The 144,179-nt window shown below is 41.6% G+C and overlaps 1 protein-coding gene across 6 annotated transcripts; it reads left to right on the top strand.

Annotated features, from left to right (window-relative positions):
* Positions 1-56,964: 56,964 nt before the first annotated feature.
* On the top strand, positions 56,965-120,916 carry Tsc22d3 (TSC22 domain family member 3). Of its 6 annotated transcripts, none has more exons than XM_060375532.1 (4): positions 56,965-57,075; positions 58,787-59,212; positions 118,226-118,277; positions 119,359-120,916. In XM_060375532.1, the coding sequence occupies exons 2-4, from the start codon at positions 58,902-58,904 to the stop codon at positions 119,587-119,589; spliced, it is 594 nt and encodes a 197-aa protein (XP_060231515.1). In that variant the 5' UTR covers positions 56,965-57,075; positions 58,787-58,901; the 3' UTR covers positions 119,590-120,916. The 6 variants fall into 6 exon arrangements, with proteins under 6 accessions (XP_060231515.1, XP_060231514.1, XP_060231512.1 ...); XM_060375531.1 differs by lacking the exon at positions 56,965-57,075 and adding an exon at positions 58,119-58,187; XM_060375529.1 differs by lacking the exon at positions 56,965-57,075 and adding an exon at positions 58,273-58,405.
* The last annotated feature ends 23,263 nt before the right edge of the window (positions 120,917-144,179 follow it).

The raw sequence follows: 144,179 nt of genomic DNA, 5'->3' as shown, positions 1-144,179 counted from the left end.
AAAAAGCAAAAGCAGAAAGATGAGCAAAAGAGGTGTGAGGAAGGGCAAAATCCATTTACATATTGGGTTCTTTCTCAAAGGCCCAAGAGCCAGAGGCCTCTAGCTGTTTCCTTTGCTTCTATAGATATGTCTGGAGTTGGTGGATTTTGTCTTTTACTATACCCGACTGGCTGACATAAAAACAGCATTTCTCCTGGAGGAAGATGCAAAGGCCACCTTCTGAAGCTGTGAGGAGATCCAATCCTCATTGGTTTTGAAGTACTACTGCTGCCAGTGAGTCGATCTGTCCTTAGAGTTAGTATTCTCTGAGCCATTTACTGGAGGTCCTGGATGAACTGGGAAGAAAGCGGATAATACAAAGTTAGTGAAGTGGCTAGTCCTGCTCTTCCTGTCCCGACAGCTGCCTGTAACAGCCAAGAGGGGAAAGATTTGAATTGCCCTCTTACCCTGCTGGGCAGCTATTGAGTCCACGACAGGGATTGTTAGGGTCTCCTTTTCATTTATCACCCCCCAGCTTGGAGAAGAGGAGCACCAGCATACAAAGTTCTGACCAACCAGCAGGCAGAGGATGGTAGACCTGAGTACCACAAAGAATCGAGGTATTATTACTATTAGGGCATTGGGCCTGAGATGAGGTATCAAGGATTATAGTTTTATTACAGTCTAAGTAACTTAGCATTCCTACAGAGTGTTTCCAGGATGCCTTGAAAATGGTAGGGGGTTATGGCAACAGTTCCTCTAAAGTTTCAATTCAAGAATGTGATGGGGAGTAGCCAGAGTTAGGTCGAGGAAGAAGGTTTGAAATATTAAGAGGTGGGCATGGTTGGAAAGTAAGAGTAGAGTCTTCTATTAGAGCCACCTGGAGGGAAAGAACTCTGGAAGGAGGTAGAGTTTGTAAGCCTGTATATGTTAAAAGGTGAGACAGATTGTGAGTAGAGAAGACAGTACTGGGTGACCCAAAAGTTAGTTTTTTGGACTCTCGACTAAGGAGCTCTGCAGTCACTAAGACACGAATGCAGGTTGCCCATCCTTGGATTGTCAGGTCTAATTTCTTTGACAAGTGTGCTACAGGTGAAAAGTAGAGTTCCAGCTGGTGACCCAGGGCTCCAAGAGCATATGCCTCTTTTGCTGTTACATAGAGGGAGAAGGGACGGGTTAAGTCTGGGAGATGTAGGGCTGGGGCCGCAAGAAGAGCCTGTTGGAGCCTCTGAAAGAGCTTAGTAATGGGATTAAGAAGGGGTTCATGCAAGGGGTCTAAGACTGCCTCATATAAGGGTTGGGCAAGAAGGAAAAGGAAGGGACCAAGGACTGTAAGAAACCATCCTTGAGATCCAGAACTGAGAAGTGGGAGGTACCTGAGGGGATAGTAGAGAGGAGACTATAGGGGTTAGCCACAACAGGGTGGAGGGGGACAACTGCAGAACTGAGAAGCTGGAGGTCTTGAACCAGGTGATAGGTTTTGTAACTCCAAGTATAGGGGTGTTAAAAGGAGAGGAACTGGGGCAAAGGAGTTTTTTTTTTTTTTTCCTTAGAAGGTCATCTGTAATAGGCTTAAGTCCCCTGATACTCTTGAGAGGAAGTAGGTATTGACCTTGGATGATAAACTGCGTGGGATCCTGTAACTGAATGACCACAGGGGAATGGTGCCTAGGGACAGAGGTATTTTGGACATCCCAGACTTGGGGGTTCACTTTGAAAGGCTGGTAAAGGAAGTGCCATGTCACAACTGGTAGGTAGGGTAGCTAGGAGAAGGAGGAGAGAGAACTATGGCGAGCTTGGGGTCAGGCGAATGGGTGGAGCAAAGGGGGTAGAGGCTCCTACTTTGGCTAAAAAGTCCCTTCCCAGTAAGGGAACTGGACAGGTTGGCATCACTAAAAAGGAATGAGTCAATGGAACACCCCTGAAAATACAATTGAGTGGTGGAGTCCAGCAAGGCTAGCAAGGCTGTCCCCCTACACAGACAATAGAGGAATTAGAAGGACAGGTTGGTTCCCAATACTGTCGGGACTGAGTAAGTGGCTCTGGTGTTCACAATGAAGGAGACGGACCACCCCGATACCATGATAATTACCCGTGGCTCCCTGCTAGTGATGGCAGTGGTTAGGTAAAGGGAACCCGGGCACCTTCAGTCCTCAGTAGCCAGGCCTAGGATACTGGACAGAGGGCAATCTGAGAGTAATTCCTCCATATCATGAAAGAAACAGTGACAGTCAACACCCCAACGTCCCTCTTGGTGGCATTTTGGACATGGCCCCAGGAGCTTGTGGAGGTTAAGACAAAACCGGACCGATGACCTTCTTGACCACATTTTAAACAGGGATCCCATGGTCATCGTGCCTTAAGAAGCAAGGGAGCCTGAGTAGTCACTGAGGCCAGTCAGATTGCCTTGGCCAGCATTTGGTATTTTTGCTTGTGAGCTTTCTCATCTCTCCTGTGGTACACCTTAAAGGCCAGCACTAAGGCTTATGCCTGTCGAGTCAGAAGTCCTCTCTCCAAGCATTTAAGCTTAGCCCTGATGTCGGGGTAACACTGAGAGAAAAAAATAGGTCATCAGGAGTTGCCTACCCTCTTTATTTGGGGGTCTAGATTAGTATGTTGTAAGAGGGCCCTTGTAAGGCACTCTAGGAATTGATAGCGTTTTCATTCTTGTCCTGAATGACCTCCTGGAGCTTCTCATAATTAACTGGCTCAAGGGCAGCCTTGCAGAGAACAGCCAAGAGGCAGGTCATGAGCTGGTCTCTAACTAAAATGCCTTCCAGGGTATTATAATCCCATTGTGGATCCTGGTCGGGCACTGCTTCAGCCCTAACCAGGTGTGCTGTGTTTGTTTGGTGAACCTCATCTGCATGCATTCTAGCCTGTTCCCAACCTTGCCTGTGCTCCTCAGGTAATAGGTTGTTGGTAAGAATCATATATATATATATATATATATATATATATATATATATATATATATGAAGGTGTATATATAAGATTGAGTGAGATACTGAAATTCTTTACTGAAAGTAGAAGGATTAGCAGTATAGGAACCTAGTCTCTTTTCTACTTGAGAAAGTTCAGTTAATGAGAAGGGAACATGCACCCTAGCTAAGCCATCCCTGCCGGCCACCTCCCACAAGGGAAGAATTGAGGATGGTTTACACTGAGTAGAAAAAGGAGGAGGCTTCACTACAGAACGAGAGTGGGAAGCAGGGGGCTAATAGCTGTTGGTGGGGTGAAAGTGGGCACCAAAGTAGGACAACTAGGAAGGCTTGTTGCTGGGGAGGGGGGCTGGAGAGATGGGTGAGGATGCTGGAGAAGCCAAAGAGGAAGAGGAGGAAGCAGAGGAGGAGAGAGAAGCCAGAGGTTGAGAAGTAGCAGGAAGTTGAGAAAGGCAAGGCGGAGGTTCACCTGCGGGGTCAAAGGTAGAGAACTCCTGAGGTTGAGATTTTATAGCTAGAAGAAATTGCTATAAAGTAGGAGAGAGCAGGAATGACAGGATGGAGAACAGGAAGAGGAGAGATAAGGTTTAGAGCAGAGGAGAGAGAAGGCTTGAACCTAAGATACTTCCTTCCATTTACCAGATCATGGACAGTAATTGAAAAGATCCTGTAAAATATTGGGTTTTATGTGCTGTTAAATAGCCAATTTAAACCATTATCTAAGGAATATGTAGGCCAAGTTTTATTACAGAGGCCTATGAGCTTAGAGGCCTTTAAGTCAGGCTCCATGTGCAGGGTTTTTAAATTCTCCAGAAGACATCCCAGTGGGGATGCTGGAGGAACAAAAGAATGGGCAGTTCCCATTGGGAGGGTAGAAGTCAATGACCTGTCAGAGGCATCCCAAAGGCAAGGTTTGGCTCAGTAGAGTAATATTACCCTACCTGATCCAACAGCTTGTCAGCACTGGCCAGAGACCAAGGGCACAGCTGCCCATAGTTGACACGGTTTACCTAGCACTAGGATTTTCGTAGATGAGCAAGAGAGGGGCAAAACCCTGCCAGTAGAAGGAAAAAAAATCTTACCTAAGGGAAAAAGGAAACCCTAAATGGACGTCAGCAAAAAGGGTCAACCATGGCCAATGAAGACTGTGGTTGGGGATTCCTCCATCTCAAAAATTACCAGGAATTTGTTGGAGGCTCAACAGTCAATCTTCTCCTACCAAGAGAAACGTTTATGCTGACCAACAAGGGGAACTCAGCAATCCAGCCCATTTTGAATATAGGAGGTAGCATTCTGGTTCCTGGAAAGTGGGTGGCCAGGCAGATTTGAAATGAAATAGCTTTCCAGCAGTTCCTGTGGCAGTGCGGGCTCCGAAAGCAACCACCATGCTGCATGTCTGCTGAAAGCACTTATTCCCAGACAACACACCAATATTAGGATTGTACATTAAGTTACATAGCCAGTTCACAAATCATGCCACACAACTGGTTCCATGTGGGAGGTTTTATTAAGAGAAGGGGGAGGGGGTCACAGAGACCATCTCTTGGCAGGGTAGGAGACAGAGAGAGCAGGTGGTGCAGAGTTCTCTGGTAAGGTGACCCAGAGCATGCACAGATGGTTTCAGGTGGTCTGCAGGTGGCCTCACAGATGCCTGATAGCCCATTTGTCAGGTCCCTTGGGGCTGGCAGTAGATGCCTGCTTACAGATCCCAACAGAGACACTGTCAAAGAAAAAAAAAAAGAATAAAAGGATGGGTAGAATTTGCAAAGCAATGGCCAGTGGAAATAAAAGCTGGCTTGAAGTTAGAGCCGTACTGTTATTGCTCGCACCCATTTCAGTATTTCTTTCTGTTCTAGGGGCCCAAGAACTACATTGGCTCGTGATTATAACCTTTACAGTTGATGTTCCCTCTGCCCAGATCAGAAATAGCCAATAATTTTTTCTGTAGTAGGCATATGGAAATATTTCAGGCTTCGTGGGCCATATGATCTCTATCTATCCCAACTACTCAGCTCTGCCATTACTGCAAAAGTAACCATGACAATACGTGAAGAATAAAACTTTACTTTCAGAACAAGAATGTGGGTCATCTTTGGACCAAGAGATGAAGTTGTTCAATCTGGAGCAAACACTACAAAAATCAAATATCCTTATATGACTAATCCTTTTTATTCAGAATTTAACATAAACAGTATTGTCTAAGATGACACTCTCCAAGCCAAAGTGCTACATGCTGATTTGCTTTAAGTAGTTTGAAATCTTACTATTTTAATTATTTCTACTGTTGCTAACCCCAAATGGTATTTTCTGGTTTATCAATTTTCCCCACCCACACACACCAAAATAGCAACTAATATTTATTAAGCTTTGTGTGTGTGTGTGTGTGTGTGTGTGTGTGTGTGTATTTGGCACTGCTCTGAGCACTTCATATGCATGAACTCTTTTAATCTTTAGCATAGCCTATCGGTAATAATGCTTAATTGACTCACTCTGTATATGAGCAAATGAAGACTGAAACATGTAATTTATTCTCAGTCACATAGCTAAGGGATAGTTCCAGGATTTACACCCTGGCCCCTAAGCAGTGTACTCCATTTAATCTCAATGATAAGATCCCCAGTACATGTATCCTGTCTGTCTTGTTTAATGATGGTCCCTGAGCAATGCCTAGAATCTGGTAAATGGTCAACAAATATATGTCAATACAATAAAAATTCTAAGATTCTCTATTAAAGGGAGTCAGTATTTAAGAAACTTGAAATTTGATTTCTTTTTTATGAGGCTGCTAGATGAGAAAAGAGAAAAGAAGTGCAATGTTCTGTGCAGTAGTTTGAATGAGAATGGCTCCCATAGGCTCATATATTCGAATACTTGGTCCCCAGTTAATGAAACTGTTTGGGAAGGATTAGGAGATATGGCCTTGTTGGAGGACGTGAATTAGTGGTAGTGGGCTTTGAGGTTTCAAAAATCCGTATCATCCGAGTTAGCTCTTTTTTCTGACTCCTGTCTGTGGATCAGATGGAAGTTCTCAGCTCTTGCTCCATGCCAGGCCTGCCTTCCTACTTGCTGACATGCTCCTTACTATGATGGTCATCATGAACTCTTAACCCTCTGAAACTGAAAGCAAGCCCAAATGAACTCTTTCCTATATAAGTTGCCTTGGCCATGACAATAGAAATGTAACTAACACATTGTGTTATTTGCGTTTTAGCTAATCATTAAACACGATTTTCTATTTCACAAACCTGTCATTTGATGCTATTTCTCTTCCACTTTTTGTCTGGTTTCCATGGCATTTTTTGGTTTCCTAGTTCCCTGTACACCTTAATATTTTTTCTTTGTTCTTTGTAACATCTTCTTCCCCGATCCATCAGCCCCTAAGCTTGGGGCGTTAACCACTCTCAAACCTTGGCTCATCCCATTCCTCAAATGCTCTTAGGTAGTCCCCTCCCATGTCACTGTTTTCATTGGGCTGCATTATCAGTCTAATAACCTGGCTAGGATTTTATTTCGAGCCCGAGAAATTCCCATAGGCACCTTGAGTTTACATGTCCAAAATGAAATTCTTACTCTTTTTTTTTATACTACCTCCTGAATTACTGACATCGTCTGTTGTTTCCACATTAGAAATCTACAAACCATTTTTGTTCCCACTCTGCTTTCATTATCCCCATATCTAAACACACACCCCATATCAATAATTTTACTGCTCACAATTTAACTTATCACATATCTGGAGTCTATAATCAACCCTTTTGGTCTCTTCTCCAGCTTTGCATCTATTCCATTCTCAGCATGCCTCCCAGAAATATTATTTTTATTTATTTATTATTTGTGCTGTGTATGTGCATAAGTGTGTGTGTGTGAGTGAGTGAGTGAGTGAGAGACACGTATATGTGGAAATACACATGTGTAGAGGTCAAAGGACAACTTTCAGAAGTCACTTCTGTCCTTCTTCTTCCTTTATGGAACTGAACTCAGGTCAATAAACTTTTATAGCTAGTGCTTTTACCCACAGAGTCATCTCACTGAGTCCAGAAGTAGCCTTTCATAAATGAAAATTTGAGAACCAGGTACAAGACTGTAATAATGGTACAAGACTGTAATAAACACTGAAGGGGCTGGGGCAGGAAGAAAGTGAGTTTGAGGCCAGCCTGAACATGGTGAGCTACACAGAAAGATTTTGTATCAAGGAGACAAAATATTTTCTTATGAAAAAGCACATTGCCTGCAAGATAAAGCTCAAGCAACTGTGAGACCTACAAAAATTTAAAACTTAAAAGCTATGATTAACACAGCTAATGTTTTAGGAACTGCAAACTGCTTTCATCATTGTAGTTCTTCATTGTTTTTGTTTTGTTTAGATTTGCTTTGGAGGGCAATTTTTGAGAAACCTATACATGTGTAGAACTGAATCTACAACACACACAAATTTGTATTTGTGTGTATGTGAATGAATATATATATATATGCCTACTAAGTCCATTTAGCTTTGCTCACATGTGCACTAGTCCACTTGAGATTGGATATTTTTTTTTCAATGCAGTTTATTCAGGAATATTGAACAATCCTCGGACCCCGGGGAAAGCCAGCCCACAGCTTAAATAGCCTCTGGGTAGCCAACCCAGGCGTGCCACGGGGGCAATGCAGATAGGTCCACATACATGGAAGCAAGCCAGATCCTCAGCCTTAGCCAAATGTGGAGTTGTTCGTGACAGAGAGCACTCACCATCGGGAAGGTGGAAGGCAGAAACCAGCTCCATCTTTAAGGCATAGCATTCCGCAGCTCTCTACAGTTCCCCCTTTTTGTTTTAGACGCATCAGGCAAGAGTAGAGGTCTGATCTCTGATATTAGAAATAAATTGGGACTTTGTACAGATGTTCATTTAGGTGTCATCCACCCAAAGAGCATCAGACCCGTCCGATACCTTTTTCTCAGAGGCGGGACCTGGGGAAGATTGGATATTTTATGCAGGAGGTCCTCCTTGGAAGAAACTAATTCTTTCCCTCATCAACCACTGACCATCTGTAACTCTTAATCTAGGATTGGGACTTTGTGGGATTTCTCTTGTCCATGCTGGCAAGTCAACTACTGATGACATTATGTCACACATATTTATTTAAAACATAAGTAGAACTTTGGGACAAAATAAGTGAAGGAGAAGTGAAGAATGAGATTCTGTTTGCATATGAGAGATGGAGGTGTCACTAAGTTCTTCAAAAGAGAATGCAGAAAGAGGAGACTTATAAGGGTTACGGGAATTGGGAGATGGAGAAGAATGATGAGATCAGTTTTGGACTTAAGCTGTGGGACAACTAGCCTGAATGCCTGAACTGAAAAATGGATGTTCAATTTTTGGAATGGATTCTCAGAAAAGGTAAAGGCTAATGACACAGGTGTGGAAATTATGGCAGCAGAGAAATGAATTGAGAAAGAGGCTGCACAATGAATTGAGAGCTGATCTGTGGACAGAATCTTGAAGAACATCAACATTTATTGAGTGACAGAGGAAAAGCAGCCATAGAAAAACACAGAGCAAACAACCAGAGAGGTACGAAAAACATGAGCATGGAGCATTATAAAGGGTATTTGTTTCCTATTGCAGCTAAAATATGAGCACAAGCCAGGTACTGTGGCACATGCCTTTAATCCCAGCACTAGAGAGGCAGAGGTATTTGGATCTCTATGAGTTCAAGGCCAGCCTGGCCTACAAAGTGAGTCCAGGACTGCCAAGGTTACACAGAGACACCCTGTCTCCAAAAACCAAAATAAATAAATAAATTTAAATTAAAATTTAAAAAACATAAACACAAGCATTGTGGCTGAATACAACACAAATTTAAGATCTTATAGATCTGAAGAACAGGAATCTAAAGATAGTCTCATCAAACTAAAGTTAAGATCTCAAAATGGCCGATTCCTTCTGGAGGCTATAAGGTAAGAAACAATACATTTCTTTTATACAGGTCAGTGTCTAGAGATCCTCTGCATGCCTTGCTTCATGAATTCTTCCTCCATCTTAAACCAAGAAGCAGTAAGAACTTCACTATCACTGTATTGAAAATCACATTCTCTTCTGCCCTTTCTCAGAATGACCTATGTTAGCACATTAAGTCCACGAAAATAAGCCAGGGATATCTTTCTGTCTCAGGATTTTAATCACACCTGAAAATTCCATTATTTCTTATAAAATAACATTCAAAACTTCCAGTGATGTGAATATAGAATCTTTTTTCTGATGTGAATCTTTGAAAGGTGTTACTTTATTAGCTGCACTAAGGAAGTAGAGACTTTCAGAAAGGAGGAGACTCAATGGAGTCCAATACAGAAGTCAAAGAAACTCACCAGTGTTTGCTAAAATGGCCTTTAGAATTAGTGTGTGTGTTGTGTGTGGGGGGTGTATGCATGGTTTCAGCAAGAACTGATAGAAGTAGAACTACAGAACAGTAAATTAAAAGGCAAATATGTAGTAGGTACTTGGGGCAGCCTCAGCCGTCTCAGTCACTGAGCAGGGAGGCCAGCCCAGATGTCCCTCAACTGAGGAATGGATACAGAAATTGTGATACATTTACACAATGGAATACTACTCATCTATTAAAAACAAGGAAATCATGAAATTTGCAGGGAAATGGATGGAGCTAGAAAAGATCATCCCGAGTGAGTTAACCTAAAAGCAGAAAGACTCACATGGTATATACTCAGTTATATGTGGATATTAGACATATAATATAGGATAAACATACTAAAATCTGTTCACCTAAAGAAGCTAAGCAAGAAGGACTTTAGGGAAGTTGTTTAATCCTCATTCAGAAAGACAAATGGGATAGACATCAAAAGTGAAAGAAAACAGGAAACAGGACAGGAGCCTACCACACAGGGTCTATGATAGACTCTACCCGGCAGGGTATCAAAGCAGATGCTGAGACTCGTAGCCAAACTTTGGGAGCAGAGGGCAGGGAATCTTAGGAAAGAAGGAGGAGATAGAAAGACGTGGAGGGGACTGTAGCTCCACAAGGAGAGCAACAGAACCCAAATATCTTGACCCAGGGGTCTTTTCTGAGACTGATACTCCAACCAAGGACCATGCATGGAGATAACCTAGAACCTCTGCTCAGATGTAGCACATGGCAGCTCACTGTCTAAGTGGGTTCCCCAGTAATAGGAAAAGGGACTTGCTCTGACATGAACTCAGTGACTGTTTTTTTAATCACCTCCCCCTGAAGGGGGTGCAGCCTTACCAGGCCACAAAGGAAGACAATGCAGCCCCTGATAAGATCTGACAGACAAGGATCAGAGGAAAGGGGAGGAGGACATCCCCTATCAGTGGATTAGGAGAGGGCCATAGGAGAAGAAGAGGAAGGAGAGTGGGACTGGGAGGACACAAGGGAAGTGACTAATATCAGGATGTGAGGGGGCTACCGTTGGGATACAAAGTAAATACAGTGAAATAAATAAATAGTAAATTAATTAATTAAAAATATGTTGTAGTTAATGGAAGTCTCGGTCTTTTACCCCTAGTGAACCAATATAGAACAGAGAAAAAAAACAAATGGATCCTATGGTACTTAAATGGAATTAAAGGATTTGTGCAAAGCCATTGTTTTTAATATAGATACAGCTTGATTTAAATAAAATGATTTAGAAACACAGAAATATATGTACATTATTTTTTACCTATCAGAATGCAAATAAAATGTAAATAATGTATATATGGACTTATATAAATATACTATAATATATACTATATCTATATAATTCATTTTGTAACCCATTCCACCAAAAGATATTACAAACAAAAAGAATAAGAATATAACCTTCCGAACTTGAAGTAACTACAGAAATCAAAATGTAAAACAGGACCACTAAAGAAGGAAATAAAAAGGGGACTAGCAGAGTACAAACGATCTATCTGATCAGGGAAATGGGGAGAAAATAGGGAGGCCCTCTAATTAGAAAATGAGGAGAGAGATGAATACAAAAAAATGGTATGGGAAGGTAATTTTACATTTTCATAAGGAATCATACTATTAACTATCTACCTAAAATAACTATAAGTTGGTACATAAATATATACATGAAGTTTAAATAAAAATTTTCCATCTAGGTTGGTGTTGTTCCCTCTAAAAGCAGAAGATCTTGTAAACACCTTAAGACCAGATATGAGAAGCTTTCTTGAGTTGTTGGTCAGGGTAGTCTAAGAAACTTCCAAAAAGTCTAGGCTAGTGCTATTTCCCATGGTTGCTCCTTGGAGGTAGAAAGGAACTCCCTATTGGTGAAGAAACTGTGAACACAGGGTCCTGAGGACCACCCACCACCACTACACTTGAACTGAGGACTAGCTGTCATGGTACCAGAAATTGCCATGCAAGCTTCCAAAAGAGAGGAACAACCAACACTCCTACCCAGCTATGATGCCTAGAAACCACAAAGACTAGCATGGCATATAACCCTAAGGGTGCAGCAGTGGCATAAATACCTTGGCAGTAACCACCAGCTCTCTAATTGGACTTGAAACCTGCTCAACAAAAGGCAAATCATGTCTAGTATTGGAATCCTAGCCAATTACCCAAAACTAGTAAAGTCAGGGCTATTGAAGGAGAACCTATGGCTACCACTGACACATTTACAATATAACTCTCTTACCTAAGGCTCAGCTATCATTGCAGACATGGGCCTGGGAGAACTGTAAGAGCCAGAGGAACAAGAAGTTTGGTGTGAGATTGCATCTCCTAAGAATATCAAAAGATATAACCACGAAGTCTCACCAATATGCCTGCCTAAATATCACCTGAACAAAGACAACACCAATACTTCATGCTAATGTGGATAGGGAATATCTCAGAAGACCTCAATCCTAGACAAAAAATTACAGCCAATGAAGGAATTGTGAAAGCTGAAAAAATAGTCTTCCCCGGGGAAGAACACACCAAATTGGTTATACAGTACCAAATGATCAGTCCTGAAAACATGTATATATAAGTAACACTATACAGACTGAGCAGATGGTATTCATATGTGTAGGAGTGTGTGTGTGTGTTTGTGTGTGTTTGTGTAACAACAATTATAGAAAAAGAAGCTGTGGTAGTTTGAATAAGAATGACTTCCATAGGCTCATCTATTTGAATGCTTAGTCATCAGGGAGTGGCATTACTAACAGGGATTAGTAGCTATGGCCTTGTTGGAGTAGATGTGGCTTTGTTGGAGGAAGTGTGTCATGACTAGGGCAGGCTTTGAGGTTACAGAAGCGCAAGCCACGCCCAGTGGCTCTTCTCTTCCTGCTGCCTTCAAACCCAGATATAGAACTCTCAGCTACCATTTCTGCCTGTATGCTACTACTCTCCCTGCCATGAAGCTAATGGTCAAAACCTCTGAAATAGTAAGCAACCCCTTAATTAAATGCTTTCTTTTTATAATAGTTGCCGTGGTCATGGTGCCTTTTCACAGCAATAGAACAATGACTAAGACCAAGGCCATAAATTTGAAAGAAAGCAAGGTGGTACATGAGAGGGTTTAGAGGGAGGAAAGGGAAGGGGAAATAATGGAATTGTATTAGAATCCTAAATAAATAAATAAATAAGTGTCTAAATGTTAGGATGTAAAGGCTACTCACCACTCAAAAGGAGTTCTTGGAGAAATGGCTGGTTCTGTGGCTGTGTTTCTGCCATAATAATTGAATCAGAGCAACACTATATGATATCAGCTATTGGCATTTGTAAACTCAAACACATATATGTAACAATTATTATTAAAGAATAAAAAGCCATGAATTTTAAAAGGAGTGGGAGGGACACTAAAAGAATTGAAGGAATGGGGGTGGAAACAATGTAAATACAATACTCATATATAAACTGAAAAAAAATTTAAAAAATAATAATTCATTAAGGGAATAAAACCAGTGATTGATAAAAATTGTGGATGAAAGTTTTAAGAGTAATGAGATATTTGTATCATCTCTAAGTATCTAAGCAAGTGGTCAAACTTAATATGGCCATTAAAGGGACAAAACCCCATCACATGCCTACTGACAGGACAGAACTTCTATGGTGTACTTTTTTAAAGTGCATAAATTTAATGTAATAATGAATAATGAGGGGAATTCCTATACACACATACTTTGGAATGTTCTACAAAACTGCTGGCCCATACTCTTCTAAGCTGTCAGTGTTATGAAACACATCTAGACTAAGTGACACATGAAAATTGAGTACAGCTCAACTAAGATTTTTCTTCTTCTTTCAGGGACATTATTGGAACAACAGATGGAGTAAAATCTGAATTATACCTGTACAAAAGCTAATTATTATTTGTTTCTAATTCTAAGAAGGTACACGTGGGCAATTTGAGAGTCACATATTCTAAGGTATATCTTGATGATAGGATTCAAGAATAAGTGGCACAGTTTCAGCAATGTACTATCAGATCAGAACAGAAGAGGTGTCCATGTGTACACTTGTATACAGGAAGGGGAGAAGAGGAGGAAGAGAGGAGGTTAGAGAAGACATATAGTAAATATAGCACATATTTTCATTTGAGGAATCTAGGGAAGAGTAAAGGAGTTTTTCCTTCTGGTCTTGATGTAATTTTGCCATAAATCTGAAATTATATCAAAGAATTAGCTAAAAGAAATTATTAAATTATTATGATGTGAAGAAGTGGAGAGAGCAACTTAATTTCAACTCATCTTTCTTTTCATTCTGACTTCATCTGTCAAGTTTGACTGAAGGGACATCCTGTGGTGGTATTGATTGCAGCTGCTGGTTTTGTATAGATGATAGGGATTCTTGCCTGTTTATAGTCTCCAGGAAAACATCAAATGCTACTAGTATAACAATGAAGGACAGATCAGGCAATGGTGACTTCAGGAACATTGATAGGATACAGCCTTGGGTGGGAGAATAAACAGACTCCCTGCTCATAAAAGCTGCTGTTAAATATATAAAGGGTTAGTAGGAGAGCTTTCCCTCCCATGAGAACAGTGTTTCTCAACTCCTGGATCGCTACCCTTTTGGGATCAAAAGACTGTCTCACTGGGGTCATGTATCAGATATTTACTTTATGGTTCATAACACTAGCAAAATAGCAACGAAAAAAAAAATTGAGACAAGGTTTCTCTGTGTAGCCTTGGCTGGCCTGGAATTGCAATGTAGACCAGGCTGGCCTCGAACTCGGAAATCTGCCTGCCTCTGCCTTCCAAGTTTTGGGATTAAAGGCATGTGCCACCATGCCTGGCTTAGTGGAAATAATTTTATGGTTGATGGCTCCCCACAGCATGGGGAACTGTAGTAAGGGGTCACAATATTAAGAAGTTTGAGAACCACTGCCCTAGACTATTTATGGAGTCTTAGCAAAGTCATTTAAGAAGCATAAGGAGAACAGCAGTCAAATGCCCTATCCGAAATACAGCACACAATCAAAATAGCTGTTGGAATGGGAGAGGGGGAAAAAAGGAAATGGTGGCTTATCTATTATTTTTTTGGGATACAGCTGGTTAAAGGGAGTTAAAAATCTAATTATAAAAAGCTGACCTGAAGCTGAATGTATGGCCAACAATTAGGAGGTAGAGGCAGGAGAATTTAGAGTTCAAGAGCATCTTCAGTAGTGAATTCAAGGCCATCCTGGTCTACATGGCATGTTTGCAAATGAGCAAACACATTTGTTGATTCACTGTATTTAATGGCTTTACTTCCTATTCCACGAACTTTGTGCTTCAGTATTCATGTGGTCAGACCACGGGATTTTCAATCCCTTTACCTGTTTGTCTCCCACTATCTTAATCTTAACTCCAACTCAGCCACATACTTCCATGGTAACACTCTGGACCTTACCATCATAAAAAAAAAATTATGCCACTTCTGCCATTTTAATTTGAAATACCCAATCCTGTACCAACCACCATTGTTGAAAGAAGTTATTAATATTTACTATTTGTTTATCTTCTAGTAATGCTGCTGTTAATCCTCAGCAGCTGTATAACCAAATCACCACACAGAGGCTGGGTTTTTAGTTAACCTAGAACACAATGCTGGGCAATATTTACTCCCTCCTAAACCTCCAAGCCCTCAGTTTCCTAACATTTAGATTTCCCACATTATACTTACTTTTTGTGAAATCTTAGGTCTGGTTCATGCTCCACATCCTCCAAGATCTCTCCTCCAGCTCTGCTCTCCTCCCTCTCCTCTCGCCCCTTCTCCTCCCACCCATCTCCTGCCTTTTGGCTCCTCCCCTCTTTCCTGTCCTCTGGCTCCTCCCTGCTCAACATTGTGTCTAGTTGCTTTATTTTTGTCCTGTTTACACAAGAGTTGAGATAGGATGCTTAGAATGTATCACAATGCAATATCCAGATTGAAACCAGAGAGTTGGGGGCGGGGTGAGGGAGAAATCAGTATTTGAATGAACAAGGGTAAGGTGTATACATAAAAAAAAATACATTATACCAACACACCATCACTGACAATATACATTCCTTCATATCCTCTGTTTATTGCTATTCTAAATATTCAGCAACCTGCCTCCTGACCTCACTCCTTAGCTAGTCCTGCATGCATGCTTCCTCCTTACAAATACATTAGCCCCTCTAGGCCATTCATTCCTCAGTCTACTGACAAAACCTTAACTCTAAATGCAAAATGCCATTTGCTTTCTTGGAGTCTGACCCAAGAAGAGTGCACTGAAGAGTGCATGAGAATATCACACAACTGATCTGACTGGTCTCACTTCAGAATTATGAACTTAAATCTCACATAGTAACTCAATCACTTTCCCTTTGAATAACATCCTATTAATCTCAAATAATCAGTTCCTTTATGATTTTTCCCTTTTTCTTTTTTAATATCAATCTTTTCCTCTCCTTTGGACGTTTCCATCAGATTTCATTCATGTCCCAATACTCCTTAGTAAGTAGTCTTCCTTGACCATTTATCCAATTCCAAATTTTCATACTATTCATGTATTCCATTTTATCATCAATTTCTCATATATGGAGTTGTCTACATATGCTCTCTTTATTTTCTGCCTTTGCATTCAATCCTCAGTTCATTATAATCAGACCAACCCATCAAGTTCTTAAATCTAAAGGGTACTTATTTTTAATTAAATTGTTATTTATATTAATTACAGGTTATTTACTTTGTATTCCAGCTGTAGCCCCCTCCCTCATTCCCTCCCAATCCCACCGTCTCTCCCTCATCTCCTCCCTGCCCCTCTCTAAGTCCACGGATAGGGGAGGTCCTCTTCCCCTTCCATCTGACCCTAGCTTATCAGGTCTCATCAGGACTGGCTGCAATGTCCTCCTCTGTGGCCTAACAAGGCTGCTTCTCGGGGGGGGCGGTTTAAAAGCCAGCCATTGAGTTCATGTCAGAGACAGTCCCTATTCCCCTTACTAGGGAGCTCTCTTGGACACTGAAAAGTCATGGGCTATGTCTGAGAAGGGGTTCTAAGTTATCTCTATGTGTGGTCCTTGGTTGGAGAATCAGTCTCAGAGAAGACCCCTGTGCCCAGATATATTTTGTCCTTGTGGAGCTCCTGTTCTCTCTGGGTTTTACTAACTGCCCCCTCTTTCATATAATATCCTGCACTCTGCCCTAAAGGGTACTTATGTACCTTCATTTTACTTCATCTTGTCACTAACATTCAGCAGTTGCAAACACTCCTCTTGAAAGGGTTAGACTAACTTTGTAACCTGTATGTCTTCTAAAGCCTATAGTTTTGAGTTTTAGGTCCAGGTTAAGCTAAAGCCTCTTAGCACCTTTCCAGAGAATGAAGGAATGTGACCCTATCTGTGAGGACAGATATAAAAAAAGGCAAGCAAGCAATGACCTTCACTCAGCAAAAGAAGGACCAGACCCTTGTCTTTGAGATAGCGTTTCTTAGCAACGAACCTAGACTTCTTCTGAGTAGCTTTTGACCTCCAGCCAAAAGTCTGTAGCCCCTAATCTTCAAGGATGAGCTAACCACCCCCACCTTCAATTGCAGCTGCATCCACACTTGGCAGGACTGGCCAAGCTTGAGCACCTAAGACTAACCAATTATCTTACTTTATAGCTTCCTTATCCAATCCTAAATTGCCAAGACTGCAACTTCAAATCTCCCACAATTTTTCTTTTAAAAACCTAAAGACCTTTGTCTCCCGGTGCCACTCTTTGCTGACCAGCAGGGGTGACCCCATTGTGCAATGGTTAATAAACCTCTTGCTTTTGCAACGACTCTTGGTCTGGGGGAGTTTCTGGGAAGGGCGTGATCTTGAACTCCTGAGCTGTGAGACCCCAGGTCTTACACTCTCATTTTGAAGTCCACATTGCTATTGCCTTTCTGGACACTATAGTTTCATGGCTCTTAAACACTAAGCTATTTCTCCTCCTTTGGTATATGATCTTCCTTTACTTTTTTCAAAAGTGTTGATATTCTCAAACAATTCTATTCTCTCTTCATTCTATATTCTTTTGGTAGCTGAATTCATCCACTATTGTGGAGCCCACTGCCTTTTATTTTTACAGCAGTCCAAAAAGATACTTCATCTGCATTAGTGGTCACTCTCCCCCTACCTGTCTTCTGATTTGACTCCTTAACCCGTTTCATCCTGAAAGTCTTATCTTTGCAGATACATTCAATTCCCTTATCTGTTTCTTATTTTTTTGTGTCCCATCTAAAAAAAAAAAATCACAGCCTAGTCGAAACACTTAAAATACATTTTTAAATGTATGCTTGTGTTGTCTCCCAAGAATTGTAAATTGTTCGCTCTTAAATTTGTAGTTTTGATCCATTGCAGACTAATTTTTTTGACGATGGTTTTAAGTAAGGGTCTAATTCCATCCTTTTGATTCTTTTGCATCACTATATCCAGCTGTATATCATTTGTTAAAAAGGTTATTTTTAGTCAGATGTAGTGACACATACTTCTTCTAGTCCCAGATACTTGGAAGGCTGAAACAGAAGGATCACTTTAACTCAAATGTTCCAGGCAAGGTTAAGAGCACCAGTTGATCTTCCAGTCTCATTTCCCAGCACCAACATTGTAGTTCGAGAAGTTGATAACTCCAGTACCAGGGGATCTGACATCTTCTTCTGGCCTCCATAGACACTAGGCACACATGTGGTACAGATAGACATGCAGGTAAAACATCCATTCTCATAGAATAGAAATACAAACAGCAAACAAATACCCTCTACGGACCATTTTATCCCCTCACCACATTTTTGGTTTTCTGAGACAGGGTTTCTCTGTGTAGCCTTGGTTGTCCTGGACTCACTTTGTAGGCCAGGCTGTCCTTGAACTCACAGAGATCCACCTGCTTCTACCTCCCTGAGTGCGGGGATTACACGCATGTGCCACCACACCCAGCTTCCCCTCCCTACTTTTCTGCTATTAATTGCCTGAGGACTTTGTTCTGTGAGATGCTTTTTCCTCATTCTGGGACTCAAACTCGTGGTATAACCAGTCTCTGAAATGTTGGCAACAAAGGGCAAGAAAGTAGCAAAGCACGTGCCAGCTCTTCAAGCTTCTGCCTCTAAATGAGCCTTTGCTAAAATTTTGATTCTGAAACAGTGGTGTTGCCAAAATCAACTTCTTGGGTCGGAGGGTGGAGCAGAAGAAGCACCTGCAGGAAGAGGACTTGAATGAGGTAAGGTTCTTCAAACCTCTCATGAGAATTTTAAATTAACCCCCCTACACTCACACACACACACACACACACACACACACACACACACACACACAAACTTTTGTTCCCACAGTCTTGCCTGTTCTTGTGCTTGTGTCTAAATTGTATAGGGCTTCTTAACCTTTGTCTTATTGACTTTTGGGCCAGATGATTCTTCACTGTGAGGGGCTATCCAGTGCATTCTAGGGTGTTTTACAGCATCCCTGGTCTCACACCTACACTAATTGTACATAGTAATTACGTTCTTGCACAATTACACACAGCGACATACACTCATACCACAAAGTATGATGGCCAAAATGTCTCCAGACAATACCAGTTGTTCTTGGTAGGCCAGTGCAGAGGCAAACTGGTTGAAAATTAGTGCCTTTTCTATAGGCAATAGTCATCCAGGTACTTTTTTTTTTTTTTATCAGTATAGTCTTGACTATGACTGACAGGTTCATGAACCCTTTGCTTTTGCAGATCTGTTTCATTTTCTTTTCACTGATTCTGATGGTCTTTCAAGGGAAATTTCCAATCAAGAGATTTTTGTCCTGTTTGAAGCAAATTAAATTATATTGTTTATATTTGTAATTTCTTCCCTTCCCTTTTCTCTGTGCATATGATCTCTCTTGGTTAGACAGTGGGAATCTTGGATTAAATCTCTCTTTTCTACAGGCCTCATTTATGTAAATCAACTCTGATTATCCTGCTGGTGGTAATCAGTTTAGGTGCATGGGCATAAGACAATCAAACTTGGTACTCCTATGACGATAGTTATTCAAAGTTCAATGTGGGCAATAACAATAAGAATCCCAGAGAGCCTCAAGTAAAAGATTTTTACCTTATGATTGGAGAAAAGGCATATAATGGGAACAAGCACGAGTATAATAATTACTGCAAGCTGGACATGGTAGCATCCACCTTAAATCTCAGCACCTGAGAGGCAGAAGCAAACAAATCTCTGTGAATTCAAGGCTAGCCTGGTCCATATAATAAGTTCAAAGGCCAGCCTGGCTTTCGTAGTGAATTCCAGGACAGTCAGAACTACTTAGTCTGACCCTGTCTCAAAAAAGCAAAACAATGAAAAAATAATAGCTACAGATATATTTTTAAAAAAGGAAGACCTCTTAATACAGGGAATTCTTCATTATTTTAATTATTTTTCTTTTGAGATTATACTTGCGTCAGTTAGCCTTCCTGTCCTTCTTTCAAAGTCTCTTATATACCCTCCTTGTTTACTCTCAAATTCAGAGTCTTTTTAGTAATTGTTTTTATACACATTTATGTCTAAACCTTTTAAGTTGTGTTCCTATTATTAAAGATTAATTATATATTATATGGTTTTCATACTTAATCTTTTGCATATTTTAATTTTTTTAAGTTATTTTTATTTTTTAAAATTACAGTTTATTCACTTTGTATCCCAACTGTAGCACCCTCCCTCAGCCCCTCCCAATCCTACCCTCCCTCACTCATCTCCTCTCCCATGCCCTTCCCCAAGTCCACTGATAGGGGAGGTCTTCCTCTCCCTCCATCTGACGCCCTATCAGGTCTCATCAAGACTGGCTACATTGTCCTCCTCTCTGGCCTGGTAAGGCTGCACGCCCCTCAGGGGGAGGTGATCAAAGAGCCAGCCACTGAGCTCATGTCAGAGACAATCCCGGGGAACCCACTTGGACACTGGGCTGCCATGGGCTACATCAGAGCAGGGGTTCTAGGTTATCTCCATGCATGGTCCTTGGTTGGAGTATCAGTCTCAGAAAAGACCCCTCGGCCCAGATTTTTTGGTTTTGTCGGTCTCCTTGTGGAGCTCCTGACCCCTCCATGTCTGTCTCCCCCTTCTTTCATAAGATTCCCTGCACTTTGCCCAAAGTTTGGCTATGAGTCTCAGCATCTGCTTTGATACCCTGCTGGGTAGAGTCTATCATAGGCCCTCTGTGGTAGGCTCCTGTCCTGTTCCCTATTTTCTCCCTCGTCCAATGTCTTGTATCCATCCCATTTGCCTTTCTGAGTGAGGATTGATCATCTTACCCATGTTCCTCCTTCTCACTTAGCTTTTTTAAGTGTACAGATTTTAGTATGTTTATCCTATGTTGTATGTCTAATATCCAGTTACAAGTGAATATACATACCATGTGTGTCTATCTGCTTCTGGGATACCTCACTCAGGATGATCTTTTCCAGTTCCCACCATTTGCATGCAAATTCCATGATTTCCTTGTTTTTAACTGCTGAATAGTATTGTGTTGTGTAAATGTACCACAATTTCTGTATGCATTCCTCTGTTGAGAGATATCTGGGTTGTTTCCAGATTTTAGCTATTACAGATAAAGCTGCTACATGGTTGAGTCCTTGTTGTATACTTGAGCATATTTTGGACATATGCCTAGGAGTGGTATAGCTGAATCTTGAGGTAGCACTATTCCAAATGTCTGAGAAAGTGCCAGATTGATTTCCAAAATAGTTGTACAAGTTTACATGCCCACCAGGAATTGGGGGGGGGGTTCCCCTTTCTGCACATCTTCTCCAGCATGTATTGTCACTTGAGTTTTTGATCTTAGCCATTCTATGGGTGTAAGGTGAAATCTCAGGGTTGTTTTTACTTTCATCTCCCTGCTGGCTAAGGATGTTGACCATTTCTTTAATTGTTTCTCTGCCATTCGATATTCCTCTATTGAGAATTCTCTATTTAGCTCTGTACCCCATTTTTTAATTGGCTTACTTTGTTTGTTGGTGTTTAACTTCTTTTTCTGTGTTATAATGACTGGATACCCTAAATTTATTCTTTTTAATTAATTTATTTATTACAGTTCATTCATTTGTATCCTAGCAGTAGCCCCAATCTTCATTCCCTCTCAATCTCCTGCCATCCTTCTCTCTTCTCCTCCCATGTCCCTCCCCTAGTCTACTGATAGGGGAGATCCTCCTCCCATTCCATCTGACTCTAGCCTATCAGGTCTCATCAGGACTGTCAGCAACGTCTTTCTCTGTGCTCTGTTAAGGCTGCCTGCCCCCCTCAGGGGTAGTGATCAAAAAGCCAGCCACGCATAGTCCTTGGTTGGAGTTCCTGTCTTCTCCAGATCTTACTGTTTCCCACTTCTTTCATAAGATTCCCTGCACTCTGCCCAAAGGTTGCCCATAAGTCTCAGCATCTGCATTGATAGTCTACAGGGCAGAGCCTCTGTGTCAGGCTCCTGACTTGTTCCCTCATTTCTCCTTCTTCTGATGTCCATCCTCTTTGCCTTTCTGGATACTAATTGAGCATTTTAGCAAGAGTCCTCCCTCTTGATTACTTTCTTTACGTGTACAGATTTTAGTAGGTTTATCCTATATTATATGTCTATATGAGTGAGTACATACTGTGTGCAACTTTCTGCTTCTGGGATAGTTCACTTAGGATGATCTTTTCCAGATCCCACCATTTACCTGCAAATTTCATGATTTCCTTGTTTTTTTTATTGCTGAGTAATATTCCATTGTGTAGATATATCACAATTTGTGCATCCATTCCTCCACTGAGGGGCATCTGGGCTGTTAAGACCCCTGCACAGATGTAGCCCATGGCAGTTCAGTATCCAAGTGGGTTCCATTGTAATAGGAACAGGGACTGTCTCTGACATGAACTAATTGGCCTGCTCTTTAATTACCTCCCCCTGAGGTGGAAGCAGCATTACCAGGCCACAGAAGAAGACAATGCAGCCACTCCTGATGAGACCTAATTGACTAGGATCAGAAAGAAGGAAAAGAAGACCTCCCCTATCAGTGGACTTGGGGATGGGCCTACATGCAGAGGGTGGAGGAAGGGAGGGATTGGGACAGGAGGAGGGAGGGAACCACAGGGGGGATACAAAGTGAATAAAATGTAATTAATAAAGAATTTTTTTAAAAAGCCAGCCACTGAGCTCACGTCAGAGACAACCCCTGTTCCCTATACTAGGGATGCCACTTGGAGACTGAGCTGCCACAGGCTACATCTGTGCAGGGGTTCTAGATTATCTCCATGAATGGTCCTTGGTTGGAGTATCAGTCTCAGGAAAGACCTCTGGGCCCAGATTTTTGGTTCTGATGTTGTCTTTGGGGTGCTCCTGTCCCCTCCAGCTCTTTCTATCTCCACTTTCTTTCATAAGATTCCCTGCACTCTGCCCAAAGTTTGGCTATGAATCTCAGCATAAGTTTTGAAGCCCTGCAGTCTTTCAGGGGCCCTCTGTGGTAGGCTCCTGTCCTGTTCCCTGTTTTCTCCCTCTTCAAATGTCTATGTCATTTGCCATTATGAATGTAGATTGAGCAATCTGGCTCTCAGACAATTAGGAATAGCTCTTCCTCAAGACACAGCTATTCCACTCCTTGGCATATATGCAATATATGCTCAAGTACACAACAAGGACATTTGCTCAACCATGGTCATAGCAGCTTTATTCCTAATAGCCATAATCTGGAAATGACCCAGATGCCCCTCGATTGAGGAATGGATACAGAAATTGTGGTACATTTGCACAATGGAATACTACTCAGCAATTAAAAACAAGGAAATCATGAAATCTGCAGGTAACTGGATGGAGCTAGAAAAGATCATACCAAGTGAAGTAACCCAGAAACAGAGAGACACACATGGTATACACTCACTTATAAGTGGATATTGGACGTATAATATAGGATAATCATAGTAAAATCTGTACACCTAAAGAAGCTAAGCAAGAAGGAGCACCCTGGGTAAGATGCTTAATCCTCATTCAGAAAAGGGTTTAATTTCTTGAGTTCTCTATATATTCTGGATATTAGAGTCCTGTCAGATATATGGTTTATGTAGATCCTTTCTCAATTTGTAGGCTATCATTATGTCCTGATAACAGTGTCCTTTGCTTTACAGAAGCTTTTCAGTTTCATGACATCTCATTTATTGATTGTTGATCTTAAGAGCCTGTGCTGTTGGCATTCTGTTCAGGAAATTGTCTCCTATGCCAATGAGTTCAAGGCTCTTCCCTAGTTTTTCTTCTAACAGGTTTAGTTTGTCTGGCTCTATGTTGAGGTATTTGATACAGTTGCACTTTAGTTCTGTACAAGGTAATCAATTTGGATCTATTAGCATTTTTCTACATATAGACATCCAGTTATACCAGCACATTTATTGAAAATGCTACATTTTTCCATTGTATTGTTTTGGCTTCTTTGTCAAAAAATCAGGTGTCCATAAGTGTGTGGGTTTATTTCTGGATCCTCCAGACCCTCCAGAATGTTTCTCTGCCAGTACCATGCAGTTTTTATTACTGTTGCTCCATAGTACAGCTTGAGATCAGGGATGGAGATATCTCCAAGAAGATCTTTTATTGTAGAGGATTTTTTTTAAGCAATTCTGGGTTTTTTTGGTTTTCCATATGAAACGGAGAATTGTTCAAGTTCTGCAAAAAAAACTGTGTTGGTATTTTGATAGGAATTGCATTGAATCTGTAGATTGCTTTTGATAGGATGGCCATTTTCACTATGTTAATCCTACAAATCCATGAATATAGGTGATCTTTCTATCTTCTGATATCTTCTTCAAAGGCTTAAAGTTTTGTTTTGTTTTGTTTTGTTTTCATGCAGGTCTTTCACTTGCTTGGTTAGAGTCCTACCAAGGTACTTTACATTATTTGTGGCTATTGTAAGGGCTGTTGTTACCCTAATTTCTTTTCAGTCTTTTTGGTTTTTGTACACAGGAGAGCTACTGATTTTTTTGAGTTAATTTTGTATCCTGCCCTTTGTTGAAGGCATTTATCAGCTGAAAGAGTTCTCTGGTAGAATTTTGGGATCACTCACGTATACTATCATATCATCTGCAAATAGTGATACTTTGACTTCTTCCTTTCTGATTTGTATCCCCTTGATCTCCTTTAGTTGTCTTATTGCTCTAGCTAAGACTTCAAGTACTATATTGAAGAGATACAGAGAGAGTGGGTAGCCTCATGTTGTCATACAAATAACTTTCTTATGAACAGAAAAAACAAGGACTAGGATTACTGGGACACTATAGATGGAAATAAAGAGGAACCAAAAATTGTATGTCCTTCTTGAGATTATATAGCTGCTGAATTAACAAACCCTGTTGCACACACTATGTCTTCATGTTAGATACTACATTATATTCTTTTATTATTAAAATATTTTCTGATTCAGAAATTTTATTATAAAAAGTAATAAATAAAACCTCACACAGTAAAATTAACTAGACCTAAAAAGCTGTATATCTCAGTGAACTTCTATAGAGTTAGAATGGCCCTTTGGAATGGAAGCTGTGTAGCTTCATATTGGGTTTACACTTTCACTATAGAATATATTTTTTTACATACTTAACCACCACAAAACTTGAAAAATACACGACATAACTAAGCCTAGAAAAACAATTAGCTTGCAGGGCACAGTGGCACATTCTTGTGATCCCAGCACTAGGGGAGGCAGAGGTAGGCAGATCTCTGTGAGTTCAAGGCCATCCTAGTTTACAATGGAAGTCCAGGACAGCCAAGGCTACACAGAGAAACCCTGTCATGAATTAAAAAAAAAAAAAAAACAATAAAAATAAAAAGAAAGAAAGGAAGGAAGGAAGGAAAGAAAGAAAGAAGGAAGGAAGGAAGGGAAGAAGGAAAGAAGGAAAGGAAAAAAACAAATTACCACTATACCATCTTTCATATGTGGAATCTAGCTATACAGATAGTAAAAATGTACATTTGGGTACCATATTGAACATGTAGAAAAGAGCAAGAAAGGCTAAATATTAGGGGATAAGAAAGGACTAAATGCAGGAAATGGACATGAGTTTTGAAAAAGGATATACTTTATCATTTAAATTTGATGTGGGAGTATTTTCTGTTGTTATTGGCATTACTACATTTAATCTTTAATTTTACCCTTCCGTCTTGTTTTATTTTTGAGGCAGGATTTTATGTAGCCCCAGCTAGCCTTTAACTCGCTTTATAGCCAAAGATAACCTTGAACTTCGGATCCTCCGGATCCTCTTTCCCATGTGCTTGGATTGCCGTTTTATTACAGCTGTGTATTAGCATGCCTGGAAATTTTTATTCTTGCATAAAGAAATTAAACCAGTCCTTCATGAATTCAAGCATAGGTAGTCAGGGCTCATTATCTTTCAACTGGAAAGTTGGATAAAATTGCTTTCTTAGTTCTAACTCCAACTTATGATCTAATGTTATTGTCTCTGATCAATAACACTCCTTGCTGAATCAGGGAGAAAATAAATATCCATCTGAATTTTAATTTTTTTTATTTTTTATATTATTAAAAATATCCTACTGTGTGTTTGTGGGCTTGTGTGTGCCACAGCATTTGTGTGGATGTGAGAGGGCAATTCTATGTAGTAATTTCTCTCTTTCTACCTTTACTTGTATTCCAGATGTCAAATGTAAGTCATCAGACTATTGAAGGAAGGGCTTTTACACGCTGAACCATCATACCAGCCTGGAATTTTTTTTGTAAGTACCTACCTACTGTGTGCTGGGAAAAATTATCCTTTCACTTTCTTTACTCAGGTTGCTAGAAGTAATCTTCTGGGTGTCTTTTTTTCTTTGAGAATCAAGCAACTCTGTCTACTTCACACTGGAACTCTCTCTCCCACAAACAAATGCCTCAAGTGTGTTCTCCGTTTCTGGCTTGACTTCTAGGATCTCTCAGATTCCACATGTCCTGCCACCCAGTCATAATTATCATCTCTCTTTTGGAGAAAGAAGACCATCTGTCAGATTGTTTTCAGCATCTCCCTCTTTCAACTTCTTTAAAATAGTAAAAATGATTTTAAACTAACAGAATTAAAGGATTCTTTTTAAAAAATCATAACGTGTTTCTAGATGATTCTTTTTGGTATTTCTCAAGCTCTTCTTCTATTGGCTCCCCGCATAAATTGTATCTAAGCCTGTCTTCCTAGGTTCAGAAAAAGCTTTTGACAAGGTCTTGTAAAGGATGCTTTTGGATAAGTTAAGGAATTTTCTCACTGTGTGGCTAGAAGACTACTTTAGCAGTTTTTACAATGAACTCTTCAAACTCACACTGAGTACTTTAGTAGAATACAGGATAAAAATCACATCATCATCTCAACAGACTCAGAAAAAGAATTTGATAAACTTCAATCCCCTTTTTTTCCTGATGAAAACCACTTGGCAAACTAAAAATAGAACAGAATCTTTCCACCATGATTAAGGACATCTCTGAAACTTTCACAGCTACTATCATCAATAGGTCTATGAAGACTGAAAACTTTGCTCTGCAATCATAAACAAGACGTTTATATCCAACATTGTACTGGAGGTTCTGATCAGAGCAGTTAGGCAAATTAATGAAATGAAAAGAATTCAGATTGGAAAATAATAGTTACATTATATATTTGTTTACAAGTGCCATGATCTTGTAAACAAGATCTTGTAAACACACACATATATATGTGACATAACTATTATTTTTCAACCTGAATTGTTTTTGTTTCATTAACTTACCCAATTGCTCTGATTGGAACCTCCATTTACACACACACACACACATGTATGATCATAGCACTTGTAAACAAATATACTTTATTATTTTCTATCTGAATTTTATATATATATATAGAGAGAGAGAGGGGGGAGGAAGGGGGATAGCCTAATGAATCCACAAAAGAGGACTATGAGGATTAATAGGTCAGGAAAACTGTAGAATAGAAAGGCAATACCCATAATTATATTTTTAAACACTAATGATAAAAAATCCAAGATAAAATTAAGAAAGCAACTATGAGGAGGATTTTAATGGGGAGATGGAAAGGAGGACAGTATAGAAGGAGAGGAAGAGAGGTAGAATAAATAACACAAATGATATTTGAAAGGACATAAGGAATCATTATTTTATATTTACCTGAAATTACATTTAAGTATACAGTTATATATTACACATATGCATATATACATATATTTGAATTAAGTTACATTACTTGGGGTGTTATATATTTCCACAGGAGCCAAAAGGTATCTAACAAAAACCCCAGTAACAGCACAAGAAATGTCTTTATGAGTTGTCACTCAGAGAAGACCAAGAGACTCCCAAATCAATATTGCTACTGCTGAAAAGTGTTAGACTAACTTTGTAACCTGTATGTCTTCTAAAGCCTATAGTTTTGAGTTTTAGGTTCAGGTTAAGCTAAAGCCTCTTAGTACCTTTCTAGAGAATGGAGAAATGTGACCCCATCTATGAGGACAGATAGGAAAAAAGCAAGCGAGCAATGACCTTCACTCAGCAAAAAGAATGACCAGACCCTTGTCTTCAAGATAGCGTTTCTTAGCAACGTACCCAGACTTCTTCTGAGTAGCTTTTGACCTCCAGCCAAGAGCCCACAGCCCTAAGCTTCAAGGATGAGCTAACCACCCCTTTAATTGCAGCTGCATCCACACTTGGCAGGACTGGCCAAGTTTGAGCACCTAAGACTAACCAATTGTCTTACTTTATAGCTCCCTCATCCAATCCTAAATTGCCAAAACTGCAACTTTAAATTTCCCACAATTTTTCTTTTAAAAACCTAAGGTCTTTGTCTCCCTGGGCCACTCTTTGCTGACCAGCAGGGGTGACCCCATTGTGCAATGGTTAAATTAAACCTCTTGCTTTTGCAATGAGTTGCATGGTCTGTGAGAGTTTCTGGGAAGGGCACGATCTTAAACTCCTGAGCTGTGAGACCCCAGGTCTTACATTGCCCTTGGTTGTCTCCCAGACACTCAGGTAAGTTTTTTATTGCTGAAGATACCATGCACTTTGGACATAGAACTTAAGGGATTTAACCACCCCCCATCCCCCCACCCCGAAAAAAAGGAAAAAACTCTTCCCTGAGTACTAGCTTCATGGTACCAGAAGGTGATACACAAGCTATTTAAAAAAGGAAAACAGCTAACAGTCCTACCTAGGTGGTGTTAAAATAATTTTCCTGGGGAGATGCCACACGTATGCCTACTCAAGAAGTCCATGACAAACTAAAGTACTAATACCACCTAGGTCCAACTTACTGAAACAATGAGTTTTATTAAAGTCACAAGAATGGATGAGTTTTATTGGAATTACTTACAGGAGTAGAAATGACTCAAAGACAGCAGCAACCCCAATGGCCATCCCAGCATAAGTGATAGCTCACCAAAAGCTGAGAATTTTGAGCACACTGCACAGCCAGCAGGTAGCTCAACAAGTTGGAGAGAACGACCTTTGCAAGTGACTCAGTTAGTTGAAACTTCTTTCAGGCAGCTCAGCTGGTTTCAGTCTTTTTCCAGCTTGGTTGTACTGGAGTGACTCAGCAGCTTGGCTTGATTGCTTTTGGGAGGAATGGCTCTAACGGATCCGATCCATTTCAGGGACTTCCTGAAGCTACTTTAAGTTGTTTATTCTCCTGCTTAAAATGTTTCCCTGGAAGCCCCACATGGTGGTCTACACAGATAAATATTGTGTCAAAAAAAAAAAAAAAGAAGTTTCCCTGGAGGATGGGATGCTTAAATATTGAAGGAAATCGTTACACAACTGTGAACCATAACTATGACCACTACAGCAAGAAATGCGTAAAGGTGCAATAGTGGCATTTATATCTTGGTGGAAACCAACATCTTGCATTCAAGACCCTCTTTTTTATTTTTATTTTTTTTATTTTCTTTTTTATTAATTTTTATTTATTTTTTTTATTGTTTTTTAAAAGTTATTTAATTTTTATTCACTTTACATGCTGGCTGTAGCCCCATTCCTCCTCCCCTCCCAGTCCCCCCTCCCACCCTCCTTATCCTCTCTCTCCTCCCCCTATTTCTTAGAAAAGGGGAGTTCCCTTTCCCATCCACCTCAGCTCATCAAAATGCATCAGGCCTGAGCTTGTCTCCCCCCAACCCCCATGGCCTGGTAAGGCAGTCCCTCCAGGGGGAGATAGTGAAAAATCTGGCAAATGAGTCCTTGCCTGATTCAGTCTTCACTTCCATAACTAGAGGACCCACATGAAACCTAAGGTGTCCATCTGCTACATCTTTGTAGAAGGACCTAGGTCAAGTTCATTCATAGTCCTTGGTTGATGCTTCAGTCTACTATGCCCCTCTTAGGGCTCTGGTTAGTTGGCCCTGTTGGTCTTCTTGTGGAGCTCCTGTCACCTTCAGGTCCTATTCTCTTTCTTCCCACTTTTCCACAAGATTCCCCAAGCATTGCCCAGTGTTTGGCTATAAGTCTCAGTATCTGTTTTGAGGCACTTCTGGGTAGAGTCTCTCAGAGGACAACTCTGTCAGGATCCTGTCTGCAAGCTTAGCAGTGAATCATTCATAGCATCAGGGGTTGGTACTCTTCTGTAGGGTAGGTCTTTGGTTGGGCTAGGCATTGGTTAGGCATTCCCTCAATCTCTGCTCTATCTGTACTATCTTTATCTCTGCAAATCTTGTAGGCAGGGTATACTTGGGGTTGAAGTTTTGTGGGTGTGTTGGTGTTCCACTCCCTCTACTAAAAGGCTAGTCTAATTAGAAGTTGTCCTCTTCACTTTCTATGGCCTCTGCTACTAGGAGTCACTGCTTGAATCTCTCTCATATCCTCCCAGGGGCCTACTCTGACTTAGGTCTCCAGCTTGTCTCAGCAATACCTCTACCCTCTGTTTCTCCTTTCTCCACAGTACAACCACTGAAATTTTTATTTTTTTATATTAATCACAGGTTATTTACTTTCTATCCCAGCTGTAGCCCCATCCCTCATTCCCTCCCAATCCCACCCTCCCTCCCTCATCTCCTCCCTGCCCCTTTCCAAGTCCACTGCTAGGAGAGGTCCTCCTCCCTTTCCATCTGACCCTAGCTTATCAGGTATCTAAACCCTCTTAACAGGAGGAAAATCATGCCAAGTACTGTTAACCTAACCAACGTTTGGCTAGTTATGGATCTTAGAAGAGAACCTACCACTGCCACATTCCTAAAACAATATACTTCCTAACTGCATTCTAAATGCTTATCTACATATACACAAGGGTCACATATTAGATGTTTACAATATGATTCATAATAGTAGCAAAACTACAGTTATGAAATAGCAACAAAAATAATTTGGGGGGGGGATTGGATTTTTGAGACAGGGTTTTTCTATCCTGGCTGTCCTGTATTGTCTATTAGCCCCTAGATGGATGTAGGAATTTAGAAAATTATCCAGGCAGCTGGAATAGATTAAAACACAGAAACGAATACAAGCATAGAAAACTGGAATGAAAGCTTAAAGGAACCACGTGTCTTAGTTGTTTTTAAGTTGCTATAATGAGATGCCAACTTGTAAAAGAAAGCACTTAATTTAGGGGCTCAAAGTTTCAGAGGATAGTAGAGTCCTTGACAGTATGGCAGAAAGTATAGCTGCTGGGCATGGTACTGGAGCAATAGCTGAGACAACAGTTGGAGACAAGTGGAGGGAGAGTTGAGGGGGAAAATGTGTTAACTGGGAGTGATATGGGCCTTTGAACTCTCAAAGCCCACCTTCAGTGGCACACTTCCTGCAACAAGGCCATACCTTTTAATCACTCCCAAACAGTTCTACCAATTGGAGACAAAGCATTCAAACAGATGAGGTTGTGGAGCCATTCTTATTCAAACCACCATATTAAGTATTAACAATAGAATTTTTATAATTGAAATGTGATGCCCTGTCTGTTTAGATGGCATTTTGTAAAGCAGTAGAAGCCCACTGGACAAGTAAATACACACACACACACACACACACACACACACACGTGTATATACATATATATGCAACTAGCTGAATAACTATAGTCAAAGAAGTAAAAGAAAAATTATTTGGTCAGACTGGAAAGGAAGTTCTAATATAAAACAAAAAACCTCCGCTCTAGCTGTGTTTTCTTTGACTAATTGATAATTTTGGCTCATTATATTAAGAGCTTTAAAGATGCTTAGAGAAGTCCAAAGGTGCAATGGCTACCTTGAGAAATAATGAACACTAAGTGATTCAGTCCAACCTTGGAGAGCCTATTGTCTAGTAGGCAAATAGTAGACAGGCCCATTTAATTGGTGTCTTACTTCAAATCAAACATGAACTTGGAGGGAAAAAAATCATAGCTCAAGAATGGACATGACAAAGCATGCCTGAAATCCTAGGCCTAAGGAGGCTGAGGAAGGAGGATTTCTAGGAATCTGAGGTCATCCTGAGCTACACAGAGCACTAGACCATCCTAGGCTACAGAGGGAAACCCTGCTACAAACAAACAAGACCTTAATTCACGTTTCAGCATCCCTACTTACTGAGACTCAGGCCCTGGGCAGGGCATGTAGCTAAATTGGTGTTAGTTTTCTTAGTTGTAAGCAAGGGATCAAATTACTTAGCCTGCAGCAAATACTTTAACAACACATATGTAAAAATACAAAACGTGGAGTTTGGAACACTGTTGGTATTTAGTAAACAGGACATCTCGTACCAATTATTTGTGTTCAGTAACTCAGATGACGTGCAAATCATCTCAGCTCTACCTATGACATAAAGATGGAAGAGTCTGAATCGAACTGAGTGATCATACATTACTCTCCTCAATTTTAAAGGCATGTGAGATGTATCATCAGATAAAAGTACTTACCACCAAATCTATTGACCTGAATTAGAATGTCAGGCCCCAAATGATAGAGAGAACCAACTCTTAAAAGTTGTTTTCTGAAATCTCTGAAGAAAGAATTAGAAGAAGATATGAGAAGATGGAAAGATCTCCCATGCTCATGGCTTGGCAAGATTAACATAGTAAAAATGGCCATCTTACCTAAAGCAATCTACAGATTCAATGCAATGCCCATCAAATTACCAACACAATTCTTTACAGACCTGGAAAGAAAAATTCTCAACTTCATATGGAATAACAAGAAACCCAGAATTGCTAAAACAATCCTCTACAATAAAAGATCTTCTGGAGGTATCTCCATCCCTGATCTTAAGTTGTACTATAGAGCAACAGTTTTAAAAACTGCATGGTACTGGCATAGAAACAGAATGGTGGATCAATGGAACCGAACAGAGGACCCAGAAATAAACCCACACACTTATGGACACCTGATCTTTGACAAAGATGCCAAAACCATTCAATGGAAAAAAGATAGCATCTTCAACAAATGGTGCTGGTCCAACTGGATGTCTACGTGTAGAAAAATGAAAATAGATCCATACTTATCACCCTGCACAAAACTGAAGTCTAAGTGGATCAAAGACCTCAACATAAAACCAGACACATTAAATCGGCTTGAAAAAAAAGTGGGGAATAGCCTAGAACTCATTGGTACAGGAGAAAACTTCCTGAACAGAACACCAACAGCACAGGCTCTAAGAGCAACAATCAATAAATGGGACCTCATGAAACTGAAAAGCTTCTGTAAAGCAAAGGACACCGTCATCAAAACAAAGCGACCGCCTACAGATTGGGAAAGAATCTTCACCAACCCTTTATCTGACAGAGGACTCATATCCAGTATATATAAAGAACTAAAGAAGCTGAAAAGCAGCAAACCAAGTAATCCACTTAAAAAATGGGGAACAGAGCTAAACAGAGAATTCTCTGTAGAGGAATACCGAATGGCAGAGAAGCACTTAAAGAAATGCTCAACCTCACTAGCCATTAAGGAAATGCAAATCAAAACAACCCTGAGATTTCACCTTACACCCATGAGAATGGCCAAGATCAAAAACTCAAGTGACAACACATGCTGGAGAGGTTGTGGAAAAAGGGGAACCCTTCTCCACTGCTGGTGGAAATGTAAACTTGTACAACCACTCTGGAAATCAATCTGGCGCTTTCTCAACTAGGAATAGCGCTTCCTCAAGATCCAGCCATACCACTCCTGGGCATATATCCAAAAGAGGCTCAAGTACACAAAAAGGACATTTGCTCAACCATGTTTGTAGCAGCTTTATTTGTAATAGCCAGAAGCTGGAAACAACCCAGATGCCCCTCAACTGAAGAATGGATGCAGAAATTTTGGTACATCTACACAATGGAATATTACTCAGCAATGAAAAATAAGGAAATCATGAAATTTGCAGGTAAATGGTGGGATCTGGAAAGGATCATCCTGAGTCAGTTGTCCCAGAAGCAAAAAGACACACATGGTATATACTCACTCATACAGACATACAACATAGGACAAACCCACTAAAACCTGTGCATCTAAAGAAACTAAGCAAGAGAGAGGACCCTAACTAAAATGTCCAATCCCCATCCGGAAAGGCAAAGAGGATGGACATCAGAAGAAGAAGAAAACAGGAAACAACCTAGGAACCTACCACAGAGGGCCTCTGAAAGCCTCTGCCCTTCAGACTATCAAAGCAGATGCTGAGCCTGATGGGCAACTGTTGGGCAGGTGAACGGAATTTTAGGTAAGAACTGGGAAATAGTAAGAGCTGGAGAGGACAGGGTCTCCACAAGGAGAGCAACAGAACCAGAAAATTTGAACACAGGGAACTTCCCAGAGACTCATACTCCAACCAAGGACTAATCATAGAGATAACCCAGAACCCCTGCACAGATGTAGCCCAGGGCAGTTCAGAGTCCAATTGGGTTACATAGTAATGTGAAGAGGGACTGCCTCTGACATAATCTGATTGGCCTGCTCTTTGATCACCTCCCTCTGGGGGGAGCAGCCTTACCAGGCCATAGTAGAGGACAATACAGCCACTTTTGATGTGAACTGACAGACTAAGATCAGAAAGGAGAGGAGAACCTCCCCTATTAGTGGACTTGGGGAGCGGCATGCAAGCAGAGGGAGGAGGGAGGGTGGGATTGGGAGGGGAGGAGGGAGGGGCTTATGTGGGGATGCAGAATGAATAAAGTGTAATTGATGAAAAATTTTAAAAAAAAGTTGTTTTCTGACTTCCATATGCATGATGTGGTACCACTATCACTGCTCAAAATAAATAAATGCATTACATTTTGCCATGCTCAAACTGAAAAAAGTGACAGGTAAAACTTAACAAGAATATATGTAAAGTAATATTTCTATGCTCAACATATGGTTAAAAGATAGAGTAGGGATGATCTGACATGATCACAGGCTTTGAAGCTCTATTTTAAAAATAGAACAGTCAATAACTCATTCTTTCCTACTCATTTCTTCATTCACACAATAAATATTTGTTGAGCATTCTACAAGATTCTGGGGAAGCCACAAGAAGCAATATGCTTCGGCTGGAGAGATGGGTAAGTGGTAAAGAACATTTACTGATCTCCCAAGGAGCCCTGATTTGATTCCCATTTCCCAGGTGGCAGCCCACTACTTTCTCTAACTCTAGTCTCAGAAAATCTGTTGCCCTCTTCTGGCCTTCTGTGGTACTGCATGCATGTGGTGCACAGACATTCATGCAGGCAAAAAACATTCATATCCATAAAAACAAACTTTAAAAACTTGAAAGCAATAGTATGTTTCCCCTTTCCTCAAGGAACTAGCAATATGAGACAATAATAATGCCATGTGATTATTTTAATTACAGATGCTTATGGAGGCCCAGAGAAAGTGCAATGAAGGAAGTATGAAAGTGCAGAGTTGGAAGTTGAGGAGGGTGGGGCGAGATAACTTTTACAAGACATGATTCCTCAACCTTTTGAACTATTTTTCCTTTTTTATTTATTCTTTGAAAAAAATCATACAGAATGTTTTATCATATTTTCCCATCCTCTGATTTCTCCCAAATTCACACACACACACACACACACACACACACACTGTACTCAGCCAATTTCATGTTGTTTCTCTCCATTTACAACAAGACCAGAAACAGGGTCCAGTTTGTATTGGCAATCAACTCCTGAACATTGGGCTTGCACTGGCATGTGGTTGATACATATTGTTACTCCATTGGAGAAAGCTTATCTTGCTGTCTACCAGCAGTTGTCAATTGCAAATAGTTTTTGAGTAATGAGTGGGACTTTGTGGCCACTTCTCCTGCTTTGTGTCCATAATTTTGTCTAGCTTGGGTTTGTGCAGGTCTTGCATGTGTTGTCAGAGTCTCCATGAGTTCATACGTGCATCTGCCCTGTTGTGTTGGGAAAAGTGTCTGAAACCTCTGACTCTTATAATAATCTTTCTGCCCCCTCTTCCACACAGGTCCCTGAACATTGATGGGAGTGGTGTGATCAAGACATCCCAGTGAGGGTTGAGTGTTTCAAAGTTAAGTTTGTGGGTCTTTGTGTTAATTAAAATTGACTGCAAGATATAGCTTCTCTAATGAGGGTTGAGTGAGGCCCTGATCTACAGGTATAGAAAGCAACATGGCATTAGGAGTCATTTTGTTGCAGTGTTTATTTAGCAGAAAAACAGTAGGCTTTTCCCTATGCCAGTGACTTCTTGAATCTCAGGTTCTTTGCGTTAGCAATGTCTGGCATGGGTTCCATCTTATGGAATGGGCCTTAAGCCCAATAAAAAATGGTAGGTTATTTCCCTAATATCCATGCCATTGTTACACCGATGTGCATATCTTGCAGGCAGATTGATATAGCTCACAGAGTTCATAGTTGGCTGAGACAATTACTCTTCTCCTGTGGTGGCATGAAAAATACTTCCCAGCACCACAAATGCTAGTCAGGAGGGGTGAAGTTTTTAACTGTGCACCAGCTCCATTTTTTTTCATATTTGATGAGATGAGTAAGTGCTATCTTCAGCAATAGGGCCTTAGCAGCAAGTTACAGCCGAGGATAACTAATATCTTCAACAATAGTCTGTGATGTTTGGTTGGGTCTGTGGAGCCCCCCCTTGGACAATGATTTAAAAAGATGTAATCCATTCACAGTTCCTGGGGTTTTATTTGGTAGCATATGTCATCTAGTTGGGTTATTGTCTCTCGCATCTGATGACTTCATTTAAATTTGTTTCATATATATATATATATATGAATCTTCTACAGTAGTAGGTTTCCATATGTCTTTTCAAAAGGCCTTTAGTATTTGCTAGTCACCTCTCCCTATATTCTCTCATCTACCCTGCCCCATCCCACATCCTCTTTAATCTTCTTGTTCTAGCCCCTCCCCTTGCCTTATCCACTTATAACACCGAACTCTATATCCCCTTCCTTGGAACACCTCCTGGTTCCTTACTGGCTACCTAACCTCTGTGAATATTCTAAACAAAACACACATAACTGAAGCTTAAATGCTACCATCTACATAAAGGAAAAAAAAACATGTAATTTTTGTCTTTCTGGGCCTGGGTTACCTCTCTCTGGTTACTTGTTTCTAGTTCCATCCATTTACCTGCAAAGTTCACATTTTCATTACCTGTTGATCAACTGGTGGACATGTTGGCTGTTTATAATTCCTGGCTTTTATGAGTAGAGCAGCAATGAACATGGATGAACAAGTACCTATGTAATAGGGTATAGAGCCTTTTGGGTATATGCCCAAGAGTAGTATAGCTGGATCTTAAGGTAGAACTATTCTCAGCTTCCTTAGGAATCTCCACCCTGATTTCCATAGTGGCTGTATAAGTTTGCACTCTCACCAGCAATGAATGAGTGTTCCCCTTTCCCTGCATCCTCATGAGCATGACTTTTATTTTATTTATTTATTTATTTATCTATTTATTTATTTATTTTTATCTTGACCATTCTGACTGAGGTAAGTTGAAACTTCAAAGTTCTTTTAATTTGAATTTCCCTGATGGATAAGCGTTTGAATATTTTTTATGTTTCTTAGCCATTTCTGTTCATCTTTTGAGAACCCTCTGTAAGTTCTGTGCCCCATTTTTAATTGGGTAAATTAGATGTACTCTTGTGTGTGTGTGTGTGTGTGTGTGTCTTCTTTTGGGTTTCTATTGCTGTGAAGAGACACCATGACCTCTGAAACTCTAATAAAAAAAAATTAAGTGTTCTGTAGGCCTCCTGTATTCTTATTGGCCTCTCCTTCAAGTTAGGGAAATTTTCTTCTCTGATTTTGTTGAAAACATGTTCTGGGCCTTGGAGGAGGGAATCTTCTTTTTCCTCTAGTCCTATTATTCTTAGGTTTTGTCTTTTCATGTTGTCTTGGATTTCTTCGACTGTCTGTGTCAGGAATTTTTTAGATTTAACATTTTCTTTGATGGATACATCAATTTCTTCCATTGTATCTACCACACCTGAGATTTGTTCCTGTATCTCTTGTAGTCTGTTGGTTATGCTTACCTCTGTAGTTCCTGATTTCTTCCCTAATTTCTCCCTCTCCATGATTTCCTCCGTTTGTGTTTTATTTAATTTTTCAAATTCTATATTCAGATCTTGAGCTATTTTGTTGATTTCCTTCACCTGTCTGACTGTATTTTGCTGTTTTCCTTCAATTCCTTCAGCTTTTAGAACATTCCTCTGTTTCTTTTATTTCTTTCAGTGATTTAATTATTTCCTCTCTAAAGGTCACAAACTGTTTGGCTGCATCTTCCCATATTTCTTTACAGATGGCCATAATCTGTTTGACTTTATCTTCCTCTATTTCTTTATGCATTTTATTTGTTTTCTCTATTATCCTATTCATAAGCATAGATGTTAGGTCATCTTCTTGAACTTCACTTATGTTAGGGTGTGAAGGGCTACTTGCCCCTGGATAAACAGGTTCTGGAGATGCCATATTTCTCTGTCTTTTGTTGGTTGAGCTTTTACGCTGGCCTCTACCCATTGGGCTATCTTAGGTGTTGGCTGTTAGTTTCTAGTGTTTCCTGGAATCCAGGGGTTGAGAGAATCCCCTTGGCAGGAAGATGATTTTTCCTGAAGGAGGCCTCCTCAGATTTTTGGGTATGATTATTGAATGGCCAGTGTTTCTCAGGAATTTCCACAGCTCATCTCAGGCATATAGACCTGAGTGGTAACTGTGGTCTTTGTTAGTTGGGGTAGGGGGGCTCTCTTCTCACTCGGAGAAGTCCTGGAGACAGCTTCCCTGATGCTGGGTTTCTTGCTCTGAATTTAGTCAGTTGCTGCTGTTGTTCTTACACTGTTTTCTAGGCACAGCCCTCTTGAAGAACCCCTGAGGTTTCAGCTTACATCCCTCAGAATGGCTAAGACCAAAAATTCAATTGACAACACATGCTGGAGAAGATGTGGAGAAAGAGGAACCCTACTACATTGCTGGTCAGAATGTAAACTTGTACAACCATTTTGGAAATAAATCTGGTGCTTTCTCAGACAATTAGGAATAGTGCTACCTCAAGATCCAGCTATACCCCTCCTGAGCATATATCCAAAAGATGCTCAAGTATACAACAAGGACATTTGCTCAACCATGTTTGTAATTTATTTGTAATATCCAGAAGCTGGAAACAACCCAGATGTCCCGCAGTTGAGGAATGGATACAGAAATTAGGGACATTTATACAATGGAATACTACTCAGAAATTAAAAACAAGGAAACCATGAAATTTGAGGGCAAATGATAGGATCTAGAAAAGATCATCCTGAGTGAGTTATCCCAAAAGCAGAAAGACACACATGGAATATATTCGCTGATAAGTGGAATTAGACATATAATATATAGGATAATCATACTAAAATCTGTACACCTAAGGAAGCTAATCAAGAAGGAAGATCCTGGGTAAGATGCTCAATTTTCATTCAGAAAGGCAAACGGGATAGACATAGGAAGAGGGAGAAAACAGGGAACAGGACAGGAGCCTACCACAGAGGGACTCTGAAAGATTCTACCCAGTAAGGTATCATAACATACGCTGAGACTGGTAGCCAAACTTTGGGTAGAGTGCAGGGAATCTTATGAAAGAAGGGGGAGATAGAAAGATCTGGAGGGGACAGGAGCTCCCCAAGGAGAGCAACAGGACCAAAACATCTGGACACAGGGTTCTTTTGTTAGACTGTTACTCCAAACAAGGACCATGCATGGAGATAACCTAGAACCCCTGCACAGATATAGCCCATGGCAGCTCAGTGTCCAAGAGGGTTCCCCAATAATAAGAACAGGGTCTGTCTCTGACATGAACTCATGGGTTGGCTCTTTGATCACCTCCACCTGAGGGAGGAGCAGCCTTACCAATCTACAGAGGAAGACAAGGAAGCCAGTCCTGATAAGACCTGATAGACTAGGGTCAGATGGAAAGGGAGGAGGAGCTCCCCTATCATTGGGCTGGGGGAGGGCATTAGAGAAGAAGGAGGAAGAGTCGGATTGGGAGGGGACAGAGGATGGGGCTACAGCTGGTATACAAAGTGAATAAACTGTAATAAATAAAAATAAAATAAAAATTAAAGAAACGTATAATTGGGACTTGCTTATAGATTCAGAGATTTAGTCCATTATCATCATGGTGGCATTCAGGCAGAGATGGTGCTAGAGAAGGAGCTGAGAGTTCTGCATCTTGATCTGTAGGCAGCAGGAAGTGAACTGACTCACTTTCTCCAACAAGACCATACCTACTCCAACAAAACCACACCTCCCAATAGTGTAACTCCCTATGAGCTTATGGGGTCTATTTTATTCAAACTACCACAGTGTGTGTGTGTGTGTGTGTGTGTGTGTGTGTATGTGTGTGTGTTGAATTCTTCGTGTATTCTAGATAGTGACCCTCTATCATATGTGTAATTTATAATGATTTTCCCATTCTGTATGTTGGCTCTTTGCTCAAACAATGGTATTCTTTGCTATACAGAAGATTGTTGTTGTTTTTCCCATTTGTTAATTGCTGGTCTGAATGACTGTACTGTTGGAACACTGTTCAGAAAGTCCTTTCTTGTGCCAATGAGTTCAAGCATATTCCTCACTTTTTCTTCCATTAGATTTAGTGTATCATATCGCTTTTTTAAGTTCTTGATGCACTTGGACTTGAGTTTTGTGCAAGATAATAAATATGGGTCTTTTGTTACTCTTTTATAATTTTTATTTTTTATATTAATTACAGGTTATTTACTTTGTATCCCAGCTGTAGCCCCCTCCCCCATTCCCTCCTAATCCCACCCTCCCTCCCTCATTTCCTCCCTGTCTCTCTCTAAGTCCACTGATAGGGGAGGACCTCCTCCCCTTCCATCTGACCCTAGTTTATCAGATCGCTTCAGGACTGGCTGCAGTGTCCTTCTCTATGGCCTAGTAAGGCTGCTTCTCCCTCTGGGGCAGGGGTGGTCAATGAGCCTGCCACTGAGTTCATGTCAGAGACAGTCCCTATTCCCCTTACTAGAGTACCCACTTGGATGCTGAGCTGCCATGGGATACATCTGAGCAGGGGTTCTAGGTTATATCCATGTATGGTCCTTTTTTGGAGAAACATTCTCAGAAAAGACCCCTGTGCCCAGATATATTTCATCCTTGTGGAGCTCCTGTCCACTCCAGGTCTTACTAACATCCCCTTCTTTCATATGATTCCCTGCACTCTGCCCAAGGTTTGGTTATGAGCTTCTGCTTTGATACACTGCTAGGTAGAGTCTTTCAGAAGCCCTATGTGGCAGGCTCCTGTCCTGTTTCTCATTTTCTCCTACTTCCAATGTCCATCCCAATTGTCTTTCTAAGTGAGGATTGATCATCTTACCCAGGGTTTTCCTTCTTATTTATCTTCTTTAGGTGTACAGATTTTAGTATGTTTATCCTATCTTATAGGTCTAGTATCCACTTATAAGTGAGTATATTCCATGTGTGTCTTTCTGCTTCTGGGATACCTCACTCAGGATGATTTTTAAGTCATATGTATTATTATTGTTGTTATTATTATTGATTTTGTTTTGTTGAGACAGGGGTTCTCTGTGTAGCCTAGACTTTCCTGAACTCTGTAGAAGAGGCTGGCATCAAACTCACAAAGATCTGCCTGCCTCTGCCTCCCAGAGTGCTGGGATTACGAGTGTGTGCCACTGTGGCCTGCGTGTCATGTTTATTTTCAAACAGTTAGCTTAAATGTATAGTAGAAAATGCACAAAAGGATTAGCAAAGTAATGCTTCCACTCATCCCTGTGACCTAGCCATTCAATTCTCTGCAGAAGAAAATCACTGTTAGTAAATTCTGTGACATACTCAGCTTCCAATTTTTAAAGAAGAATAAGGGTTTGACTAGAAGACAAGAAATGATCTTAAACAGAAAGAAGACTATGTACAGAAGTGAGACATGGTGGTGTGTGCATGGTGACATTACTTTGACAAAAAAAAAATTTAAATGGTGGTAAGAAACAAGATTTGAAATCAAGGTCAGGTTGTAAAGGGTCTTCTGAGGCACTTGGGTTAGCTTGGGCTCTACTGGTGAAGAGCCAAGCTCTGGCTTTAATTAGAAGTGGTAGGAATTCATTTCTATTAGAAACATCCCATTCATGGAACCAGTGTGGTTAAATGAGAGTAGGTGAAGAGAATGGAAAACAGTTATTAAATTCACTCAGAAAAAGACTTGATGCGAAGCCAGGACAGTTAATGATATAGCACCACAAAAGAGAGGTGTATCAGTTACTTAGAGGGTACACTTAATAGGTCATAGACACTGACAGAAGGAATTATTATGACTCTCAAGTTTCAGGGCTGGTCAACTGTGAAGACATATGTGAGTCACCAAATTGGTGCCAGTGAAAATGGGTAAGAAGGATGATTAGAAAAGCAAGAGGTGTGGGCTTGTGTAAAGAAAGTGAAGTTACCTACATACTGTTTTGTCTGTAGGTTTCTATGGGATAGGCTGTGGTCTATATGGTTGGTATCAATTGAGTATATGTAGTTTGAAGCTCAAAGAAAGAGGCCTGATTATACAGATAGAGATTTAAGGCTCAATAAAGCAATTGGAGTAGATGAGGTGGCTGATCAAGGGAGAAGATATAAACTGAGAAAAATCCTGAGAAAGACTGACATTTATGGGATGCAGAAGAAGAGACTACAAAGTAAAATGAGAGGAATGAGAAGAATCAGGAAAGGCATGACATAATAAAATTCAAGGAACAAGCACTTCCAAGGGAGGCATGAAACTAGACGTAGATTAAGAGTGATCAATTACATCTATGCAGCAGAGAGAGGCTTTAATTTGTTCACTGGGTTTGCCAAATGAGAGGTCATTAGCTTTTCTTTTAACAAGAGCGGTAACAAACAGTGTTGTTCTGATCCACAAGCATGACACAAGGCCCTCTCCCTCTCTCAAACATAAATAAATAGATAACTAAATGTATGTATGTATATATGTTATAAAGATTTTCATTGGTCCAGGTACACAAAAAAGGAAGAAAGTTGAACCTATCTAAATGCTCTAGGGAAGAATCCAGTAAAAGGAGGAGCAGATCAAGATGGAGATAACAAAGAGAGTGCCCTGGTGGTTCATATCTGTAACTCCAGTTCCAATGATCAGATGCCCTCTTTTGACCTAATTGGGTACTGCATGTTCATATGCATGGCAGCACAAATACCCCTGCAAAATACCCCTGCACACAAAACAAAAAGAAATCAATCCTTTATTTAAAAAAAAAAAAAATCCCTGGATAATTTTTTTAAAAGACAACAACAACAAAAAAAAAACAAAACATCAAACAAACAAAACAAAACAAAACGAAGAAAAGCAGAGGTCTGTGGCACACGCCTGTAATCCCAGCACTCTGGGAGGTAGAGGCAGGTTGATCTCTATGAGTTCAATGAGAGCCTGGTCTACAAAGTGAGTTCAGGACAGCCAAAACTACACCGAGAAACACTGTCTTGAAAAACCAGAACCAAAACAAAACACAAAGAATCCTGGCAAGGTGGCGATGCCTGTGATCCAGCACACAGGGAGGCAGAGGCAGGAGGATCGCTGACTTTGAGCCCAGCCTAGTCTACAGAGCGAGTCCAGGACAGCTGAGGCTACACTGAGAAACTATCTCAGAAAAAGGAAAAAAAATAAAGAAAAGAAAAAGAAGGGAGAGAAGGAGAGGGTAAGGGAGGGGAGGGTAGTGAAAGATTTTCCCAAGGAAGTGTGAAGCCATGGGCTCCAAAGCATTACATAGATGCATTCATTTGAACTAGAAAATTTAGGGTTTTTTTTCCAAGATAATTTTTTTTTCAAGAAAATAGGACGTGTGAAGATAAAATTGTGTAATATTGTGGAGCAAAAAGAGGAAAATCATCATTTTCATCTAATTACCTAGATATTTATAATACAATAAGAAGTGATGTCTTCTGTTAGAATAAAGTAAATCATGAAAATAGATTAGAGAATTGAAGGTAAAAATAATTGAAAGGATGAAGTAACCATAATTGGTGTGTAAAGGAAAGATGTAAGTAAGAGAAATAAGAGTATATAATAGTAGAAAGGATCAGAAAAGAGAAACCATACTATCTCCTGGCCTCAGGGCATAAGAAAAAAAAAACAAACTTCTAAACATTGATCATTTGGGGGGGGGGCTGATTTCTTGATAGATTTTCTTGGTAGGTGGTAGATCTGACCAAAGTTGGTAGTAGATGAATATGAAGTGGCACACTCTTATTTAAACTTGTGTGATCATAAAACTATATCCAAAGATCACAGGAAGTAACAGTGCCAGTGTTCTTAGCATTGTACAAAGCACAGAGAGCACTTTATGCAGAAGGCCTTATTGTCCAGTGGATATTTACAGCACATGGTGTGTTCAGAGTGCATCCAAAAATCCCCAAAGATCTGAAGATGTAGCTCTATGTTAGAGCACTGGCTTAGAATGTGAAAGGCTCTGGGATTTATCAGAAGCATGACAGAAATATAGAGACAGAGAAAGGGCTGGGGAGGGGATGAGAGGAGCCAAGAACTGACATGGGAACTAAGTATGCTTAGTCTATGAAAAGATTGTTACAGGGAGATATGACAGCTATTGTAATACCCTTGAAGGGCTATTCCTGTTCTGTGTGGTAGAAGTAAGATTGCTGCATAAAATTTATAAGGGTGCAATTATTTTTCTAGCAGTGATGAAATGTGTACTTGCCTCATTTTTTTAGGAAACAAACAGCCACTATCTAAGGATGTTAGAAAGGCTACTGTCCAATACTAACCCCCACAAAATGTTAAAGAGAAGAAAGAAAAGTTGTTAAGACTCGCCGACCTTCAAGTGCATTTGTAGACACTTATGAAATGACTCCTTCCTCACTAAACAGTATAACTTGGCTGGAGTAGGTGGCCCTCTCCCTGAAGCATGCTATTGGGGAAGAGTTAGTCATAGACTCTAAAAATAGAAGAAAGCTTGAAGAATACTTCAAAACGATAACATTCGAAATCCTAAAGGGAGGAAGGTGGCAAGAAAAACCAAATAACCTTCCAGGAAACAATTTTTACTGAGTTTCTGGAATTGCCAAGAGGGCTCTGAAAAGAATCTTTCCAGAGACTGCCTTAGACTTATACTTGGTATTGTTTCAACAATGTGAAAAGAGTACGAATTTGGACTCTTTAAAAGGCTAGGCTGTTTCCTGCTGCAGATGAAGGTAGTGGCTCGGAGAAAGGAAATTTGAAAGAGATTTGCCTTTATAAGACTGAGCAGGGGCATTGGAGGGGGTTGGGAGGACGGTAAAAATGCTGCTGCGAGCAGCTATGGAGGTCTGAAAGGCTGTGGCTAGGGTTCTAGCATGTGCTAAGAAAAACTTATGCCCAACTAAGATGACTTGGAACTCACAATGGGAAAATATGGTCATATATATTTAGCACCTGTATTTAAATGAGCAGTTAAACATAAGCTGAAACAGACTGGCATATCCAAAGCAGGGACAGTGGCCTTGAGCAGCTTGCAGGAGAAAAGAAAATAAGTGGCTACAGTGTGGAAGGTTATTTCAGGAAACTTGGTAAGAGCCAGATTAATGGATGTTTGTTGTTTATACTATATGGCCTTACTATTCAAAGTATTGTCCTTGGACCCAGAGGCACAGCATTAGCTGAAAGTTTATTAGAAAGGTAGGCTCTCAGGCTCCTTCTCAGACCTGATAAACAGTAATCTGCCCTTTAATAAACACTGGGTGATTTGCATGCACAGTGCCATTTGAGAAGTACTATTTTATAGAGTTTCTTAGTTAACTCATTTGAAAGCATGGAACACTATGTTTTTCTTTATAATGTTGTGACAATGAAATGAGGGGGGTACGTGTCCTATTAGCACAATGTCTGACACACAGTAGGTGCTCATTGTATGGTAGTCATTATTATTTATTTTAATCACTGGTTTTTGAAGCAAAATTAGAGATAGCAAAAAACTAAACTATGGTCCTCTTCAGCCTGTCAGAATCCTGGTCTTTCTGGAGACCTTTGGGAACACTGTCTGCCTCATTGACCATTAAAATATTTAAAGCAAGCTAAAATATTTCTTGTTCCATTGTGTTGTCTTTTGATTCTTGTGGAATTACCAAGATTTCCTACTTTTTATTGCAAATGGCCCATGCTTCTAACATATTGGAGCTTAAAAAACATTCTTCTGCGGGCTGGCCTGGAATGTAATTCCATTTATCACATTTTTTTTTCTTCTATGATAAAATGCGTGTCACCTACCAAACAGCTGACTTCAGAATGAACTTTGAGAACTTAGCCTGCATATATGGTAGAGAGTGCCTATATGTTAATGGCTAAAGTGGCCACAAAGGGTTAGATGAGACAAACCTATAATGTCAGATGTAAAAATCAGAAATACTACAAAAAGGGCTAAAGAGATCTTTCAACTGGTAAATTGTTTGCAAGGCAAACATGAGGGTCTGTATTTGCCAGGTGTAGTGACAGGTGCTTGCAATCATAACACTGGGAAGGCAGACATAGGTGGATCTTTGGGGCCAGCGAGCCTAGACTAATCCATAATTCTGAGGCCCCAGTGAGTTATCATGTCTCAAAAATCAAGGTGAGTTCTTCCTGTACTCTCTCCCTTCATCCCTTCTCTGATCCCTCCTGATCTCTACTCTTTCCATCCCCACTCACCCTGAGTCCTCCCACAAAATCTATTCTATTTCCTCTTCATAGGGAGATCCATGCATCCGAACCTAGAGTCTTCCTTGTTACTTAGCTTTTCTGGGTCTGTAGATTTTAGCATGATTATCCTTCACTTTACAGCTAATATCCACTTATAAGTGAACACATACCCTGTTTTTCTTTCCAGGTCTGGCTTACCTTACTCAGGATGATTTCTTTTTCTAGTTCCATCATTTGCCTGCAAATTTCATGATGTCATTGTTTTTTAACAACTGACTAATACTTCATTGTATAAATGCACCACATTTTCCGTATCCATTCTTCGACTGACAGACATCTAGGTTGTTTCCAGTTTCTAGCTATTATGAATAAAGCTGCTATGAACATAGTTGAGCAAGTGTCAGGATGTAGCATCTTTTGGGTATTTTTCCAAGAGTGGTATATCTGGATCTTGAAGTAGATTGATTCTCTAATTTAAGCAACAATTTCAAAGCCTGGATGGGTCTGCAGTAGGTCCTCTGCATATATGTTATGGTTGTGCAGCTTGGTGTTCTTGTGGGACTGCAACAGTGTGTGGGGAGGGGGTCCTCTGACTCTTTTGTTTGTTTGTTTCCGAGATAGGGTTTCTCTGTGTAGCCTTGGCTCTCCTGGACTTGCTTTGTAGACCAGGCTGGCCTCAAAGGAGGTTTGCCTGCCTCTGCCTCTCCAAGTGCTGGTATTACAGGAATGCACCACCATGCCTGGAGGTTCTCTGACTCTTTTGCCTGCTCTTTGAACCCTTTTCATCCTACTGGGTTGCCTCATCCAGCCTTGATATGAGTGTTTGTGCCTAGTCTTTTTGTAATGTGTTATGCATGTTCAGTTTATATATTCCTGGGAGGCCTGCTCTTTTCTCAAGGGAAAGAGAGGAGGAGTAATCTGGGGGAGAGGATACGGAAGATGGACCTGGGAGGAGTGGGTGAGGGGAAACTGTACTGAGGATGTAAAGTATGAGAGAAGAGTAATTTTTTCAAAGTTGGTGGCTCCTGAGGAACAACACCTGAGGTTAACTTTGGGTTTACACATGAATGCTCACACACAGATGTGCCCAGACACACTAGAATAGGCACATTCACACACACACACACATATAAGTATACATATACATATATATGTATAAGAAGTGGAAAACAGGGCAAACATCAACCTAAATTCATAATATCAAGATTCAGAGAGCTAATATGTAGAGTGTTATATCTCAAGATGGATGTTTTTAAAACAGCAACAATGACAAAGTGTTTTCTACTATATTGGGTATGGTGCTCCTAATCAATAGCTTAGGATTTACAACCAGTACTAGAGGATTTGCAAACTAAATCTCTAAAGTATTCACCCCCTTCCTGCCACACAAGTAACAGCATGAATGGGCAGTTGTCTCAGTCCTATTTACCTCCATACTCTGGCAGCCAGCCTTCAAGTTAATTCAACATTCTTCTGCTCTTAACTTGTCTCTTTATGGCACCAGGAAAAAAACGCTCTGTCTTTTCTACACAAAAGTGAAGAAGACTCCTATATTAGGTAAAATGATCTGGCCAATAAAAAAATATGGTCCCAGGATAAAGAGAAATTGAAAGCTAGTAATGAAAGGCCATGAAGAAGCAAAAGAATTCAAAATCTTCTCACTGAAATCGGTAGCAGTAAAATGAAATGTATCCAAAGGAGCCCTCGGTTAATGTGGCAGCAAGATAGCTGTATCTGATGACCACTATTTCTGAATGCCCATTAAAATAGTCATGAGGTTTTAGAAAGACACCAAAATTTGTACTAACTCAGGAAACATGGGTAAAGTAACCACCAATTGCTAGTAAGGAGGTAACTTCTGCCAGCTGCTTTGGGAAGATGGCGTTGGATTGAAGAACAGAGTTCTACCTTACTTGGATTCTACTGTCTGGTCAGAACATGAAGAGTACTCCAGAAAAATGAAGAACACTTTTAGAAACTATTATTTGAGCATACATCTGGTATCGGTGGTATGCGCCAGAAGTTGTTACCAGGAAAAGCTCTAAGTATTAGCATACTTTAAGGCATCATATACAAAATAACATAACATAACAAACTGCAGAGTCAGACAACTGAGAAGACCAAAGAAAAAAAGTCTATCTCAATCCAGGAGTACCTAAAAATAACCATATTTTTAACTATGACCATTCAGTGTATAATTGTCATACTCTAGATACTAAATTAAATACTTCACATATTATACATGATTTTCTTATTTTTGTTTTTCCACTTTCATTTTTAATTATTTTTATTTATTACAAGTTATTCACTTTGTATCCCAGCTGTAACCCCCTCCCTCAACCCCTCTCAATCCCTTCCTCCTCTCTCTTCTCCTCCCATATCACTTCCCTAGTCCACTGAAAGGGGAGGTTCTCCTCCCCTTCCATCTGACCCTAGCCTATCAGGTCTCATTAGGACTGGCTGCATTGTCTTTCTCAGTGGCCTGGTAAGGCTGCTCCCCACTCAAGGGGAGGTGATCAAAGAGCCAGCCACTGCATTCATGTCAGAGACAGTCCCTGTTCCCATTACTAGGGAACCCAGTTGGACACCGAGTTGCCATGGGCTACAACTCTGCAGGGGTTCTAGGTTATCTCCATGATACATGGTTGGAGTATCAGTCTCTGGAAAGACCCCTGTGCTCAGATGCTCAGATATATATATTGCACTCCTTGTGGAGCTCCTGTCCCTTTCAGGTCTTTCAGTGGCCTGCTCTTTGATCACCTCCCCCTGAGGAGCATGCATTCTTACCAGGCCACAGAGGAAGACAATGAAGGCAGTCCTGAAGAGACCTGATAGACTAGAATCAGATGGAAGGGGAGGAGGACCTCCCCTATCAGTGAACTGGGTGAGGGGCATGGTTGGAGAAGAGGGAGGGAGGGTGAGACTGGGAGGGGATGAGGGATGGGGCTACAGTTGGGATTCAAAGTGAATAAACTGTAATTAATAAAAATAAATAAATAATTTTTTTAAAAGATCAACTAATGAGCGATTTGCCATAGGGTATCAATTTGCTCCTGCAAGAGGTCAATCCTCTGATTGAACACCATCAAGCTTCCTTTTAGTTGAGCATTAATTCTCTTATGTACAACTAAGGCATGAGCTACATTGGCTAAATGATTATTCAGGGTCTGAGACTCATGGCTAATGCCCTGGTGGTAGCTCCAACAGCTGTCAATGAGATGGTAGTAACAATGGTGGCTGTAGTTCCAAGATCCCTTTTCTGTCTGAAGAGAGTCATAGCGTGAGGGGCATCAATGGGCATAGGCACCCAGTGAGGCATGCGAGTAACCAGGGCATACCTAACTTTACTAGCATTCCAGCATTGGGCAAAAAAGCAAGTATCATTACCACAATTACTTGGCTCTATCTGGCTAATAATGAATAAAAATGGGGGATATAGACAAACAGGTGTGGGCTTATAGGAAATATTATGAGAAGCCTTAACCCCTCGTTGGAACATCCTGCGTCAGTTCTAGAAAAAGTATGCTGGACTTTGTGTCACTAGCATACAACATGAGAATTTTTCCTGCGCTGCAAATCTGTCTAAACAATTGTGGAGCTATATTTTAGGTAATTGGACTGGAGAATTCGATACTACGATGGAGCAGCTGAGAGTGGCCATTGTCACAGTAAATTCTACCGGAGTGGACGCAGGACTAGCCACAGGATTATCAACATGGATTGCTGCAGCCATGAATCATCTGAAGGAATGGGCGGGCATGGGAGTGTTAGCAGGCCTTCTGGTGTTGGTCTCCTTGGTTTGCCTGTGGTATATATGCAAGATTAGAGTCTCACAACAGTGTGATGCAGCCATGATCATTCAGGCCTTTACAGCCATTGAAGCAGGACATTCTCCCCAAGCATGGTTGGATACCATAAAAAGCTAAAATGATACGCTCAGGATGCGAGGCTAAGCACTGCACTCAGGGTCAGCCGCTTTGGACCCAGAGAAGAGCATGTCTGATTGCATGCGGGTTGATGCCCCAGGTCCCGCCTCTGAGAAAAAAGTATTGGACGGGTCTGATGCTCTTTGGGTGGATGACACCTAAATGAACATCGGTACAAAGTCCCTATTTATTTCTAATATCAGAGATCAGACCTCTACTCTTGCCTGATGCGTCTAAAACAAAAAGGGGGAACTGTAGAGAGCTGCGGAATGCTATGCCTTAAAGATGGAGCTGGTTTCCGCCTTCCACCTTCCCGATGGTGAGTGCTCTCTATCACGAACAACTCCACATTTGGCTAAGGCCGAGGATCTGGCTTGCTTCCATGTATGTGGACCTATCTGCATTGCCCCCGTGGCACGCCTGGGTTGGCTACCCAGAGGCTATTTAAGCTGTGGGCTGGCTTTCCCCGGGGTCCGAGGATTGTTCAATGTTCCTGAATAAACTGCATTGAAAAAAAAAAAAAAATAAAGGCCTGGAGACACTTGAAAAAAAAAAAAAAAAAAAAAAAGATCAACTAATGCCCAAGGCTAACATCTCAAAACACATACTTCTCAACTATTAGATTTATTAGGAATATAATAATCACCTAAAGTCACAAAACAATATACAAGCTACTAAAGTTTTCCATTTACTAAATACTGGGATATTATTTTATTATAATCAATGAAGTCTTGCTTCATAAGAATAACGAAATAGATGAAGGTTAAAAAAAAAGAAATTCTGTTATTTCTGTGATATATGTTTTTGACACCTTAATGGTGAGTTGTTTTCTCTAGATGTATGGGTGTATTTGTGGGTCATCTCATCTATTGTAATTGATCTGCATATTCGCTTTGTGCCAGTACCGTGCTAAGATTTAATACACATTAATTGACTAAAATATTAATAAAAAGAAGTAAATTCAAAAAATCATGACTTTGTATACTACGCATAAATTTTTTGTCAATTATACCAAGATAAAGCATAGGAAAATATATAAAAGAAACTGTGAAAATGAAAAAGACGTGCACAGAAAAGGTGCACTGATTCCTGTTTTATAAACCCAAATTATGAGGTCTGAACTCATAGGTGCTATGGATGTCCTTAGTGTCCAAGTGTGTAGGCTGCTTTCTTCAAGCAGCTGACTCTGATATTCTGCACCTGTATCTCTGAAGTGATGAATGATGCACACACTCCCAGGCACCCATCCTGTGCTTAATAAAAGGCAAAAGCCTCGTGTGGTAGAGTTAAGGATCAGGGGTGACCTGAGTGTGCTAACTTCTTGGTGGAGCTTTAGCAAGGGGGCTTCGTCATCAAAGAATTTGCTTCTTCACAATATCTAGAAAATGAAAAAAGAAATGAAATGGGAGAGTCTTGTGGTAGCATTCCAGGTTTTGGTTTACATGGGCGCTGCCATGCTTGCCTTTTTATGAGGGTGTCAGAGATCTGAATTCGGGTCCTCATGATGCGGGCACATTACTGACTGATGCATCTCTCCTGCCCCATAAATAAACAGTTTTATGTCACATTACTCTTATTTTGAGTATCTTTAAATAAACTCACATCCATTATTCTGAAGTTCATATCACAGTTATGAAAACTGTGTCTAGAATCTTGTTTTTACTATATTAACAGGCACTTATATAAATTTCTATTTTATATATTTTGAAATCTGCACTTTAGTATGATATCTTTCTGTTGTAATCATATGTTTTATCTTGTGTTATCTAAGAATATTATTTTGATAAGAGGTTCATAAGCTTCCCTATTGTCATAATGATGTGTGGCACAAAATAGAAAAAAAAAAGGGTTCTGAACACCTTGATCTAGATTTTGTACCATTACCAGCTTTACAAAGGTGTGTGAGTTTTAATGAATCTGATTCCCTCTGTGAGGAGAAGCTAACAAAATTGGATATTGATGATATAAAATGAACTTGTGGACAACTCCCTTGGGTATATTGATTTGAACCTAACTAGACTCTATGTGCTTAAAGGGTAGCTACTTATAATCCTGGTGTGCTCTATTTTCTCTTTGTAGCTCAAGTTTCCTGACCTAGTAAATGGAAATAAAGGCAGCATCTAACACAAAAGGTTGTTGGGATAGTTAATTTATATAATGCTATATAAAGCTTTTAACATAACACCTGACTCATTTTACCTATCATAATATTATACTAGGGTCATCAATTTCCTTCTTGGTGGCCCACAGTATTAATAAGTCTTTTGATATAATAGTCAGTAAATAGTAAATAGTCAGATGCATATGTGGCTCTGTGAATGTACAATCTTCTTAAAACAGATGTTTCACTTCGTAAATATTTGATAAGCCAGCCAGGCAATAATGGAGCATGCCTTTAATCCCAGCACTTGGGAGGCAGTAGCAGGTGGATCTCTGTAAGTTCGAGGCCAACCTGATCTACAAAGTGAGTGCCAGGACAGTCAGGATTGTTACACAGAGAAACTCTGTCTCGGGAAAAAAAAAAAAAAAAGAAAGAATATTTGTTAAGCCTCTATTTAAAAAGTCACCTAGTGACCTAGTGGATAAGAACACCTAGTGGATAAGAACACAAGCTCAGGAATTAAGAAACTGTAAGTTCAACTCCTGACTCCATCACATATCCTTGTGTATCCTGAGAGTTTCTGTAATTTTAAGGTCTAATCATCACTGAAATCATACCTATTTCATAGTGTTGTTGTGAAAAGTAAATAAAAATGTATATATATATATATTATGTGTGCATTTGTGGCACATAATTAGGACCCAAGAAATGATATTTAACCCTTCTCTTAATTATCTAAACCAAGGCAAATTTGTGAAGCAGACAGATTTGTGGTTGGTTGATTTTAGCCAGGATCTTTTTTTTTAATTAAAAATTTTTAAAAACGTATTCACTTTACATCCTGATCACAGTCCCTTCTCTTGTGTTCTCCTTCTCTCATCCTCCCTCCCTCTTCCTCTTCTCTCTTATCCAAGTCTCCTAATTCTCAGAAAGGGGGAGCCCTCCTCCCTTACCCTTACCCTGCTTATCAGGTCTCATCAGGACTGCCTGCATCCTCTTCCTCTGTGTCCTGAAAATGTCTCCCCATCAGGGAGAAGTGATCAAGGAGCAAGCAACACAATCCATGCGAGAGACAACCCCTGCTCCCCATACTAAGAAACCCACATGGAGACTGAACTACCTATAGGCTACATCTGAGCAGGGGGCCTAGGTCCTCTCTGTGCATGGTCCTTGGTTGGTCTCTGCAGGCCTCCCTGGACCCAGACTTTTTGGCTTTATTGATCTCCTTGCGGTGCTCCTGTCCCCTCTGGGTCCTTCTATGTCCCCACTCTTCCATAAGACTCCGTTAGCCAGGATCTTTTATATAGCTCAAAGTCACTTTGAGTGTTGGGATTACAAGTGTAAACCACCACACTAGGCTCAGGGCAAATTTTCTTTAATGCTTTACATTGAGTTCCCTAAGATGTGGACTCTGAAAAAGCTGGGCCCAGAGGAGCCTTTAGAGAATGATGTATCAACCAAGAACTATGCATGGAGAGGACATAGAACCCCTGCTTCAGATGTAGGCCACAGGCAGCTCAATCTCCATGTGGGTTCCCGAGTAAGGAGAGCAGGAGCTGTCTCTGACTTGAACTCCTTTGCCTGCTCTTTAATCACCTCCGCATGGCGGTGCGGCCTTGCCAGAACACAGAGGAAGAGGATCCAGGCAGTCCTGATGAGACTTGATAAGCTGTGGGCAAATGACAAAGGAGGAGAACTCCCTCTTTCAGTGGACTTGGAGAAGGAGATAAGAAGAAGAGGGAGGGGGGAGGACTGGAAGGACATGAGGGAGGAGGCTACAATCAGGATATAAAAGGAATAATTTAAAAAAAAAAAGATGTGGGCTCTGAATCCTTTCCAACTCTCAACTTCTGTCTCTCCCATTTTCTTCTCTAGTAACACAAAACTCTTTTGAAATCCACACAGGATCCCAGCATACCCACTATTGCTACCTACAGGCCTCACTCTACTAGTTCCTGATTTTCAAGGATTCTACTTATGAATTTTGTGGCGTTTTTTTGATGTTGGATTTTAGGGTTTTTTTTTGGGGGGGGCGGCTTGTTTTTTTTTTGTTTTTGTTTTTCAAGACAGTTTCTCTGTGTAACCTTGGCTGTCCTGAAAATTTTGTGTTTTATGATTGTGAAAGAGTCAATATGTGTTCAGCAAAATCTCTACTTAAAATTTAGGGTTTGAAAAAAAAATTAGGATTTGGATGATGAGCAGCTTCCAGTAAGCCAGAAGACTAGGAGGGTCATATGGACTCCTGTGTTGCTAAGCTATGGTTCTCAGTGAACTAAGTGTAGAAATTCCATTTTTTTTATTACTTGTGATATTTTCTCAGTTCATGGTAGATTTGTTAGGATGTAGCTTTACTGTAATTAAGCTAAGGAAAGGATATGTGTGGATTGCCCTTCCATCCCAAAGTGAAGTCTTCTCCACCTATGCCAGCACATATTGCTATCTGCCCACAAATCACCAAGTGTTTACTACTTGTAGTGGCAGGCTTGGGTTTTGTTTGTTTATTGCTGGTTTTGAGGTGCTGGTGATTGGACCTAGACCCTTACTCATGTTACACAAGTACTCTATTTGTGTAGAGTACTTGATCTATATCATCAACCCTTAACACACATGCTTGTGAGCACATATGAAGGAAAGATCTTGATTTGCTCAGTTGTCCAGGCTGGGCTTGAATCTTTAAACCTCCTGCCTTAGCCTCCCAAAAAGCTGGGGTTTCAGGTCAGTAACTCCAGACTCAGCTTGACTTGTAGTGTTTTGTCTATATGTCTATCTGTTTGTCCAAGAGAGATCAGGAGTTCTTGGGGGAGGGGAGATTTGGCATGTATCTTAATTACCTCTGAATTTTTATTAACTCTGTACCTGGCACAAGACAAGTGTACAGTAAATGGCTGTTGAATTTCTTCAAGAAGTAGGTGTGTTTCTTCTGCTCCCTTTTTGCTCCACCCAAAAAGCCACCATCTGTGTCTACTAGTGTCCCAGACTGCTACATTCTGGAGCTTATGCACGAACATTTGCTTGGAATCTCTCCATCTAACCCTGTGTATGTTGGTAAAGCAAGGCTTCACAGAGGAGAGCCAAGGAGGTCCTGTCCAGTCAGCCTTCCCTCACAGAGGTATGCAGTCTGTCAACACAAGCTGGACTTGTGTGCACACAAATGCCAGTTCTCTGAACTCTATCTCTGTACTATCTAGATTTTTCTATATCTCAACTATATTTGCTCTTGATCGGCCTTGATATGGTATGCAAATCTGTACTGAATTATTAAAAATACTGCTTTAAAGAAAGGACTACAACAGGGAAATGTCAAGGGGACAAAAATCTTAAATTTAACGGTGCCAAATGCCAAGAAGGAAATACTTCCCCCCTGGCCTCATCCCAAGGTTACACAAAGATAAGAGGGTTCAGGCAAACATAGAAGCAAAAAGCCTAGTTGTTCCCAAAATGCAAATAAACATTTATGGAAGTACCATATTTTATTCTAACATTTAACATAAAATAATTATAAACAAGAAGGAAATAATAAACATTGTAATTAAAAAACAATTCAGTAGGCTATAAGTCTACACAATGCAGATGAAATTTTATATTCTACTACCTCCTCTGGGTTTTATCCAAGAACATTTAAAAGAGAGAAGAAAGAAATACAAGAAAATAACAAGATGGGCTTATAAGAGAAAAAATAAATAAATGTTTCTTAGTCTGTGAGGATGTATATATAATCTCGGTTATACTGCTTTATGCAATAACCACCATGGTCTCTTTGATCCTGGGCTTTGGCATCTTCTCAGGAAGCGGAGACACAGCAAGTTTTGGTTTTTCTAGTCACTACAGCACAGAACACAGCCTTCCCCAATGACCCACATTTTGGGCACCATGTAACAGCCACAAGGACTGGGGAACAGGAATTATTTGGCTGCTCTTTGCTCTTAATTAATTACAGGGAAGGCTTGAAGATTCTTTTTCTATGGGGTGGGCTTAAAAAAAAAAGACAACCTTACTATTTAGTTCGGGCTGGCCTAAAAGTCACAAGCATCCTGCTACTGCTTTTGGAGTAGCTGGGATCTTAGGGTGCACTGCAGCACGGTAAGCTAAGACGTTTTTAATGTATTTAAGTCAAATCTACCAGAGCTCAGACGGCTGGAATTTTATTATTATTGAAATAAAGGGACTCCTGTCCCCAGTTGGTGTTCCAATGGATCCTTCCACCAAGAGGCACCTACAGTGTGTTCCCTATGCACAGAGAGAAAATAGTTCAGGTTTTGGGCAGAAGGTGGCAGTATATACTGCTCTATTTCAAATGCCCTGACTTCTTGAATGAAGCAAATGAAGGGGGCAGAGGGGGTTGTTGTAAGGGAGTAAGACCGAATGAAATTTATGTGAGTTTTATACAAAACCTTTTATAAATGTGTTTATATTATAAATGTGTTTTAATTTTTAGAAGAAGCAATAAGTACTCAGTCTTCCATATTGAACAAACTCTAACTTCTGAGAAACACTAAAAGCCGCCCTCTTTGATCACCTTACGAGTCCCTGAAAAGAAGGGGCATTCACCCAGGTCACCAGGCTGGCCCCTATATCTGCCCTTTCAGTACACCTCCTCTCGACCGTTATGTTCCCAGATCCCTCCGCCACCAGTACAGGACGCATCACTCCTCTCCAGACTCTGCCTGTGGGCGGCTGAACACTAACTAAGTCTCTCCGGAAGAATGACAGACACACATCACCTGAAGTAACAGGTAGGGGGCAGAGGGGCTTCTAAAAGCCGGAGAACAAGTTTGGGGAAAGAAAAAAAAAAATGGAAAGATGAGGAGAAAGAGGGGATGCCGACGTGATTGGGGGGGGGGATAAAATGAAAGAAATAGAAGGGAGGGGGTCAAAGCAGGAGCGGAGAAAAGGGAGAGACGGGCAGCTAGAGGTAAAGGAGGAGAAAAAGAAAGATGAGAACGGGCAAGAGGAAAGAAAAGAGGAAAATGAAAGAAATGAGGGAAGAAAGTTAGAAAAAGAAAAACTGGGCTTAGTGGCAACACGCCTGTAATCCCAGCACTCAGGGAGACAGAGGCAGGCGGATCTCTGAGTTCCAGGCCGGCATGATCTACAAAGCGAGTACAGGACAGCCAGGACTACACACAAAAACTCTGTCTCAAAAAACAAAACAAAAAAGAAGAAAGGAAGGGGGAGAGAGAGAGAGAGAGAGAGAGAGAGAGAGAGAGAGAGAGAGAGAGAGAGAGAGAGAGAGAGAAGAAAGAAAGAAAGAAAAAGAAAGGAGCCATTAAATGACAGGAATAGCCAAAAGAGCGGGAGAAGAGCGGCGGAGGAGAAGGGGCCAGCCTCAGGGAAGCCCGCAGCCCAGACAGCAGAACCTGATGCGATGGCGTCGAGTGGGGCGCGGAGCACAGAGCAGGCAGTGAACCTGGGAGCCAGACAGGATGGCAAGTGAGGAGCAGCGGGCATGGGGAGAATGGGCAATGTGAGAGTTTGGAGTTGGGGGCATTAGGTCCTCGTGGTGTTTTCTGGCAGTTTGTGGGCTCTTAGCTCTCAGAGCACTTCCCAAAAAGCCTGGCTGCGTGGCGCAGCTGTTTAAAGGCCCTGAGCGTCCCGCTCTCCTACCAGGGGAAGCCTCCGTGGCCAGGCACAACCAGTAAGGTACCATTTACTCTCTCTGGGAGCCCGAACCCTGTGTGGCCCCTGGGCTTGGGGGTGGGGTGGGCGGCTCTCCCGGGCTATGGCCCACGGGGTGGGGGAAGCAGCTTACGCGCTCCTGGAGGGCTGGACTTGAGCTAGGTGAGCCGTGGCGAGGCGCGCATAGTGAGGAACCGCTGAGGCTGCCTGCCTAGGAGCGTGGGCGATGGTGCGAGCAGCCGCGTGGGCGCCGGGGAAGGGTGGGGGTTGTGGGGAAGAAGTCAGGGAGCCAGGGGCCCTCCTCAAGCCCAGTCAGGAAAGCTGCGGCGGCGGCGGTGGCGTGTCCTCCGCCTGCCCCTCGGTGCTAATTTACATGCTGTCACGGCCCTGTGTGGTCTCCTGGACTCCTGGCTCTCTCCCTGTGCACCGGGCTCCTGCCACCGCTAGGTCAGCGGAGCCCGCGGGCCACCAAAGAGAAACTGGGAGGGAGCGCCACGGGCGATCCCTTTTCTGCCCGCCCTTCCTGCCGCCTGCAGGTCCACCCGGAGCCTTCCTTGCTCACACTTGGGAAACTTAGGACTGCGCCTGGGGGACAGCGTTTGGCACGTCCGTGGGAGGGGGGGTTAAACTGTAGAGGGGGAGCGGCCCTGCCTTCCAGACGGCGGGGGTGGGGGGAGGAGGAGGAGGAGAAGGAAGTGAGCCCAAAGGATCGGCTGGGAGCTGTTTGTCCAGCTGTTTCTCTTCGCACCCCGAGCGCTATCACCAGAAGGGGGCCCCGAGCTGAAGGTGTCCGGCTTTTTAGGCGCTGATTTCCAACTCTTCTTGCAGCTTGCCTTTTCCAGGCACCCTGGAGTCCCAGAAGGCCAGCTCCAGTTCGGTGGGTGAGCACCTGCCAGCCACCCCTGACCTCCTCGCCGAGCAGTCGGCCTCCAAGCCTGAGAAGATGGCCCAGTCCAAGACCGACTGCCGCTCACCTGTCGGGCTCGACTGCTGCAACTGCTGCCTGGACCTCGCCAACCGCAGCGATCTCCAAAGAGGCGGGGAGAACAACCCAGGCAGCCCCATCGTGAGCAACTTTCGGCAGCTGCAGGAGAAACTTATCTTCGAGAACCTCAACACTGACAAGCTCAACAACATTATGCGGCAGGATTCGCTGGAGCCTGTGGTTCGAGACCCCTGCTACCTGATCAACGAGGGCATCTGCAACCGCAACATCGATCAGACCATGCTCTCCATTCTGCTCTTCTTCCACAGGTGGGTAACTGGCAGTCACGGTCACATGGGAACATGTCCCTGCTGACACTAGCCTCTCTTGCATCTTCATCCCTGACAAAGGGCACACCAGGAGGTTTCCTAGAGGCACTGGGTGGAGGTGGGGATGGGGACAGGCTCATAGGCTGGACCTGTTGGCTAGTTCTAGCCCTGCAAAGCTCAGTGAATTCTAGCAGGTGTGTCTTTTGAGTGCCGCCTGGAAAGGCTTACAAAGTAGGACCCAGAAGATGGGATGGCTCTCTATGGATTGGAATTTATAAAGTCCTTCAGACAGTTTTGTCGTGAGGTTCTCTTGGAATTTGACTTCCACCCTACTCAGTGGAACTGAAACTGGAAGGACTTAAACCAGTGTTTGGCATTGACTGTAAGGATAAGTGAAATGTCATCAACAAATTGAACTTCTGTTGGAGGAATATCAAGGATGCAGGATGGAAAAAATCAGACACCTGTGAGAATTTTTGAGACTGGAGATGGGGGAGGAAACAGCCCACTCTGTAGATGATGGACTTTTATCCTGAATGCAAATGAAAAGCAACTCCAGAAAAATTAGTTTAGGATCATTACTTTGAGCACTTCAAGGCCTCTGTATGGCAAGAGAGTGGATGAATCCATCTCCCTGTAGACCTGTGTTGGAGTGTGTATCAGATTTTCTAGACCCAAAAACAAGAATGGGAAAAGGGAAGAGAGAAACACAATGGGAGTGCTCAAGGCAGCTGCTATTTCCAACAATGACATTCTCTGGTATTCATGACTTAAAATTCAGATAACTTAGGGGCAGGAACTTCAGGAAACCTTCCATGGGTTTTGCGTTCTTAGAGATGGTGTGCATGCATTCAGATGCCATGTATCTGCGTGAGCAAGAGCATGTGCCTGCATGTGTGTGTGTGCACACTGGGGTGGATTTTATTCTTGCTTAATGACACAGGTTATGTAAGAGCGACGTCCCTGCTGTTGGAGACCTGGGTAGTAATACAAGTTATGCTTCTATTTGTATGAGCCTGAGAAAGTTATCTGACCTCAGTGCTCTCTGTACAACACTTTCTATCTCTCAGTTTCTGGATTGTGGGCAGGTGGTGTGCCCAAAGTGATGAGAAATGCTGAGCACCCAATGCATTACTTACTTGGCAGTGAAATGCAAATAGGACATCTTAGAAGCTATGAAATGCAGGAGGCTCTCTTATTAACCACCAAGAATGTGTTTATCTCCTTTTTCCAAAGACAAATCCACTTTCTCTTAGCTTCAGCCCCAGTGATTTCTGGTGGGGACAAGCAAGGCTGTTGATTTAATGTTATTATGTCAAGTTGTGTTTCTGAGATATTCGTAATGCCAGTGAAGCACGTTCTCCCTTATTTCACATTAGGCATCAAATTAGTTCATGGTCTAAAATAAGGCCAACCTATAGACAGAACTGGTTTCAAGAGAATCTTCATTTCTGGTAAAATATTACTACAAGTATATTCAGCCCATAGACACTGAAATCCTATACAGCACAATCCTTAACTAGCTAGTAACGTGCTTGCTGGCATAGCTCAGTTGGAGAGTGGCAAAGGTGAGGGAGTGAGGAGAAATCTGGAGAGAGCACTTGCATTTGCTTCAACTGGGAAAACAGGGTGTCCTCTAGGGCTTTGGTGAAGTAAGAGGGTGATTTCTGTTTCTAAGCCTTAGGAGGGTCTGACCTGGGTGAGTGAAATGGGAGGCTGTTTTGCAAAGAGTTCACAATTTGTCACACCTCTGGTGTGTGGTGATTGTTTGAGTTTCTTAAAAGACCTCCTTGGTCATCTACTTCAGTTTTCGGTACTTGGTTCTTGACAAAGCCCGGCAAAGCTATTGAAGAGGAATGTTAAAGGCACTGTAGGAAGGAAAGGAGCAAAGTAGGGGGATACCTGTCAGTGCCTACTGGAACCAGAGCAACTCAGCCAACATCCTATGCTGCTATCTCACAACAAGCTAGATGGCTACTAGGCTTCTTTGAAGCTCAGTAGTGAGTGACAGAATCCTTTGGTAACAATCTAATAATCATAGCATGATAAATCATTCTCTTTTCCTTAATTTGGAGATCCCAAATTCAGTCCAGGCTTTGCACAGAATGACATGTTCTTTGCAAACTAGAAGACTGTTGTTGCTGGCTATGCAGTTTTTCCAATGTATAGGTTGGACAGCCTGCTTTATGAACATTTCCTTTCTCACTTCGTTTGATTCCCTAGGTTTCTACCTCTATAATCCAGCCATAATTTTTACTCCTGTTCCAATTCACAATAAGACATGTCAGGTCCCTCTTTGAGTGTGTTTTCCATTATAATTTTTCAAGGCCATATCTACTGGAGAAGCCAATCTTCCAGCCCCTTATCTTGTAGCTTATTCTGCTATTTCAAGGCCTCCAACATTCTTGGGAAGAAGCCATGGTGCATTCTTGATTTATATCTGCTTTATCTCTTTTGATCTGTCCCTATCTCCCAGTTTAGGCCTTTATTTTCCAAGAACAAAGAGTGTAAGCAATCTGAGGATATGGCTGTGTTGTTTTTTTTTTTCTGTTTGTACTTATTTTATTTTATTTTGCAGCTAAAAAGATGAACAATGTATAAAATCACTCTAGTTAAAAGACAGCTACAAAAGAACGTATGTGTCACGAGCACATGAATCTTCAAAAGGTGGGAAGAATATTTATGCTGGTAAAAGTGGCAGGTAGAAATTTCATAGAGGTGCTGAAGGTAGTGAAGTTCTCAAATAACCAATTTATGTATTGTAGTTACTTAGAGATTTTAATGTTAGTTTAAAAATGAATTTTGGAAGAGAAAGTGAAATTGGAAACATGAAATATATAATGAAGTAGGTTTGCCTTTTCTCTTTTGTTTCTCTAGTGCTGACCTGTCCTATGGACAGAAAGACAAACCCAAACAATGACAGAGGTTACTGTTCAAGTATGTAAATTACTATAAAGTAAAATACGAATGTCATTTTTAAAAGTCCTTAGGCTTTGGTAATAGGGATTACCAAACAGGAAAGAACACATGTGTAAAAGAAAGAGCTACAGGAATTCTGGTAAGGAGTTAGGTGGATATAGAAGGTGGTTTAGGGGATCAGAATTAAAAAAGGCTTCATGCAAAAGCATAGAATTTGTATGACCTGGGAATGAAGTTGTAGCTATGGCTTAATAACAGGTAGCTTTCAGGCTTGCTTTTTAAAGTAAAATTTATAAATATGAAAAGTGAAAAGCAACACCAATGCTAAAAAAAAAAAAAAAAAAAAAGCAGCAGCAGGTCCTCAAATGCTATTATTTCAAGGCTGTGTTTTAATTGTGTGGTTTCTCCTTGGCTTCTACTTATGCAGCCAGTACTCAGTAAAAGTGTTTTGTTTTGTTTTGCTTTGGTGATGATGGATAACTACTTAATTGTTGGTGTACTCTGAGGTAAAGATTTCACAACTTGAACTTTTTTGTTTGTTTTGTCTGAGACAGTGTTTCTCTGTGTAACCTTGGCTGTCCTAGACTCCCTGTGTAGACCAGGCTGGCCTGGAACACACAGAGATCTGCCTGCCTCTGCCTCCCTCCCGAGTGCACCACCGAGTGCACCACCGTGCCTGCTCAACTTGAACATTTTTTAAAATATTTTTTTAATGTTTTTGAGAAGTGCGTACATACATACACGCACTCACACACACACATGCACAGGCATGCAGATATCCTTGGAAGGTAGAAGAAAATATCAGAACCCCTAGAGCTGGAGTTACATACAGGTGTTTGTGAGCTCCCTGATGCAGGTGATGGGAACCAAATTCTGATCGATTCTCTGCAGGAACACCAAGCATTCTTTATTATTATTATTTTTAATTTATTTTATTGTTTTAGCACCAAGCATTCTTAACCACTGAACCACCTCCCCAATCCCACAACTTTAATCATGTGCTAGAAAATCCTTATTAGTGTTTAAACGTGCATTTTTCTTTTTCAGTTTTAATCACATGTGGTAACTAACTCCAACAAGTTCTGATGGAGTGTTTGTAAATATAGGAATCAGTGAGAATAAGTATGCTGTCTTTCGGTATGTAAATGGTACCTCTAGACTGTTTGGGAGAAGAAATGTATTTTAAGCACCATGCCTTCAATCTTGTGTAACGTAACTAATAACCATAAAGGATTAATAGGTAATAAGTACTGTTTATAATGTATGCCAAGAATAGCATCTACATAGTCTCACTTAGTATTTATAACAACTGACCAAAATCAGTATTATTAGCATCTGTTTTCATTTTTAAAAGAAAGTACTTGATGCATGGAAATTTTAAGTTACTTACCCTTTGTTTCACAATAAAGAGCAATGCCATACTCTAACTGAGATCATGGATTTTAGAGTCTATTGAAATGTCTCTGACTAAAGAATTGTTTCCAAACTAAAAAATAATACTAATAACAATAATTGATAAAAGAACTAACACCAAAGAGGTGCTTAGAACACTAAAATTTCATTTATTAAGCAAAGGAAAATGTGATTCCAGAACCTTTGCAAACGGTCAAAATGACCATCTATCATAGTCTTGCATGGGACACAGGACTCTGATGATCAGACTGGAACAGTCTCAGAAAAACTGAGGTTCACACTATTATTAGACTTCAGTGCATCATTTGACTATGTTTCTGAATACTAGAAAATTTAGGAGGAAGATAAGATACAATGGGCAGTTAGCTGAATTTTCCAGTTTAAATGCCATATTTAAAAATAAAAAAAAGTCAAAATTTTGATCTTAATTGCCTAACTTTTAAGGTGTAGCAAACTGCCATGGTAACTGGCAATATTCTGCTTTATCATTGCTATTTTTATAACCTCAAATTTATTTCTACGTTTTTTGTTTGTTTGTTTTTTTATTTGTTTGTATCTTGCTTTTTTGGTTTTGTTTTGTTTTGTTTTGTTTTGTTTTTGAGATAGTCTCACACTACAGCCCAAGGTGGCTTGGAACTCTTACTGATCTGGGCTGGCCTGAAACTCAGCAAAGCCTAGATTTGTCTTGAACTCAAGACAACCCTTCTACCTCTGCCTCTCAAGTGCTGGGATTACAGGTATGAGCCACCACAGCTGGCTAAATCAGCCATATGCTGCCTTTTGGTGCCAGGGCATACCTGATCAGTGTCATCCAAATATTCTTAATCTTAATTCCCTTTAGCTTTAGTATTTGTAAGATTCTACCTGTAAGCTGACCTGCCACCAACAGGTTCTCACACACAAATTCCAGAAAATAATGTCAAATATTTCTGATAGGTTGATGTGTGGTTAATATTCTCTGTTGAGTTGTTATAGACTAGGTGGAGGAAGAGTTAGATTTAGAGATCAAGTTTTGTTCAAGAAAACTTTCATATGTAAGATTCAATTCTCTGTCCTTACACCATCTGAAACTCCTCTCCCTTAGCATCAGTGGTATGTAGGCCACACCGTGAGAAACCCTGAGCTAGAGACTGCAACGCTTTGTCAATTAATTTAACATTTGATTTTTAGGACCAAATTCTTTGCCATAGAGAGGTTTTGAGTTTCTTTGTGATTAAGCCTATCATTCTTTGCCTTTGTCATTTTTGCTTTTGGTATAACACTTCAAAAGTCCTTCCTTAGCCCAAAGTAATTTAAAATATTTCCTGAGTGTCTAGTAGTCTGACAAATAATAGGCACTCTTGGATTAAGGGACAGCCTCCATTAAAAATACAGATGCATTTGCAAACTCAACAGTCAGGGTTTCAATACCTCGTGACAACCTTAATGTACAAGAAATGGTCATTTTGTGAAGGCACAGAAGTAAATTGCATGTGCCAGCATGCTTGTAGGTGGAGTCCACTCCATACGCTAATGAGTAAACTCAGTGCCCTACTACCACTCACTATTACTTGAGTATCTGTGTTACATTTATTGTGTGCATATGCATGTATTTTATGTGTCTAGTGGTCCAATATTTGCAATGTAAAATTCACCATTTTAACCATTGCAATTACTAAGTGATAATATCCCCATTCTCTCCTCTCCCCAGTCCCTGGAACCTGGTACTTTCTGTACCAAAAATTGCCTATTTTTGCTATTTCATATAACTGGAATTGTGCAATACATGATCCTTTGTGTTTGGCTTCTGTCACTCACTTGATGTTTTCAAAATTTATCCATGTTGTAACATGTAACAGTACTTCACTTCTTTTTTGACTTAATAATATTCTGTTTTATTGCTATAATGCATTTTGTTTATGCATCCATCTATCAGCAGACACATGGACTGTTTATAGTTTGTGTGGCCATTGTGAGGAATGCTGCTATTAACACTATACAAGTATGTGCTTCAGTAGCTGTTTGCAGTTATTTGGGGTATATACCTGGGAATAGCATTATTCACCAATTTTTCATTAAAAATGTTGACTGCCTATTCAGAGTTGTTACTTGTCATTTTCCTCCTGTGTGGAATTGTTTCTCATCTCTGGGGACAGGGTGACAGCTCATAGGAAGTAAAAGTCAATGTGAATGGGACACAGAAAAGCCGAATTTACAGAGTAGAAATGGAGTGACAGTGCTCGATTCCTGAAAGGCTAGATTGGGTGGGCTTCTACAACGTGAGGCACTGAGCAATAAGAGAGCACGAGATGCCTACCTATCTTCAGCTTTTACAGAGGATCAGAATGGGGTATTAATTTTATCTTCTTATCAGTTTACCCCAGAGAGGACTTCTGTGAGACCATACCTTAGAAAATAATTCCTTCCAGGGTGACCTTATTTTTCCTCCTTGTTTGAAGAGGTAGTTAGCACCTTTGGTTATATTTTTACTTCCAGATAAACTGGCAAGCTCTCAATTCCAAGTAGTGTTGGCTTCTTTCCAGACTCACTCCTGAAGACGTCTAGAGAAATGGAGATGGATATGTCTGTCCAAGGTTCCCTGGGTCTCTGGGACCCCTGCATGATGGAGCATAACAAGATACTAGCCCCAACTGTGAAGTGCTTGTGAGAGGGATGGGATTATTTGTATGTGTAGGGGTAGTCAGTTTGCTGTGTTTGCTCATCCTGTTTCTTCTCCTACCTGAACTTTCTCCTCTTATGTAAGGCATCCCTCAAGATAACTGCAAAGCTGTAATCTGCCACGGCTGGCTGAGTTTACATAACAAATTGGTTGGTGTCGTGCAATAATCTTTTTGAGCCCTTGAGAAACCAGTGTGCTGAAAGAGGCCAAGCTTGGGCTCATTTGGAGGGGCACTTTGTGTGCTCAGTGTACTCAGGGGAAAGTATTCCATGACAACAAGGGTCAGAAAGAGGAAATTTCCTTTTTAGATGAAGAGAGTAATGATGACTCAGGACATACTGTACTGTCCCAATGCCTGCAATAATGGGGCAAGGGTTAAGGCTTCATTTTCTACCAGAGCTTTGGAATTCTTCCATGGAATCTCATAGGTTAGTGGGAGCCCAATGAAAGACTGAAGACTAGATCCCGACTTTAGCAAGCTCCATCCAGTGAGAGGTCAGCCTGGGGAAAAGAATGGCTTCTGGAACTTGCGGCCTTCCATGCTGAAATCCAGCTTAATTGAGGAGTTGGAATAAGGATAAATGAGGAGCAGAAAGCAAGCTTTTTTTCCAAAAAAAAAAAAAAAAAGGAAGGAGGCGATTTTATCAGCAGGCCAGGTGAGTTCACTTGTACCTTCTGGTGAGGAATCTTCCCCAAAGTACCTACATTGAACTTTTGGAAATGCTGTAAGAGGTGTCCCAAGCAACACAACACACTAAATGAGAAGCTTCTCAGCATACAAACACCAGTCCAAGAGAATAAGGGCTGGAATCACGTTTGGTCATTGACGACCAAAGATTGTTATTGCCTTCCTTTCTTGGGAGTAACATTTCTTATATAGATCAAGCCTGAAATCAGTCCTCTACCTATGAAAGTATCATAGTGACCTCCCTCAAAGGAAGAATTTATTCACAAAATAGCCTTGTGTATTCAATCTACTTTCTTTGTCTTCTCATCAGAGGATATGGAGAGAGCATCTGCTTACAATGTAGAAGTCTGGTGGAGATTCCCACTTCTCTGAGCTGTGTAGGCCAGAAATTGGCTCCAACTATAGCTGAGGAAAAGGGAGTGAGAAGTGAGAGGAGGGAATGTGGATCCAGTGACTGCGTTGTAGCTTAGCCCCTTAGCACCTCTCCTACACTGCTGTTTAGCCTCACTTTCCAAACTAGGCTGGGCCCATGCCAGCCTCAGGGCCCTGACTCATATCTCATGCAGTGCCTTATGTAACAGTGCCAGGTTACTGAGACATCAAGCTTCTGCTTGCTCAGTGGTGGGCTTCCCCCAAGGCCAAGCATTCAGAAGCCTGCTTCAGGTTGAAATGGAGCTCATACTTTCCAAGGAAAAGCTTGCTATTCCTTATGTGAAGCAAACATTTGGCTCAGAGGTAAATGCCAGACTTCAAGGTGTGAGTCACGTTAGTCCCACACTTAGAAACAAATGTAAACAGACTGGCAAACTGGAATGGATTTGGTTTGACTGAACTCATTTTAGAGGAGTGCTGCTACATTTTCCTAATAGTGAACTACTGAAGGGATGTTGTGAGGGAGCTTCAGAACATGTCTCAGAAAGCCCCTCTTCTTTCTTATCTGATTGTCAGATCAGAAACTTTTCTGGATACTCCAGTCTGATAAACATTAGGCAGAAAGTTGGACCTGAAGCTAGAGGAACCACTTAAAGAAAAGCCCTTCACATGCCAATTCCCTGGCCATTTCTCATAAAGTCTCATAGTTCCCAGGCTTCCCTGAATTCACAATGATTTTTAGGTTTGTTGGTCTGTTTGCTTGTTTTGTTTCGTTTGGAGGTTTTCTTTTAGTCTATTCAGAAAGTTACACTAACCAACTTGGCACAACTGAGACTTAGTTAGGTTTGCTAGATTCAGACATTCTTCTCTAATAAACAAGTCTGTATAAACACACATATCCCCATCAATGTACTATTCCGTTGGCTCAATATTTGTGACTAAGTCAGTAACTCCTCCTCTTCTCCTCCCTTGTGTTTGCCCCAGCCTGTTCCACTATGTTGCCACCAGGTAAGTAGCTCACAGTCTGAGGTTAGCTGAGGAGACTGTTCTCTAGTCCAAGAAAAAGAGAGAGAGAGAGAGAGAGAGAGAGAGAGAGAGAAGCAGGGAAATGAGTTTATTTTTTAAAGTAGCTTGGAAATTACTAGCAGGCATAGTCTTATGTCCAGAGATTGTACTCATAAGTTCTTGGATAAGCCTCTGGACTCAAGAGAGGTGGGTACTCCCAAGTTCTGAAGAAACATCATGGCCAGAATCAAGGGAAACTGTAAACCCTTACCATGATTTTAAACTTGACTTATCATTCCTCCCACTCCTCTCAGCCTTTTTGGTTCTTAGTTGTAAGGGGGAAAGGAAAGGAATGAGAAAGAAAGAAGAAAACATAAGAACAGTTTTAAGACCACTCATTCAGCCTCGTATTGAGCAACCAAACACTTTCATTAATCAATCCATCATTTATTGACCAGAGTCCTGCTACTTATTGAGCTCTGACTGTGGCTTTTGTGAATAACTACCTTCCCTGCAAGGCATGGTAAACGACACAGGGATGTCAGAGGCCAAGGTCAGGGTCTTAGGAGTTGAAGGTGTGGCTGTGGGGAGTAGAGAAGCTACCGCCATGGACTCAGGCAAGGAAGTGCTGTAGGATACAGGCCTGTAAAAGCTGAGTTGAGGCTGTGCTCCTTGGATTGTGCCAAAGCAAACTAGGAAGGGATAGTCTCTTTATGGCAGCAGCTTCCAGCAGAGCCTTAACGAATGGGTTGGCTTTGGTAGGTGTTTAGTGGCTGGCTGGCTGGATGCAAGACTTTCTAGTTGGGAGAGGAGAGGAGAAGCTTGCCAGCCCCGCAGGGATGCTGGTAGGAAGGGGCTGGCCTGGGGTGGGAGCACTTTTTATTCTTCCTGGGCTGGAACCCAGAGTTACTAAGCCTCAGGAGCAAGAGAGAAAGGCTTACATTGGCACTGTTCCTTTAAGACTCAGAACAAGGTAGACCCTGATATCCTCTTGATAGTAACGTGGACTATTCCTGCATAGACGGAGGGATCTAGAGAATGGGAGCAGGATGACAGTTCTGTCTTAAGATCACTAGAACCAAATTTAGGCACACATTAGAGGGTAAACCCCAGAAAGAGAGCCTGAGATGTGACTTCATATCTGGATCTCAGCTTCCATCTCTACAATGACCCTTTGGAAGTAAATGATAGAAGCAGAAACAGTAGTAATACGGTGCTTCTCTCTCTCTCTCTCTCTCTCTCTCTCTCTCTCTCTCTCTCTCTGTGTGTGTGTGTGTGTGTGTGTGTGTGTGTGTGTGCCCAAGTCTTTGTGGGAAAAAGAGGCTGATGACCCTGTAGAGTGTCATTTTAAGCTTGTTTACATCTGAGCAAACTCTTTTTCAAATGCCCTCTAAATGAAGGCCTTTGGATAGGATTAAGGAAGGTGGAAGGAAGGGAGAGGGACTTAGAGTAGCAACAGAACCAGCCTCAGTTCAGCTGAGCAAGGAAAGTATTTTTTAAGGTTAGTTTTCCGTCTTTAGTTTCTAGTGCTCTCTACCCCAGTCAGTGTCCTGGACACCTGTGCCCACAATCCTTTCTTAAAAGTGCTTTGAAGAATCCACATTTAAGTTAATGAAATAATTCGGTCAACAAGAAATGCTTATTGCACATCTTTCATGTTCTAGGCTCAGTGTTAAACACTGAGAAACAGTGAGAAATACATAAAAGGCATACATGATCTTATCTGAGGGAGTTAGGCAAAAACCAGATGGTGATGGTAATGAATATATAAATTTCAAAATACCGAGAGGGAATAGTATAACAAAGAGACTTCCTAAGGTAGTGGTAACAGTGCTAAAGAAATGAATGTCTAGTATTGAAATTCTAATTATCACACACAGGCCAAAGGGAGACACGTGAAGACAAAAGGTGTGAAAAGATAGTTTTCACACCCCTAGAAATACGTCTAGACCATGAGTGGCCAGCAGGTCCAAAGCAGAAGGAATAACAACATTCTGACAAGTGGAAGAGATAAGTTTGAAGTCCATGAGGCAACTAGCATTTCATGACATCCTTTGCTAAAAATAGGCCATGACTATATGGAAATGTGTAAAGGCTAGCCCTGGGAACCAGTGATAAAGTGGGTATAGTCTGTGGGGAGGAAAATTTGCTTTTGTAAATAATTTATTGAACAGCAACAACAGCAAAAACAACCAACCAAGGGGGGTTCTCTTTTTTTAACTCCTTTGAGAGCCTTCTTCTGAGCTATGAATAATTCTTATTGTACACGGCCAACTGGGTACAGCACTTAAGGTTTCACTCCTTTCTAGAGCCCAAGGTAATTTCAGATATTTGCCCAGGCTGAAATAAGTAACCTGGATGTAAAAGAGAAGAGGACTACACTACTGAGGAGGACACAGAAATTGATCAAAGGACCCCAAGTAGCTTTCTTTTTAGAGAAGTGACCTCATTTCAGTGGAAAGAAAGGTGACTGACAATGTTTAACTGGATCCAAGGGAAATCTGATTGTGAAGGATCAGGATTGGGATATAGGGTTTGCACAGCCAACAAGAGGTAAACCTGGAACTGGAGGTACCTGTTTGGCAAAGCTACAGAACTAAGATCATTGATATAAGGGGAGCTTAAATGCAGGAAAGTGAAGGGTAATTAAAAGAGAGAAGTTGGTTTTCAAATATGAGAAAAGTCACAGCTCAGATATGTTGACTGTTTCCCAACTACAGTAAGGACAGACTAAGACGAAGTAGACTTATATTATAGCATGAACAGCTGTGATTAGATAGAAAGGTGAACTTCGTGACTATAAGCATCCAGAGAAGCTAGACATAGGTGCTGAGAACAGAAAAATGTAAGGCAATTTTATAATAAAAATGCCAATGTAGGGCTGGAGTGATGGTTTGGCTATTAAAAACTTTTACTACTCTTGCAGAGAACCCAGTTCTGTTCTCAACACCTAATGTTGGTCAGGGGGATTTGACACTTCTGGGGTCCACAGGCCCCTGTACTCACACACATACACATAATTAAAATAGTAAAAATAAAGATTTGAAGACTTATCAATAATGTTTCCATTAGAGGAAAGCTAGCATATGTTCTTGTGTGACTGAGTAGTGTCTCTTAGCTAAATTGGTATCAGTAGGAAGCTCCCATTCTCTACCCTTAACAAATTGGGAGTTCATTCTATTCTGGAGACAGTGGAATAAGATTACCTATCCTAAGTGCTTGTGGGAAGGACCTCTTCCTCATGCACACAACAAAGATTAGATATAGGGGATGTAGCAAATCATGCCACATTTCCTGCCACCAAAAAACTTAAAATGTAGTGGTCTAGACAGATATCGAATAATAATTACACAAATGAAATATTTTTGTGCTTGATCACAGAAAGCCATCAGGAAGCTGGAGAACACAGTCTAAGAGATGTTTACCTGGGACTAGAGAATTTGCAAAAGAAAATACCTTCTTAAGACCTGAGTAATTGCCAGCGACCCACTGTGAGGGTGTCTTACCCAAAATCAGTATATCAAGATTTAAAAAAAAAAAGAGCCTAGGCACAGTGGATTTAAAATCTCCTCCAATTCACTACAGCCTTGTCAAATAAGAACAACCCACCCCAAGGAAATTTTTTTCACTGCCGAGAGCACATATCCTTTATTCAGGCAGGGTTATTTTCTTTGTGTCACAATAGCCTGTCCAATGTAAGTCTGTGTCTTGAAGACTTTGAAGAGTTCACTACCTGACAGATGAACAAGATGAAGGTCAATGAAGTGAATAAAGAATTAACATAATGAAAGTTATACTTAAAAGCTGATCATGGGTGGCACATGCACTTCGGAGGTAGAGGCCTGAAGATCAGGAGTTCAAGTTCATGCTCATTTATTTATGTAGAGCTTGAATTATTACATGAGACACTGTCTCAAAACAAGAAATAAAAAGAAAGAAATGAAAGAAGAGAGAAACTGCAGAAGTAGCCCCCAGAAATAGCCATGGCTTCAAAAATGTTATGTCCTCTCTTTACTTTGTAAATGTGAGGTTTGCTAAGATTACCTTGTTTTGGCTTCAGGGTAGGTCCAGTGCTAAAAGATAAGTCCTGGGAATCTAAGGTCTAGAGAGGTAGTACCCCATTTTGCTGTTCTTTTAATCTTTCTCAGAAAACTAATTGGTTCTTGCCCTTCTGAGAAATAATTGACTATTGAGCCTTCAAAAGTAGTCTACCGAGTCCCTCAGAAGTCACAAGTATCGTGTTTTTATGAGACATAGGGGCTTTCCATACTATGGATAATCACCTAACATACTTGATCTTGTCAGTTTTTCTAGGAGACCTTGGTGTCAGGGTGTAGAAATTGGTGGCAATATGATTAGGAAAATTAAGGGACAGGACACTCTTAGAAAGCACCAATCGCCCAATATCCTTTTAGTATCATTAGGAACATTCTTTTTTTAATTTTTATTTTATTTTTACTAATTACAGATTATTCACTTTGTGTCCCAGCTGTAGCCCCCTTCCCCATTCCCTCCCAATTCCAACCTCCCTCCCCCTTCTTCACACATGCCCCTCCCCAAGTCCACTGATAGGGGAGGTCCTCCTCCCCTTCCATCTGACCGTAGTCTATCAGGTCTCATCAGGACTGGCTTCGTTGTCTTCCTCTGTGGAATGGTAAGGCTGCTCCCCCTCAGGTGGAGGTGATCAAAAGAGCAGGCCAATCAGTTCATGTCAGAGACAGTCCCTCTTCCCATTACTATGGAACCCACTTGGACACTGAGCTGCCATGGGCTACTTCTGTGCAGGAGTTCTAAGTTATCTCCATGCAAGGTCCTTGATTGGAGTATCAATCTCAGGGAAGACCCCTGTGCCCAGATTTTTTGTTGTTGTTGTTCTGTTGCTCTCCTTGTGGAGCTCCTGTCCCTTCCAGGTCTTTCTATCTTCCCCTTTCTTTCATAAGATTTCCTGAACTCTGCCCAAAGTTTGGCCATAAGTCATCAGCGTATGTTTTGATACCCTGCTGGGTAGAGTCTATCAGAGGCCCTCTGTGGTAGACTCCTGTCCTGTTCCCTGATTTCTCCCTCTTCCAATGTCTGTCCCATTTGCCTTTCTGAATGAAGATTGGGCATCTCACCCAGGGTCCTCCTTCTTGATTAGCTTTCTTAGGTGTACAGATTTTAGTATAATTGCCCTATATTATATGTCTAATACCACTTATAAGCGAGTGTATTCCATGTGTGTCTTTTTGCTTCTGGGATACCTCACTCAGGATGATCTTTTCTAGATCCCACCATTTGCCTGCAAATTTCATGATTTCCTTGTTTTTAATTGCTGAGTAGTATTCCATTGTATAAATGTACCACAATTTCTGTATCCATTCCTCCATTGAGGGATGTCTTGGTTGTTTGCAGCTTCTGGCTATAAAGCTTTATTTTTTTACAAATAAAGCTGCTATGAACATGGTTGAGCAAATGTCCTTGATGCTCAAGTATACAACAAGGACATTTGCTCAACCATTAGGCACATTCTTTGTGATACAAGGACAAACATTTATCTGGCTATCCTTGCCTCTTTCTCCCTAAATCCTGGCTCATCTCCATCTGCTATCAGTCACAAACCTTCTCCTGCCCAGAACTATAAATGAAATCCAGTAAGCTTTCTCTCTAGCTTGCTCTCTGCCTTCATTGACCTTCAGGTATAAAGGACTATGAAAGAATATTTCTGGTTTCCCTCCTGCCGGTGGTGGTGTGGGGTTGAGGGTGGGTGAGCCATAGTTTTGACATTTTTATCAAAAAATTTTTATCAGAAGATATACATTAGCACAGCTGTGCCTTTCTGCCATACTAGCCAATTTGTGCAAGGAGTACAAAGCACTGTGGAGCTGGGGATAGCATCTTTGAGAGCTGAACTTCCTTCCCAAGATTGGCTGATATTGTCTTCTATATCTTTGATAAAATATAAAGACTTAGAACTCTAGAGACTTTCTCAATCATCTGTTATGACTCCTCCCACTACAGAGGAAAAACCTGAAGCCCCATGTGGGGTGGGTTCCCACCTCAAACTGAACAACCAATTAGTGAACAGCCAGATGAAGAAATCGTGTCTCCTGATTCTCTGATTAGGTGATATTACAACTTTTCATCTCTGGGTGGCTGTGCACATACCATCCCAGTAGGTACACAATATCTCCATGCCAGGAGAACAGCTTCAGGACCATCAAATGCCAAAAACATGTTTTTAGAATTTGATTTTATTTAATAGAATTGACCAGTAGTTTGGGTGTTAGGGAGCCCCAGCCCTAGAATTCTACTTCTGTTCAGGCTGGGGCTACATGCCACAGCCACAGTCATTCAAAGGGGACAGAAAAGCTTGCTGTTCAGGTTGGAAAAGAAATCAGTTGCTGAAACATTGGTGTTTTTGAAAGTTCCAACCACAGGAGCTGGCTGGAAGAACCTCTGTCTGGGTTTCCCTGGAGGATCGGACCCTCCCCTTTAGTCTGGGAGTGAGTTTAGGAAGCTGGCCCAACTTCCTCAGAAGATTAAGTAGGGCAGCACTTGCCTTAGGAGCTCAAGTCTTCCCTCAGAGCCCAAGAGCCCCCAAAGCCACTCAGGACTCAGGGCAGGGAGCATCTTTCTGCTTCCACAGCAGAGCCAGCCCAGGCTGGCCCTGAGCCTCCTTGAGCACTTTTTCTTAGGAGTCTGTTAAAAAGTTTCCAAGTGCTCTTGCTCCAGCCAGAAAGCTACAGGAAAGAGAGGAGAGAGAACAAGAGGAGAGAGAGAGAGAGGAAAAACAACTGTAGCCAGACAACCAAAGTTTCCCTGTGCAACTGGGAAATGAAGGTGGAAAGTCTGGAGGAACACCAGCTCATGGAGGACGGGGAGGACTTAGAGCCTGGGAAGGAGACACAGTTCCTGGAAGAGTTACAGCTCGAGGTGGTAGAGAGTGGGTTAGATTTGGATCCAGAAGATCTGGGTTCGAGTCCAGACTTTGCCACCAATCTGATGCTTGAGCTTGAGTAAGTAACTCCCTGCCCTTGTATGGGTTGCTTTCCCTCATTGTACAATGTGGGAGGGAGAGATACGATGGTCTCTAGGGTCTCTACCAATTCAGATATTTGGGAAGAATATGTTTGTAAATTTTCTATGTGCAGGGTTGGGTTGCAGAGAAAGTTGAGTCAGTTCTTGCAGAATGATATTTAAAGGTCAAAAGGAAGTCACATGAGTAAGACAAAGAAAACAGGTGATGAGTGTAGAAGTTATAACCCCCAGAATACAGGCTTAACAGAATAGTAGTTTTAATTTTCTTTAATGCAGAGATTAGCTTTGAAGCAAGCTTATAAGTAATAGGAAATGGGATGTTTGGGGTCCGATTGATGTATAATTGCCAATAAGTCCCTCAACCAAATGTCTCCCATTGACACCATCCATCCTAAAATGCAGCTACTGAACTCAGGTTGTGTTTCTTGTGTTTTCATATGTAGCTTTGGAGGAATTCTCAGTTGAACAGGAGGAAGGTAGTATCAGATATTTGTTCACATCTAAAACTCCTGACAAACCACAATCCCTACCAGACTTACTGCTGCATGACTGAAAGCTGACCCTTCAGAGGATCTGAAGATCTCTCTATACATGATTCCCCCAACCCTCCATAATTTGTAGATAAGCTGCCAAAACCTTATCTGCTTTATGTGTGCTGATGTTCGGGACATAGTCCTGTGTTCAGATTCCTTCAGTACTGGTCATCCTTCCCTGGTTTATTGCTAAGTGTGTATAGGTCATAGGAGAAGACATTGCACTAGCGACCAAAGAGTTAGTTCATCATCATGACAGGCATGATATTTTGAAGTTTCTAATATAGTAAGTTATTTACATTGTTTTCTGTTGTCCTTATGCCCACTAAATCTCCACTGCTGGAGAAACTTCATGGAGACAAGTAAGTAGAACTTGCTGAGATACTTGCCCACATCCCTAGAATCATTCATCACACATCACACATTCTTTTGCCTCATCCTTACCTTTACACTTGCCCATAATTCTGTCTGTCTTAGCTGAATTCATTTCTTCAATAATTTCCTGGCTGATTTCTGGCCACTAGAGTAATCTGAATAGATTTCTAAGATTGTAAAGGATCTTATTTCCACAGAACTACTTTTCAAAAAAATACCTGCAAGATGTAAAATCATTTCTGTCGAATAGGGACTGTAAGAAGAAGAGGGAAGAGAAGGGGAGGAGGTTTTTACTAAGGGGAAGAGAAATGAATTTGAGGGCTAGAAGGGGAAAAGGAACTTGAGAACAAATAGAGAGAGGTAGACTGTGCTACCAGTTTCCCTAAATGGAAATTATACTCTAAATAAAGTTACAAATAAGAATTTATACATATCCTTATTTCTTGTAGGGCTTTGATTCTCACTGGTTTTCTTGCCAAAGGTATTTCATGCTCCCCACATGGTGAAGGTACCACATGGTTGGAGCATTTAGGGAGCTCTGGGAGGCAGGGGAACCAGGTGGCCAGAACTCCCAGCCTCCCATGGAACAGGTCTTCTCCAAGGACCTTGCATCCAGAAACCTTGAAAGTTTTTAGGTCAGATTAGGGGGTAGGGGAACAACCACAAAGAGACTTGTAAACCACCGTAGGACCCATACTCTCCAACCAAAAAAAAAAAAAATAATCTTTTACAAATAATTCATCTGTAAGAGGTGGAGACACTGCCTAGACTTCAGTAACTAGCACTAGCACCAGCCAGGTTCTCTTGTTGATCAGATCCACTTGTTAGACGGCCTTTTGTTTCACCCAAATCAAATTAGCATACATCCTTCTTGCAGGCAGAACAGTATGGCCTTCTAATATTGTTCCTGCTGCCGGCCTTCTTTGTTTCTTTATCACCCTGGGGGGAGGCTATGGGCCAGAAGTGTTCTTGGCTACGTTGTTCCCAATTAGAGGCATGTCGTGCTTCATTGGGTCTCTGTAAGCACCACATATGGCACATGGGTGGGCAGATTGGCCACTGATGTGGGTTTGAGACACTCCAGCCCATACAGCCCCTGGGGCCAAAGTGGAGGAAGTCCACTCCACAGAGTGTACTGGTTAAGTGAAGTCTAGTGTGGCTTTGTGGGCAGAGAAAATAGCTCAAGGGAAGGAACGCTTGACCAGGAATAAGGGCCCTGTGTTCTGTTGCAAACTCCAGCTTTGGCTGGGGCTGTCACCTGAAAGGAGAAAAATAATAACTGGCTCTGAGGAGGGAGGGAGAGAGCCAGGCTCACGGTGGTATCCTTGCCATTTGAGGCAGTCTAAAGCCTCATGGGCTTTACATTTGGAGAAAGACATAAAGCAGTACTTGTTGGCTATGGGAACCATCTGTGTGTATGATACAGAAAGCACTGTTTCTCCAAGTGTGGTAAACATACCTGGTGGTGTGCAAGATGATTTTAGGTGGTATTAGGACTAACTGTTTTTCTATTTTTATGGCTATTTATTGATTTAACATGTATTATGGGTAAATATGGCTAGTCCATATACTCTTGATTCCAGAAACAGTATTTCTATGGATGAGGCAATTTTAGAAAGTTAATGTGCTTTAAGCTAATTTTTAGGAAATTGAGAAACCCTGACTTAAAAAAAAACAATAATAATAATAGTAATTTTTGAGAAAATTTCTTGACAGTAGAGAAATAAGTCAAGGATATTGTACTACTGCAATATATGTTTTTAACAGATGTGATAAAAAAAAAAAAAAAAAAAAAAAAAACAGGGGAAAACAGGAGCCATACAGTAATGCCTGAGGTCTTTTTCATGTGCACCTGGCTCAGAATCACCCTCTGACAATCTTATTCCAAGCATAAACTCAACCTGCTATTTTTACATCTTTGGTGTCCTGCTCTGCCCCATGACACTCAGCACTCTAGATTAGCAGCAGGCCTTTCACTCATAGTGAGCCCTGTCTTGACCACACGTTGGTAAACAAATATTGGAGAGCTGTTAGGACTGTCCCTATCTGCCTCCATTGATTTCCTCTCAGCATTGTCCATTGGTTCATTCAACTATTAAGATACGTATCTCTAGGAAGCAAGATGACAGATTAGTCTTTCTGTAAATGTGCAAAACTACAAGAGGGCAGGAAGTATCACTGAGGCATTTTTTTACACGGATTTGTACTACTTTTTTGACAGATTAGAACAAGATTTTGTGGGAAATGTGTATAAAATCAAACTGAACGAGACACTTCTCACTTCTGCTTAGATTCTGTAATAGGCTTTGTGTTGACCTGAGACAGAGAACATGATGCTTCCTGATGTTTAATCTTGCTTTCTCCCAGAGTCCTGCCTGGCAGATTGAAGCAAAGAAGTTTGTGGGCTTGGTATATATTTCCTTGTGGCTAGACTGTATTCAGGGAAATTGTGTGTCTTTTCTGTGTATCTGGTCTCCTGAACTAGCTCAAGTAGAATTTAACTGATCTTCAAATACCTCGAAGCAAGGAAATACTACGATTTTCTTTGGTCATATATTCTAGTGGTTAACTACCCGTGCTCTGAGATTATTACTCTTAGTTCTAGAGTTTTTCAGTTCTCTTATATACCACTTGATGTTTAAATCATACTTACGTTCTTTGTTAGCTTTATTTCATAAATTTGTGAAATACACTTTCTATATTTTAAATTAATTATTTGAGAATTTCATGCAATGTATTTTGATCATATTCACCCCAACTCCTCTTCTTAACTCCTCCTATCTTCTTACCTTCCCCCGTCACATTTGTGTCCTTTAGAAAAAGAAAAGAAAAAAAAAACACCCTATTCACTCCAATTTGTGCTTCTACCTATATTCTACTCGAGTAAAGCCATCTACTGAAGTGTTGTCAACCTACCAGGAGCCATAAATTTAAAGAAGACTTATTCTCTGAATCCCAGAAGACATCACTGTCAATAGCTACTCAGTTAGGAGTAGAATGACAGAACTCCTCCTCCCACTCTATGCTAAAATGTTGACTGGTTTGCTCTTATACCAGTCTTGTACAGGTGACCACGGCTGCTGTGAGTTAATGAGTGCAGTGCTCCTGTCAGGTTCACATGACACCGTTTGAATCTAGTCATCTATAACCTAAGGCCAAGCACATCATTGAATCTTATTTTCTGCGCTTTGAGCAGTTATGACTTTTTGTGTTTGTCACCATCCATTACACAAACACTGTTGAAGTCTAAGAGCTGCACTAATCTATAGGTAGAGAAAGATGAATTTAGATGGCAGTTTGATATGTTCATTTATCCAAATAACAGTAATGGGTTCACCCTTGGAGCTCATGAACTCCCAAGAATGGGTTCTTGGACAAATTTATAGTATGAAATCTACTTTTTAATAAAAACTTTGAACCAGCTTGTATTTCTCCACCATTTACATAATTCCAAATTCTCCAATAGAGAGTTTATTCTACCTTTTTAAAATGTATTATAGCATGATCACCATTACTTTTAGGTAGTTAACCCAATCCTACTTTCGACTAATAACGTACACTTATACAATGCCAGATTTGTAAAGGACCAAAAGTAACTGGACTGTGGCCCAGTCATCTGCTAAGCCCTTCAGCTAGCTTTCCTTCTGGAAACTGGAGCTATGTAGGATTTTGTTAGTACCTAACTGACCATGGATAAAGAAGGAAAATGACCTCAAAGAGTCTATGTACTTTCATATTCAGATTATCCAGGATCATGCCCTTTCCTGTAATAACAGTAAATCATGTAGTAGCAATTTATTGTAGTCTCTACCTTTAGCTACACATCCATGTGGTCCAATTTTGTATATGATTAAAGCCACATCTATAACTATCTGTTTTTTTCATTTTTGTGAATTATCCATAGCAATCACAAAACCTCAAGTTGTCCACTCCCATACTGTCAAGCTAGATTCTGGGAACTTAGGGGTGCTTAGACACCCCAAGTAGAGTATAAATTAAGAAAGATTTTGAAAAAAAATAAATTACATACTCAAACTTGAATTCCATAAAGTTGCACTATGGGTTGCATACGTTGTAGAAGTTGTACCTTTCTACTTATTTGAGCTGATGTGAAAATGAGTTTGCATCCTTGGAGTGCATAAAAAAAGAGAAGAAACTGGATGTAGGGAGGAACATAACTGACACCAAGTATTTGCCACAAAATAGATAGGCCACCAAGAAACACTTGAGAATTGGTTTTCTAGCATACAGAAAAAAAAAATTCTGTTTGTCTTTGGAATTTGTTATGTGGCTGTTTACACAGAAAGATATAAGGGACCTACCTGGTGGAACTTAGTTTGCTTTAGGGAGATAGAACCAAGCAGTTCTCAGGAAATCGATAACTATCCTGATCATAACCCAGTGGCTGTATCCCTATTCCTAGCCTGATCATTTGACCTGCATGAGTCTGCAGAAGGTGGTGTAATCCATCTGAGTAAAATCATGTTGGAGACAGGAAGGGGCACGGCAGCCTCTTTGGCCAAGGAGTTATATATCTGTCATGGGAGGGAAGTGCGAGCTGAGAAATGACTCCCCAAAGGGCAGGAGTTGGTGGGGGCAGCACTCCTACCTTTAACAGTCAGTGGTTCATTCATTGGGAATCAGTGGTACTTTAGAATGCAAGCATACTGACCCTTTCTTCCTTCCTTGACTCCATTCTCCCTGCTCTCTTCCCTCTGGCTCAGCACACACTGAAGAAAGCAACTGAGCTGGTTAAGCGTACCCTGCCACTGGCCATGCAGTGGGTGAAGGAATGATAGCAAGGCCTTGTACTGCTTTTGTGTGTCAATTAGAGACTGTAGGGACAGACACATGATGTTTGGGTTAGTCACAGCAGGCTTGCAGCTGGTGCCATGTCACGATGGCTGGCACTAATGGCAGCTAATGGGGTCCTGACAGTCCCCACAGCCTAAAGAAACCAGCTAGTCACTCAGTTGGACTCTATCTAGTCTTAATTCTTGCTGTCTTTGTGAATTGTTTTCTGCATTTTCACTAGCCATGCATATCATTGCTGTGGGTTTTCTGCTGAGCCTAAGACTAAATCTTTCCTTTACATATTTTCCCCTGCTGTGAGCCTGCCAGACTGGCTCTCTTGGCAACCTCATTAGGCATTAGTAGTATACATGAGAATCTAAACTGGGCAGGAGGACTCATCTTTAGGATTCTTTTCCCCCAGGATGGCTTGTAGCATCCTCAGTGCAAAGGGGTCCCAGCTGAAAAGTTGTATCCAGCTGTCTTGGGAAACATCTACTGTGCTCTCAGTTCAGCCCAGTACTTACCAAGACAGACTAGAGAAATTCCAGGCCTCTTGTTTCCTAATGATTGTTGTCATCTCCTTCCCTCAAGAAGCATGAGATGAGTCTTATAAGCTTTAAATCTCAATAATGAAAGTAGGTGCCTTCCAGACTCTAGACCCATTCCCTTTTCTCCAGCACATGTTCCCTGTATTACATTGGAAGAGATGAAGGCATGCAATTGGAGGGAAAATTCCTCAGTGTGAAAGGAGGTTTTTACCTCTTTGATTGTTGCTAAATAGAAACCATTTTCACCTGGGGTGGAAGCAGACTCATCTTTCAAAAATCAGCAAATGGTGTAAGATTTGATTTTAATACCATCCTTTCTTCCCAATTTTTTTTTCTTCTGGCAAATGATCCTTCAAACAGTCACCAGCTGCTCAGAGTTCTCAACAATAGATTTATAGCTTATGCTATAGAACTTTGATTTCCTGGCCTCTTAACCATCCATGGCTTTTCATATTTGCTTTCTGCCAATGTTCATGTGGTATAATGATGTCATGTAAGCTGTAGGCAGCAAACCTGTTGTTGCCCCACTCAGGTCACATTCTATTAAGGCTGGCTGGCCTTTTAAAGGGAGTAAGTGAAATGAGAGATGCAGGCTCAGAAAGGGGCAAGTAAACTGCTTTGGGGGGTATTGTCCAATCTATGGCCTCTCAAATCAAACTGTGCAGACAGCTACCCTCTCCATTTGTGTGTAAGGCCATCCCTGGCCATGGTCTTACATAGCCAGAGTTGTTGGCCTTAGCAGAAGGAAATGGGAAAATCTTGGCTAGGTATAGTCCCCTCGTGAGCCTGCAAACTTCTGCCTAGGTCTCTAGTCCCTCTTCTCACCAGATAGGCAGGCACTTAAGAGATGCAGACAAGAAACTGCAACTCGTCTTCAAGTGTACCTGTTTTAGTTGACTTTAAATATCTGAGAATGCAAGAGTAATTATTTGTGATAGCAAACACACCTTTGCTTGAGGGAGGAGCTCTGACAACTTACAGAGTAAATAAGAGCTATAATCCTCAGAAGGGTCTGCTGCAAAGCTATTTTTGGCTCATTTGCTCTTCTTTCCTCTTTGAGTTCTGTTCCCTTTTAGGCCCCTCACCCTCAGGAGAGCCTCTCTCCACCTCCTTCTCAATGTCTGCTCACACAGCTTACGCAGGGGAAGTAACCCCTAGCCAAGTGATTCTCTCATCTGACACATTTTCCGAAATGGTCCCACCGGTCCTTCTAGAAGAGCAGGGACAAAGACTGTCTGGGTCAACATAATGACCTCTTCCCCTCCGCCCAAGCACACCGGAATTCTAAATGTTCTTGTTTCCTTCAAGCTCAAATGGTTTTTGCTGCTGATCCTGTGCTCTGGGTTACCCATTTCCTGCTCAACCCTGGCACAGCAAATGTGTGTCTGTAGCAGCTACCTCACGGTAATTTGAGAAGCAGCTCTAGGCCACCACATGTGGAAAAGGAATCAGGGGAAGACACATGTGGAATAAGAATCTTCTAGAGAAAGATGTTGGGCCTCTGCAAACAGCTTTAATAATGTAGAAATGCCTGCACCGGATGTTTCTAGAATGCCAGCATAATTTACTCTAAGGTGATATTTAAATGATTATTACATCCTTCCCTAAGTTTAGTGACTTTACTGAAATCTTTGACACTCTTCCATCTGCTTTGGGGAATGGGGTACTACCCATCTTCTGGCTATGGGAACATCTTGAGTACAAATACCCCTATCCTTCTTGGATTCTCTAACTTATTCCTGTAGTATCTGATCAATTTCTGCCTAGTCAGTCAGATATGCCCTGTTGCTGAGCCTGTTTGGGTGGGAAGGATGGGAAAATGGAGCAAATGGTCTAGAAGAAAGCTGTTCTCAGCTTCCCTATCTCTGACTCTCCAGCTCTCTAAACTTGTGCTTTGTCTCCTTGATTCTAGGCCCCAATCCTGATCAGGCCCAATTTCCATCGGCATCATTTTTTGTTCACTATACTTACTTTGCCACTTTGGTGCTTCCAGCACTCCTCTGACTCAGTTCCTAGGGCTGGTTGCAGTCATCTGCCTTTCTAGTTACTGAGACCACCCAAAGATATATCATCTTGGTCTTCCTTGTATCTCTGGCAGTGTTGCTCATTTGTGGTAGGGCTACAAGTTGGAAGATGCTTCTTTAACTGATTTATCCTACAGGAGCAGCTGATTTTTCCCCAAAACGAAACAAAAAAGCAGATGGGTGACTCTTATTCACCTGGACCATGGCTTTTCTTTTTTTTTTTTTTTTTTAATCCATTTGGGGTCTACATTGTTAATAGACTTTACATGGATTTCCAAAGTGTAATTTCATTCCAGAATGATTGAAAATTTATGATTGTGATTTAGAAAAAGCTTCTGACTAAACAAAAGATGTACTCAGCTCTGACTTTTTGTAGCATTCTTTCACCCATCTTTCCCATGGCTCATCTTCCAACTCCCACAATACTCAACCTGTCCTCTGGATGCCTGGGAGAGTCCTGTGTTAATCAACAGTTCCTTGTCAACACTGTCCGTTGTCAGGAGTCCTCCTTTGGAGCCCGAGGCATAGGGATCCACTACAGGGATCTCAGAAACAAGTTGGTCTAACCAGTGAGGCCACATGCATAGAGCCTTGCCTCTAGCTCCAACCCAAGTAGTCCTGCTTTTTGTCTATTTTACAAATAGGGCTTTGCATATGAGCCTATGTTTGAAACAAGAGATTCACTATGTTTTAATCACTGCTCTAGGCCATTCCTCATGTCAGAGTTCACTATGCCTTGCCTTCCCTCTGGCTCTGAACTCTGCTAGCAGACAGTGAACGGGAAGTAGTGCTAATCAAATTATAAACCCTACGATGTGTTCAGTGGTTCCAGCTTGCTAGAAATGCCAGTTCCTTCACCCAGTTAAAATGGTGAGGGGAACAGACAGGTTGACACTCTGCTTCTCATTCCATGTAACAGCCTCCCCACCCATCATTAATAATAATCTCTCACATTGTCATAGTACTTGACAATTTCCACAGTGCTTTCACAGGTTTTCTCTTATTTGATCCTCCAGAAGGCCTATGAGTGCTCCTAGGACAGGGGATATTATTTATATTTTACAGACTGTAAGGCCTGAGACTGTTTAATGTTTGGCTTCACTGAAGAACTTGCTAAAGGGAACTAGTTAAGGTGAGATGAAGGGCTAGATAAAGGGAACAAGAGTTGGAACAAGGGTTATGAAAAGAATGGCAAAGAAGAGAGGTGAGGAGGCAGAAGGGATGAAAAATCTACAGTACCCCAGATCCACCAGCCAAGTTTGGGAATCATTTCAAAAGCACTGGGAGCTTTGGGAGCTTTTTGTAGGAGTATGAAGGACTGTGGACAGTGTATTGGGAATACTTGTCTGGTGAATTGCTGTAGCCTGGACCTTGTACACATACGCACTAACTGGGTCTAAGGCCATTTATGGGGCTAAGGGTGATTGTCCCATCTAAGGAGGCAGAGCTATCCCCTTCTTCATGATGATGGCCTCCAGGGCTAATGAGCCACTGTCTCACCTTGTCTCAATTTGCTTTAAAAATCTGATCTTGTCACATGAGTCCCTTAAAACTCCTGGAGCAGTAATCAAGGCCTAGAACTGGAAAGGTCCAGCCCTCATTTTTCTAGGAAAGGAAACAGAATCTCGGAAGCAGAAAAAGCTTTACCGAAAGTCACACAATAAAGTTTAACAGATATATTGAAACATGAGTGTGGGTTCTCTCTCTCTCTCCCTCTCCCTCTCCCTCTCCCTCTCCCTCTCCCTCTCCCTCTCTCTCTCTCTCTCTCTCTCTCTCTCTCTCTGTGTGTGTGTGTGTGTGTGTGTGTGTGTGTGTCAGCATGAAGAAGGACTGTAGACAGTGTATTGGGAATACTTTTCTGGCGAATTGCTGTAGCCTGGACCTTGTACACATACGCACTAACCGGGTTTAAGGCCATTTATAGGGCCAGGGGTATGACAGGGGATAAGAAAGACAGGGTTCAGGGTTTTTCTCCCAGGGAGATTCACCCATATAAATTGCTCCAGGTAATTAAGATCCCAGAAGAATTGGCAGCTGCTTGCTGAACAAATTAGGCTCTGCCTTTATGGGCATGTTCTGTGCTGGAGATCAGAGGGCCCTCCCTGATGTTTGGTTCATTAGTCATTGTTCCCTGTCAGAGCAAGCACTCAGAAAATTGGATGTCTGGCAACAGTCTGTATTCAGAAATTCAATAGCAGAAGCAGCAACAGCAACAGCCGAGTGTCTGGGACAGTGTTTCATGCAAAGTAGGTGCTTGAAAAATGCTTGTTAGCTAACTAATGAACTGAGTAAAGAAAGCCTTTAGTCTTCTGTGCCATTCAGAATGAAACAGTGTCAATAACAGATCTGATTGCTTTTCAGCTGAGACACGGTTAAACTTTTTAATAGGCAGGCTGGTGGAACTTGGAGGGGAGGGGATACGGGGGGGGGAGCAGGCTTGCCCGAGGCTTGATTTCCTATGCTGACTACACTTCATGGATCACAGTGCCCACCACTTAGATGTTGCACTACATTGTTTGGGTTGCATAAACTCACTGAACCCTCTAAACTAGCTTGTGATTTCCTTCTACTTGAATCCAAAGGCATTTTTTTCCTAGTCCTAAGCTTGGTTGGCCTGAATAAACTATACTTGGCAGGGAACAAAATAAGGCCTGGGTGCATGTATGAGGAGAGAGAAATGAGCAATCTCTAAGTGACATAAAAGGCCAGTGAGGTTTAAAATCAGTTCTTACTCCATAGTCCAGGCCTGCTAGGTTAGTTTAGTTGGGCAGTTTGATACTCCCCTTAAATGTCAGGGAAAGATTTTTAGTTTTGTTTTGTTTTACACTAAATTTTCCTAGTTCAAAATACCCAGGATTCTTTGCAAAGGTCATCTAGCATAGCAGGACCTAGAGAATCTTAGAAGCTTTTGGCAGTCACTAAAGGTTACCGCTGGTGTCTTGTCTATAGGCCAAGGGAGTGAACTCTGAGGGATTTCAAATGTCCTTGGTGGACTTTTCCACCACACTGATACACTAGCAGGAAAAATACTTCTTCAGTTCACCTAACTTCCAGTCACTGTTTGAAATCTTAGTCATTGAAGAAGAAAGCACTAAGAATTTATTGAACACAGACTTTGACTTTGTTGGGAAAGAGGATGTGTGCATGCATGTGCACATGCATATATGTAACCATGTATATGTGGGGGACTCTGCGTGAGTAGCTTTGGTAGTAACATAGCTGTGTATAAAGAGTCTATTTACACAGTACTGGAAAAGGTATAGAAAAATAGGTGGTGGGTATAATTATTTGGGGGAGTACCTATGTTCAATAAGGACAGCTGGAAGGTTAGCACCTGGTAAGGCTAATGCTCCTATGTGTGGACTTCTATAACTATACCTGAGCCTCTTCTTGAATATGGGTCTCAAGTCAGGGTGACAAGAGTATATGTGAGGAAGGTGTGTGTGTGTGTGTGTGTGTGTGTGTGTGTGTGTGTGTATCTGGTGAGGTTATGTATGTCTGAATACTAAAGTCTTCTGCTTTGAGGAGAACTATCTTGGCTCTGCATCCTTTTTCTGTTATGCACCCCCAGTCCTCCTTAAGTTTTCTTTGCTTCTTCCTTCTTAGGGAGATGTTTCCTATCATGGAGTCTTCTCTTCCTCCCACATTTCTGTTTTTAGTGGTCTCCCATGCTACCTGTACTCTTATAACAAAGTGGGAGTGAGTCTACCATTGAGAAAGACAGCATCCAATGATTGAGAAACAACTTCCAAGCCAATGAAATGTCTGCCTAAAGATTGTTCTTGGATCAATGGAAATCCTGTGGGTCACCCTTGGACTGACTAACATTGTCAAGAAATATAATATAGATATTCTGTCCTTGAGTTTTGGTGAGCTAATTAAAACATTGTTTTTAGTTCTATTGAGAAGGAAAATCATTTGTTATCTTTAGTCTGACCCTGTGCCTTCAAGAGAACTCTTGATTCCATGAAAATAAAGGCTGAGGTAGGCAATTCACACATACTTGTGAAACTTAAGCACATTATCTCACCAGTGGCTATAACTCTAATAAACTAAAGTGACCTGGGTTTAAATAAACAAATGTTTGGAGCTTGAAATTGAAGTGTAAACATGACCCTAATTAATGGTTTGGTTGATAGAGAGTAGTTCTGTCTTTAGAGATAGTTAAAAAAAAAAATCTCAGTCTCTAGTTGTAACATAGGTCGTTTAAGCTACTTAGATTCTTGTTAAAAACAACAAAAAAATGTCTATTCATTTAATCTATTTACTCTCCTGCTTCTGAAGCAGGTGAGAAGTAAAACAGCTCCCGTTTGAAGAGCGTTTTATGAGAACTATTTCTAAATACTCAGCTTTCATATCTATAAGTAGGGTCATCAAAACCAGTCTCATAGGTAAATTCAAAAAAGGAGTAAATCTTATTAAGCATTGCAGTATTATACTAATTTCAAAGGGTTTCCTATCTGTAACTCACTCTGCAGCCATTGTAGTCACATAGGTAGACTCAAAAGAACTGCAATTTCTAGAAAGCAACCTAAAACTTTGTTGTTCAAGAGATAGATGCAACTGTGCAGAGGATGCTAAGAAGTGGAATGTCTACCAGCTCCTGGGCTTAATGGCTGCTTGGTATGAGGTGCCACCCTTGTCCCAATTGCTTATTTGTTATTTCATGAAGATGAGATGGTGATGGGTTGATTAAGTCAACTGAAACAGTGGCTTTGTGTGTCCTTCCCTTCAAGAATAGCTCTTTCTTTGCTGCAAGGTATACAGCCAGCTGCAGATTTCTGTCATCACTGGGCATACTTGCAGATGAATTCAGAAATTATAGCGGCTCCTCTAGTTGTTGCCGAGCTGAACAATCACTATTGAGAGTCCATCCTTGAATCCACACCACTGTACTGGGTGCCACAAGAGGAGGGGGAGTGAATAAAACTACAGAAGGCTTATTCCCCACCCTTCAGGATCTTTATGTTAGGATTTTAAGGTGAGATACACATATATAAATCTCTCAGAAACAATAACAAGTGTATGTTGTCCATAGATACAAAACAGTGTGAACCAAAGTGATGTCTCTGCATCAGGTGAAATAAGGTGACAGTTACTACTATACAATCTTGATGTATGTAAAGTCAAAGAGGACTTTTTTCAGTTGCATGTCTACCACTGAACCTGCTGTAGGGTATGTTCCACAGTATTTGTTTAAGTGTTCAGAGTAGTGGGCACAATTATCCTCCTTGCTGAGTTCTTTATTTTAATGGCGCTTATAGCAGATATCCAGATTACCTTACCTTAGAACTCGATGTGTACTATTTTTCCACTGGTCACAGTGAAGAGCTGGAAGCTAAGAAGGAGTGGAAGTTTGCTCATACCACAGAGGACAGGGCAGGAAGTAACTTCTGTTTCAGCTTATAGCCTGAGCACTGACCTGTTTGATTATAATGTTGCCCAAGGCACACTGGTGTCAACATTGTTAACCTATTTATCTGCCTGTAATCTGACCCCAGAACTTGCTCAAAGTTTAGAAAATTCTCCACAGCTCATCACCCCAAAGCTAAAAGGTATTCCCAACTATCTACTTCCTCTTCTATGCTCCACTTGAGAGTGTAGAGGCTTCAACTAGAGTATATGTAGGGTAAGAATACACAAAAGGGTGATAAGCGGTACATAACTGGATTTGCTCCACATTTCCCCTACCCACACGGTGCAAAACTATAGTTCTGGCCTTCTGCCTCCTTCCAGAGCTTGAGCCCTTGATAGAAAGCACAAAAGAAGGGAAGAATAAAGATTCTAATTCCATTCAGGTTTGATTTTGAGTCCAAATACACTGTTCATCGGGCCCAACAGTGTTACGAAGAATGCCAATTGACAAAAAGGGTGTTTAGAGTCTTCCAGCCCCGTGTTACCATTCTAGCCAGCCTCAGTTCACACTAAGTTGCACTGTCTATTTAAGATCTATACATGGGTCTAATACTTGTGGTTCCTGATATCTCTATCATTCTTAAGTTGATAGATCTTCTTCCAGCTTTTCTGATAACTGGAAGAAATGTCATTCCTATTGTGGGCTGCAGTCTCCCCATATGGAAGATGCAAAGGTTGGATTACATTTTCCCCAAGTGGTCTTCTAGCTCTGATGTTTGTTCTGTTTGTATAAATGCTCTCTTTGTTTTCATGAAGTAAACATTTCAGTGGGATGGGGGACAAGGCATGATTGAGAACTTGAAGTTTGGAAGCTGGGGCAAAGTTCCCACAATGGGTTTCTTTTGTATCATGTTTGCTTCTTCCAAATTGGCTTTTCCCAGTGTTAAGGACAAAGAGCTACATTGGCTTGGGCTGCAGGTGGGCGAGGTAGGGCAGCAGGTACACCAGGTCAGTGGTTCAGGGCTACTTCGGGAGCATGGGCTGGCAGAAAAATGATATCACTTCTGTTGATATCAGCTGCCAGAGCCGCTTATCTCAGAAGCACTGGCACTGACCTGTGAGGTGACCTGAAATCTCTTACGGGTAGACGGGCTGCATTGTGGGGTCAGCCGCCTGTGGGACCAAGAGCTGTTTTCAGGGTTCCTGAGAAATGAGGATTTGTCTAGAAGAGAAGAAGATCCCATGCTGATTCTATGTCAAGAATCTGGAAAACTTACATGAAAACCCTGAGAGAGCCAAACTGTAGGCCTGTGGACGAGTGTTGCCAGTAGACTATAAATGGGAGTGAGCAGGGGTCATGCAACATTATACACTTTGTCTCTCCAAGGGACCTTCAAGCCAGGCCTTCCAGCCTGGCATTTCATATTTTTGGAACTAGGGTGAGAAAGGAAGAGGGGCCTCCATAAGGTACAGGACTCGGGGGTTGAAAGGAAGGAGGATTTGTTCTGTGTAATCATTTGATGACACTAGGAGCTCATAGTCCTTTTGAGGGAAGCACTAGTAAATTGGAAAGAAGCTAGGCGGGGATAGCTTAGCAGTAATATCGGGCCACACAGGAAGCATTGTCATCTACAACAAATAAGCACCGCCTCCCAGACTAATACACATTCTTTGTTACAAACACCTTCCTACTATACACATGTACACACTTGAATACACATACCAACAAATACATACGAGGCCTCACTTGCACACTCATCCCAGACCCTGAACATGGTTTCATCATCCTAATTTTCTGGGAAGGTGCCAGTGACCCAGGCAACATCAACTGCAGGTTGAATTTTACTTTGGACTGGTGTTAGGGAGAGGCAGGTGGGAGGGGAGGAACATTTTCTAATACTTAAATTAAGGAAGAAAGAAAAGAAAACAAAGAAAGTCTGAAGTCCTCCCACAGTCAGGTTCATGCTCCGGGTGTGCTTTCACAGGCCAGAAAACTACAGAACTGGGAGTACTGCCAAGTGCTTTATCAAAGGAAACAGCCTGCCCAACAGCTGGAGATGGTCTCTTGCCAGCTGTGTGTGCCTCTTGGTCTTCTTTATTTCACTCTTCTCCAATATCCGTCCATCCATCTCCTACAGCCTTGCACTTTACATTGGTAAAGGCCATATACAGACATCACTGGACCAGAAAAAAACCTTCATGCTAAGTAACTAAGCACATCACAACCCTATCCTGTCTAGAAGAGGCTATCTTGAGAGGGAATGTGTTGCCCAGAAGCTGGTCTACAAGAATTAAGCAATGGGTGTGTACTATAAGAGCTCTTTGCTACACTTGAAATCTTGGGTAGATACAATCCAGTAGTCCCTCCTTAGCCTCCTTGTAGGAAGTAGGTGCCTAGCCAGACTGTCCTGGCAGCAATAGGATGTTTTTCAGCAACCTCAGCAACTTTACCATCCATATTCATTAATTAGTTAATTACTTGGATTCACTTCTCTGAGCTTTAGGCTTTCCACCTAGAGAAGAAACGATGATGATGTTGGGCAGAGGGAAAGCTTAGAAGAAAGGTGTTCTCTTTCTGGGGATAGCAGGACTACTGCCAGACTGTAAGAAAAGGGGGGTCAGGGGGGCTTCCTGTGACCTCACTTCTTTTCCCAGCCTTCATCCACTTCAGACTTTGGGTTTGGCAGCTGAAGTGGTCAGCACCAAAAGGTATATATTGAGAAACACTTGTGGAAACAACCTCATGAAAATGAAATCCTCTGGGACTGCTAAAACCAAGTTCAAAGACAGTACTCCTCTCTATGTGCTAAAGGCAACAGCCACACACCCTCTGAAGGCCTAGAGGATTCGTTCTATTCTCTGATCATACAACCTGCACCTCTTGCCTCAGTTGATACTGTAAATGGCTCAAAAAAAAAAAAAAAAAACCAAAAAAATCTGATACACACCTGGGCATACCCCAAGAACATGTTCATCTCTGTATCTCCAAGTGGTTGCCATATGCTGCCTGCTTAAGTGATCAATTACCTAAACACTAGAGACTTTAAAGCTTGGATCTGAATCAGTGGGAATCAATAACTTGGTCTCTGTGTATTGCCCAAAGTCACTGTTAGGCTTCTTTGTTTTTTAGCCAGATTTTACTAAATGAGTACTGATGAGCAAAAAATATAGATGGTCTCATAGGCCTTCCATTGCCCATCATCCCTGTCTTTCAATTAACATTGTGATTCTTCTCCCCTAGCCAACATCTTGAGTCTTCCTTCTCAGTCTTCACTTCCTTCTTCCAGAAAGCTTCTTCTATAAATGAAAGCACTCTTTTGCTTAATCACAAATGGCTCTAAAGCATAATGAACATACACTTTGGGGCCAGAGCTGAATTCTTAGTCATTTCCCAATCCTGATGTAACTTTGAGTTAGTTATTTGCTTTTCTGAGCCTCAGCTTTCTCTGTATGGACTGAAAATGCTACAAATAGTAACAATCCCATTACTTTGGGGATGTCTAAATTGTACTTACATATGTACTGTATGTGAAGTGCTTTGGACACTATTTGGCACAAAGCAGACACTCAGTAATCATTAGCTGATGATTTTTATTATTATTACTCTGTATTTGTGATGATGGAGGGTGTTTGTCCCACACCAATGCGCTGATAGAGCTGACTTTGTTAAACCAGAGACACTGACTAGAACACTCTGAAGACTTTTCAGCAATTTCATTTGTCCAGCCCTGGCAAGTAAAATTTTGAATGGAGCAAGGTGCAAAAATCAAAGGCCTAAGGCTCAGTTTAGTGCCTGCCTGATTATGTTTGTCCCAAAAGTAATTTCCCCTTGGGCCACATAAACTACACCAACTCTCGAGTTAGGGGCCAAATGTCTTCTGGGAAGTTCTACCTTCCCCATAACATCTCTAATCTGACTTCATTACTTCTCTCATTTGGGCTCTCATCTGTTTCAATTCTCCATCCTTCCATATGTGCTAATAATACACATCGCTTGCCAAATATTTCCCAGTGTGTGGTCAAACTGAAGTACATCCTAAAGTACCAGGACCAGGACTCTAAAGGTCTACTACTTCTAACACAGCTAGTTTATGACAATTTCCCTGAGGGTGAATGTGTGCCTACAACCTTGGAGTGCCAGTTCTTCTTCATGGTGAAACCTTGTGACAGCAAGATTTCTTGTTCCTAACCCAACTACAGATTGTTTAGCTTGCCATTAGCAGTGGTCTCTAGAGTGCTCGACAGTTAGGAGGAAGCTGGCATGGAATTTATATCATTTGTATTTGTATAAATTACAAATCTAGGTCTTCACAAATGGAGGTTTGTGAAGACCTCCAGCTCTCTCAAAGAGTCCTTCCCCAATGATTGACACTAGTAGCATGTCAGCTGTGGGGAGCAAATGACAAAAGGGGAGAGATTTCAGGTCTGCCTTGGCTACCACTGATTCCTTATTTCCTCTCCTTTCCCAATTTGAGAGCATTTGTTGCTTTCTGAAGGCTGGGCAGTGCCAACCCCACAATAAACAGCTTGTCCAGTACACACAAGCTCTTTGGACACTGAAATGTCAGCTGGCCAACTGGCTCACAGCTAGACCCTGCTGCGTGCTGTTTGCATCCGGCCCCCACAATGCCACTCAGCATTTGTAGAGATCACATGTCATAGCAACAAGACTGGGAGTAGGGTACCCACAGGGACCTGGCCTTAGCTTTGGGAAGCCAAGCTCAGAGACCACACTAGGGCCTTAGATAAAAATGACTGTCTTAAAGATCCAGATCTGCTGGGTTTAGACCGGCAGTGTGGCTAGTCATTCTCCATCCTGTCCCAGACTTGGCTCCATGGGTTACTACTAGACAGACTCCCTATGCCCCAAGCGGCTGGACTGCTGACTACTGTTAGACAGAAATATCTCACCCAGTGAAAGCTTGTGGGATGTGGGCTATGTGCCTCTGTGGGGTGCAGACTAAGCATAAAGGGCAGGAGAGGAAAGAGAACAGTAATGGGGTCTGGTGGCAAGAGTACTAGGCCAGGATCCAGGAAGCCTGGGCTGTGCTCCCAGCCTCTGCCACCAACTTGCTTGGTGTCCTTGAGAAAGATCACCCAGAGGGCAGGGTTGGGGGAATAGGCACAGGGCCAAAGCCTTGCCTAGGAGAAGATGAGCTGCAAAACCTTGTTCATACATCTGAGAGGTAGAAGTTGGGTGTTTAATCGGGAAGTTTTATCCGGATTCTTGATTGCCTTTAAGTAGCTTGGATGCATTTTGACCATTAACACAACCAAGCTCGTATGCCCAGAAGACATATCAGAAAAGGTAGGATAATTTCTTTCCCAATGCATGAATTTTGGTTTTCTTTAGAAGTCAACAGATCTGTGCTGCCAGAATTTACGGCAGAGTATATAGTCATTCCTTAGCCATGCAACAATTTGATTTTGTCCTAACTTCTGCATCTCACAACCACAGAGGACAACTTCTCTGGCACAGCTTGTGCCTGCTGCCAGGGGATTCTATACAAGGTGCATCTCCTACCTCACACTTCAGGTGCCTTTGTCCTAAAACTCAGGGATACACAACATGGCACATGTTTATTAGTCCCAGGGCTCATTTTACATCTCATCTCTTCAGTTTCCTCTCAAATCACAAATCCCCTATCTATCAAGTCCTGTAGGTGTTTAGTGGTAATGAACCCATGGGGTACTCTAGAATTCAACTGCACAAAGCATAGTTGTTAGAAGATACTAGGGTCTGACACTCAATAGGTGTTCAACACAAATTTGTCGAGTGAATACAGTCTAGAATAAATGCATACTACTTTCATATGTAGAGATTGCATCTATTGGTACACACTCCAGGCAGACAGGCTTCTTTCCATGGAAGGACCAGTTCAGGCAGGAAGAAAAAGAACTGCCAGAAAATAATATGGAGGCACCCACCTCTATGTATATATAGAGAAAGTAAGATAATAACTGGTATGGTGGGGAAGATGTCTGGACCAAGGACTCACTTCAGTCTGAGAGCCTGTGACACATTTGTATCACAGGAAGGCCACCTTGGTGATAATTGACTTTTGGGCTCTCTTAGTGAATCAAAGTCCCAGTGTGACAAAGCTGTGTGAAAGCTGAGATTTTAGCATTTCTTGCAGCGATTCAAGCAACTCTCTTATTATTATTTCCAAATTGATAGTAGTTGCCAGGAAGTCCCTTGGGGTTAGGAACCACTTCCTGGAGGAATTGGAAAGGTTTAGGTGGGCCCTTCACCAGTTACTGATAGCCAACAACATAGTCCTGCTCTTCATTGCTACAGAAGCTCTGAGAGCTGTGTTTTGGCATTTGCAGCTGCTTACGCCATATTTCTGTGCTGTCTGTACCTCCACAAGGTGATGGGTGAAAACTACTCAAAAGGAGGCGGGGAAAGCACACAGAAAGGTCTCCAGATCTTTTGATGTTATACGTGCTATTGACTTTACAAGATTTTTTTTCCATTGGGAGGACTGTGACCTGATCTCATTTTGCAGCCAGCTTGGGCCTTCACACCACTGTCTAGGCCATAACCTGAGAATCACAGAGGCTGTGACTTTATTTCAACACAGCTGAGAATAGTCACTACTCTCTACAAGACCAAGCTGAGCCTCCCATGGTGGGATATAGTGTGTGTGTGATTCCAGATATTTTCTGCTCCTTCTTGTTTCCCCAGAGATGTCATATGAACCTAGACCCACATGCTCTAAGCTTTTATTAGTGATAGGAGGCTTTTCAAGCATGAAGGAATAGGAAAATGATGTTGATGCAGCAGAAGGATGTCTGAAAGAGTGTAAGGCTTGAATTGGTGACTTGTACTTGTGGCCCTACTATGCCTCCGAATTTAGGAAGTCATCTCCTCTTCTCTTTGTCTGCTTTTCTTTTAATCTGTTGATTAATAGGTAAAGAGATTCTTAATCTGATAGGCTTATGAAAAGAGAACACAACATCAGGAAGGAAAAAAAGTATAAAGAAGAAAGGGGACCAGACTTAAAAATTCTAGGACAGTACAGAAAAGAGAAAACTGGGAAAGAAAGAGGTGTCATGGTGGAGTGGGAGTGGCCCTGAATGGAAACTTCATGACCTAGATTCTGTTCTCAAGTATATCACTAATGAGCTATATGACAATAAGCAGGTCACTTCCTGGTTTTATATTTGGTATCGCATGTCTGTAGTTCCCTACAACTTAGACCATTTTGTTGTTAAGGGAAAAATGTGTATGTGATTTTTTTTTTGTTGGGCTAAAATCTGACATATAGGGCAAAGGAGAACAGAAAAAGAACAGCTCTAGAATGAAGCTGATTTTTTTTTTTCCTATTTGGCTATGTGACTCTGAGGAAGTCATTTTCTCTACCAAAATCTAAGTTCCTTCATCCATAAATGGAGGGAATTAATCTAGTTGACCTTGAAAGCTCCTTTAATCATTCTGAATATGTAAGAAAACAAAACAATAAAGAGAAGCCAAAAGATGCCAACTAAACCAAAGGCGAGCATTGTGCATTCAAGGAAGCAGCCAGTCACTTTGGATCATTTATGGCAAGAGTTATTAAGGGGGGGGGGGCATTTTCAAAGCAAAAGTTCAAGGAAGGGAAAAGATAAGACAAGGTCATGTCAAAAATTGTTCAGAAAGATGTTACTGCATGTTTACTGAAAGAAGACTTGGTTGGAAGACATGCTGGTAAGGAGCCACGACCTGGCACAGAGATATGAAATAGGTTCCGGAATCAGATGTTGAAGAGGGTGATGAGTGCTACAGCAGACTCACCAAAAAATGAACCTCAAATGGAAAGTAGGGGGGATGGAACACTTTCGAATTGGTGCGCTTTCTTCCATGACAGGGTGAAGGAGTGCAGAACTTGATCAAGGGCCCTTCATCAAATATTTGACACTTAGATTTTGTTCTCCCTGTTTATTTGTTTGTTTGCTTATTTATTTTTTTTTATTTTTGAGGCAGGGTCTCATGTACCCTATGCTTGCCTATCTAGCTGAAGATAACACTAAAGTTCTTTTTGATCCTCCTGCTTCCACATCCCATTTATACAGTGCTAGGGGATGAAGCCAGGGCTTTATGCATGGGAGGCAAGTTAGCATTCTACAAGTGAGCTACATTATCATCCCACTCTTAGATTTTAGCCCTATATATACAAAGTCTATGTGCCTATAGATTCAACCTACCAAGAACCCTATAGCAATGTCATGGTGGAACCAGAAGCAAAAGTTGTTAGAGTTTTTGTGTGTTATTATTGTTTCATCATCTGGGTGTTCTTAAACAAATAACAAGCTAAAATGTTAGCCTACTAGAGAAAAACCAGTACAGAAAAACTAATTCCAAGTAACTGGTCTCTTAGGGCCTTAAGAGGCCAATGTACAAAGGCTAGAACTTGATGAGTTTTTTGTTTGCAGAGCCTGGCACAGGCAGTAAGGGCTAGCTGAGGGGGAAGAATATGAGTTTACACTTAACTGGATCTTCAAACCTAAACTCTGGTTTTGTAATCTTAGCATAGTTACAACCCCTTTGGGATTTTGCTTCCTTATTTATCATCTATAATATTTTTCATTTGGTTATTATAAATAAATAAAATGTTTTTGTGTGAAAGTATAGCATAATGCCTGGCATATACAAACTCTCAATAGTAGTAGCTATAATGAACATCATTATGATCCTTTTTATGATTACTACTACTACCACCATGACTGTAAGTAAATATGAATTCATTATTGACCTTTCCAACATCCCAGTAACTTCATCCCTGTTTTCTTTGGAGTACTGTCCTACTCCAAAAGTCAAAAGTCAAGCCCTGTTTTCTCAGGACCACCTTCTTAACTCTGTTACGACACCAGAATTTTCAGTATTCCCAGGCATCTTCCCATAGTGTTCTACCTCCTCCCAACCTGCCTGCTCATGTAAGCACCAAAAGAAAGTCAAAGGTTGGAGACAGGTGGCAGGGGACAACAAAATGATCTCATGCATTGCCAACTTGTCATCAGTTTCCTGGCAAAGCCTAGGAAGGTCACCTTTTGCTTCAGATTTCCCCCTTGGGAACAAGAAGGTTGAAATGTAGCCCAGAGGAAACACAGATAAAAAGCTAGAGCTTTGTCCCCATAAGGAAGGGAGACATTTCAGATCAAAGCAGTGCCATCACCTTGGAGAGGAGCAAGACTCGTGTGTCTCTTGTGCTGTAGTGAGACTCATTCCCCTACCACCCCTAGACCAGAACCCAAGAAATATTAATACTAGGTTAAAGGTCCAGATTGCTACAGATGAGAATGATTTTTGGGTGTGATCATACAGAAGTAGCTGATTGCTTGTGCTGAGGAAACTCAAGAGTGTGCTCCATACTTCCTCAGCCTCTCAGATTCTTGGAGGGAAGGTGAAGTCACCAGAGAAACTCAGTGGCACTAGACCAGAGAGACCTGTATATTTTAGTGTACAGGTCCTAGAAATTAAATAAATTGTCCCATTCTCTGGGTTGAGAAGTGAAGAGGAAAATGAGTAGGAAAATCAGACGGACAAGAACATAGCAGCAAAGAATGTAGTTGTCTTTGGCTAGAAAGATTTCAGAGAAACCAAAGCAGACTCCACCAAAATGTGGAGTCCCCCAGCCCATGTAACCAAATAGTGATATGTTTCTTAAGCATATGCTAAGCTTTGTGCTAAGCCTTTGTAGCAAATTTTCCAGTAATTATTTTAATGCTTTGATAGATAGAGCCTTAGGTCAGTGCTGGGAAAGCACAAAGTGGACAGGTAGAGAGCATGGCAAGCTCTCATATGGTGAAAGAAGATCTGAAGGGACAGGATAGGTGGGAAGGGGTGTGAGGGTCAAGCAGGAGGTGCTATTAAATAGGGTGGAGGTACACAGGAGACCAAGTGTGCTAATGGCTAGGCCCTGGAGGAGAGAGAAATGTTAGAAAAGGAAGAAAACAGGCCTAGGACATGTGGGTAGGTGTTTGATATTGGTTTGTTTGTTGATGTTGGTTTGTTTAAGCTACTATCATGGACAATGGGAAGGACAGGGGGAGGCAGCCTATCTGATAGTCATCCAAGTCCTTGCCCTTTAGAAAGTTGCTGGGTCACTTGTTTGGCTGGTGTTCATGCTTCTCTCTCTCTCTCTCTCTCTCTCTCTCTCTCTCTCTCTCTCTCTCTCACACACACACACACACACACACATGCATCTTAATTTTCATTACAGCCTTGACAAATCGGATAGGGCAGAGATAATTATCTCCATTTTACAAATGAGGAAACTGAGACACAGATTAAAACCAAGATCACACAGGTCATTTTAATAGCAGAGATGAAACCATAACTTTGGTCAAAGTGAAGGTAAGAAGTGGTCTAATGTGTGGCCTCTTTCACAGTATTGTTTCAAGAATTCTGGGATGTCTGTTCAAATCAAAACCAAGCTCCCTCTCTCTCTTTTCTTAACGTTACCTTAATTTCACTCCTAGATGGCTCCTTCTGTTTGAATTTAAACTGTAGCCTATTAGAAATGGAAGAAACTAGTGAAGGCAAAAGTAGGGAGGGCAAGGGAATATGTCTCAGCACCTCAGAATCTGGGAGTGTTCCTAGGAGTGGGCCTGGGCCATGGTTCTGGTGGAGTAGGGCAGGGTTATTGTTGTTGATTATTAATATTTATTATTGATTTATCTTTTAGTTAAGCAGTGTTTATTCCTAAACCAGCTGTATACCCAAATCACCACACAGAGAATAGGATGTAGTTAATTAACCTAGAGCACAATGCTGGGTAATAATTACTTCATCCTAAACCTCCAAGCCTGCATAGCTTCCTCCCATTCAGATTTCCCACACTATACTTGCTTTTTACTCATATTTTAGGTCTGGCTCATCTCTCCTGGTGTTTCCAGGTCCTCTCCTCTCCAACTCTCCTCCCACTCAATTCGTGCTCCGCCCCTCAGAACTAGGATGTCCCACCCTATTCTCTCCATTGCTCAGCATTGGCTGGTTGTTTTATTGACAATACAGAGAACAAATGGTGGCATGTTTACACACACTTGAGACAGGTGATGCTTAGAATAAACATCAGAATGCATTGTCTGGATTGAAACCAGCTAGTGAGGTAAAGAAGTCAACATTTGAATGAACAATGGTAAATTGTATACATTCCACAGGGAACCCAGTGGTGGCTGTCAATCCTCCAGTCATTTGCATAAGAAATGGAAGAGTTGTGTCTGAGTAAAGGTAGTGAGAAGGAGGAAGGGAGCAAATCTGTCCAGAAGCAAGACTGGTCTCAGACAGCCCTAAAAGGTGACTGTACCAACCACCTTAAGTCCTTAGAAAGGACTTTGGGGAAGAAGTTCATGTAGCTCTTTTGTGGGGAAGGAAAAAAAAAAACTTGACAGTGGCTTGAGAAGAAAGCAGATTGGCCCAAGAAGCTGGAATTATGGACAGGCAGAGTCGGGGAGCTATTCAGGGAGCTGGCCTGGAGCCAGGGGCCAGTCCCGAGGGGGTGAGCAGAGGCTAGAGAGCTCCGGGACCCAGTCCAACTTCTGACCTTGAGTCACCAGGCACTTTTCCTACCTCAGCTAAGACACCTATCAGGTCTCTGTTATCTTGGCTTCCAAACTATGTAGAAGTTTCTCTTCCTGACTGACACTGACTTTTCTACAACCCTCATACTACCCCTTCCACCGAGTCTAGCATCTTGCAAACTTCTCGGGCCTCTAGAAGATCATTCTTGCTCCTTTGGTTCCCAGAAACTATCTCTACACATTACAGACTATCCATGAACAAAATGGTACAGACAAACCCTAGTCCTACAAGCAAGGGCCTGACCATCTCACCTGGTTTTGGACCTCTTGATTCAAAAGTATACCTGAAAATCACAGCATCTGAGATCATTGCAGAAAGTACTAGGGCTAGTATCAAATACAGAAGTCACTTTTGCTATTTATTCAGTCACTGTTTGTTGTTCATACAGTATTTGCCAGATGCTGCTATGGGCACCTAGGATATTATGCCTGAGTTTATGGATCTCAGTGTACATAGGTATTTTATTTATGAAAGAAGTATCCAAACTGTATAAATTTGCAGCCCTGGCCTTCTCATCCTACAGTTAAATGGAATTTGGACCTGAAATAGTTACCGGACTTTTCAAAATTTTTTTGAAAGCCAGAAACAACCAGGCCAAACTCAGCTTTCATCACTACTATTCCAGCACTCTTTGTACTCTGTTCTGGAAAGAATATAATACAACTGTAAGAGAATGGTAGTATTTATCCCTATGGATATACTCAGAATTACTTTCTGTGGGAGCATACCATGGCCTTCTTGGCAATATTTTAAAATCCACTGAAATGCAAACTCCACCATTACCACCCTCACCTAAATTTATACCATTGGCTTTATTCTTTGGATTAAAGCACCTGCCATTTGGCCAGGGAAAATACAATTTTTTAATTTGTCATTTAGGCTAGCCTAAATGCTAGATACATTTGGTTTATGGGTGATAGACCTGGAGTTTTCCTGAAAGACAGCATTGCTGTGGAGAGGCCAGTGCCTAACCAACCCAGAAACTCCCAGGCAATGTCAAGACAAGGACACAGGTCACCTGAGGATAAAAAGCAAGAGGAAGGTACCTGAAAAAGAAGCAGGAAAGTTCTAAACACAGGCTCCTACTTGAGTGTAGCGTGGGGTCTAGACCTGCAAAGACACTGTGGTGGGTGACAGTTTCAAAGTACATATTTACCTTTAGCTCTTTAATTATACTGCATTGTACTCAATCATTTGTCCCTTCTCTAATATGGCCTACTGGATATTTTTCTCCTATTTGCTATTACCAAAGGCCAATCAATGCATTGAAATTCAGAGTGATTCCATCCTAGCACACTAGAGGGGCTCACTTGTCTTGGGAGCTTGATGCTTTGGGATTCCTCCTTGATCTTGATAAGCATCCCTTCCCAATTCTCATGCAGATGAGATGAAAGAAATTGCCCCAAGAAGTGACATTGGGTGTGAGTTACAATCAAGTCACTGCCAAGACTACAGCTATGCCTGAACACATCTCAAAACAAGACACAAGGGACTGAAGGTGTATATTATGTTAGTGATGTGGTGCTTCACTTCAAACAAGCCACCACCAAAACTCACAGTACACAATTAGAGACAAGTCAATGCTTTGGAATAGAAGACCAAAGATTCTTATCTGGCCTATGACATTTATTAGTTCTGCAATTCCAGGAAAGTCATTTAATGGTTTAACATCTCTGATTCTCATCCATACAGTAGACCTACAATCATATAGTACCCAGTTACTAAGACTGTTTACAAGACTCAAAATTCTGAGGGGATAAAACAAAAACAAAATTAGATACTCCTTTTAGCAGAGGTAATCAGGATTTGAGAGTTGTTGCTTTCATGGTTTGACCAGGTGAGGTTTGGGGGTCTTTCTTTAAGTCAAGGCCTTCCAGATCTTTACTCCTGCTGTTTTCTTCTAACCATTTTACTTTAAACAAGGCCCACCTGGAGGGCATCCTTTTGATGGTGATTTAAGGCTGAGAAACATTCCACTCACCTATTTTAAGCTGTTCCACATTTTCTACCCCTGAAGTAGATGTGCTTATGCAGGGGAGGACAGTCCCAGTCAAAACAAGATGAAAATACACTGCTGGATGGGAGCCCCAGGCTAACTGGTTTCAGGTCCTCTCCCAGCTGTCAGCACCTCGTAACAGGGGTGGGGGGACACCCAGACTACTCCCTTGCCTCCTTTAGCAGGTCTGTCTGGGTCTGATGTCTACTGAGTTATCTCCAAGTTGGGCTCAAAGTCCACAAAGTTTATTGCTTTTACAGATGCCTCTTGCATGTAGTTTGGGTTCTTGACAGCTAGTCTTGAATTCTTTGGCTCACTTTGAATGTCCCTAGGCCACCAGGTAAGCAGTATTCTTTCTAATTCAGACCAAACTAAGATTATCTCCTTCCTTCTTTGATAAAAACTAAAGGGTTTTCTCTTTGGAAGTCTTTTCATTTTTACAGAATGTTTGAAGGTTTCAAACATTGACAGAATTTCCTTTATATTAGTGGATGTTAGGATATTTTTATCTAGATGAGTTTTGTCTCTCCCTCACGTTCCATCATGCAAGTTATGCTGCTGTCAATCAGGCCTGCTAGGCCTAAATCTCTCTTTGATATCAGTGCCAGTTGAGATTTGGCTGCTCTGCTCCTGGACTTTTATCACCCTCTACTGTTCCCTCTGGGTGACCTGTTCCAAACTGACTCAGCCCTTTAGCTAAACATGGAAACTGACCAGAGAAACAAGAGTACATACCCAGGCAAAGTATCCCTTTTATTTAAGTGTTTGGGACTTAGTTATGAGTTATCAGTGGTCACTTAACTCAGTTAAGCTGTATTTTGGTTTACAACGACTGTTTGATTTTCAAAGGTCTTTTGTGTATTAACTGTGGAATTACTCTCAGACAGTGAGTCTTTCAAAATTTAAGTGTTAACAAAAGGCCAATACATTAATTTGCCTATAGTTCTTCCTCACTGAACCTTTTAACAAAGTTCGAACTTTGCATTTCCTTTTTGCTTTTTTGTTTGTTTGTGTGTTTGGCATTTTTGAGACAGGGCTTCTTTGTGTAGTCTGGACTCACTTTGTAGACCAGGTTGGCCTCGAACTCACAGAGATCCTCCTGCCTCTGCCTCCCAAGGAATAGATATTTGGAACTGAAGTTACGGGGCTTCACATTAAATTTTATACTTTCAGTATTGATTATATTTTATGCACTTATACACCAACAAAACCTAAAAATCCTGAAAGAGTTAGAACATGACAGAGTCCTCTTTCATAATTTGTGTTTATTATCTGCATTCAGGCTTTCCTCATTCCCTTGTTTGTGAGTCTTTCTTGTTCTTTTTTTCTTCATTTAACACTGTTCCCACATTTATATTTGTTTACATAGATACGTATATTGTTGGCTAGGTTCTGCATTATGAAAGAATGTGTGTGGGGTGGTTCTTTTCTGAAATTGTGTGACCTTGGTTGATTATGCATTCTAATTTACATACTGATAACATTTTCACATCAGTTCTTCAAACCACTGCCCTCCATATAAGCAGTGTAAATAATTTCTGTAAATCGTAAGATCAAAAATATAAACTGGACAGAAAGTTTGCAACAGCACTGAACAGGTTGCACATGTTCCCTTTTCACTCTCCAACAAATTAAGGAATGTGACCACACACACAGAGTCATCTACAGAATCTTTGTTCTGTTAAAAATAAAGCAGAATTATCTCTGTTTCCAGACCTGAAGGTGTCCATAACAGGCCTATGAGTCATAATAGTTATATGAGGTAGTGGATGGTCATAGCACACGCCTTTAATCCCAGCACTTGGGAGGCAGAGGCCGGCAGGTCTCTATGAGGTTGAGGCCAGCCTGGTCTACAGAGAAAGTCAAGACAGCCAGACCTATACAGAGAAACCCTATCTCAAAAAACAAAAAGAAACAAACAAAACATTATATGGAAGGAAGAACACAGTTCAGTTTTTAAGGATGAAGATCTAGCAACATAGGGTGTTTAGAAGCCATCTCTGTAGTCTTCCAGATAGCCAGTAGCCAATGTGGAAAAAGTACTCTGGTTTCCTGACATAATTTTCTTTCTGTTTGACAAAGTTTATTAAGGATGGGTATTATAATATCTCTCAAAAAAAGTACATTAGGGGACTACCTCTCTGCTGTTCTCTCATCCATCTGCCTGAGGGACAAGTATCTGTATGTGTGCCAAATCTATTATTGTAACTGCCTATAGAGTATCACTAGTAGCATGACAGATACCTTCTGAGTTATCTCCTAACTGTACTCAGGCCCTGGTTTTCCAGGAAGTCCAGGGAATAGCTTTTAAAAATCTCTTCTTAGTCATAGAGGTAATAACTACCTATACTTGGCTATTCTTCAGTGTCTGTATTTGCTTTAGTTCTCTTGCAACTTTGTTAACAAACCCCACAGTATAATTAGTTTCAACAAATAACAGGATGTCATAACTGTTGACCAGGATTCATTAGGTTGCTGTTAGAGTTTTATCCCAGGATAGAGGGGCTAGTGCTCATCTTATATTCAAGGTACATGCTTTGGCAAGAAGATGTTCCTGGTTAGGCCCATCAACTCTTTTGTCTGTGACTCCTAAAGCCTTTTATGCCCACAAAATCTCCACGCACAATGACCCAGGCACATCTGTCTTTGTTTATTGGCACAAAATACGACTATAATTTGTTCAAAGAAAATCTATGCTGGCACTTTGAATTTTCTATTTCTGTGCTTTATACATACATTCTTCTTCGGCCTTTAAAAGAACTCTGGTTTTGATACGGTTACTTCACTGCTTCACATGCATGTTGTCAGGAAGGGCTGAGAGCTAGTTATATAGTAATACTTTTCATCACTGTCTGACAAAATACCTGAGAACAGTTACAAGTCTATAGTCTTTGGTTTCATTGACTCTAGATGTATGGTTAGTCAGAACATGGTGGCAGGAGCATGTGGCAGAAGCTACTCACCTAGTAGATAGCAAACAGTGAAAAAATGGATGGTGAATGGGTATAATCTTCAGAGAGCAGGCTAACATTGACCTGCTTCCTTCCAGTTAGGTCCAAACTCCTCCTGAAATAGTGTCACCAGTTGGGGACCAAACAACATTCAACACATGAGTCTGTTGGGGTAATTTTATAGTCAAACCATAATAACTGGTGTTTTAGGCCAGCACTAAGATTTTCAAGGTTTTTGAGTCAAAGTATCACTCTTTTTAAATCTCACCCACAACACTGTATCAATGAACTGCAGAAGAGAAAAGGTCAACAAGATCACTCTGTTGTTAGCAGGCAACCAGGAAGTCCAGGCCTTGGGGAAAGGATGGCATTTGCTTATTGCTTTATAAGCCCTGAAATATAGCAGCAAAAAATAAAAATAAGAATGAAATACAATGCCCAAATACAAGTCACAGACCATATTCATATCACAGAAAGCAGTGAATTCTCCTCCCGTTACCCCTTGAGAAGGGGGAGTTGGTCGGAAGTTGGGACAGCCGCCTGGCCAGAGACACTCTTAAATCATAGCTTAGGGTAATAGTGATGATAGAGTTAGATAAGATTCAACCTTGGATCAAGGTAGGAATGGGCATGTATGTAGCAAACAGTCCCCAACTAGTCTTTTGTAGTCATCCCTAGCAAGGTGCTGATGGGGCACATGTCATATCCCTACAGCAAATCTAGGAAACTACCCAAACCCTATTTGACTGGGTAGATGGCAAGCAAGAGCCTTCCGTAGAGCTAGTGTCTGTAAATGAAGTTGAAGTTTGTTCATTGGTCAGACTGATGTTCCAAAAAAGTTATACCATTCCTATTCTGTGGCCTGATTTCTTTCTTGCCCATTGTGATTTCTCATTACCAAGCTCTGCAGGCTCACAGGATAAGAATTCCCAAAGACAGCTGGGAAGTGCCTTCAAAAGACTATTTTGTACAACAAAAAGGAAAAGTTTTCCAATATTTAGATACAAATCAAAGTACTTCAGGAAGGCTGGTCATGGTGGCACACACCTGTAATCCTAGCACTCAGAAGGCTGAATCAGGATGATCTCTGCAAATTCAAGGTCAACATGGGCTACAAAGAAAGTTCCAGGCCAGTCAAGGCTGTATAGGGAGAACCTGTTTCAACACCTCTGTCCCTCTAAAAAAAGACATAAAACAACAAAAAGGAGTAGGTTTGGGGCTATTCCCCCCCCCTTTTTCAATGGAATTATTTTTAATATGATTTTTTATTTATTACAATTTATTCACTTTGTATACCAGCTGTAACCCCATCCTCATCCCCTCCCAATCCCACTCTCCTTCCCTCATCCTATGCCCCTTCCGCAGTCCACTGATAGGGGAGGTCCTCCTCCCCTTCCATCTGACCCTAGCCTATCAGGTCTCATCAAGGACTGTCTTTCATAGTCTTCCTCTGTGGCCTTGACAAGCTGCTCCCCCTTCAGGGGGAGGTGATCAAAGAGCAGGCCACTGAGTTCATGTCAGAGACAGCCCCTCCTCCCCCTAGGGAGGCCATTTGGAGATTGAGCTGCCACGGACTACCTCTGTACAGGGGGGTCTAGGTCATCTCCATGAATGTTTCTTGATGGGAGTATCAGTCTCAGAAAACACCCCTAAGGCCCAGATTTTTGTTTGTTTGTTTGTTTTGTTCTGTTGTTCTCCTTGTGGAGCTCCAGACCCTTCCAGGTCTTTGGATTACGGAGAAAGGAGAACCCTCCTCCATTGCTGGTTGGAATGTAAACTTGTACAACCACTTTGGAAATGAATTTGGTGCTTTCTCAGACAACTAGGAATAGCGCTTCCTCAAGATCTAGCTATACCACTCCTAGGCATATATCCAAAATATGTTCAAGTATACAACAAGGACATTTGCTCAACCATGTTCATAGCAGCTTTATTAGTAATAGCCAGAATCTGGAAACAACCAAGACATCCCTCAATGAAGGAATGGAAACAGAAATTGTGGTACATTTACATAATGGAATACTACTCAGCAATCAAAAACAAGGAAATTAGGAAATTTGCAGGCAAATGGTGGGACCTAGAAAAGATCATCCTCAGTGAAGTATCTAAAAAACAGAGAAACATACATACTCACTTATAAGTGGATATTAGACATATAATACAGGATAATCATACTAAAATCTATATACCTAAAGAAGCTAAGCAAGAAGGAGGACCCTGGGTAAGATTCTCATCCTCACTCAGAAAGGCAAACAGGATGGACATTGGAAGAGGGAGGAAACAGGACAGGAGCCTACCACAGAGGGCCTCTGAAAGACTCTACCCAGCAGGGTATTAAAGAGGATGCTGAGACTCATAACCAAACTTTGGGCAGAGTGCAGGGAATCTTTTAAAAAAGGGACTGTCCCCTTAATAATAGCTCTCTTGTGGTTTGATTTCAGTGAGAAACCTGAAAATTAGGTAGCTAGTCTTGATTTGAGCACTGATTTGAATTAAAGTATCCTGTCTTGCTATATTGTCACATACTGTAGTCTTATTACCTTACTGAGAGTGATAGGGAAGCTGCTAACTTAAGGCAAAAGAGGAAGATTAGGCTCGTCTTTTCACGCCTATCTCTAGAAATCAGACTGTGTAAAAGGCTGGATGGGATATTTGCATAAATGCGTATATGTGTGCTTAGTGCTTCTCTTTCAGCAGTCCTTTAAAACAGTTCCTTGGACTAATGCCAAAGAGTTGTATCCAGATGACCTAAAAAATAACCTTTCCCTTCTCCTGACAAAACTAGAGCCAGAGCAGCTCACTGGAGAGGTCCATCACTTTTCCTTCATGGCCACTGTCAAGACTTACTTTCTGTGAGTCTAAATTATGTTCTTACTTAAATTGTTCACCTACTACAGAAAGTACTTGGAAATTTTACTTTATCCAGAAGCACTTGAACTATTAGTGGCTATGTGTGGTGCTTCTTTAAGGTTGCTTTCCATACGTAAAGGAACTTTTCTAGTTCTTCAACTCCAGAAGATATCACTGAGACTGAGAGTCATGACCATGATGGTGGTCTTTACAGGCACAACAGTTGCAGGTCTGGAAGACAACTAAGATGAATTTTTTTCCCCTCTGTTCTCCAAATCACACTCAGAGGTAGCTGGTCATAGAAGGTACTTGTGCCAGGACTGGCCCCAATAGAACTGTCCTCAGGAAGAATATGTAGAGTCATTTCTCACACATCCCATATGATTTCTATTGTGCACAAATGGCACATATCTTTATTTCTCCTTTATTTGAAAGACTCCATTATAAAGTATGATTGACAACTTTAAAAACTATAGTCCTGGCAGTGCCAAGCATTTTCTGTTCCCAGTGTGCAATGCTTAAAGCTGGTTTCTCTAGTGACCATCTGAATGCCACTCCAAGTTTCTTCTAAGATCTTGTCATCTGTGACTTTTACATAGCACATACCTAGCTCTGAATTTTAGAATAGACTTTTGATACTGACTTAAACTCTCATTTATATCATCTTGTTATATCTTGTCATCTTACTACCTCTTTGAGGACATAAGGAAGCTGAAAACAGCAGAAGAGCAAATGAAGGAAGGGGGACTGTAGAAGGAATGGCTTTCTTTCCCTGTCTCTGGGAATAAGACTGTTTGAAAGGTTGAGGAAGATGTTTGCATGAGAGAGAGAGAATATGAGAGTGTGTTTTGTTTTTTCTCTTTCTTCCTGAGGTACATGTATTTCTTGTCAGCATTTCTTAAACAGTTGAGAGGCCTACCTTAACTACTCCCATCACTCCTTTGAGTATTCACTGGCACTGTTCCCATGGTTGCAAGGAGAAGGGGGGGGGTCTGCACAACCAATAATTCAATCTATTTCTCTGTGTTCTGTCTTAAGAGGTGTGTACCCCTGCTCCTCAACAATTCTCTGTATCCCCACCACTGCCTCCTATTCTTTCTGGGCTGCCTTCTCACCATTCAGGAAGCCCCAGGGTAGGGTATAACAGACCAGACCCTTTGAAATCTTCATAGCCTCTCTCCACAAGTTGTGGAGTCCCACAAAAGAGGCCCAAGGATCCACCTCAAGTGAGTGTTTGGTGAATAGCTCTGCTGTATGTAAAGGAGGCTTTACTGAGCACAATATAAAACCCATTGTGGCTTCAGGAGCTGAAAGCCTTGAAGAGGCTGGCATTATTAACAATCCTTATATTTCTTAGAGAACTTTTATCACTTCAAAGGTCACCTGTTCTATTGTGGGACACATAATGGAGCCAGGTGTTCTGCCTTAGAGCCTGTGCCCTCTTCACAAACTCCTTGCCTGCTAACCCAGCTCTGCCTCCCTGACAAGGTCTTCTGCCTTATTAGCAAACCCCTTTTCTGTTGGCTCTGCCACCCTAACAGAGTCCTCTTGGGTTTTATCTCCTAAGCATTTCTAGTAGCCCCAAGTCTTTGATGTACCAATCAAAGTAACCTTGGCAACTGCTAGAAAAAAAAAAGATTTAGTATTTTGTCTCTCCGGATGGCTTTTGCAGAGCAATGAGGGCAAGAAGAAGGCCCTACCATTGTCTCCTTGGCCTGCATAAGCTGAGGCAGATAAACAAATATGCTTATCTGCCATTTATACTCTTGTTTTCCCCAGTTCTTGTAAGGCTACAGTGCACCGAGATTTTTAGAGAATGGTTAATTGCTCCTGTGAACATGGCTCTTGGCCTGGGGGTGGGGTGCAAACAACCTCATTACCTCCTTCATAAATGATACAAAATGAGAATAAGACTGAGTGAGAACCATCTGAGGGATAAAAGCCAAGTATATGGCAGGGAGAAGGGAACCCCATGTTGGCTTTGCATTACAAACCCTTCTTGATTCTGTCAACCACAGTGTAAGAAAAAATTACAAAACTACAAAACTCCATTTTTTTTGTGGCTGCTTTATTACTGGCTCTAGGAAAGCAACGGACAGAAAGGACAGAAAGGATAAGAAAGATGCAGCCCTCACTGTGGAGTGAAGGTGGGAATGGTTTAAACTCCAAGCTACACTCCTGGCCAAACCTTAATTCCTGTATTGTTTTTTTTTTATATAATTTAATGTATTTTTTTATTATTAGTTACATTTTATTAACTCTGTATCCCAGCTGTATCCCGCTCCCTCATTCCCTCCCAATCCCACCCTCCCTCCTTCATCTCTTCCCTGCCCCTTTCCAAGTCCACTGATTAGAGAAGACCTCCTCCCCTTTCATCTGATCCTGTTTTATCAGGTATCTTTAGGACTGGCTTCAAAGTACTCCTCTGTGGCCTAGCAGGACTGCTCCTCCCTCGGGGGTTGGGGAAGTCAAAGAGCCTGTCATTGAGTTTCTGTCAGAAATAGTCCCTGTTCCCCTTACTATGGGAAATCAATTGATCACTGAGCTACTATGGGCTTCATCCGAGAAAAGGTTCTACATGGTCCTTGGTAGAGTGTCAGTCTCAGAAAAGACCCCTGTGCCCAGATATATTTGGTTCTTGTGGAGCTCCTATCCTTTCCACATCATACTAACTCCTCCTTCCTTCATATGATTCCCTGCACTCTGCCGAAGGTTTGGTTATGAGTCTTAGTATCTGCTTTGATACACTGCTAGGTAGAGTCTTTCAGAGGCCTTCTGTGGTGGCTCCTGTCCTACGTCCAATGCACATCCCATTTGTTCCTGTATTGTTTTGTTTGGATTTTTTTTTTCTTTAAATAAACCTTTTACTAAGGTCTAACAGTAGGGAGAACTTCTGAACTTGTCACAAACTTAATATAATTCTAGAAGAAAGCATAACTTATGTCTTGTATTGCCAGTTTGCTTTTACCTAGATTAATTTTACAAACTTCTTTTTCAGGAAGTTTACAGATAAATATTGGTAAGAGGGAAAATGAGAAAAGGGCTTGGGAAAATTGTGGAGGTTGATTGTGCCTGCCACAAGGCATAAAGGGAAAGATGACAGACATAAAGGGAAAAGACACAAGGTTCATGAAATTTAAGGTCCACTGAGGTTAAACTGTATTTCTGAATAAATCATCAGTATTTCCAGTCCTGCTGAGACTCTGATACAAGACCTCCCGATAGTTAGTCATCAAAGTCTGGATAACAAAGGTGGTTTGACAAGAGCAGTTTTTAACTTCTGTGAATGAGGGCCAGGTAGAGCAGAATGCCTTATTTAAATGGAGTTCAGTTCGACCTGCCATCCCTAGTGTCACTTGGAGATTGTGAAGTTCATATGGGACCCTGTCCAGGAGGGAGCTGAAAGGTACAATTCACTGTTCAAGTCATCATCCAGTATTAGGGTGTGCCCCAAATCATTTGCTAGAGCTGCTTCTCCAAGAGAGTATCTTTCCACCAGGATTCTCCTTGCCCCCCCCAACATCATTACTTTCTGCATTTGCATCTACGTTCTCCCCACTTTCCTGCCCAACAAAGTTAGGGCTCTGGGCCCCAGCCATGCAAGGCAATTCACATGCTCTACAGGGAACAAGGCACTTTCTCTGTCCCTGTCTTTTTTTTTTTTTTTTTTTTTTCTTCTCTCCTTCTGGACTTTGGGGATTTTCCATAAAGTCAAATAACTATGTAAGCGGCAGTAGCCTTCTTGTCTATCGTCTCACACATTGGAGTGGAACAAGAGGGAAAAAGATAAAAGGAAACAAGGACCGATACCATGGCATTTCAGCCCCCTTATTTCCTCAGCCTCTTCAAGAAAGGGGGCAAGTAAGTAATCGGAACTAGATAGAGCCTCAGATAGGAGAGGGCTGTGGTGGAGGAGTAGGTGGGGAGGGGTTTTTTTTGTTTTGTTTTTTGTTTTTTGGTTTTTTGCCCATCCCATTAACACTGTACTAATGCTCAGGCATTCAATATCTTTTTTGTATTTCCCTTTCTAGCTGCTAACCCAGTGTTTTGTGGCTGGTCCCACACCTCTAGAATCATGTCATTTTCTGCTTCTCCTGACATAGGACCCTGTGTTTTGCTAGCAATATTGCTGAATCCTTGGGTGGAACTTCCCTGTAGAAAATACAGAAGACTTGCCTATAGTTTCCTACTGGCTGTGTGGTACACAATGCTTCAAGTGTGACAAAAAGGGAAGTAAGATGTTTCCCCTGACTGCCTCCTCCAACCGACCACACCCACCAGGGCCTGCTCTCCATACTTTCATAACATGCTGAGATCCCATGTAAGGCTTCTGCTGCTAGAATTTTTCCCAGTTACCTATCTACTGTCCTGTGAGATTCCCCAAGTAGCAGGAGCTATTGTCCTGATGACTTTGTCTTTTAAAGTAGAACAGACCAATGGGAATGTGACCACATTCTCTCAGCTCAAGTAATAAACTACCTTCCAGGGACTCCTGAAATGATGAGAGTTGGTTCAATCCTCATTACAATTCTCTCTTTTAGGAGTTTACCCCGAGAGAGGTAGGGCAAGTTATGTCTGCTTCATTTGCAAAGTACTATGTTTGGGGCTAAAGGTGAAAGCCAGTGAAGGCTCATCAGCAAGTGCTTCTGGTATTCTATCTCTAGATCTAGGCTATATTCATAAGTTACAGGGTATAAGAGGCTTAGGCATTTTTCCTAATGCTGATGTTATTATTGGGTTGTTGAAGCCTTAAGTTATTAGATCCTGTATGGAGTCCACTTAAGCAGGACACAGGGATAAGAAGTATTTGACCAGATAATGGATATAATGTACTGTATAATCTTCTACCCACTCCAAAGTTTGGTCCAACTGTTTTGAGCAGAGGAATTTCCTCATGTGCTAAGGGTTAACAAGAAAAATAACCTTTTAGGTTCTTCCTAATCTCCCTTGTCCTTGTTATTAGAAAATCTTTGTATAGACACGTTTAAGTCACTTTTTTTCCTTCATCTGACCCTAGGATCCTGTCATTCATTGGAAACTAAGATGAAGCCTACTTAACAGAACTATGAGCATATACAAGAAGAGAGATTGGTCTAAGTGTGGGATGAATCTACAGAATAGTGGATCAGTCAGAGAAAAAGAACCTAAGTTCTTGGTAATAAGCTTCCTTCCTTCCTTCCTTCCTTCCTTCCTTCCTTCCTTCCTTCCTTCCTTTCTTCCTTCTTCCTTCCTTCCATCTTTGACTAGGGTTTTCTGTGTAGCCCTGGTTGGCCTGGTTCTCACTACATATACCAGGCTGGCCTTGAAGTCACAGAAATCTTCCTGCCTCTGCACCTCTGCCCCTGCCTCTTGGGAATAAAGTCATGTGCCACAATGCCTAGCAAAGCTTGTTTTTCTTACTGACTTCATTCTAAAGATTAGGTACAATAAGAAGAAGAAAAAAAAATGGGTAGATTTCATTAAGGATGCCAGTAAGTGGTAGCCCCAAAACTAGATGTTTGACTACATTGGGATTGTTATTCCAAGACTACACACTATTTGGAAGAGTATATGCTCTGGAACACACAGTATTATATATTCATGCCTTTCTGGAACTACCAGTTTAGATCAGTGGCTCCAGTTTCTTAAACTGACATGACTTTGAGAACTTCTTAACTGTGTGTTGCACTGATCTGAATGAACATGGCCCTCTTCTAAAGCTCTTAGGGACAGTTTGCATATTTTCCCCATCCCCAAGAGAGAAAAGCTGGTTATGCTTAAAATTCAAAGTTGGCCTTAGAATGTCTTGTATATCACCAATGTTGCTGGCATTATTAGAGGCATTTTCCCTTCACCCTTTCTTCCTCTTTACCCTTCTCTGACACTTCCAATTCATTCCTCCAACTTCAGTAACCTCTGTGTTTGTTTTTCTTTTTCTTTTCTTTTTTTTTCAGGTAAACATACTTCTTAACCCACGATTATCCAATAGCTGGTATAGTAGAAAACAAGCTTAGTTCTATGTCAGTAGATTTGGGCTAGAGTCTTAGCTCTGCAATGTATTTGTCATCTTAGGTAAGGTAGGCAGATCCTCAATTTCTGCATTTGTAAATGGTAGTGCCTATAATTCAGGGTCTGTGGTGTAGCCACCGCTGTGTCAGCCCATTGCTAGTGCACCATTAATGGTAACTATTACAGCCAGTGAGTTTCAAACTCAGCTTGTTTTTTAATTGAAATATAATTAGTGAGCAATTCTATGCAACCTTTTGAGCAAGCCCTATTTACTCTTTTTTTTCTCCTCAAACTACCTACGTTTCTCTGTTACTGTTTCCAGATAAGGGAATCTGCAACAGAGTGGTTGTTTTACTTCTGTCCTATACTGAATTTTCCTGCTAGTATTTTGCCTCTGCTTACCCATCTTATCCCTACTTCCCACTGCCTTTTCAACATACCCCTTGGAATCTTGGGGTAAGCAGCAGTAGTTCAGAAAAAAAATGAACAAAGGAATAAAAAAGCCAACTCTGTCAGACAAAGAAAGCTCTAAGTGGCAGAGGGCAGATTAATAGATCAGGGAACTCCAAGAGCAGCAAAGCTGTTAATTTAAAAGGGGATTTGGTTGGTTGGTTGGTTTGAGCTTTTTCAAGACAGGGTTTCTCTGTGTTGCCCTGGCTGTCCTGTAACTTGCTCTGTAGACCAGGTTGGCCTCGAACTCAAATCCCTTCCCCCTGCTTACCCAAGTCCTGGGATTGAGGTCTTCTGCCACCACTGTCTGGCAAGAGGTTTTTGTTTTTCTCTCTCTCTCTCTTTAGATAACATTCTTGATGACCTAGAAATACTGGCTATATTTTATTCTGTCTACTGTGCACCGTGTAGTTGCAAACAGCAGGTTCATAAAGTCTGGAGTTAAAAATGACCTGAGGTTGGCATTATCTTTCACCTAAGATGGTGTGAATGGGCTTATGCAAACTGTTTGCTTGGAGAGTTCATTGGTCAGCTCTTTGCAAAAGCAGCTAGCATTGAATATGTTACCATTAAAATCTATCGTTAGAGCCTTGTTCATAGCTGAAAACAGTTACTGTTTTCAGCACTAAAAGCATAAATGCACTAAAAGCCAGGAGGAAGTCAAGGTCTTCAGATTGGGCTTGGCTGGAGCCTTGGCCAGGATATCAGTACCAGGTACCTGTTTAAGAGAAATATCCTGAAGCAAATAATTACCTCCTTTGCTGATAAGAAGTCCCAACAGCACAGTTGCAGTAGAACATTTAATTGGACCATAGTTTGTGGAGCACTGATTTATGGGCACTTACCTTAACATCATGAGATCTATTGTATATGTTGGTGGAACCTAATGTTCCTGTAGTCCTGAGTTGGTGTAAACAGTATTGGTGATTGCATCACTTACTCCTTTCTCTGCCCATGTTGTTCCTTATGTTTGCAGTTCAAATTTTGTCCACCAGGTGGAGTCTCTTAAGAAGGAGTAGGAGAAAAGAACCCTAAGACTAAGATGCCACCTTCTTTTTCATTGTTTTTCTTTCCTTCCTTCCTTTCTTCTTAATGCCAAAAAGAATAAGCTATATTTTGATGCAAACATGTGTAATTTTTATTAGACAACAATAACCTCATTTCCTTATGGCATCATTAAGTATTCTTCAATGTATATATAGTTGGACCCATTAGTACTAGATACTTTAGGTCCATAACATATTATTTTAGTTTCCATATCTTCTAAATAAAAAAAAGTTTGCAAATAAAAGTGGATTTATGGCAAAATTCTGCCCAGGGGTGGAGTTTTTCTTTGCATTTCCTGCATCATTCATTATTTCATATTTTACAGGAATAATGAAACAAAAGTTTAACAAAAAATAAGAAATACACACATGAAGATGGAACTGTTATCAGCACTTTGAGATTCCTGGGAGACATGTTCCCCTTGTTGTCAGTGCTTCAGGGTTCTCAGCTTGTGACCATCTGGAGAAACCCTAAATCTTCCTTTACTTGGGCTTCTGTTTATACTGTTACATCATCACAGGAAGATATTTTTCTGAGGCAGTTTATATGTCACGTTGGTATGTCGTTTTCTCTTCAGCTTGCTGTTTATAAGAAGGTAACAATTTAAAAAAAAATAGTTATTCAAATCCTGTTGGTACAGCTTATAATCCCAGCATTTAGTGTGATTAGAGACCGGCCTGAGCAACATAGGCAGACTCTGTCTGTAAATAAATAAGTAAATAAATAAATAAATAAGTGGCTGGAGGGAGGGCTGCTCTTCCGGAAGATCTGTTAGATTGCCAGTACCCTGTCTGCTTTCAACATCCTTTGTCACCCACCTACCGCTCCCTACTATGCGGCCATACCATATCATACGCAGGCCACCCATTAGCCCTTTCTGGTATTTCTCAAGGAAGAGATTGAGTGGGTTCTGGCGTTTAAACCAGGCTGGGTAAGCATCTGGTTGGGTGAGAGGACAGATGCTTTGCTCAGTGAGTGAAAATGCAAGTAGAAAGTCTGTGTCCAAGGAAAGAGACTGACTGAGGGGCCAGTCAGCTGGAGAAAGTGAGACTTCTTTTTTTTTTTTTTAATGAGACTTCTAATGAATGGTAGGGGAAGGCATTCAGAGAGTAATAAGAGAGCATTGCAAAGCTGGTTAGAGGGAGCCGACTGGCACCAGTAAAGCTTTCAAATGCAGCACCGCCCTCTACTGAATGTTTTCTACCTCCTGTTAGAGCATTTTTTGTTTCTCTAAAAGTCAGCTCCAGTTTAGTTTTTACCAGCCTCCAAAGTCCTTTTTGGAGGTGCCAATTGGAACAAGAAAGTGCTGAACTGTTTACAGTCCCTGACTAAGGTTCAGGGAGGTGATGTGGTTTAACTGGGCCACAAAGCCCAGTACAAGACTCATTTGCATGGCCCCTGACGCCATGTGACGCAGCCGGCTCCTCCTATATAAAGAAGCAGAAGCCGAAATTATCTCTGAGTCTGGGTTGGACTGGCGGCTGTGGAGTTTGTGACACATTAGGTGACACCCCTGGAGGCACTTCCCTTCAACTTCAGCTTGGAAGTCTCTGCCTGATTCAGGGTCTGCACTGCAGTCTTAGCTCCAGGGCGGAACTGTGCTGCCAGAGCCTATCCCATAGCAGCGCCACCCAAACCAGCCACAGCTCCCCGGCAGCCTGAATCATGAACACCGAAATGTATCAGACCCCTATGGAGGTGGCGGTCTATCAACTGCACAATTTCTCCATCTCCTTCTTCTCTTCTCTGCTTGGAGGGGATGTGGTTTCCGTTAAACTGGATAACAGGTAACCACTGAAGCCAGCCAGGTAGCCCGCGGGGGCTGGGCTCTGAGGTCGATCTCAGAGCTGACTAGCCAGCCTTGCTCTGGTCCTTGTTCCCCGCGGTGTAGCATCCTGGGAAGGGGCGGGGGTAGGAGACGCAGGAAGGGGGGGGGGATCACCTCCGCGCTGGGATCTGCTGCGGGAGCGTCCCTGCGGCTGCAGCGCGGTGAGAACCAGCAGCTGCCGCCGCGAAGGCAGGAGGGCTGTGAGCTAGGCAGGGCAGGGCCTGGCTGTGCGCCGCCTGGGAGAAGGCCGGAAGCTTCTGAATCGAGAAGGAATTCCTAGCTAGGTTTGGAGTTCGGTAGGTTTGTCTGGGACCTTTGGTCCCCGCAAATGGGGCTTCCCTCGGGTGCGCGCTCCATTGTTTGCAAATCTCGCGAAAGCAGGCCGCTCAGGCCCGGGCCTCAGAAACCGCGCGGGTCTCCAATCGTTTGGAACTCTGGGAGGCTCCCACTTAAGGCTAACGGGGTTAGAGAAGTGCAGCTTCCTGCAGGGGCTGGAGAGGGACTTACAGACTAAAATGCGTGGAACTCAGGCCAGGGAAGCAGGAGAGAGGAAGACCCTAGGCAGATGGAGGACTTCGGCCACAGCTGCATTGTACTTTACAGTGACTGATGGGTGGCTTTGCCTTTTGTCTTGGCAGTGCCTCCGGAGCCAGCGTGGTGGCCCTAGACAACAAGATTGAGCAGGCCATGGTGAGTGGCATCACTGCGTCATTACCATCTTCTGACTTAGCTGCAGCTTATGTAACTCTGGACAGGTCTGAGGAAGTGGATGCAAAAGTGTTTAGCCAGGACCCTAAGGAAAACAACTGCCAGCCTCCCATCCTCCTTGGAGACCGTAGAGTACAATTATCGGAATACCTTTTAGGGCATTCCCAGTCTGCCCTCCTTACATTAATTCTTATTTAACTCCTCCTCCACCCCGGTGCTTTGCAACAGTCTCTGGCTCCCTACTGAATGGTGCAAGGTGAGAGCAGGGACTCTTTGATTTGTCTGTTTACTGCAGTGGCAGGGACCAGAGCTCATTGGATGCAGTTGCACTGCAGTGCCTCTCTGCAGAGCCTGGGCTGGGGTCAGGAGGAGACAGAAAGCAAAGGACCCCACCCTTTTGCTGGCCTTTAACTTTAACTAGAGAGAGGTTATACTCCACCAAGCAGCCAAAATGCTGCAGAAGCTTGAGGCTTCCTGCAGTGAGAAGCTCCTCAACTTTACTGTGCAGCTTAAAGTCACAGTTCCCTATCCCTGAGTAAATCCAAAGGGTGTAGCAAGCCCTGTCCCTTTCCCAAAACAAGGTCCCTCTGTTTTAGCTGAGTTTGCAAGACAATAATTACTGGATGTACTGGGTTATGTGCAGAGGAGGAAATGCCAAATAGGTGGTATTTTAGGAGATAACAATTTCATTCTCTTGGAAAATATTTATAAAGCAGACCAATAATGTGGGCTGCACTGTAGGCATACCCCAGATTTGTGTCCGCATCAGGGAAAACTAAGAGAGCTCTTACCCTAGTGAGACTTGAAAGTCATTAGTAATTTTGAGGGACTCTTCCTGGCCCAAAGCTGAGCTCTCAACCCTGGCCCGAATTCTGCATCTCTCCTGAACAAGCAAGTCTTTTAAGTGTTTCAGAGCAGAGGATGTGAAGAATTGGGCTTCAGGCACAATAATGCTGTGGAAAGGCTGCATGATGGTGGCATAAAGAGCAATGCAACAAATTAATAGGGAGACAGTGCTACAGAGAGGCCATGATGGCTAATGGATAACTTTGTTCCATGACAGGATCTAGTGAAGAATCATCTGATGTATGCTGTGAGAGAGGAGGTGGAGGTCCTAAAGGAGCAGATTCGTGAGCTGGTAGAGAAAAATTCCCAGCTGGAGCGCGAGAACACCCTCCTGAAGACCCTGGCAAGCCCGGAGCAGCTGGAAAAGTTCCAGTCCCAGCTGAGCCCTAAAGAGCCAGCAACTGAGGCCCCAGAAGCCCCAGAAGCCCCTGGTGATTCTGCAGTGTAAGTGGCTCTGTCCTCAGGGTGGGCAGAGCCACAACTTGTTCTACCTAGTTCTTTCCAGTTTGTTTTTGGCTCCCTAAGCGTCATCTCATATGGAGAACTTTACACCTAGCATAGCTGGTGCCAAGAGATGTCCCAAGGACATGGCCATCTGGGTCCATTCCAGTGACAGACCCCTGACAAAGAGCAGGTCTCTGGAGACTGAGTTGCATGAGACCTGGTGACCCCAAGCCAGTGAGCTTGTCATGCCACCGGGCCCCGGGGCCTTCCAGGGCCTGGGTAACTTAGTTACAGCTGGCAAAGGAGAAAGTAGTTTTGAGAGGTAATGCCAGTGTACTCCAGAAAGTATAAGGGGTCTGTTTTATCATTTCCATGGACATCTTCCACAGCTTCACCTTGACAACGACTGTTCCTATGAAGAAGCCACTTGTGTTTTAAGCAGAGGCAACCTCTCTCTCTTCTCCTCTGTCTTGCCTAGGCAGGGGCAGAGATGGGAGAGATCGAGCCAAGTCAGCCTTCTGTTGGTTTATATGGTATAATGCATGGCTTTGTGCACAGCCCAGTGTGGGATTACAGCTTTGGGATGACCACTTACAAAGTTCTGTTTTGGTTAGTATTGGCATAGTTTTTCTATATAGCCATAAATGCATATATCTATACCCATAGGGCTAGATCTGTATCTTAGTGTAGTGATGTATACATAAACACATACACCTACATGTTGAAGGGCCTAACCAGCTTTGTGAGTACTGACTGGTCCCTTATCTCTTAAAGCTAATATTTTGACTGTGCTCATTTTCCAAATTGATCCAGCTTGTCCTTTAGATTAAATAAGACTTGAGATATGAGGGAGGGAGAGGGGGACCAGCCTCACAATGCAGCCACAGATGCCTTGCTGCTGCAACCCTCCTCCATCTGTCCACTAGTGAAGTCCTCTTTTGAATGCCAAACCCACCATTCATTGGTGCTGACAATATAGAATGGGGTTGACAGAAGATCAGTTTAGACTTCACATTTTTGTTTGAGTTTTGGTTTGTTTTTTTCCTTTTTTGTTTTTGGGGTTTTTGTTTTGTTTTGTTTTTTAATTCTCGTGAGAAACTTTAGGGTTAATCAAAGGATGGAGTCCTGTAGTGGACAAGAGGAATAAATAGTTTTAATCCCTTGGGGGCCTGGGAAATGTACCCAGGAAGTTTGTGTAAGGGAGTTCTGTGACAGTGAATACTTTCCACTTTCTGACATCTTATCCTGCTGTATATCTCCAGGATTTGGATTTTGGTTTTTCAGATGTAGCTTGAAATTTCAATAAACTTGCTCTTTTTTCTAAAAATAAACTTGCTAGTCTATCCAATATTTGTTGAACTCCTGGTAAGGGCTACATCCTTGCTGCATCCATGATGGTGTGTCATCCACATAATCCCTACATGAAGAACATTCTTGTGCTCTTATACTTCACTGTCCACATAAAGAAGCTGAGACTCAGCAAGTTCAAGTAACTTGTCCAAAGTCACACAGCTCTTAGGAAAATTTGTAACCAATGTGCCATTCTTCCTACTGTGTCCTGCTCTTTTAAATGAAAGCTACAGAATGAATGACTATTAACACCCAACTTTAGCTTCAGGGTAGATTTAGAAAGATAACCCCAAGAAGGCTCCAAAGAAACAGTCAGGGTATTCTTTGAAGGCTCAGAGAGGAACCAAATTAACACAGATGGGTCTCTTCCTGCTCCTCAGTCACCACACTACATTTTAATAATCCACTTGCAGCCCTTTAGCTTGACAAACCAACAGTATTTTCATGAGAAAAAGGAGATAGTGTGAAGTGGCAAGGCTACATTATTTTAGTCTGCTTTTTCAACCCCACCAGAAGAAAGATCTCTTCAGTGCCTGCTTCTCTACTAGTCCTGAGACTTCCGTTACAGCTGTGTGGACAAAGTCTATCCCAGCTTCCCTCTGCACCTCTTAGGGGCTACTTACTACTACCTTCCCTGTCTGAATATCTCTGCACTTTGACAAGCTATTGATGAACATTTAGTCTCTCTTCTGACAGCCTCTGAGCCTTCTGAGCCTACCATATTCCCAAGGATGTCACCCCATATCAGTTATTTCATTCAATCTGGGCTTCCTGTAGAAAACACAGCTATCATTTGGACACATGCAATTGAGCAGAATTTTATTTTTCTTAAGTCATAAACCTCAAGATGACTTTTCCCAATTACTGCCCAAATTAAATCAAAATGACACACTTCACTCTCCGTCAAATTCACACATCCTGGCCTGTTCTTTTTCAATTGTTAAAACTTTGTTCTAACATTACATACCCCTGCTTGCTGACTTCCTGAGCCCCAATTTCCATACTTTATTTAATCTTGCCACTCAGGATGCCAGATTCATTGTGTACAGATGTCAATTTGGACAGAATACACAGAGGCTGGCATAGATATAAACGGAAGGCTAATGTTGTGTGAGCCCCCCAAGTAGTCATTCCTCATCTGACCTGGCTTTCTCATTCCTCATTCCCAAACCCTTTCACTTTAAAACAAGGGGAGGGAGTTTTGGACTATTCAGGACTTCACTGAGCTCTTTTCTAGCTGAAAAGTAACAAATAGAAGGTTTGATCTATAGTGCCATAAGAAGGGGATGGGGAGCAAGTGAGTTTAATGAGTGTGGTGGTACCTGTCTGTTATAATCTTAGCACTTGAGAGGTGGAGGCAAGAAGATAAGTTCAAGGACAGTCTGGGCTACAGGAGACCTTGTCTCAAAGAAGGAAGGGGGTTGAGAAGAGGAAGAGGTCTGAAGGGGAGGGGAAAAGGGAGGAGCAGAAAGTAGCCTGTCAAACCCTCTAGTCAACAAGCACTTTCTGTACAAGAAAAGGGAAAAAACTTGTCCCACAGTCACTTAGTGGTAAAGAGAACAACTTTGTTCCCTAGGTAACCCCGCCTAAACAGAGACAAACACTGCAACCTCTGAGGCTATGGCAGTTACTAGACCAGATAAGAGGAACTTTAGAGGTTTGTTATTCACACACAGGAGCAACTCTTTGTTATTGTTGCTCCACAAAAAAAAAAAAAAAAAAACCAAAAAAAAAAAAAAAACAGCTAGTGTAGAAAAACATACTGCTTGTGGAATTTCATGGTTTTTGAAGTTCTGGGCTCGACTGGTCCAATCAGAATGAAAACAAGCTTAAAAAAATGACATCTGCAGCAATAATCCTGTTCTGGGCATGCCACTTTGCCGGGTGACCTATGATCTACTGTCTCATCGATTCTCTTGGCAATCCTACTGGCATGGTCAAAAAGATCACAAAGGCACTGCTCTGTAACCTTACTAAAAGAAAAACTCTGTCTTTCCTGCCCTTAAAAAAAGGCAATTACAGTCTAGTTTCACCAAACATGCAAGAAAACTGAGAGCCAGAGAGCTCTGTGGAGCTCCCAAAGTTCCCACAGGCCTCAGGAGACAGCAGTTTGCCCCCGGAAATGTCAAAAATACTTTCAGAATCCCTCAATTCTATGGTAGTTGAACTTTGAATCTTTACTGAGAAGAAGAAGGAAAAGGAGAGGATGAGAGAGAAAGAAGAGAACAATATTATTGAATTCAAAATGGCTTTTAAAGGGATTGCTTGTATTTGTCACAAAAGCAGAGACATCTATTTGAATACCAAAACAGTAATGCATATGCTAACATTGCTAGGTTTAGTTACACACACACATACACACACACACACACACACACACACACACACTGGGAGTAGGACTAGATGATTTACAGAAAAGGGCTGTTTTAGATACAAAGAGCAAGGGTCCCAGGTTCAGGACAAGCAAAGAGGAAGATGCTCATGGGAGGGAGGCATCCCGGAGAACCAGTAGGAACTGAGTGGACAAGGGTCACTTGCACATGGGCTATAGAAAGAAAAACAGGAGAAATCTCTCAGGAAAGAAAGTGCAGGGGCCCACTGGCTTGTGTGGTTTTGAACATCATCTTACTTATTCAGGAAACCCTTGCTTGCACATTTTACCTCTTCTAGCAGGCTAAAAATCAATGGGCCAATTATAGCTTGAGAGACACCCCAATCCCTAGAAGGAGTGGTGTGCAGTTAAACCCACTCAGGTGTGGACATTGAACTTCTATGTCACATAACATTATAATTCATCTTATATCTATTGACTTTTTAAATCTTCTCCTCAAACCTATGAGGTAATGTCTTATTAAGATCCTTCTTTAGAGACAGTGTAGCCCAGTGGTTGAGAGAACACCCAGTACAAATAAGGAGGGCCCCAGGTTTAATCTCCAACTGCAAACCCACCAATAATAAACATTCTCATCTTACCAATGGGAAAATAAGAACACTAAATAAAATACAGAGAAGATAGGCCCCTTGGCCAAAGTCATACAGCAGTGCTAATGCAAAGCCTAGAAGTGGAGGAGGTGAGATAGATGGCTGAAGATATGTGATAAACAACCTCAATCATTGTAATATCTCCTGTGTAGTGTGATGCTTCCCTTTCCAATGGATAATGGATACAACATGAAAAGGTGAAAAGGAAAGGAGACCAGTCCAAAATAGCAGAAGCTACCATAAAAAACAAACAAGCAAACAAACAAACAAACAAACAAACAAAAACAGTGAGTTGGGTGGCACAGATAGTATGCAGACCACTGCTGCTTGACAAAGTTCTAGCATATTGACATCTCAGATCACATTCCCTTGCCGACTCCACACCTCGTCTTTGGGACCTGAATCCCTGCTGGAACTGGACTCTTCCAGCAGTTGGGGAAGGATGGGAGTGAACAGAAGGAGAAGAGAGAAGGGTGGGAAGCTGGTTTGGAAGGCATCTAAGAGGTCTCAGGAAAGCTTCTGAGTAGGAAAGTGATGTGAGACAAGAATTATAGATGATGGGTTCTGGCAGCTAGGGAGGCCGGACCAAGGAAGGACTAATAGTGGGCAAGCTGCTGTTGTAATACAGGTGTGAGAAGATAAGGGCCAGCCCAGGGAAGGGTAAGAACAGTGATCACAGAAAGAAAAGGACAAAGTCAACAACACAAGATAGCTATTTCTCAAGTGTGGTCTGTAATCCACCCCCATTGGGTTTCCCCAGTTCAAAATGTGGATTTCATCTCCACACAGGCACACTACAGAACCTGCATCTTTCACAAGTCCATGTTGCTGGTGGTGGGAAACTTTGAGGATCTTCTACCAGGTGAAAAGTTAGCATGACCTAGTAGCAAAATGAGTCAGGTAGGGAGGAGATATTTTTGTGTGGATTAAATACACAAATTTATTTACCAGTTCAACTTTTGTTTTTAAATATATAACTCAAGATGACCAAGCAATCATGATTCCTCTGCTTCCAGTTTCTGAATGCTAAGATCACAGATATGCAGCAACATACCCAGTTTTAACCAAATAAAAATTAGTGGAGCACAGTGGTGAACACCTATAATCCCAGCACTCAGAGAGGCAGAGGCAGATGGATCTCTGTGAATTCGAAGCCAGCCTGGTCTACAGAGTGAATCCAAGGCTACACAGAGAAACCCTGTCTCACAAAAGCAAAACAAAGAGTTATTTATTCATTTTATGCATATGGGTATTTTGCATGTACCACATGTATGCCTTGTGCCCAAGGAGACAAAAAGAGGGTGTTGGATTCTGTGGAACTAGGGTTACAGACAGTTTTGAACTGCAATATGAATTCTGTAAGTTGGATCTGTATCCTCTGAAGGAACAGCCAGTATCCTTGCTTCTATGCCACCTCCCCAGTCCCTTAACCACTTTTTTTTTTAGGTGAGGATCTTCCTAATAGTCCTTCATTCAAATCACTCTCTTGCCTCTGATTCTAAAGAAGCTGAGACTATAGATCTGAGCAACCTGTCCTTGCTTCATTTTAACCCATTTGGAGAGTAGTGACCACTAGTGTTAAGAATGTTCAGATTGGTATCACTAACCCATCTCCAGAATGTGGTCAATATCCAAAATTAGCACTGTGTCCCTAGGGAAACACTCCCTCCACCTTACTCCCACACCTACTATGAAAGTGCTGTGTCTAGTAGATTGAAAGGGCTTTTCAGAAAGAAGATGAATTCCAATTTGCATTTCCGGCTGAGCTAAGCATATTTGCATATGGGAAGATCTTGTGATCAACTGTGTGGACAGAGAACTGTGAAGTCCAGGGCTGGAGCACATGATGTGCCATGAAATGCTGAAGTCATGCGACTAGACAGACATACGCCAACACCTTAGGGAGATATGTTTGCAGAGGATGACGAACAGAAAGCAGAAAGCCCAGGAGGGAACCAGGCTAGATGTGATACAAGAGCTGGGGAAAAACACTCAAGTTTGTTGACCACCTTTCATTTTTATCACTTTTATCATTTTACTATTCTCTCTTATTTCTTCTTCAAGGGCCTTATTATAAGCCCTGTCATCTCATAAAACTAAACACACCACTAAAGGTCACTTTGAGGAAGACTGAAGCACCAGAGGCGTTCCAAGAAGAAGCAGCCAAGGTTCTGAGCTGCAGTCTTTCCTTGTCTTTCCACAGCTGACTATATGACTGTGGCTTTGCATTGGCTTCTCTAGACCTCAGTTTCACAAGCTGCAAAACAAACAGACCTGGCTTCCAGGTTCTTCCAATGTCCCTCACTCTCAGTCTCTACCTGCTACAGAGCATGGCTGGTTACCCTGCCCTGTACCCAGAACTTTTCCTATATAATCCAGACATTTTTGTCCCCCTCTGGGTTTCTCTCTCTTTTTACACCTGCACTTTCTCTCTCTCCTCCTAGCTTTTCTGTTTCTCTCAGCATGGTGACTTCCCTGCTCCCAACTTCCTTTGGACTGGTGAACCTGCTGAAAGCTGCCCCCCAATAAACCTGAATTTATAAACTCTAATCTGGCTTGAATTGACTCATTTTGTTGAGCAGAAGAATGCTTTTCACTTTCTAAACCCATTGCCCAGTAAGCCCAAAGACAGAGGAGTCATCTGCCTGTAAAATTTTCACCTCTTTGCTCTGGAGACCTCAGTTTCCATTCAAGCCTCTACTTTCTATTCATCATATCGAGTTAGAGTTAGAAAGTTGCTCATTTGAGATCTCATTAGAGCTGTATGCAACCCTTCTGCTATATCACTATTTCTTTTTTTTTTTTTTTTTTTTTTTTTACTTTGCGCAGGGTAGCCGAGGAAATTCTGATCCTCCTGTGTTTACCTCCAGACAGCCGGAATTACAGGTGTGATTCATGCATGCCTGGTTTGTGTCGTGCTGGGGATCAAACTAAAAATTTCATGCATACTAGGGCCACTTCCCCTAGCTCCTCACTGTATTTTTTGATAGCATGAACCGACTGGGTTCCAGACTACAGGGAACAGTGAAGACTATTTTGGGGAGAGTTCAGGATAAATATATTTTCATGACCTACACATTGCCAAGCAGGATGTTGTGCACCTGTCATCCTAGGACTCCGGGGGTTAAGAGGGGAGGACAGTCTGCACAAAGCAAGCATAGGCTACACAGTAGGCTCTAAACTAGCCACCCTATGTTAAATGGCTCATCCTCTGCCTCCTGAATGGATTAAAGGCATGCACCGCCATATCCAGCTATTCTCAGGGTCTTAAGTACCATTACCTTGTCAGTGGCTCCAAAATCTCTATGTCTAGTTTCAATAATTCCCCTGAACTTTTGGAAACAGATTTTCAGAGTTTTCCTTCTCAGTTTCTTTCAGGTGTTTCATAAGGACAATGATATTTATAAGACCCAAATGGAAGCCTTTCCTCTCAACCGTCAAGATTATAGATCCCCAACTTCACAGCTGTTCAAGTCTCCATCCTAGTTCCACGACTCATATATATGTACATATGGAGAGAGAGAAGAGAGAGGAGAGAGAGACACCTTCTTTCTAGCATATTAGCCTAAGCTACCCTCACACTCTGGGGCTCCCTGCTTCCATGCTGGACCCTGTCCATCCACAGAGCAGCTACAGCAACCTTCTTAATGCCCAATCAAATCATGGCATTCCCTTGCCTTAAGCTTATCAACGGCTTATCATCACACTTAGGCTAATGTCCAGAATCTTTCCCAGGGCACACACGCGCTGCATGATCTAGCCTCCACTGACCTCTCTAGACTTAACATGTGCCACTTTTCGGATCTGGCCAAACTCCAGCCTCACTGAGCTTTCTCCTTCCCCAGCTACTCCATACACACTTTGGATATGTACTTCTCTGCGCAGATATCCAGCAGCCTGGCAGCCTACTCTGCTTATCCCAAGGTACTCGGTCTTATCTCTTGGCTCTCCCTCTCTCTCTGATCTTTGCTCACTACTCTCTCAAAAGAAATGTCTCTATTGTCATTTCTTTCATGGCACTTATCACAATCGCATGATTTATTATTTTGTTTGTGCCTCATGACTCTGGAAGCTTCCCTAGGTCAGGGCACCTCTTCTACAGAGCTTAACATAGTATGTGACACATGCCAATGGGTAAAGACATTTCTGGGTGTTTTAAATACTGTTGCCAGTGATGGAAGGATGGGCAAGAACCTTTTTGATGGGGGCAGGGTAGTGGATATGTCTCCAAGCCTTTCAAATAGCACAAGTAAACTGGTCTATTGATCACATCAGTTATGAAAACAACAAACTGCTTGTTCTTAACTTTTAATTGAGCTGGTTCCATGCTTCTGTCAGGCAGCAGGTTCAGCACCAGAAATATGCTGTCCTAAACCTAAGAGATACTGAGCAGACTTCTTTTTCTTCTTTAATTTGTTTCTTTATTTCTTCTCTCTCCCATTGATCTTTGAGCAGGAAGTTGTTCAGTTTCCATGAGGGTGTAGGCTTTTTGTTGTTTCCGTTGTTGCTAAGGTCTAGCTTTAATCAATGATTATCTGATAAAGAACAATGGGTTAATTCAATTTTCATGTATCGGTTGAGGTTTACTTTGGTGCCCGACTATATGGTCAGTTTTGGAGAAGGTTCCACGAGGTGCTGAGAAAAAAAAAAAAAGTATATTCTTCTGTGTTTGAGTGAAAAGTTCTGTAGACACATATTAGGTCCATTTGATTCATGACCTCTCTTAGCTTTGTTGTTTCTTGGAGCAGACTTCTTAAGGGGTTACTGCAAAGGAGGCTGTAGGTGTCCCCTGCTGTTATCCTTTCCCCCATGCTTTCCCCATCTCGATATTTTAACCTCCAAAAGTTCTGCTGTCTGCAGGTGTTGGCCGAACCACATCTCTCTTGAAGAAAGGGTCATAGTTACTAGGGTTGGCTCTGCCTGTTCTGACAAAAACAGCAGCCACAATTGTTTTTAAAAGATAGTTTGCTTATCTCTCTCATAATAGAAGCCTGAAGGTTGACAGCCTAGAGGAGTGGGTACAGCATCTCTATAAAGTCACCAGTGACTCAAAACCCTCCCAAGTTGCTACCCACCAGTTAGCTAGTTTGCTTTATTATCCAAGATGACTGGCTGTTAATGCTCTGGCAAATCTGCCCACAGCAAAGGCAGCAGAAAGGGCAAGGAAAACCACACCTCGCTTATGAGAACTTTTCCTAGAAATACTATACAACACCTTTGCTTACATCTCATCAGCCAGAATGCTATCTATTCAACTCTCTTTATAAGAGAAGCTTTAATCGCTGCTGAACGAATTAGCATTCCAGAGAACACAGACACTAAAGAGGCAGCAAGCCTTTCTGCCTTCAGATATTTAGCTACTCTGAGACATAATGACAGAAAAGAGAAGGAAGGGGACAAGAACATAGAAAAGAGCTTCCCAGGAAGGTCTGGAACCACTAACCACCACAGTGCCCACCTTAGTGGGCCACAGTTGGCTGCGAGGTTTGGCTGTATATTTAGGCAACGGGGTAAGCAGAGACTAGACTCCTGAGATGACTCCTGCCTCTCCTGCTATGGAAAAAGTATCCAGGAATGACTACTATAAGGGGGGCTTAGAAGATGATCAGAGAAATAGGTAGGCCAAACTATCCTATTAAATGTCTTTCCTCAGACAGAGGATAGCCATCTTTAAAATAGTCAGCTCTTAGCCTAAAGCTGGGGAACATTGTTTAAAGTGGCAACTCCAGCCCGACACGGTGGCACATGCCTGTACTCACTCAGGGAAGCAGAGGTGGATCTTTGTGAGTTTGAGGCCAATCTGGTCTACAAAGTGAGTCCAGGACAACCAGGGCTACACAAACAAACCCTGTCTCAAAACAAAACAAGGCCAACGTGGTCTACAGAGCAAGTTCCAGTACAACCAGAGCTACCCAGAGAAACCCTATCTCAAAAAAAAAAAAAAAAAAAAAAAAAGGATAGGTAAGGATGGAACTGAGCATCCAGGGAAATAATAGACAATCAAAAGACAGAATTAATAGATTCTATGTCCAATAACAGTCAGATGATTGTCAAAAAAAAAGGTTGTTCATGTTAAGGCTGGGAGAGGCCTGAAGGGGGTACTTCTTCCTACCCCTCATACTTTTTCATCCCTCAGTCTTCTCCCCTGTATACATTGGTTGTACAGAGATGTTCAGTTCTAGGAAATGTTTCTGGGGATGTAGCCAGTGTATGTTTGTGCATTGATTTTTGAGATGGGATCTTGCTATGGAGCCCAGACTACCTTTGAACTTGTAATTCTCTTACCTCGTTTTCTCAAGTGTTGGGATAACAGACAAAGGCCACTACACCAGATACATGCCCAAAGTAACGTAGCTTTCTTTCCGATCTTAAGAGTTTTCTCTGTTTGTGAATGAAATAATTATGCAATAGCACCCAGTTCCCCAAACCTAGGAGTAAAGATTCGTTTCAAGAGTCTTCATCCTTGCTGAAGAGCAGTCACTACCATATAGAGGAGGACACAGAAAGCGGAGTGTTTCGAAGACCTGATTGTGCCTTATGATTTTTTTGTGTCACTCTCTCCAGAAACCTCAACATGATCACAGAAGCTTCATGCCTGAAAAAAAGGTAGGGATATGTTTCTTTCACCTTTAGGAAAAGGCTGAGAGTGATGGTGCACAACTGTCAACCCAGTCCTTGGAAAGTGGAGGCAAGAGAATCACTGTGAGTTCCACAGTAGCCAGAGCAAGGCTACATGGTGAATTTGAGGCCTGCTTGGGCTACCTAATGAGATCTTTTCCCAAAAAGGGAAGGGAAGGAGGGAGAGAAGGGAGAAGTAGGTAAAAAGACATGGGTCAGGCATAGTGATAAAAGCCTATAATATCAGTACTCTAGAAGGTGAATCAGGTGGATAGTGGGTTGCAGGCCAACAGAGATGGCAGGGTGTGTGTGTGTGTGTGTGTGTGTGTGTGTGTGTGTGTGCAGGTGAGGGGCTCTTCAGCACTTTGCCTCAAGGTCTCCCAACAGACCTCTTCTGCCTCTAATTTCCCCTGCAGGGCCTAGAGCTTAGACATGTCTAAGCTTCCCCATATAGCCAAGGAAATGGGATACGAGGGCAATGTTACAAAGGCCTGGGGAAACTAGGATTGCAAGAAGGCATTTGCCGTGCCTCTGGGCAGGGCCCTTTCTGGTGCCAGACCTAGCTATGGAAGTTTGTCACCTGACCCAGTCTTTCCAGTGAGCAAGAATTACTCAGGCAGAATCCAACTCCCGCCCCTCCCTTGAATGCTGAACATTCTGTTTTTTGCCCTTAGGAAGAAACTGGTAAATAACTACATTCTCTTCTCCCAGTTGCACCCTCTCCCCCGCCTTCTTTACAAAATCAAGGAACTGGGTCACGTTACATAAGTCTGTGTGGTTTTGACGGCTGAACATTAAGCTTCACATTTTTGTCCCCCACACATGTTGGAGCACAGCCCCTATTCTCCTGAATGACATGAAGGGAAGCTGCTGAGTTCCAATGTTTGGTGCATTGTTTCTTCATGCACTCCAGGCCAGTTTAACCCATGTGACCTATTTGCACTCCTCACCTAGAAGGGGATTAAGCCCTTAGGAATAGTCACAACTCGCCTGGACAGGCACCCCTCTGTGGGATGGGCAGGGGAAACTTACCAGAATCTGCCATCAAAGCATCAAGGGAGAAGCCCTCCTTCTGTAGAGTCAGCTGTTCGGTCATGCGTTTGTTCAGTGAACACGTGCTTAGAGAGAACCTCTTGCATGCATGGCACACAGACAGATAAGACTCTTGAAGTTTTGTGGCTTGATCCTAATGGAGTGAGGAAGGCAGAAAGAGAGAGAAAGAGAGAGAGAAACAGCATCAAGCATTAAGGAAACCAAGGCTGGGAGGGAGGAAGAGGCCTAGCCCAGGTTTTGTGATGTCCACTGTCTTTGTGTGTGTGTGTGTGTGTGTGTGTGTGTGAGAGAGAGAGAGAGAGAGAGAGACTGAATATATACTGTTCATTGAACATTTAGCACCAGTCCCTGAAGACAGAAAGTAACACAGTCAACAACCCAGGTGTGGTGGTTTACAGCTGTAATTACAACACAAGCAGAAAGGCTGGAGTTTCAGGCTAGCCAGAGCTACATAGTGAGTTTTGTTTTGTTTTGTTTAAAGATAAATATTTCTGTTCTTGCAAAACTATAATATAATCAGGGAAGCAAATTGAATAAACATACACATAGATACATTCTCACACACAAGCACACAAACACTCTCACACACATACATATGCACACACACATTCACACACATAGAGGACTTCTTGTCTGGTATAGGAAGTTAGATGGCTCAATGCATAAGTTTGGGTCCACAGAACTCACAAAAAAGTAGGACATGGCCATATGATCTCCTGTAAGCAGAGCTCTGTAGGATGCAAGCCAGGAAAATCAGTGGTGCTTGCTGGCCAGTCAATCTACTGAAAACAAACAAACAAAACAAAACAAAACAAAACAAAACAAAGCAAAACAGCAAGCTCCAGGTTCAATGAGACCCCATCTCCAAGGAATAAGTCAGAGGGTGATAGAGCAAGACATCTCAGTTTCTCTTGTGGTTTCTATGGGTACATGCATGTGTGTGGACACTATGTACCCAATGTAGACACACAACGTCTCCAGATAGTACTAACAAATGAAAGGCTGTGTAAACTGAAAACTTTAACAACCCCCACCTCCTTCTTCTGTTGCATTTGAGACAGGGTCCTGCACAGCCCAGGCTGGACTCGAACTCTGTTTTGTAGTTGAGGATAACCTTGAACTCAGGATTGTATTGCAGACATGTGTCACCGGCTTAGTTAGTCAACAAAACTTTTAAAATCCATGGTGCAAACTACCTCCAAACCTATAAAGAATGACAACTTTTCAGAACAACAACAACAACAACAAAAAACCTTTGCAGAGGCCAGTACCAGGTCAGAAAACCCCAGACTGTGATTGACAAATTGCTGGAGGCTGTGGACAAGCTTGAGAGTTCCAAATTCTCTGTGGAAACCTCCCCCGGTAGCAGAAGGCATTTGTTTTACCTCCAGGAGCTCCACCAGCTCACAACCAACATCAGAAACACTCCACCCTGGCTTCTGGAAGGGTGGGGGAGGAGCAAAGAAAACATTCTGAAATATGCCAGAGCATTCTGTTCTTTTAAAGGCCCCAGGAAAAACAATTTTACTAGAACTTAGCCTGCTGACATGACAGCAGAGCCTAACCAACCTTGGGAATGACATACTCAACTCCAGCCCTCTGGAGCCTCCCACATCGATGGTATGTGTGTGTGAGAGAGAGACAGAGAGGCAGAGAGAATATAGATGTGTGTGTTTGTATGTATGAGTGTATATGTTTGTATGTGTGAGAGTGTGTGTGTTTGTGTGTAGGATGTGTATGTGTTTGTGTGTATGAGTATGTGTAGGATGAGTGAGTGACTCTGTGTGTATGCGTGTGTTTATGTGTGTATGTAGGAGCTGGGTGGGTGGGTGGATGGGTGGAATGGGGGTCAGAGAAGTAGCTGGCTCCAACCTCCTCCGGCCATTCTGCCTTGCCAAAGGGCACAGGGATTGAAAGACACTGGGAAAGTCACAATCAGTCTCTATGGTGGGTAAGTTGTAGATCCCAGTCCCATCTGATCCATCTACAGCACAACTCTTGCACCTAAGATTAAGGGTCACGACAAAAGAGAGGGTGAGATTCTGTCTTCTATGGATGTCAGAAGCTACACCCATAAAGTCTCACCAACATGACTGCACAAACATGAGATGAACAAGGACAATAACAATAGACATGCTAAAATGGATGGGGAAAGCCCATGAAGCCTCAACTCTACACATTGAACTATATATAGGTGTCAAAGGAATGCTGAGAGAAGAAGAAACAGTCTTCCCTGGGAAGAGCACACCATCTGGTTATCCAATGCCAAGTGGTCAGCCCTGTAAACACATGTACTTGTAATGTGATACAGACCAAACAGGTTATATTTAGGAATATTCATGTATGTACATAACAACAATTAATGGAAAAGGAAGCCATGAATTGAATGAGAGAAAGTGGCTACATGGGAGGGATTGAAGGGGTAAAGGGAATAGAGAACAAGTCTATGATATCAAATTGGATGAATTAGACAAGGAAAAATGAGATTCTTCATTCAGCTAGTAAGTTCACACTTTTTGAGAGCGTTGTTATCATGAAAAATGTGTACAAAAATGGATCTACATAATACCTTACATCATCACAAAATAGCTTAAATACAGACTACAAAAACCTGTAGGATAACATGGAGAATGACTTCAAGGTGTATCCAATCTCTTCATATTCTGACAGCATGTTGTCCGTAAAGCTCATGCTCAAAAACTGTGCAATAAAGTTACATGGCTACTGACACTGACAAAATAGATCTCACTTTTCTTTAAGTAAGATTATGACTTTGGGGTTGTGCTTTATCTATGGCCATCACTACGTTTCAGATTGGGTGTGGTGATGACTTTTCAAATGAAACACCAAATATGTGATGTGTGCAGGAAGTAACTGATAAACTAAACTCCATTCAAATTTAAAACATCCAGGCATGGTAGTATCTGCCTGTCCCATCAGAACTGGAGAGGTTGAGGAGGAAGTCTCACTAGCTGAGCTTAGTGAGTATCAGCTGCACATTGAAAAGTTGTCTTAAACACAGATGGAGATGCAGTGTAGGTGAGGAAGGAAAGGAAGGAGGAAGAAGTGGGGAGGGATGGTGAGGGAGAGAGAGAGAGAACATATAAGCCCATGAAAAGATACAGATATATTCCCATACATTGTTAGGGAATTGCAAATTAAAAAGGAATGACCCAATGATAATACTTTTTAGTAATTGCTTAGATGACCTAAAAGCTTAGATCTGTACAAAAGGTGTGTTTGTAACAATTTTATCCATCAGGACCCAAACCTGGAAGCAACCAGGATGCCCTTGAGCAGATGAATGGATAAATAAATGGTGGTAAATTCTGTTTAATGTTTTTTGCTTTTTTTTTTTTCAGGTGTAAAAGGAAGGTGTTGGAACCACAAAAAGACATAGATCAGTGGTTCTCAACCTGTGGGTCATGACCCCTTTGGAGCCCCAACAATCCTTTGCCAGGGGTGGCATATCAGATAGGCTGCATATCAGATAATTACATTACTACTCATAACAGTAAAATTACAGATATGAAGTAGCAACAATAATAATTTTATGGTTGGGGGTCACCACAACATGGGGACCTGTATCAAAGAGTTGCAGTGTTAGAAGACTTAAGAACCAATAACATAACATAGAGGAAGTTGTGCATTCTGCGTGAGAAGCCTACAAAATGTTCGGGGCCTAATTTTGAGACATATGGCTACCTCAAAACTTCAAGGATGGTGAAAATATTTAGAATTGCTAGCACTTGATAGAAAGGAGAGAATAGGTGTGATACAGAGGATTTGTGGGAGGGGGGCAACAAAACTATTCAGTGTAATATTTTCATGGAATACACATAGCTCAACATTTGCTGAAACCCATAGGATGCACACATCAAGTTTGAACCTTACGGCAAGTTGTGGCCTTTGAGCGATGAGCGTGCATCAGTGCAGACTCATCAATTTTAATGCGTTTTTCCACTCCGGTTGGGAATGTCAACAGTCAGTCATGGAGAGAGGCTATTCAAACGTGAGGGAGGACAGGGGATGTATGATGACTTTCTGTACCCTCTGGTCAGCTTTGCTGTGAACTTGAAACTGCTGTAAAAATGTAATATAAGTTCATTAACTTGTTCAGAAATATAGAAAGTTGGAGTTTCAGGCACCTAGAGACCATCTGCCTCCTACACTTATTTGCTGCATAGGTTAGCTGAGACTCAGAAAGCAGAAGGAACTTGCCTAAAACAAATACAATGGGTTCAGTGCAGAGCTAGGGTTAAACCCACATACATTGCCTCTCTGTTCTATGTGTGTCAGACTACCACAAACCAAGAATCACACCACTGTTTTCTGTTAGACGGTGATCAGTGCATGTTCTTATGAAGTAGAAAGGCAGAGCAATCATACCAGGCTTTGGAACAAACACCCATAATACTAGCACTTGAAAGGTTGAGGCATGATGATCTAGGGTTCAAGATTAACCTAGGCTACGAGAGAGAGACAGAGAGAGTCTCAAAAACAAAACAAAGCAAACCCACAAGCAAACAACAACCCACAAAATTCAAGCTGTTTGTAATGTCAGATGTAATGTCTGCTTCAAGTTCTTCTAAACCTTTAGGGCTAGAGATGGCCTCAGAGACAAGAACCAGGAAAGGAGCCTAAGGCATTTCCCTGAGGCCTGTTCTACCTCCTGCTCTTAGCTGACAGGCAAGGCAGGACAGAACAATAAGTAAACTCTACATAAGATTTTATTTATTCACTGTAAGATGCAGAAGGTTTTATGGGGGGTTGTTGTTGCTGTTTCTATTGTTGTCGTCATGTGTTTGTCTGAGAGAGGTTCCTGGCATATAGCCAAGGCTAGCCTGGACCATCAAGTCCTCCTTCTTCCACCTCCCAAATACTGGGATTACAGACATAAACCAATCAACTCAGTTCCTAAATATATTTTAATTAACATATAATAATTCTACATTTGTGTGGTAGACAGTGCAGTATCACCATAAATATAATAAATTATCAGACTGGATACTTATCATTTAATTGTGATGGGAACATTTAACATCTTTTCTAGGGCCAGACCTAATGGCACATGAAAGGATCAAAAGTTCAAGACCTGTTGGACTGCAGAGTAAATTTAAAGCCAGTCTAGGCAATTTATGTGACCCTTTCTCAACTTGTTTAAACAACAAATTCTTCACTTCCACCCAGAACCCTTTTACTTATCTCTGTAAGTTCAAGGTACAAGCCACCCTCCTTTCCTGTCTGACCTCAGTGATCACAGCAGCCTCCTATGAACCTCTCTGCTGTTCCCTCACCCTCTGAAATCCACACCAGACTGCCACATAAACTGGTTTGGATAGCCCTTCTGCTAAAAATATTCTTATGGTTTCCATCTCCAATGAAATTCACACTCTGGACCGTTGCCTCACAGAATGTTCAGGCCTCAGTCCTGTCTGTCCCCTGCAGTGACTCTTCCCACAAAAACCCCTCCCATGCAATGCCCGTGTCACCTTACATGCCATGCTGTTCCACTTCTGGGCCTTTGCTCATAACCGTTCCACCTGTCAGTAATAATCTCTCCATTAAGGTCAGCCAACCTGGTGATAGCGTACTCATCTTTCGAGACAGCAATAGAAACTTTTCCCAAAACTCCTAGGCTAAATCAACCATTCCCTCTAGTGCATGTTACAAATCAACACCAGAAATGCCGCTTCAGTACCTGTTATGTAGTGTTTGTCCCTCTTCATGTAGGTAACCAACTCTATTGGTTTCTAGTTTATTCCTCTGTAGAAATGCACAGATATATCTATACATAAATCTTTTTTTCTTAGGCAGAAAAGAATGTAGCATGGACATACTTTTTGCACTTGTCTTTGTTTTTGTGGTATTATCTACAGAATTTAGGGCATCCCACATATGCTAGGGAAGTGCTCTACCACTGAGCAACATCATACTATTTATTTTTATTAACAATATAGCTACAGGGCAGTCGTGCACACCTTTAATCCCAACACTCAGGAGGCAGGGGCAGGATGATCTCTCTAAGTTCAAGGTCAGCCTGGTCTACAAAGCAAGTTCCAGGACAGCCAGAGCTATACAGAGAAACTGTCTTGAAAAAAAAATATATATATATGTGTGTGTGTGTGTGGATTATGTATGTATGTATATGTATGTTTGGGGTTTATGAGAGACTGAGACATGAGGATTGCAAGTTCCAGGTATGGGCTACCTAGCAAAAACCTATCTCAAAATGAATTAATTAAACAATTAAGGAACAAGTCTAGAAATAACTACCTATCAGTTCATAGGAAGTATTTGCATTATTTTCACAGTTGTATAATAGTCTGCTGTGGGCATGCTGTAGTATGCGCAGTAATGAGTGTTTTACCTATTAGATATTCAGGCTGTTTCTAATTTATTTTATAGTATTTGTAAAGGAACCCAGGGCCTTAGGAATTCCAGCCAAGCACTCTACCAACTGAAATTACATATCCAGCCCCTGTTTCTAATATTTTGCAATGATAAGCAACACTGAAATAAATGCCTCTGTACATACACATTTTCAGACTATTGGAGATAGATTCCTAGAAATGTAATTGGTGAGTCAAAAGATCCTTGTATAGATGATATTGTGAGATATTGTCAAATTCCTCTCCAAAGGACTGAATCAATTTTTCCCCCAGCACCATAGGAGAATCGTCTCAAAACATCAACCAACTCCACTTCTAAGTTTGCTCAGTCTTCATAACTGGTCTATAGAAGTCGCGCAGAGAGCCTCTGTGTGCACAGCTCTGTCCCATTGAGCACTCACATCTAGCATTTTGTAGGAGCCAGGAACAAAATCAAGTTCCTAAATTTCTGGAAATATTTTGCATGTTCTGGCTTTCACATTCCTTGGTGGAGAAAAACAAAGAAAACCAGATTATAGTGACTTGAAGTGAGAAAGGCTATCACTCAAGCAGAAAGCAACACATCCCAAGTCCATTACCTTGAGAAACATGGAAAGAAGTGTGAGGGAAATTTACTGCTTTTCCAGACTCAACAAATACCAATTTGGTTTTTTCAAAGGACCCTCATAAGAATGACTATCCATCTTATAAATAAGCCATTCTATTGAGAAATATAATAAAGTCATTTACTGTGCTTCAAGGATCAGACAGTGCTTTCACACACATATTATCTCATTTGATCCCTACAGTAGAAACATCTACATAGGAACAATTGAGTTGTTGGCCAGACTTTGATGTATATTAGACAGTTCGTGGGTTTTAACTGTGATATGTTTCCCCAGGCATCAAAGGGTTAACTAGGACTGAACTGAAAAAAACCTGAACTTATTAAAGGCACACTGTTGAAGGAGGCTTGGAAGCAGGAAGTGGTCAGGAAGCCAAGTGGGCCCCAGGCTCAAATTTCTCTGACCAGGAACCTCGGATGTATGATGGTGGAAAACCCCCAATTGCACTGGATCCTCTCCCATTAATTTAGACATTTCATAAACAGATTGCATCGTTCTCCAGAAATGAGGAAAGTTAATCATTTCCTTGGCTTGAGAGTTCCAGGAGGCCCTTATAACTTTGTGTGGGCCTTCAAAAGAACTTTATGTAGACAGAGACTGTGAAATGTTTTATACTTGTCTATTAAATATTCACTAGGCTCCCCTCCCCTTGTTAATATTGTTAGAGAAGAGAGCCAAGAACCCATCCAAGACCTTCCAGGCATTAAAGAACCTAAGGTGGCATCACAGGTCACCTTTCTGTCTCCCAGCTGTCCCTGCTTCTCCTCCACCAGTCTGGCAGCAGTTCACCACCACTAGGAAAGCTTTAAAAGAAGCTTTCCCATGACAATTCACTCCACAGCATTGAAATGGCCATGTATTTCTACTAATATGCACCTCTAGCACTCCCAAGTGTAAAATAGGCAGACAGGGGGGTAATTTTCTCTGTTAGACAGGCCCAACTTGGCAAGGCATAGGGATATTGTGGATGGTATGAAATCTCTAAAGACACTGATTAGGGAAGAAACTGTAAGTGTAGGATGTGAAAGACTAGACAAGACTGAGACCCTAATTCTATATATTTTTTTATATATTCTTAATGTTTACCACTTCATTGTAAAGAGTACAAGTTAGTGACACTTAATGTCTTCACAGTGTAACACCACCATCATCACTGTCTAATTCCAGAGCATTTTTAGCCCCTCTCATAAGAAAGTCCCTATTAGCAAACAGTCATCCACATTTCTCCCTCCTTTCTGCTCCTGGCATCCAACAATCTGCTAGTATTTTTACTGCATGCTAGTTATTTTTGTTTTGTTTTCTAATTAATTTTAATTTTTATTATTTTTCACAGTTTATTCATTATATATCCCGATTGAAGCCCCCTCCCTCAACTCCTTCCAGTCCTACCCTCCCTCCCTCTTTCCCCCTATCCCCTTGCCCTAGTCCACTGAAAGGGGGAGTTCTCCACCAGTGCCATCTGGACATAGTTTGTTAAGTCTCATCAGGAATGCCTGGATCTTCTTTTTTTGTGGCCTGGTAAGGCCTCATTACCAGGAAGAAGTGGTCAAAGAGGAGGCAAGCAAATTCATGTCAGAGACAGCCCCTTCTCCCCTCACTCAGAGATCAACACAGAGACTGAACTGTAAATTGGCCACATCTGAAAAGGGGGTCTAGGTACTCTCCATGCATGATCCTGCCTTGATGCATCAGTCTCTGCAGGATCCCCTGGGCTCAGATTTCTTTTTTTTGCTTTGTTGATCTCCTTGTGGGGCTCCTGTCATCTCCATGCCCTTCTTTCTCTACCCCTCTCTTCTTCCATAAGACTCTCTGCACTCTGCCCAAAGTTTGGCTAGCCATGAGTCTCAGCATCTGCTTCAATCCCCTGTTAGGTGAAACCTTTCAGAGGACCCTCTATAGTAGACTCCTATCCTATTTCCTCTCTTCTACCGTTTCTGGTGTCTGTCCTGTTTGCCATTCTGAATGAGATTTAAGCATCCTCCCTACTGTCTCCTTAATGTTTATTTTAAGTCTGTACGTGACTTTCCTATATTATACGGCTAATACCCACTTATTAGTGACTGTATACTGTGACTGTCTTTCAGTTTCTGGGTTACCTCCCTCAGGATAACCTCTTCTAATTCCATCCATTTGCCTGCCATCCATTTCCATTTTATGATTTCCTTGTTTCTAATAGCTGAGTAGTATTCCATTGTGAAAATAAATGTACCATAATTTCTGTTTCCACTCCTTCATTAAGGGACATCTAGATTGTTTCTAGATTCTGGCTATTATAAATAAAGCTGCTATGAACATACCTGAGGAAATGTCCTTACTGAATGGTGGGGGTATCTTTTGGGTATATGCCCAGGAATGGTATAGCTGGATCTTGAGGTACTGCTATTCCTGATTTTTTGAGAAAGCACCAAATTGATTTCCAAAGTGGTTGTACAAGTTTGCACTCCCACCAGCAATATACAAGATTACCCCTTTCTCCAGATCCTCTCCAGCATATATTGTCACTTGAGTTATTGACCATAGCCATTCTGATTGTGTAAGATGGAATCTCAGAATTGTTTTGATTTGCATTTTCCCTGATGACGAAGGATGCTGAGCATTTCTTTAACTGTTTCTCTGCTATTCTATATTCCTCTGTTGAGGATTCTCTGCTTAGCTCTGTACCCCATTTCTTACTTGGATTATTTGGTTTCTTGATGTCTAATTTCTTGAGTTCATTATATATTCTGGATCTTAGTCCTTTATCGGATGTAGGATTGGTGAAGATATTTTTCCAGTCTGTAGGCTGTTGTTTTGTTCTGTTAACAATATCCTTTGCTTTACAGAAGCTTTTCAGTTTCATGAGCTCCCATTTATTAATTGTAGATTGTAGAGCCTGATCTGTTGGTGTTCTGTTCAGGAAATTGTCTCCTGTGCCAAGGAGTTTGAGGCTTTTTCTTCCAGCAGATTCAGTGTGTCCAGTTTTATATTGAGATCTTTGATCCACTTGGACTTTAGTTTTGTGCAGAATGATAGATATGGGTCTATTTGCATTTTTCTACATGTGGACTCCCAGTTAGACAAGCACCATTTGTTGAAGTTGTTGTCTTTTTTCCACTGTATGGTTTTAGCATCTTTATAAAAAAAATCAGGTATGCATAGGTATGTGCGTTAATTTCTGGGTCTTCAGTTTGATTCTATTGATCCACCAGTCTGTTTCTATGCCAGTACCATGCAGTTTTTATTACTGTTGCTCTATACTACGGCTTGACATGAGGGATGGAGATACCTCCAGAAGGTTTTTTTATTGTAGAGGATTGTTTTAGTTTTTCTGTTTTTTTGTTTTGTTTTGTTTTGTTACTCCATATGAAATTGAGAATTTTTCTTTCAAGGTCTGTGAAGAATTGTGTTGGTAATTTGATGGGAATTGCATTGAATCTGTAGATTGCTTTTGGTATGATGGCCATTTTTACTATGTTAATCCCGCCAAGCCATGAGCATGGGAGATCTTTCCATCTTCTGATATCTTCTTCTATTTCTTTCTTCAGAGACTTGAAGTTTTTTTCATACCAGTCTTTGACTTGTTTGGTTAGAGATACACCAAGGAACTTTCTTTATGTCCTTTGTGGCTATTGTGAAGGGTGTTGTTTCCCTAATTTCTTTCTCAGCCCATTTGTCTTTTGTATACAGGAGGGCTACTGATTTTATTTTATTTGTTTTAGTTAATTTTGCATCCAGCCACTTTGTTGAAGGTGTTTATCAGCTATAGGAGCTGTCTGGTAGAATTTTTGGGGTCACTCATATATACTATCATGTCATCTCCAAATAGTGATATTTTGACTTCTCCCTTTCCGATTTGAATCCCCTTGATCTCCTTTAATTGTCTTATTGCTCTAGCAAGGACTTCAAGAACTATGTTGAAGCGATATGGCGAGAGTGGGAAGACCTGCCTTGTCCCTGATTTCAGTGGGATTGCTTTAAGTTTCTTTCCGTTTAGTTTGATGTTGGCTATAGGCTTGCTGTATATTGTCTTTTCTATGTTTAGGTAAGTGTCTTGTATCACTGATCTCTCAAAGACTTTAAACACGAAGGAGTGTTGGATTTTATCAAATGATTTTCAGCATCTAAGGAGATGATCACATGTTTGTTTGTTTGTTTTTTTTCCTTTCAGTTTGTTTATATGGTGGATTACATAGATGGATTTCCATGCATGAACCTCTCCTGCACATCTGGAATGAAGCCTACTTGGTCATAAAGGATGTTATATTTGGTGTGTTCTTGGATTTGGTTTGCTAGTATTTTACTGAGTATTTTTGCAACTATGTTCATAAGGGAGATTGGCCTGAAATTCTCTTTCTTTCTTTCTTGGGTTTTTGTAAGGGTTTGGTACCCAGGTGATTGTAATGAGGTTGGTAAAGTTTCTCCTGTTTCTATTTTGTGGAATAGATTGAAGAGTATTGGTGTTAGCTCTTCTTTGAAGGTCTGGCAGAATTCTGCACTGAAACAATCTGACCCAGGGAATTTTTGGATGGGAAAATTTTGATGATGGCTTCTATTTTCTTAGGCACTATCGGACTATTTATTTACCTGATATTGATTCAGCTTTGGTAAGTGGAATCTATCAAGAAAATTGTTCATTTCATTTACATTTTCAAATTTTGTGGCATATAAGATTTTGAAGTATAACATAATCATTGTTTGGATTACTTCAATGTCTCTTGTTTTGTCCCCTTTTCATTTCTGATTTTGTTGATTTGGATAGTGTCCCTCTGCCTTTTAATTAGTTTGGTTAAGGGTTTGTCTATCATTTTGATTTTCTCAAAGAACCAGCTCTTGGTTTCATTGCTTCTTTGACTTCTCTTTGTTTCTAGTTTATTTATTTCAGCCCTGAGTTTGATTATTTCTAGCCATCTACTCCTTTTGGGTGTGTCTGCTTCTTTTTTTTTTTTCTAGGACTTTCAAGTGAGCCATTAAGTTGCTTGTTTCAAATTTCTTCATGAAGGCACTTAGTGCTATGAATTTTCCTCTTAGCACTGCCTTTCATTGTGTCCCATAAATTTGGGTATGTTGTGCCTTCATTTTCATTGAATTCTAGGAAGACTTTAATTTTTTTTATCTCTTCCTTGACCTAGCTGTCATTGAGTAGTGAGTTGTTCAGTTTCCATGTGTGTTTAGGATTTTTGCATTTTCTACTGTTGTTGAGGTCCAGCTTTAGTACATGATGGTTAGATAGGATACAAGGGATTATTTAAGTCTTCTTGTGTCTGTTGAGTTTGGCTTTGTGACCAACTATATGGTCTATTTTGGAGAAGGTTCTATGAGGTGCTGAGAAGAAAGTAAATTCTTTTGTGTTTGGGCGTAAGGTTCTGTAGATGTCTGTTAGGTCCATTTGATTCATGACCTCTGTTAGAGTCATTGCTTCTTTGTTTAGTTTCTGTTTTGTTGACCTGTCCTTTGTTGAGAGTGGGGTGTTGAAGTCTCCCACTGTTAATTTGTGGGGATCTATATGCAGCTTAAGTTTTATTATTATTATTATTATTATTATTATTATTTTTACAAATGTGGGTGCCCTTGTATTTGGGGCATAGATGTTCAGGATTGTGAGGTCTTCTTGGTGG

Source organism: Meriones unguiculatus, chromosome X (assembly GCF_030254825.1).
Source record: "Meriones unguiculatus strain TT.TT164.6M chromosome X, Bangor_MerUng_6.1, whole genome shotgun sequence".
Lineage (NCBI taxonomy): Eukaryota > Metazoa > Chordata > Mammalia > Rodentia > Muridae > Meriones > Meriones unguiculatus.
Note: the sequence above shows the minus strand (reverse complement) of the source record. Positions and strands in the feature narration are given on the sequence as shown.

Coding starts and splice junctions, on each gene's coding strand:
- Tsc22d3 (XM_060375529.1), top strand. CDS start 58,332: ATGCTGTCACGGCCCTGTGTGGTCTCCTGGACTCCTGGCTCTCTCCCT. Junction 59,213..118,225: donor ATTCTGCTCTTCTTCCACAG/GTGGGTAACTGG, acceptor TTGTCTTGGCAG/TGCCTCCGGAGCCAGCGTGG. Junction 118,278..119,358: donor ACAAGATTGAGCAGGCCATG/GTGAGTGGCATC, acceptor GTTCCATGACAG/GATCTAGTGAAGAATCATCT.